At 24.4% G+C, this 144,179-nt stretch overlaps 29 protein-coding genes across 29 annotated transcripts; 17 read left to right on the plus strand and 12 right to left on the minus strand.

Annotated features, from left to right (window-relative positions):
* Positions 1-4,988: 4,988 nt before the first annotated feature.
* OCT59_018974 (uncharacterized protein) lies at positions 4,989-6,393 on the minus strand (the record flags this gene model as incomplete). The annotated part of the gene is made up of 5 exons (XM_066135729.1): positions 4,989-5,014; positions 5,118-5,420; positions 5,865-5,973; positions 6,053-6,266; positions 6,380-6,393. 5 exons carry the CDS (start codon positions 6,391-6,393, stop codon positions 4,989-4,991), a joined length of 666 nt encoding a protein of 221 aa, XP_066004992.1.
* An 8,756-nt stretch (positions 6,394-15,149) lies between these two features.
* Positions 15,150-17,004, minus strand: OCT59_018975 (uncharacterized protein; the record flags this gene model as incomplete). The annotated part of the gene is made up of 2 exons (XM_066135730.1): positions 15,390-17,004; positions 15,150-15,277 (listed from the first exon to the last, which is right to left on the minus strand). Exons 1-2 carry the CDS (start codon positions 16,981-16,983, stop codon positions 15,150-15,152), a joined length of 1,722 nt encoding a protein of 573 aa, XP_066004993.1. The 5' UTR covers positions 16,984-17,004.
* Positions 17,005-17,534: 530 nt separating this feature from the next.
* OCT59_018976 (uncharacterized protein) lies at positions 17,535-19,226 on the minus strand. Its single transcript, XM_066135731.1, has one exon. The coding sequence runs from the start codon at positions 18,942-18,944 to the stop codon at positions 17,631-17,633; it is 1,314 nt and encodes a 437-aa protein (XP_066004994.1). The 5' UTR covers positions 18,945-19,226; the 3' UTR covers positions 17,535-17,630.
* A 2,163-nt stretch (positions 19,227-21,389) lies between these two features.
* OCT59_018977 (uncharacterized protein) lies at positions 21,390-22,259 on the plus strand (the record flags this gene model as incomplete). The annotated part of the gene is made up of 3 exons (XM_025331890.2): positions 21,390-21,701; positions 21,784-21,963; positions 22,038-22,259. 3 exons carry the CDS (start codon positions 21,390-21,392, stop codon positions 22,257-22,259), a joined length of 714 nt encoding a protein of 237 aa, XP_025180846.1.
* Positions 22,260-25,057: 2,798 nt separating this feature from the next.
* Positions 25,058-29,456, plus strand: OCT59_018978 (uncharacterized protein; the record flags this gene model as incomplete). Its single annotated transcript, XM_025308376.2, has 9 exons — positions 25,058-25,495; positions 25,566-25,840; positions 26,093-26,466; positions 26,554-26,942; positions 27,014-27,845; positions 27,920-28,314; positions 28,402-29,269; positions 29,335-29,377; positions 29,447-29,456. 9 exons carry the CDS (start codon positions 25,058-25,060, stop codon positions 29,454-29,456), a joined length of 3,624 nt encoding a protein of 1,207 aa, XP_025180842.2.
* An 869-nt stretch (positions 29,457-30,325) lies between these two features.
* OCT59_018979 (uncharacterized protein) lies at positions 30,326-31,027 on the minus strand (the record flags this gene model as incomplete). The annotated part of the gene is made up of 2 exons (XM_066135732.1): positions 30,326-30,650; positions 30,861-31,027. 2 exons carry the CDS (start codon positions 31,025-31,027, stop codon positions 30,326-30,328), a joined length of 492 nt encoding a protein of 163 aa, XP_066004995.1.
* Positions 31,028-32,440: 1,413 nt separating this feature from the next.
* On the minus strand, positions 32,441-32,806 carry OCT59_018980 (uncharacterized protein; the record flags this gene model as incomplete). Its single annotated transcript, XM_025310602.1, has 1 exon — positions 32,441-32,806. One exon carries the CDS (start codon positions 32,804-32,806, stop codon positions 32,441-32,443), a length of 366 nt encoding a protein of 121 aa, XP_025180841.1.
* A 3,966-nt stretch (positions 32,807-36,772) lies between these two features.
* Positions 36,773-39,844, plus strand: OCT59_018981 (uncharacterized protein; the record flags this gene model as incomplete). The annotated part of the gene is made up of 7 exons (XM_066135733.1): positions 36,773-37,213; positions 37,285-37,450; positions 37,790-38,167; positions 38,253-38,632; positions 38,705-38,820; positions 39,115-39,548; positions 39,621-39,844. The coding sequence occupies 7 exons, from the start codon at positions 36,773-36,775 to the stop codon at positions 39,842-39,844; spliced, it is 2,139 nt and encodes a 712-aa protein (XP_066004996.1).
* A 108-nt stretch (positions 39,845-39,952) lies between these two features.
* Positions 39,953-41,143, plus strand: OCT59_018982 (uncharacterized protein; the record flags this gene model as incomplete). The annotated part of the gene is made up of 5 exons (XM_066135734.1): positions 39,953-40,015; positions 40,088-40,282; positions 40,745-40,955; positions 41,018-41,063; positions 41,134-41,143. The coding sequence occupies 5 exons, from the start codon at positions 39,953-39,955 to the stop codon at positions 41,141-41,143; spliced, it is 525 nt and encodes a 174-aa protein (XP_066004997.1).
* Positions 41,144-42,019: 876 nt separating this feature from the next.
* Positions 42,020-43,347, plus strand: OCT59_018983 (uncharacterized protein; the record flags this gene model as incomplete). Its single annotated transcript, XM_066135735.1, has 5 exons — positions 42,020-42,092; positions 42,155-42,298; positions 42,590-42,816; positions 42,895-43,080; positions 43,261-43,347. The coding sequence occupies 5 exons, from the start codon at positions 42,020-42,022 to the stop codon at positions 43,345-43,347; spliced, it is 717 nt and encodes a 238-aa protein (XP_066004998.1).
* Positions 43,348-43,370: 23 nt separating this feature from the next.
* Positions 43,371-43,796, plus strand: OCT59_018984 (uncharacterized protein; the record flags this gene model as incomplete). The annotated part of the gene is made up of 1 exon (XM_066135736.1): positions 43,371-43,796. The coding sequence occupies one exon, from the start codon at positions 43,371-43,373 to the stop codon at positions 43,794-43,796; it is 426 nt and encodes a 141-aa protein (XP_066004999.1).
* A 1,635-nt stretch (positions 43,797-45,431) lies between these two features.
* OCT59_018985 (uncharacterized protein) lies at positions 45,432-45,653 on the plus strand (the record flags this gene model as incomplete). The annotated part of the gene is made up of 1 exon (XM_066135737.1): positions 45,432-45,653. The coding sequence occupies one exon, from the start codon at positions 45,432-45,434 to the stop codon at positions 45,651-45,653; it is 222 nt and encodes a 73-aa protein (XP_066005000.1).
* A 496-nt stretch (positions 45,654-46,149) lies between these two features.
* OCT59_018986 (uncharacterized protein) lies at positions 46,150-46,380 on the plus strand (the record flags this gene model as incomplete). The annotated part of the gene is made up of 1 exon (XM_066135738.1): positions 46,150-46,380. The coding sequence occupies one exon, from the start codon at positions 46,150-46,152 to the stop codon at positions 46,378-46,380; it is 231 nt and encodes a 76-aa protein (XP_066005001.1).
* Positions 46,381-48,843: 2,463 nt separating this feature from the next.
* Positions 48,844-50,455, plus strand: OCT59_018987 (uncharacterized protein; the record flags this gene model as incomplete). The annotated part of the gene is made up of 1 exon (XM_025325544.2): positions 48,844-50,455. Exon 1 carries the CDS (start codon positions 48,878-48,880, stop codon positions 50,453-50,455), a length of 1,578 nt encoding a protein of 525 aa, XP_025180835.1. The 5' UTR covers positions 48,844-48,877.
* Positions 50,456-52,751: 2,296 nt separating this feature from the next.
* On the plus strand, positions 52,752-55,041 carry OCT59_018988 (uncharacterized protein; the record flags this gene model as incomplete). The annotated part of the gene is made up of 5 exons (XM_025316324.2): positions 52,752-53,076; positions 53,143-53,480; positions 53,564-53,690; positions 53,760-54,924; positions 54,987-55,041. 5 exons carry the CDS (start codon positions 52,752-52,754, stop codon positions 55,039-55,041), a joined length of 2,010 nt encoding a protein of 669 aa, XP_025180834.2.
* A 1,200-nt stretch (positions 55,042-56,241) lies between these two features.
* On the plus strand, positions 56,242-56,862 carry OCT59_018989 (uncharacterized protein; the record flags this gene model as incomplete). The annotated part of the gene is made up of 3 exons (XM_025316323.2): positions 56,242-56,322; positions 56,395-56,468; positions 56,541-56,862. 3 exons carry the CDS (start codon positions 56,242-56,244, stop codon positions 56,860-56,862), a joined length of 477 nt encoding a protein of 158 aa, XP_025180833.2.
* Positions 56,863-61,033: 4,171 nt separating this feature from the next.
* OCT59_018990 (uncharacterized protein) lies at positions 61,034-62,563 on the plus strand (the record flags this gene model as incomplete). Its single annotated transcript, XM_025325543.1, has 1 exon — positions 61,034-62,563. The coding sequence occupies one exon, from the start codon at positions 61,034-61,036 to the stop codon at positions 62,561-62,563; it is 1,530 nt and encodes a 509-aa protein (XP_025180832.1).
* A 4,240-nt stretch (positions 62,564-66,803) lies between these two features.
* Positions 66,804-68,481, minus strand: OCT59_018991 (uncharacterized protein). Its single transcript, XM_066135739.1, has one exon. The coding sequence runs from the start codon at positions 68,317-68,319 to the stop codon at positions 66,925-66,927; it is 1,395 nt and encodes a 464-aa protein (XP_066005002.1). The 5' UTR covers positions 68,320-68,481; the 3' UTR covers positions 66,804-66,924.
* A 1,080-nt stretch (positions 68,482-69,561) lies between these two features.
* On the plus strand, positions 69,562-71,598 carry OCT59_018992 (uncharacterized protein; the record flags this gene model as incomplete). Its single annotated transcript, XM_066135742.1, has 7 exons — positions 69,562-69,729; positions 69,812-70,072; positions 70,151-70,286; positions 70,382-70,719; positions 70,812-71,031; positions 71,114-71,175; positions 71,272-71,598. The coding sequence occupies 7 exons, from the start codon at positions 69,562-69,564 to the stop codon at positions 71,596-71,598; spliced, it is 1,512 nt and encodes a 503-aa protein (XP_066005003.1).
* Positions 71,599-76,408: 4,810 nt separating this feature from the next.
* On the minus strand, positions 76,409-79,038 carry OCT59_018993 (uncharacterized protein; the record flags this gene model as incomplete). The annotated part of the gene is made up of 4 exons (XM_066135743.1): positions 76,409-77,374; positions 77,706-78,476; positions 78,706-78,926; positions 79,005-79,038. 4 exons carry the CDS (start codon positions 79,036-79,038, stop codon positions 76,409-76,411), a joined length of 1,992 nt encoding a protein of 663 aa, XP_066005004.1.
* A 1,472-nt stretch (positions 79,039-80,510) lies between these two features.
* On the minus strand, positions 80,511-82,168 carry OCT59_018994 (uncharacterized protein; the record flags this gene model as incomplete). The annotated part of the gene is made up of 1 exon (XM_025325542.2): positions 80,511-82,168. One exon carries the CDS (start codon positions 82,166-82,168, stop codon positions 80,564-80,566), a length of 1,605 nt encoding a protein of 534 aa, XP_025180829.1. The 3' UTR covers positions 80,511-80,563.
* A 6,891-nt stretch (positions 82,169-89,059) lies between these two features.
* OCT59_018995 (uncharacterized protein) lies at positions 89,060-90,246 on the plus strand (the record flags this gene model as incomplete). Its single annotated transcript, XM_066135744.1, has 4 exons — positions 89,060-89,221; positions 89,296-89,404; positions 89,804-90,142; positions 90,221-90,246. 4 exons carry the CDS (start codon positions 89,060-89,062, stop codon positions 90,244-90,246), a joined length of 636 nt encoding a protein of 211 aa, XP_066005005.1.
* A 1,628-nt stretch (positions 90,247-91,874) lies between these two features.
* On the plus strand, positions 91,875-93,485 carry OCT59_018996 (uncharacterized protein; the record flags this gene model as incomplete). The annotated part of the gene is made up of 1 exon (XM_025325539.1): positions 91,875-93,485. One exon carries the CDS (start codon positions 91,875-91,877, stop codon positions 93,483-93,485), a length of 1,611 nt encoding a protein of 536 aa, XP_025180826.1.
* Positions 93,486-94,778: 1,293 nt separating this feature from the next.
* Positions 94,779-99,441, minus strand: OCT59_018997 (uncharacterized protein; the record flags this gene model as incomplete). The annotated part of the gene is made up of 23 exons (XM_066135745.1): positions 94,779-95,020; positions 95,099-95,178; positions 95,263-95,363; positions 95,436-95,564; positions 95,633-95,763; positions 95,852-95,933; positions 96,006-96,206; positions 96,272-96,402; positions 96,478-96,563; positions 96,638-96,725; positions 96,817-97,044; positions 97,125-97,478; positions 97,551-97,646; positions 97,729-97,882; positions 97,955-98,037; positions 98,122-98,207; positions 98,287-98,335; positions 98,400-98,453; positions 98,522-98,663; positions 98,735-98,798; positions 98,864-98,933; positions 99,009-99,081; positions 99,175-99,441. The coding sequence occupies 23 exons, from the start codon at positions 99,439-99,441 to the stop codon at positions 94,779-94,781; spliced, it is 2,991 nt and encodes a 996-aa protein (XP_066005006.1).
* Positions 99,442-102,385: 2,944 nt separating this feature from the next.
* On the plus strand, positions 102,386-103,164 carry OCT59_018998 (uncharacterized protein; the record flags this gene model as incomplete). Its single annotated transcript, XM_066135746.1, has 7 exons — positions 102,386-102,416; positions 102,488-102,529; positions 102,592-102,648; positions 102,709-102,765; positions 102,857-102,913; positions 102,993-103,061; positions 103,154-103,164. The coding sequence occupies 7 exons, from the start codon at positions 102,386-102,388 to the stop codon at positions 103,162-103,164; spliced, it is 324 nt and encodes a 107-aa protein (XP_066005007.1).
* Positions 103,165-106,805: 3,641 nt separating this feature from the next.
* OCT59_018999 (uncharacterized protein) lies at positions 106,806-109,384 on the minus strand (the record flags this gene model as incomplete). Its single annotated transcript, XM_066135747.1, has 5 exons — positions 106,806-107,058; positions 107,392-107,570; positions 107,649-108,013; positions 108,073-108,937; positions 109,007-109,384. 5 exons carry the CDS (start codon positions 109,382-109,384, stop codon positions 106,806-106,808), a joined length of 2,040 nt encoding a protein of 679 aa, XP_066005008.1.
* A 1,957-nt stretch (positions 109,385-111,341) lies between these two features.
* Positions 111,342-112,904, minus strand: OCT59_019000 (uncharacterized protein; the record flags this gene model as incomplete). Its single annotated transcript, XM_025325538.1, has 1 exon — positions 111,342-112,904. One exon carries the CDS (start codon positions 112,902-112,904, stop codon positions 111,342-111,344), a length of 1,563 nt encoding a protein of 520 aa, XP_025180822.1.
* A 7,176-nt stretch (positions 112,905-120,080) lies between these two features.
* On the minus strand, positions 120,081-121,259 carry OCT59_019001 (uncharacterized protein). The gene is made up of 5 exons (XM_025316322.2): positions 121,153-121,259; positions 120,963-121,060; positions 120,722-120,887; positions 120,401-120,629; positions 120,081-120,316 (listed from the first exon to the last, which is right to left on the minus strand). Exons 1-5 carry the CDS (start codon positions 121,176-121,178, stop codon positions 120,254-120,256), a joined length of 582 nt encoding a protein of 193 aa, XP_025180821.1. The 5' UTR covers positions 121,179-121,259; the 3' UTR covers positions 120,081-120,253.
* A 1,580-nt stretch (positions 121,260-122,839) lies between these two features.
* Positions 122,840-123,890, plus strand: OCT59_019002 (uncharacterized protein). Its single transcript, XM_025325537.2, has 4 exons — positions 122,840-122,933; positions 123,024-123,121; positions 123,215-123,383; positions 123,465-123,890. The coding sequence occupies exons 1-4, from the start codon at positions 122,878-122,880 to the stop codon at positions 123,802-123,804; spliced, it is 663 nt and encodes a 220-aa protein (XP_025180820.2). The 5' UTR covers positions 122,840-122,877; the 3' UTR covers positions 123,805-123,890.
* Positions 123,891-144,179: the final 20,289 nt, after the last annotated feature.

The following is a 144,179-nucleotide window of genomic DNA, read 5'->3' on the forward strand; positions in this document are numbered from 1 at the left end:
TTATTTCACACAATCAAATTTGGGACAATTCTATGTCCACATTTTTTTTTATTTGTGTAATATATATAATTTTTTTTAATAAATCAATTCATGTAATATATTTTAATAAGTAAATTCATATAATTTTTTTTTGATAATTAAATTCGTATAATGTTTTTTAATAAATAATTTTTTTTTTATAATTATATAATGCTTTTATTCTAATAAATAAATTCATATAATGTTTTTTTTAATAAATAAATTCATGTAATGTTTTTTTTAATAAATAAATTCATGTAATGTTTTTTTTAAAATAAATTTGTATAATATTTTTTTAGTAAAAAAATTTAATAAATTCGGGTATATAATTTTTTTAATAAATCAATTCATGTAATATATATTTTAATAAGTAAACTCGTTAATTTTTTTTAATAATTAAATTTGTATAATGTTTTTAAATAATCACTAAATCTGTATAATGCTTTTTTTTAATAAATAAACTCATATAATGTTTTTTAATAAATAAATTTATATAATGTTTTTTTTTTAAAATAAATTTGTATAATATTTTTTTAATAAATAAATTTAATAAATTCGAGTATATGTATTCTTTTAACAAAATAAAATTCGGATATATATTTTTAACAAAATTCGGATGTATATATATATATTAATAAAATTTGGATATACATATATATATTTTAATAAAATTTGAATATATTTATTTTTAATTCGGATATATATATTTGGGTAACATTATTTGGCAACCTGTCATGACGACCCTATCACGTAACATAATAAAATTTTAATTGGCTGATTTTTCATTTTTGATCAGTTAATTTTTAAAGAATATTTTATTTACAGTAAAATTTTATTTGTTAAATACAATATTAAAACTATAAAATTATACACTTAGTGGATTATATTTTATTGATTAGAGAAATAAAAACTAATAATAATGGTAAATAGTTATAAAAAAAAAGAAAAATTACAATGATAAAATGAAAAAAATGCTAATAAATAAGCAAAAAAAGGAAATTAGATATAACGTTAATAATTATGAAAGAAAAAAGGAAACAAAAAGAAATGACATGGGATAAAAAGAAAAGAAATGAAAAAAAGTGTAAAAAGGATAATAAGGACAAAAGGAAGTGTAATAAGATGATAAGGATGAAAGGGAAGTGAAAGGGAAATGTAAAAGAAGTGAAAAGGCTGTTAGAAGATGAAAAGAAAGTGAGAAATATGATAGTGAATGAAAATGAAGGGAGAAGGAAGTAAAAAGGATGATAGGAGATGAAAAGGAAGTGAGAAAGATGATAGTGAACGAAAATGAAGTGAGAAGGAAGTAAAGGGGTGATAGGAGATGAAAAGGAAGTGAGAAAGATGATGGTGAACGAAAATGAAGTGAAAGGATGATAGAAGATGAAAAAGAAGTGAGAAAGATGATAGTGAACGAAAATGAAGTGAAAAGAAAGTAAAAAGAATGATAGGAGATAAAAAAGAAGTAAGAAAGATGATGGTGAACAAACGGGAAGTGAGAAGGAAGTGTAAAGGGTGATAGGAAAAGAAAAGAAAGCAAAAATAATAATGAAAAATAAAAGAAATAAAAGGATGATGGAGAATAAAAAAGAAGTAAAAAGGTGAAAGAAATAAAATAATAAAGGGTAAAAAAGAAGTGAAAAGAATGATAGAAAGACGAAAAAAAGTGAAGAAAAAATAATCAAAAACACCACCCATAAAAAAAGGAACAAAGAAATGACTGGTTAGTATTATTTCAAATAAAATGAAAAAGTAATAAAAACAGAAAGATATAAAAAGTAATAAAGCAAGAAAGACATACATCAAATAAAAAGAAGCCATCCCATTATCTAAAGAAAAAAAATAAAGTTAGCATTAATAATAAAGTAAAGAGTCATTAAATACAATAAAATAACAAAAAAAAACAAAAAAAATTGCCTTAAAAAAAAGTCATTTTCAAGCCAAAATAGCACTGCAATAAAAAAAAAGGAAAAAAAAATTATCATTATCTAATAAACAAATAAACATTTATCAGATGACGCGATGATCATGTTTGTGTAGCCAATCAAAAAATATAAATTTATTACATAATCAGGGTCACCATGTTGCCTTTTTTATAAAATTAAGATATATTTTTTTATATATATTTTGACCTTCAATTCCTATTATAATCACAAGAATTAGCCTCCTGAACAATGTATACGAATAATAAATATTTCCTTGATGTTAATATATAGTTAGCTCTTAGATATTTGGCCAGTCAATTCATAATTCCTTGATGTCAATATATGGTTAGCTCTTGGATTTTGATCAACCAATTTCATGCTGCAAATCATGATCAATTTTTTTTTTATATAAACGACCATTATTCGTAATATTGAACTCAATATCAACTCAATATCAATATCAATATCAATATCAATATCAATTCAATATCAATTCAATTTCAATTCAATATCAATATCAATATATATAAAAAACGTACCCTATACTTAGCGCATAAGAGCTAACCAAATTAGTAAAATTTTCCTTCCTTTCCAGGATAGCACGATTAGCAGAACAACCAATCACAAGGAATATCACTATTAAAATGAAGATCACCTGATATCATTAACTATATAGCGTGATCTGTATATGGTGTCAACTATATATCAATTTTGGTGGCGCAGTATTTACGCCTATCCTATTATTAATATATAGCCCATTGTTGATTTTCTTATCATTAAGGAATGTGGCACAGCTGGAAATTTTAACAAACGTTAATTGTTTTGAAACATTACATAATTTCCTAGCTAATATTGCTATCTCTATACAGCAAATTATTAATGAAAGTTTAAATCTTATCCCATCGGGCATCATTTGCCTTACTTCTTTCATTATTAGACTATTTATGGTGACATTATTATTTCTATATAGTGCTTAGAATTTTTATTATTTAAACTAAATCATATCATTTATAATCATTAAAAATATTATCAAAATTTTAATTATCAAAATAACAAACTAAAAAAAAATGATTACAAAAAATTGTCAAAGAAAAAGAAAAAATAGAAGTAACAAAGGATTAAAAGTCTCTTGTAATTGCCTAAAATGCCAAAGGTTTCCTTTAGATGGATCTAGATGACACGTAAAATTTGGTTAGTATATTGATCATATCCCTTATATTCGGCTGTAATTTTTCTGGGATCATCTGTATTTATTTATCTTTTTTTTTAATTTTGATGAATGTTTTCTAATGTTCATTTATTTGTTTTTTTCTTTTTAGGCATTTTTTGAAGTACCTTAACTATACTTTTTATTAGTATGCAAATATTCTGGTTTATTAGTATAAACAGACTTGAGGTTAGAGGTCATAAGCTATCCCACCAGCTGGCAAATTGTATGAAATTTCTTTAATTCTCAAAGAAAGCCTTGCTAAAGTCATCTTTAGTGTAGGTCTAGTAATACATTGCCTTAATTGAGCGTGGCTACGAAGTTTATGATTCTTAAACTATATATATATATATTGATATAATATTTTAGCATATTTTTCTAATTTTTAAATTTGTGTATTTTTTACATATAGAATATGATATTCCATTAATTAATTTTCACCATATAACAAAGATATTGCAAAAATACGCTAGTTGAGCAATTTATTGATGTGAGAGTGATATAGATTCAAAATTTCAAATGGTGAAAGTAATTAGTAATTGCATGAATTAAATAAATAGTACAAATTTCAAACAAATTTCAAAAATCCATATTAAAATAATTGTACAATTTCTATTTAGAATTTAATAACTTTATAAAAAATCTACAATAATCACACATTTAAGTTTACGAAATAAAATTTAATTTAATATTAAATGTCAGAATATTAATAATGTTACGAAAAGCCTACAATAATCATATGATTAAATTTTATGAAAAAATGCGATTTTATTCAATTATACAAATACTAAACAAAAACTAGATAATTATTACAAAAATAAAACAAAAACTGCACGATTTTTATACAATGACTTTTTACTGGGAAGACTTCGAAATAGATTTTTACAGCGGATAGCAGCTCTCTGTATCAGGTACAGTGGTTTCGAATTATACAATTGAACTGACCCTTCTCCTCCTCATAACAAAATCCCAGATCATCCGGGACATGGCTACTATTGTAAGTTTTAAATTTGCCCAAGTAACCAAATAAGTTGACCAGGTTTAATATACCATAATACTGACTGTATGTAAATTGAAAATTGAACATTTTATCAAGAAAATGCAATTGGAAATTAATGGTTTAAATGGATGATCAATTTAATGATGATGTTGAAACCTAAATTTGACCATATCTTAATTCCTTTACTGTATTCAAAACTTCACGAGCAAGATTTTAGTTACTTTATTCTTTTAGATGATTTTCCAGCATTTTGGACACATGGAATATCACATAGTTTATTTTAGAAAGTACTAGTAGTTATATTAGATAGATTTGAGATTATTTTATTTAATTTGTTTTTTTTATTACTGTCAAGTGATATCATGTTAAAAGCTTTTTAATTTAAAATACATATATTTTATTGTAATTAAAACCAAATTTAATAATTTAAAGTTTTAAACTATAATAGTAATTGTATAAAATACATATATTTAATATTTTAATATTTGGATAGGTATAGAAATAACAGGAATTATTTAAATTACAAACTAAGAAATTGTAAAATATTTACTACTCTAGCCTTAGTGTTTAAATAATTCTAATAGGATAAAATAAAGAATAATTTTTGTTAAATGCATAATACATAAGTATCATTTATATAAAAAATTTTTAAAAATTTTAATTATTGGATAGGTGAAAATGAGATATCGGTCGAAGACTTACATCCCCATCCAAAAACTGAGTATATTTCAGTCATTAGGAATACTATGGTAACCAATAGGAATTAATGCTACTAATATTAATCATAAACATATTGGTCACTAAAATCTCTCCTAATTGACTGAACAATAACAAACAATTAATCGGATTTGTCTGATTTAACATCTAAATTATTAAATAATTAATTAATTTTATGCAAAATAATTCGTAAATTACCTTTTTTATACGCAAATAAACTATTGATATCAATATTGTATATGTTACATACCCAATGAATTCATATCACTAACTATGCAATCCAAACATTCACTTTTTAGAATGTCATTTAATTTTTCACTAGTAAAGTTAAGTAAGCGACTTGTATAACATGCTTGCGAATGAAATTTAGTAACAGGATTTTTATGCTCAATTGGTGCATTTATAAATTCCATGATTTGGCTTTTTAATTCTTCATCAATATCTTTAATTTCCGTTTGATCAGGAATAAAAATCCATTTTCTAAAAGTATTTAATACTTCCTCAGAGGATGGTCGTTTTAATGGATCTTCATCCCAACACTTTTTCATCAAATCTACATAGCATTGTGGAGTATTTTCAGTAATTTCAGGTCGTTCACCTCTACAAATACTTAAACTAAGTGGAAGATCATGTTCTCTATCATTAAATGGTGGAACTCCAGATGTAAATTCCCACATAATCATAGAAAAACTATATATATCACTAGCTAGAGTGTAAGGTTTGCCTCTTAAAACTTCAGGTGCCATAAATGGTATAACACCATAAATATCATCTTTTTTAAAAAATGATTTTACAGGTCTACATAATCCTAAGTCACTAATATAAACTTTATACTCGTTCGTATCCTTATGATTTAAAACATTACCATCATGAAGATCACAATGCATGAGATTTTGTTGATGTATATAATTAAGCCCCAAAATAATTTTATATATTATACGTAATTTTTGTTTCCAATCATAATTAACTACTATCGTTAAATTTCCTCTTAAATTACCTTGATTTGCATAATCCATTATTACCAAATAATCAGAAGTATCTGGATCTTTTGTGAATCCATATAATTTAATAAACTGATATGAACCTAAACTTTGATGATATTTCCACTATAAGAAATAAAATTAGATATTAGCAAAAATAAATTATTATTTGAATTAAAAAAATAAATAATGTATTATTATATACTTCATTTAAAAAATCATTTGAATTTTCATTCATACTATTATTGAAGCTTTTAAGAACTACTACTTTATTCTCATCTTTCCAAATAGCTTTATATATAGTACCAAATCCCCCTTTATCAAGATATTCAACATTATTAAATTTATTATAAGGAACCCATTTTAATTCTTTCTCAGAAATAAACTCATTCAAATTTATATTTTCACTTTCTCCAAATCTATAAATTTTAATATAAATTAATATAATTTTGTAATTATTTAAATTATAGTTTAAAAATAAAATGTCAATACTTACTCTAAAATTTAAATAGAAATTTAATAAAATATAAACTTTAGTTTTTCCATAAATATATATAAAATAAATTAATAATAAATTATTACTTACCAACTAACAAATATTTTTTTATATAGAGAATTTAATAAATTAAATTTAATTTATAAAAAATATCAAATAAATATATAAGAATAGAAATAAATATAACTTACATGCTATATTATCAAATAAAGAATTCAATTAGTTTAAATTATATATAAATATTATACAAATATGTAATAATAAATAAAATTAAATAAATAACTTACATGCTATTATTAAATAATTTTCAAATAAAGAATTTAATTAGTTTAAATTATACACAAATATTTTATAAATATGTACTAATAATGAATAACTTGCAAACTATATTTTTAAATAATTTTCAAATAAAGAATTTAATTAGTTTAAATTATATGTAAATATTATACAAATATGTAATAATGAATAGAATTAAATAAATAACTTGCCATCTATATTATTAAATAATTTTCAAATAAAGAATTTAATTAGTTTAAATTATACGTAAATATTTTATGAATATGTACTAATAATGAATAGAATTAAATTACTTACGAACTATATTATTCAATAATTTTCAAATAAAGAATTTAATTAGTTTAAATTATACGTAAATATTATATAAATATGCAATAATAAATAGAATTAAATAAATTACTTACCGTCTATATTATTAAATAATTTTCAAATAAAGAATTTAATTAGTTCAAATTATATGTAAATATTATACAATTATGTAATAATATAATAACTTACCCTCTATATTATTAAATAATTTTCAAATAAAGAATTAAATTAGTTTAAATTATACGTAAATATTATATAAATATAATGTAATAATGAATAGAATTAAATAACTTACCAACTATATTATTAAATAATTTTCAAATGAAGAATTTAATTAGTTTAAATTATACGTAAATATTATATAATTATGTAATAATAATAGAATTATATAAATAACTTACTTGCTATTATTAAATAATTTTCAAATAAAAAATTTAATTGGTTTAAATTATATGTAAATATTATATAAATATAATGTAATAATGAATAGAATTAAATAACTTACCAACTATATTATTAAATAATTTTCAAATGAAGAATTTAATTAGTTTAAATTATACGTAAATATTAAATAATTATGCAATAATGAATAGAATTAAATAAATAACTTGCCATCTATATTATTAAATAATTTTCAAATAAAGAATTTAATTAATTTAAATTATACGTAAATATTATATAAATATGCAATAATGAATAGAATTAAATAAATAACTTGCCATCTATATTATTAAATAATTTTCAAATGAAGAATTTAATTAGTTTAAATTATACGTAAATATTATATAATTATGCAATAATGAATAGAATTAAATAAATAACTTGCCATCTATATTATTAAATAATTTTCGAATAAAGAATTTAATTAGTTTAAATTATACGTAAATATTATATAAATATGCAATAATGAATAGAATTAAATAAATAACTTGCCATCTATATTATTAAATAATTTTCAAATGAAGAATTTAATTAGTTTAAATTATACGTAAATATTATATAATTATGCAATAATGAATAGAATTAAATAAATAACTTGCCATCTATATTATTAAATAATTTTCAAATAAGAATTTAATTAGTTTAAATTATACGTAAATATTATATAAATATGCAATAATGAATAGAATTAAATAAATAACTTGCCATCTATATTATTAAATAATTTTCAAATAAAGAATTTAATTAGTTCAAATTATATGTAAATATTATACAATTATGTAATAATATAATAACTTACCCTCTATATTATTAAATAATTTTCAAATAAAGAATTAAATTAGTTTAAATTATACGTAAATCTATATATTAAAAAACACTGCAATCACGTGGGCGTTATGTTTAGATTAACCATATACTAAATAAGTCATTTGAATTGTGTAACCCTACTCCTATTCGTCGCCAATGTTACACAAGACCAAAAAGGAAATTTTATTTATGGCGAAAAACTGAAATTTTGGGTTACATAGGATTCCATAAAAGGAAATTGTCGGTTACGCAAATTTCCAAAAAAGGATATTTTGTTTTCTGTTACTTTTCAGAGAAATTAAAAAAATTGTGTTGCTCAAATTTCCAAAAAAGGAAATTCTTTGCAGATCTTTTAATTCTGGCCGGAATTACATATTAACTGTTGTCGTAGACAACAGGTGAACACTAGTATTATATAAATATAATGTAATAATGAATAGAATTAAATAACTTACCAACTATATTATTAAATAATTTTCAAATAAGAATTTAATTAGTTTAAATTATATGTAAATATTATACAAATATGTAATAATGAATAGAATTAAATAAATACTAACTTACATGCTATTATTAAATAATTTTCAAATAAGAATTTAATTAGTTTAAATTATACGTAAATATTTTATAAATATGTACTAATAATGAATAACTTACAAACTATATTATTAAATAATTTTCAAATAAGAATTTAATTAGTTTAAATTATATGTAAATATTATACAAATATGTAATAATGAATAGAATTAAATAAATACTAACTTACATGCTATTATTAAATAATTTTCAAATAAGAATTTAATTAGTTTAAATTATACGTAAATATTTTATAAATATGTACTAATAATGAATAACTTACAAACTATATTATTAAATAATTTTCAAATAAAGAATTAAATTAGTTTAAATTTAAATTATACGTAAATATTATATAAATATAATGTAATAATGAATAGAATTAAATAACTTACCAACTATATTATTAAATAATTTTCAAATGAAGAATTTAATTAGTTTAAATTATACGTAAATATTATATAATTATGCAATAATGAATAGAATTAAATAAATAACTTGCCATCTATATTATTAAATAATTTTCAAATAAATAAGAATTTAATTAGTTTAAATTATACGTAAATATTATACAAATATGTAATAATGAATAGAATTAAATAAATAACTTACATGCTATTATTAAATAATTTTCAAATAAGAATTTAATTAGTTTAAATTATACGTAAATATTATATAAATGTGTAATAATGAATAAAATTAAATAAATAACTTACGTGCTATATATTATTAAATAATTTTCAAAAAAGAATTTAATTAGTTTAAATTATACGTAAATTTTATATAAATATGTAATAATAGAATTGAATAAATAACTTACTAACTATATTATTAAATAATTTTCAAATAAAGAATTCAATTAGTTTAAATTATATGTAAATATTATACAAATATGTAATAATAAATAAAATTAAATAAATAACTTACATGCTATTATTAAATAATTTTCAAATAAAGAATTTAATTAGTTTAAATTATACACAAATATTTTATAAATATGTACTAATAATAAATAACTTACAAACTATATTTTTAAATAATTTTCAAATAAAGAATTTAATTAGTTTAAATTAGTATATGTAAATATTATACAAATATGTAATAATGAATAGAATTAAATAAATAACTTACATGCTATTATTAAATAATTTTCAAATAAGAATTTAATTAGTTTAAATTATACGTAAATATTATATAAATGTGTAATAATGAATAGAATTAAATAAATAACTTACGTTCTATATATTATTAAATAATTTTCAAAAAAGAATTTAATTAGTTTAAATTATACGTAAATTTTATATAAATATGTAATAATAGAATTGAATAAATAACTTACTAACTATATTATTAAATAATTTTCAAATAAAGAATTTAATTAGTTTAAATTATACATAAATATTATATAAATATGCAATAATGAATAGAATTAAATAAATAACTTACTCCCTATATTATTAAATAATTTTCAAATAAAGAATTTAATTAGTTTAAATTATACGTAAATATTATATAAATATGCAATAATGAATAGAATTAAATAAATAACTTACTAACTATATTATTAAATAATTTCAAATAAAGAATTTAATTAGTTTAAATTATACATAAATATTATATAATTATGTAATAATAATAGAATTATATAAATAACTTACTAACTATATTATTAAATAATTTTTAAATGAAGAATTTTATTAGTTTTAAATTATATAAACGACAGAAATATAGATATAGATAATAATATAACTTACACCCTGTAGTATTATTAATTATTAATTAATTAAATGTAAATAGTATCACTATAAATGTACATACTGTAATTAAATATAAATTAAATATATCACTTACATTCTAAATCATTTGAATAAAGAATATAATTAGTTTTAATTATATGTAAATATTTACTAATAAGCATAATTATATTAACCTTCAAATTTCTTGACTTCAAATTCTTCAGTGCTACTAGAAACTAGTATATTATATTGCAAATTTGTTTTAAAAATTTTAGATTAATTTGTATCAAATATTCATGCTACTATGCTTTGTACCTTTATCATTACTTTGAGCCATTACTAGAAAATACCCCCTAAAAAGAAAATGTTAGTTAGCTGTTAATGTGGTGTGCTGTACATATGGTCCGATTTTTGAAAGGCTAATCAACATCATGATCTACAAATTGATCACCTGATACTCCAATTCACCTGATTTAATGATCTGCACAACTATTCGGACGCTAAATTTATAACATTGTAACACTATTTTAAAATACTAAATTTTTATACATTGAATTTAAATATAATACTGCGTCCTATAATTAATAAATTTACTAGGTATATTACGGCATTACAACGTCTACAATCGTCTACTGTATATTGTTTATATAATAAAAAAATTACTTGTTTTTCATTTTTAATAGATTTTGTTTGAAAAAATCAAAGTGTATTCATTTTTTAATGAAAAATTTGATTTTAATAAAAAAATAATTTTTTTTTCATTTTTAATAAAAAAAATGACTTTTTTCATTTTTTCGTTTTTAATAAAAATGACTTTTTTGCATTTTTTAATAAAAAAAGTGACCTTTTCTTCAATTTTAATAAAAAAAAAAGATGACTTTTTTTTTCATTTTTAATAAAAATGACTTTTTTTATTAGTTAAATCGATTAGGTCAATGCGTGGTGACTGCTCATTTGGATTAGGATTTTGCTTTGGATTATTTGGGTCATTTGCGCCAACACCAGATACGATTTTTATTACATATTTTAAAAGTATAACAATTTATGCAGGGCATATATGCATGTATGGAGCCAGCAAATTTTCTAGGGAATAATCTGTACGTACTGGTATCAATTTGACCAAATGTACTATACTGATTTTCAAATTCGTATCCATACTGAATATTTCCTTACTACCTTCTTTACAGAAACTTCAAGATCGTAGCGATGGCTTAATGCGCAGTAACTGCATATATGTAATTTCATTACGATTACATAATGTGGTCACTATGTATTTATAACGCAGTTACTGCGCATTAAGCCATTGCTATGATCTTGAAGTTTCTGTAAAGTTGATCTGTTATCCCCATCTTCATCACTCCTCTTTTATTTTCTTTTAATTTTATAAAAACAACTGAAACATCATCTATCCCATTTATCCTATGTATTATCTCATTTATCTATTTTATTTTCAGTATTATTTCAATTTTTATGTACTATTTAAAATAATAAATTTAATGGGTAGAATAGTAGGCATTTACTACTATGTTTAATGAATGAAACAATTTTTAAATGATTTGCAATAATAGTAAATGAATATATGAAATAACTGATACTAATATTGAAGTAAGTAACCATAAATATAAATATTAAATTGAGATATAATTATTGATTTTTATTGATTTTTTTTTTAAAAAAAAAAATAGTAACGCGCTTTATTAATTATGTGCGATCAAAACAGATCTAGTATAACTTACAAAAGCACTTAGAGCAAAAAAGGAAAAATCCTTTTAAACCCTATAACTAAGTATATCGTACATGGTTTTAAATTTAAAATCTAACTAAAAAAAATTGTGTTTGATTAAAAATTAAAAATATTGTTTAAACTACGCTACTACTAAATAATTTTACGATGTTTTTTGATTTTTGATATTTTATGTGTTTTGAGGCTTTACTATTTTCTAAATCGTTCTACACTAATTATGAAGAAAAGAAAAATAAAAACCTAGATATTATATATAAAAGCGTTCGAAATAAAGCTCTAAATTTTGTCTCGAAAAAGATTTCTAAAAAAAAACTACACTTTTCATCGCGGAAAATATCGTAGGTAGTCTTACAAACTCTCCGTTGTTTCAAATGCCTCAACCCTTTCTCCCTGCTTTGGCACTATACGCTTTTTGTTTTTATTGAATTTTTATTGATTTTCATCATAAATTTTAATGGTGATAAAATCGCTCATAGGTGAGTTTTAATTCCCGGACTCGGCAGGTCATAACATTATGTAACAAATCTATGTTATCACAAGAAAATTTATAATGTGTGTCAAGCCTCATTGTGGTACAGCAAAGAACACGAGATAATTTTCTTAGAAAGTAGACGCCAAAAAATGTTTGAGATACCATTTTTGACTTGTTTGGATAAGTAAAATCGAAATTTATAATCAAAGTAAAAGAATCCCATTTATTTTTCATGCTTTGTATAATAGTATGGTGACGGCAAGCGCTGGAGGGTGTCCGGGATGTTCCCGATTTTATCACGATTTTGACTAATTTTTTTGCGATTTTGGAGTGGTCGCAATTTTTGATAAAATTTCACGATTTTCACAATATTTAAATTTGCTGGATAACCATGTGATTATGATTTTGCTGAAATTGGTCAAAATAATTCTGGCTAAAATCATGGTGCCTTATTAGGTCGAAATTACAGCCAATCGCGAATTTGTGAAAAATCACATGTGGTTTTTACGACCCCAACAGGACCCAGAAATATATATAAAAGGGTCAGGTTTGAGTTTGCGTATTTTGAACTAAAAAAATCATGAAATCTTTCCTTTTTTAGAAAATTTTTGATTCCGGCCCTGAAAAAATGCGTACAGCTCATAGTAAAAAATTTTTTTATCACCTGACCCCTATATATATCCCCAACGGCACCCAGAAAATTCTTCGAACTCGGCCGGAGTTATGCACTGACACGTGACCAAGAATTTAGGATGTGATGAATAAAACGTGACAAATAGAATTTCATTTACTTGAAAAATCTAAGTCCCTCGGAGTGACGATGTGATAAATAAAAACAGATCACGTGATCGAAGAATTTTTCTGGGTGCTGTTGGGTTATATCGACCATCCTGGAACACCCTACAGCGCTGGGTGTACCATCAACTAATTAAACCAAAACCTTGTGCAAAGTACCACATTTTTGAAATGATTTAATTTATGCCGGTTATGAATTAAATCCGGGTATTTTAGATTAATTTACAAAATTACATACAAATTTTCTCAGAAAATAATTTATCCGCGCACGCCTTAAGATAGAAGCCATTAGAATTTCCGAAAACTTAAAATTCGATAAATCATGCGTTATTAGCCTTTGTGTAAAATACTTAAAGATTAAATAAATACACAAACAACATGACACCTCACTTTTTTGAAATTGCTAAAGAAAAAAAATTCTTTTTTTCTTATTGAGAAGTATCTAATAAAAGCTAAAAAAGCTTGAATCGTTTATTATTATTTTTTTTTTGAAAAGGAAGGTGTCATATGAAAAAGACAATTATTTGAAGCGTTCTTACAGAATTTGGGATTCTGATAGATATTCTCTAATTAATTCTTTATTTCCGAACGATTTCAACTGCGTTGTAGAGATTAGATGATCTAGCTTATGCAATTTATTTTAATGATTTATTAATGAAATTTAAAAGATACTTTATTTGATATAAACTTATATTAATCAACTTTTTTTTTTGCTTTATTTTACAATAGGAACATCCTATCAGAAAAATCAAATCGAACTAAAGGGATCAAGTCCTATTTCGTTAAATAATTTAATTTTATTGTTCTAAAAAAAAAAATATTATGAACTTTTAATTATAAACTAATATAAAGCAAAATTTTACAATGATTTTACAAGACGTCTTAATACATATGTATTAATGTATATGGATCAACAAAAAAAAAAATTTTTTTTCATTTAGCGCGAATAAAAAGCGAAAATGAGGCGCAGTTTTTTTATTTATTAGTATGGATACCCGTTATAAATAAATCAAATGATTTAAATAACTTACGCAGTTTTTATCGTTATAACTGAAATAAAAATATGTATGATTTATTTCATGAGGAGTTGGAAATAATAGGCTTTTTTCCCGAAGAGAAAAAAAAATGAAATATCCTCAGAAGCGTTGAATATCAGATGTAACGTGATTGACCAAAATTATGATTTTCCCGACCATCTATATGACCGGAAGTGAAGATTCTCTGTGCTACACTTGCGATTTTCAAAAATTAATAAAAGAGTAAGAATGACACTTAGTGCGACGGGACCTATGAATTGCACCACATCAGCTGGTTACAAAAAGAAATACCATAATTATATTCGACTTACAGGGAAATAAATATAAGGAATATTAATATTACGCCCACCAAAACTCGAAACGTAACGTAAACAACTTAAAAACATCATAATTTTTATTATTATCCATTTGAAAAAAAAAATAAACAGATAAAAGAAAAAAAAAAGAATATAACAAATTTTCTTTTACTAAAAGAATATCCATAAATAATTATCCAATTTTATCATTATCCAAATTAAAAAATACTACCCAACATTTTTTCGATGTAAAATACGCCACGCCACCGCCACGCCGTTGGCGTCGATACTCTATATTAAACAACATTCTCTTCATCCTCACCATCTTGTAATTCTCGTAATATGAAAGGTTCGATGTGATGCTTATAACAAGAACAATGTTTAATGATGATTATTTCCTTGAAAGGTTCGATAGGATTTTCTTCTGTTGATTGAAATTTGATTTGAAATTTTAATTTGAAATTTTAATTAATTTTTTTTAATAAGAAATTATCGTCCGTAATGATTTATTAATTTTAGAAGAAAAAGTAACTTACCGTCAAGTAAACGACCATTACAAGAAGAACATTTTCTACAATCTTTTAAATAAAAATAAAGAAATAAAATCCAAGTATTTTTCGATAAAACATTTTGTTTAAAAAAAGATTTAATTAAAAGATTAAGATTCAAATAATAATCATCATCATGATGATTATTATTATTAATATATATATTAAAAGGTAAAATCAATTCCAAAGGTAAAAATGATAAAATATCATGACAATTTAAAAAAAATTTTGATAAATAATCAATAGAAAAGAATTTATAAAACATTCCTAAATGAATAAACTTAATATTAATTGGTAAAATATTACCAAGATGAAATAAAAAATCATTTATATTAATATCATTATCATTATTAAGATTTGATGATGATGATATGAAAATTAATTTTGTTAAAGAATTTGGTAATTTTTTTAAATTAAAAAATTTTATAAAATCTTTAAAAGATAATTTTAAATATAAAAAATTTAAATTTTCACAATAAAGATCAAGAAAATTAATAGAATTTAACCAATTTGTACCTAAAATTTTTAAAGAATTATTCGTATTTCTTAATAAAATATCAAAATGATGAGAAATTTTTGGTATAAAACCAAAAAATAATTCTTGTAAATAAGGAAAATAACAATTAGGATTTATAAAAGGGGTAATATCAATAAATTTATTATCATCATTTGAATCATCATTAATAAATTGAGGAAAATTATTTAAAAAATTTTTTGATAATCTTAATTTTTTAAGATAAAAACATTTTGAAATTAAATTAATAATATGAAAAGTAAAATTATTATAAATTTCAATATGAGTTAAAGTATTAATATGATTTTCAAGTGATTTTGTTATAAAAGATTCATCATAATTTTTTATACTTTCCCAATAAAATTTTTCTAAAGATTTTGATTTATTAATAATTTTTGGTATAATAAATTTATCATTCATGGTTGTTTTATTACCAAATCTTAATATACTTAAAACTTTAATTTTATCACAATATGGTATGATTTTTTCAAGTATTGAAGTATCAAATAATTTTGAACAAATAAAATTTAAATTATGAAAATTTGGTAATAAATTTTCTAATTCAGGTAATTGAGAAGATTCATCTAACATTATTGTATTAATATTTTTACATTTAGTAAAAAATAATTTATTTAATTCAATTTCAATAAAATTTCTATGATTCCTAATATTATAATTTTTATTACACCATAATAAAATTGCGTGACGTACTTCAGGTATAGGAAGTATTCTTAAATATGAAAGGTAATCGAATAAAAGTGGTTCAACATTTTTTGTTAACATAATTCCTTTTTCTTCCCATTCTAATCTTTGTTGTAAAGTTAAATGTGAAAGATAAATATCTAATAATAAAAGAATTTTTTCTCCATGAATTTCAAATGCATCATTAAAATTACGTGTGGTAAATAATGCTTGATTTAATAGGACGAAAGGATTTTTATAAAGAATTGGTATTACGTTAATACACCAAAGTTTATCAACGAATAATGTCGCGTATAAAGATTTAAGATCATCTTGAAGAAATTGAAGAATTTCTTGTAAACATTCCAAAGGAACGGGAATACCCATCGTGATGAGAGAGAGAGAGAGAAAAAAAAAAAATATGCAAAAAAAAAAAAATTTTCGTCAAACTTGTCCTTTTTATCTATTAAAGGATGAAATCATGTGACAAAATATTGACACAACTTTTATTGTGTTACAAAAATGTAACGTAAATAATGTTTTGGTTTGGGGAGTGTTTGAGGTAAAAAAAAAGGGGGTGTATCGTTTCATAATTTTTATTGCGTTATTTAGGGGTTATTTAGGGGTAATTATTATTTATTATTTATTATTATATTATTGTTAAAGTTAAATTATTTTATTGTATTATTATTGTTTTTATTTTTTTTTATTTTTTTTATTTTTTTTATTTTTTTTATTTTTTTTATTGTTTATCCTAATTTGATATTATCCCTAATTTGATAGGTAAGAAATTTATTTACGGGCAAGTTTAACCTTAAACCGTTCAATTGATATCCTAATTCTGGTAGAAATGATTCAAACAATAAAATATCAGAAATGTATAAGTTTATTTACCAAATGCGGAAACCTGATACCACAAAAAAATACAATACAATACTTTTATACAATACGTACAATACGTTACATTATTTTTTTTTTATTAAATAAAATATAATACTTTTTTTTTACAATACATTTTACTAAATTAATTAGTTTTAATAATTTACATCAGAAATATCACTACTACTACTATCTCTTTTTGATACATCTTCAAATTGTAATAATCTACTTGTATAAAAAGCACCAGAATTTAATTCACGATTATTCTTTTCAACTTCCAACATTGGTAATAAATCATCAGCTGCTATAAAAGATTTTCTTATACCTGATAAATTATCATCAGGTCTATTTAAAATTTCCCACCAACAATTAAATATACATAATAATTGTTTTGCATTAGGTCTTAAAGAAGGATCTTTATGACAACAATCTAAAGCTAAATTTATATAAACTTGAGGTAAATCTTGAGAAATTTGAGGTCTTAAACCTTTAATAATTTCTAAAGCCAATAAAGAATTATGATGACGATCAGAAAAAGGTAAAATACCATTTGATAATTCAATCATTAAAATTCCTATACTATAAATATCAGATTCTTTTGTACGAGGATGACCTAAGATTATTTCAGGGGCCATATAAGGAAGTACACCATAAACATCCTTTTTACCAATTTTAGAAGTATGATTATTTGCAAGTAAAGATAAACCAGTATCAGCCAAAGTAGAAGTTAATTCTCTTTGATCTTTACCAATTTGTAAAATATTACCAGGATGAATATTACCATGAATATAACCAGCTTTATGAATATTATGTAAATTTGAAACAATATCACAAAGCCACCAAATTTTATCAATCCATTGAAAAGAAGAAAAGTTTGTATTTAATAAATTACGAAGATTACCAAAAGGAGTATATTGAGTTACTAAAATAAAATCATTTGTTTCAGGATCTTTTGTTATTCCATAAAATTCCAATAATTCTTGAACATGTTTTTTTGATTGCATTAAACTACAACGATAATAAACTTTTAATTGTTTAATATATTCACGAGTCATTTCTTGAGAATCTTTAATACGTTTAAGAGATACAGTCATTGGACCTTCTCTTGGACATTGTACTTTATTTTTACGAGAAGAATTATGATTATCAACTCTTTTTCCTAAAGTCCAAGTAGCTGAATAAACAATACCAAAATTTCCTTGTCCTATTTCTTTTATATCTTGAAATTGATCATAAGAAATCCATTCCAAATAAGGATCAGCCCAATTAGTTGCCTTATTTTGAGTACGTTTAATAAATTTATCAATACCAGAATGACCACTTGAAACATTTTTCATTGTACATTTTTTACACCATCCATCACTATCCAAATAGCGGGATAAATGTTGACATTTTGACGTCATTTGCTGAGATTCAAAGTAAGAGTTAAAAGATGGTAAAGTAGGACTTGCCATTGTTGAGTTTGCCATTATTATTATTAAAAAAGTGTTGTGGTTAAGAAAGTTTTTTTTTTAAGGGTAAAAGTAAAAGTAAAGAGTAAAATGAATAAAAAAAAATTTTTTTGTTTTTATGTACAGAATTTTTTTTTTTCGCTCGCAAAAAAAAAAAAAAATTAAAAAATTAAATGAATATTTTTGTTTTTTACAAGAAAGATAAGAATTATAAATTACCAGAATTTATAAATCTTTTATATCATTAAAAAGATACTTTTTTTTTAAAGAAAATATTTTATTTTATTTTTTTTTTGATCTGAAGTTCACCAAACGAACGTAAGGAGGTCATTTTATAATAAAAATCAAAAATTACTGCGTCAATAGATTTTTTTAAAAACAATACTTAAACAATTAAATGATTTACAATCAAAAAAAAAGAATTATTATTGTCTTATTTTAAAAAAATGATTTAATATGATTAATTTCCAAAATTGGAAAGTTATTATTATTGACCGAATTTTGATTTCTGATACTGTATCACAATTTTTCAGGAATAATGGTTAAAAAAAAAAAAAAAAATAGTTAAAAATTGTTACCGTACACTCTTCACCCGTATTTTTCGTCCCAATTTCCAAATTGCATGAATAATAAACATAAATAAACAAAAATGGATACGTCACATTACAATGTTCTTAAAAAAGATTTACGTTAAACCAAATTTAGAAATTCGATCAAAATTGTATTAATCTTAAATGTAGTACAGTTGATCAAACAGGGATGAAAAAAGTAATTTTATATTGTACAAACGGTAAATAATGTCTAAATTTAATAAATGTAATTTAAAATTGCCTAAAATATTTTTTTTTAGGGGTAAAAATTTAATGTTTAGAACTTTAAAAAATTTTATTTTTTTTTAAGGAGACGCAGTTTTATTTAGTATATTTTAAGGACGCAGTGTATTTAGTATGCAGTGTATAAATGTACAGTATGTTGCAGTGTATTATTATTATAATTATAATGTACAGTACGGTACAGTAGTACATACAATACAAGTATATTGACAATGGTAACATATCTAAAAAATCTCTAAAATGTTATTAGTTATGCATGTTCATTTAAAGTATTTCCTAATATGTTATATCCCGAAACTGTAACATAAATATTAATTAAAATTTTCTGCATGTTAAAAAAATTCCGAAACGTAACCAACATATAAACATTAATAATTCTAGGGATAATAGTAAAAAAAAAATAATATAAAAATAGAAAAAGTCTATATTTAGATTTTTATCTAAGATTTCATTAGATTCATGGAGAATTTATTTTATTTATTTTTCAACTTCAAACCTAAAAAACCTAAAACTTTATCATACATGATTAGTAAGATATGATGAAATTATTACAAACAAAAATATTCCGTAAGTAAATTTGTCCGGAATAAACCGGAAGAATAAAATACTTTTGATGCGTAAAGCGTAAAGATTGTTTAATATATGATACATTTTATTGGTGATACGTTTATGATAAATATTTACAACTGATAACAATAATCGTAAAAAGATAATAGTATCAGGTATTAGATGGAAAGATGATTCCGAAAAGTGAATTATAATATTTATTAGATGGAAGGATGATGACGAAAAAGTAAATCCATGCGTAATCCTTATTAAGGTTCTTTGAGCTTTAAGAATTATGTATTGCTTTAGTCGATCATTTTTTATAAATTATAAAAAATAGCTTAGCTGTGTAACGTCATTCATAGTATATTGTAAATGAGAATAATTTTTAATTTTCGTGTATTATTTTGACGACATGTGAATAATAAATTCTTAAAGAATTAATAATTTAGATATTATGAATTGTTTGTTGTATTTTTCAATAATATTTTTTTTAAGTTTAAACTATGTTTTGAGGAATTTTGATGTAACGTTTCTATATGTAACATACGTAAAATTAAAATTAAATGTCAAAGTGTAATCTGTGTATCGGAATGATCATCCATAAAATGTTAATACCCTTTATTAAAAATATAAAAATTATTAAAAATAAAAATTTCAAATTATTTAAAGAAATTTTTTAATGGAAACCTATTTGTAATTACATAAATAATTAATAATTTGAAATTTGAAAATTCATTTGAAATTTTTTAATGAGTCGACTGAGTCGTTAAAACTTCATTATACGCTAAATGTAACACAATTATTTGACCTCAGGTAGATCATTCGATATATTTACTGTAACTTTTTCGTGCTAAAGTTTATTAAAAGCTTACGTATAGTATAAACGTACGTATAATATACTAATATATACTATGCTAATAATATAGTAACGTATATTAATTTTTTTTTCACACTAATTACACTAATACAATTTTTAATATTATGATACTATTAATAAATCAAATTTTTTTTTCAATTTTTTTTTTCCATTTTAATTTCTTTTTTTCTCCTTTCAAAAAACAACAAAAAAATAATTCTAAAAATGCAAGAAGAAAGTTACTATTATCCATATCAACATAATGAATTCTTATATGGTTTAATTTATTCTAATCCTAAAACTTTACAATTTTCGAATAATATTAAACCATATTTTTCTTATATCAATTATTTGAAAAAGTCTGAATCAACAATTATCCCTGCTTTGAAGATCAATCGTAATAATTTGAATAAAATTAAGAAGGTTAAAAATTTGAAAATCGCTCTTCCTTTAACTGATGAAAATGATCGCGCTAATTTTATGGAACCTGATCAAAATTTAGATGAATATATTGATATTGATAATGATTCCTATCAGGTAAAAAAAAAAGGTCTATTATATTGTATATGATATATTGTGTTAATCGTTTGACTAATTTTTATCAATTTTAATTAAAAAGAAACTTCAGAATGGATTTAATAAACCTTTGGATTCTTATTCTAATTTAATGAATATTAATATTAAACAACAAGAAAGTAACTTTGGTTCTTATAAATTACCAAATAATTTACGATGGAAACCAATGAATAAACAAATAGAAATTATTCGTCAAAGAAAAACTAATTATAAACGTCCTCCGGTATGTTAAAAAAAAAAGTTATAATAATAAATTTATCACGATTCAAACATTTACGAACGTTATGTTTTCAATAGATGTATAGAAATAAACGAGAGAATTATTTTGATGATGATACTCTCATTAATCAATCTCAGGATACGAAATTAAATAATTATCAAGATGTTCCTGGTCTTTCAAGTTTTAATATTTGGGCACCTTGGAAAAATAAACAAGATGCTTATATGGCTATAGACGAATTCCTTAGAAATGCCAAACAGCAAGTATTGGATCATTTAAAATCTAATCCTAAATGTTAAAGGATTCAGAATTTGAAACGGGAGTTGTCATGTAAATATTGTAAATATTGGTATGTTATATAATGTAAGTACTGTATATAAATTGTAGATACGAATGGTACGGTAAATGTACTATGTAAACAATCATGGTGTTAAAAAATTCCATTTAATGATTATTTGTGAGAACTATTAATAATTTGCTTAGACTAGTAGAATAAAAATATTTTCGTTAAAAGCTAATGTATAGAAAATTACGAAATAAATAATACAGTATTTCTTATATCTACTGCGTATTTTAAATTTTATAACGTTTGCCTGATTTTAGAAACTTTAAATGACTATTATTAATATTGTACAAAGATCGCTATTTATAATTACTTAAATTATGAAGTGATTTGGATAAATGAAATAATTTAATTTGGTAATACGATTAAAAGTGGTCACATATTTGTACGACTAGTCCTTTGCCTTTGCGTAACTGTACACAATTTTATCCGGTATCACGTAAATTTCTATAATTAAAAATGGTTCGATTGGTTCGTGCATCAGGAAAATATTCAAATCACGTGATACCGGAAATCACTTAAGAGAGCGCGTGATTTGAAAAAAAAAAAATATTCTTAAAATGTAAAATAAAATAAAAATTATAGTTGCATATTTATGCATTCTTCTATTTAAACCGCAATATTCGTCATTACTAATTAATTTTTTACAGAATAAAAAATGAATAATCGTATGAAAAATCTCGTTTAGTCGTGGTCGTGGTCACGGTACTATTTACAAACAGCCATTTCACCGCCAGAGACTACTAAAGTGAAACTTTTTAATTCGTTTCTGCATATTGCAGATTATATTCCGAACGTTAGACGAGTTTGCCAGAAGTTAGAAATTTGATTTCGAGATAAATATTTGGTACATGAAATTACCATTTTGTCGATTCCATTTTACCGAAATGAAAATTACCTATTTCGTTTCATTTTACCGACATAAAAATTACCCGACTTGCCATCTCACCGAAAATTTATAATTCATTATCTAGCTTTATTCAAATATCGTTTTGAGCAATTCCTCTTAAAAAATTAAGAAAAATTTACTGCTTTTAGAACAATTTTAGATTTATTTACTTTCAAATTGCAAATTGCAATATAAAATTAAATTTGCCCAATAAATAGTATCCAATTTTATAATAGTTGTTTCATACGATAAATAATTATTACTTATTCGGTGAAAACCTTTTTTGGTTAGAAAAACAATAAATATCAAAATATAAAAATGAATTATAGATAGTAATAAATAAGATAATTAACACAGGATATTTTTCAAAAAAATTTTTAAAGACAAAAATTTCATGTCAAATACTATGTCGATCATGTCGATACGGGCAAAATAGTGAATTCGTTGAAATGTTTTCGGAAAAATGTGATGTCGGTGAAATAGAAAGTCGGTAAAGTGAAGTCAATAAATTTTATGTTGGTAAAGTAGGTGTCGATAAAATGGGTGGATACGTGTAGCCATTACTAGAGCTTGGAACGGCGGCTAAGATATCTATTACAATTGTAATTGATTACATAAGACGATAATTTTGCCAAGCTAAATTATTTGGTTAATTTACCCGGTTAAAATACGAGATCATAGCGAGATTGTAACAGAGAAAATGATTTTTTACATATTTAATACACAATGTTTTCCGTAATAAATCACTCCAACCGTTTAAAAATTTTTTCTCTGTTATTTATAAATTGAATATTTAAAATTGCGAAATGTATCACAGCTGATTTCATAATGTACGGGACACTTAGCAAAATTTTAAAGAACTCGGAAATATTCGGTAAAGTTCAAATAAGATAAAATTATACCACCATTCTCGAAATAATACTCCAAAATTAGCGTATAATTTTTATTTATACCAAGCTTTACCGAATATTTCCGAGTTCTTTGAATTTGTTAAGTGTCCACACTCCACATTATGAAATCAGCTGTAATTCCGGCCAAATTTTAATTCCGGCTAGCTGGTTGAGGTTTTTTGTATCGGTTCCAAGATCTAAGTCATTATTATCACAAAAAAAAACTAATAACCAATTCGGATTATGAGAGTTATTTGTCATTATTCATATCTCTTAAAAAAAATAAATAACGGTTCGTTTATTTATTTTATTTATTTATTTATTTATTGTCAAGCCAATTTGAGGTCTTATTAATTGTTAATATTATTATCTCATATCTGTTTGATTGCAATCCAATACTATTTATTGTCAAATTCCCTTATCTATTATAATGATCTAATTAAAATATAAAGTAATTCAAGTTACAATTGAGTAATACTCTAACGGAGAGCATTAGTGTACTATATAGTTTTCCCAAAATTAGCACCGCACATTTTCAAAAAATATTGTTAGTCTAAAGAATTTGTATTTCGTTACTATTAATATCAATTTGTAGCGTAATTTTTTCGTTAATGAGAATAAAAGCTTTTAAATACAATATTTATTGCAAAACCTCAAGTGGAAAAATTTATATCGTGTTAATTTCATGACCAGTGTATGTTGTTTATGAAGTAACGTTAGTAACGAGCGTAGATCTAAATAATGCCAGCCAGTATTATATTATAAAGTGCCGGCCCTGCATTTTTGTTGCAAAGTATAGTCGAATTTGATTTGTACGGCTAAATCGGGCTATGCCAGTACAGTAGAGTACAAAATTCAGCCCTAAATGCCGTGTAATCATCGGGTAATGGGGAGCCGTAATACAAATATGATCGCCCAAAATTTTATATCTTTTTTTTACTTTATACTCGTAAATTTTATTTATTTTAAAAAAAAATGAGTATATTAAATAATAAAACTCAAGTTCCAATAAAGTCTAAATTAAGTGATTCAAACATAGGCCTCGACCATAAAAATTGTTCTTATTGTAACCAACCGTTTATTGAAAAATTATGGTGTAAAAAATGCGACCCGTATAAGATAATTGAAGGATGGACAAGCGAAAATCCTGATATTGACAAATTCATCAAAGATACAATGTATTCAAGAAAATATGGAACATGGCTTGAATGGGTACCATTTGATAGGTTTACAAATATAGAACAAATTGGCGAAGGCGGATTTTCCAAGGTGTATTCTGCAACCTGGATAGATGGTAAGGCAGATTACAAATATGAATATGGTAATTGGAAAAAATTAGATCCTAAACCTATTAAAGTTGCTTTGAAAAAATTGAATGATTCACATGAAATGTCAGTTGACTATTTAAATGAGGTATAATTATTATTTTTATTATTTTAAATTACAATTATTTTTCATTAATTTACTTTAAAAATTTTTATAGCTTAAAATACATTGGGATGTTTATTTAGAAGAAAATTTTACTTTGGGATTTTATGGAATGACTAAAGACCCAGTAACTAAAGAATTTATGATGATTATTGAGTTTATGAACGAAGGAAGTTTGAGAAGTATTCTTTTAAATGAATTTAACGAAATTTCATGGAGTAGTAAAATTAGAATTTTAGGTCATTTAATATTAGGGCTTAATAACTTACACAAGTTAGGATATTTCCATAAAAACCTTCATAGCGGAAATATACTAATCTTTAATAGCAAGTATTATAGTCGTAAAGGTTATATTTCAGATTTTGGATTAACTGGACCAGCAAATAAAAAAAAATCAGATAATAAAATATATGGCATATTGCCATATATTGCTCCAGAAGTTTTGAATGGAAAACAATATACGTTATCTTCAGACATTTATAGTTTTGGTATAATTATGGCCGAATTATCATCCGGAAAACCACCTTTTTATGATAGAAAATATGATTTGAATTTGGCACTAGATATATGTAATGGGTTCAGGCCAGAATTTGGAAAAGGGACTCCTGAAATTTATAAGAAATTAGCTTATAGATGTATGAATTCTAATCCAAATCAAAGACCAAAAGCAGATGAATTAAACAAAATATTAATATTTTGGTATCATTCTATTAATGGAGAAATTTTTAGTTACAAAGGAGGTGAAGTTAAAGCTATATTTGAAGAAGCTGATAGTGAAGTTGAAACTATATTTGAAGAAGCTGATAGAGAAATACCAAATATTCCAACATCATATGGAAAAAATTCTAATATTGTAGTACATACTAGTAGCCAAATATTTTCATTTAGAAATTTACCAAATCCTAGTAATTCATCTATTATTAATTCCTATTTTGAAGAAAATATGGACAATAAAGGTACTGTATTTTAGTTTAAAACTGTATGTTAATTTTATAGTTAAAATAATTATAATTATTTGTTTTTTGTTATAATATATTATAAAGATATCTCAGATAAGTATGAAATTTGTTCTTATTGTGAAAAACCGATTACTGAAGAATTATGGTGTAACGAATGTGATCCTCTTTATATGATTGATGGATGGACAAGTGATTTTCCTGATATTGATAAGTTTATAAAAGACACAATGTATAATGCAAGAGATTATAATTATTATTTCCTCGAATGGGTACCATTTGATAGATTTGCAGGTATAAAGCAAATTTGTGAGGACGAATTAGCTAAAATGTATTCTGCAACATGGATAGATGTTAAATCAAAATATGAAAAACTAGATGATGGGAATTGGAAAAAATATAAATCCGAATCTATGGAAATTGTTTTGAAAAGTTTAAATGAATCACAAGATATTTCACCTAAATATTTAAATAAGGTACGTTTAATTAAATTTATAAGTACTTTTAATTTTGATTCAGTTCTTATAATACTTTTTTTTGATTTTAGCTTAAATTTTATTGGAATTTAAGTAAAATGGATATTACGTTAAAATTTTATGGAATGACTAAAAATCCAGAAACAAAAGAAATTATGATGATAATAGAATCGGAAAATGTAAGAACTTTGAGAAATATTCTTATAAATGATTTTTGGAGTATTTTATGGAAGAGCAAAATTCATTTGTTATGGAAATTAGCATTTTACCTCAAATATTTACATGAATTAAAATATTTTCATGAAAATCTTCATAGTGGAAATATATTACAAAATAATCATTATACTTGGCTTTTAAATTTTGAATTGTTTAAATCAACAAATAATAATGGAAAAATATGTGGAATATTACCGTTTGTTGCTCCTGAAGTTTTTAGTGGAGAATCGTATACATTTTCTTCTGATGTTTATAGTTTTGGTATTATTATGGCAGAATTATCATCTGGAAAGACACCATTTTATAATAGAAGCCATAATTCAAATTTAGCATTAGATATATGTGATGGACTTAGACCTGAATTTGGAAAAGGAACTCCTGAAATTTATAAGAAATTAGCATATAAATGTATGAATGCTAATTCAATTGAAAGACCAACAGCTGATGAATTATATCAAGTTGTAAATCTTTGGAATGATATTCTTAATGGTAAAGTTTTAGGGTATGTAGGAAAAGAAATCAAAGTTATGTTTGAAGATGCTGATAAAGAAATCCCAAATATTTCAACTTTATATGAAAAGAATCCAGATGCTGAACTTACTTGCCAAGAATTTACATTTAGTGATTTTCCAAAACCTGTTAATTCATCTATTATTACTTCATACATTGATGAAATATATAATGAAGGTATTATTATATTTTTAATTTATTAGTCATAATTAAATACTTATATTAATTCATTATTTTTTGATCTTTAATAGAAGATAATCAGATTGATAATAAGATATGTTTTTATTGTAATAACCCATTTACTGAAAAATTATGGTGCAAAGAATGTGATCCATACTGCATGATAGAAGGATGGACTAGTGGAAACTTAAATATTGATAAATTTATTAAAGATTCAATTTATAATGCAAGGCAAAAACTAAATCCTGAGTTTCTTGAGTGGGTACCATTTGATAGACTTATAAATATAGAACAAATTGGCAAAGGTGGTTTTGCCAAAGTATATTCTGCAACATGGATAGATGGTAAATCGAAATATAAAAACCTAAGTGATGGGAGTTGGAAAAAATTAGAACCTGAATCTACAAAAGTAGCTTTGAAAAAGTTAAATGGATCACAGAATATATCAGCTGAGTATTTAAATGAGGTATCTATATTCGTACTGTATATATATACTAGTTTTGACATCTAATGACAATTAATTGTCTTTATTCAATTCTTATATCAATAACAGCTTAAAATATATTGGGATATTTGTTTAAATTATGAGTCCTATTTAACATTTTATGGAATGACAAAAGACCCAGAAACCAAAGAATTCATGATAATAATGGATTTTGCGGATGGGGGGAATTTGAGAAATATTGTTTTACATAATTTCAAAAATATTTCATGGAAGGATAAAATTAACTGGTTATTTGATTTAGCGGTGGATCTTAAAAATATGCATAAATTGGGATATTTTCATAAAGATTTACATAGTGGAAATATATTACGAAAAGATTCTGAATTATATATTTCAGATTTTGGATTATCTGAACCAGCGAATGAACAAAAATTAGATAACAAAATATATGGTGTATTACCATATATTGCTCCCGAAGTTTTAAACAAAGAACCATACACTTCATCATCTGATATTTATAGTTTTGGTATAATTATGATCGAATTATCATTTGGAAAACCACCATTTTATAATAAAAAGCATAATTTAAACTTAGCACTAGCTATATGTGATGGACTCAGACCTGAATTTGGAAAGGGAACTCCTGAAATATATAAGAAGTTAGCTTATAGATGTACAAATGCCAATTCAATTGAGAGACCAACAGCCAATGAATTATTTAATATAATAAAATTTTGGTTTTTTTCTATTATTAGCTTTGGATGGATGCAAGAAGAAGAAAATTTCGGATATAAAGGAAAAGAAATTAAAAAAATATTTGAAGAGGCTGATAAAGAAAGACCAAATATTTCAATATTTTATGAAAAAGATCCTGATGCTATATATACTAGTCGAGAACTTACATTTAGCAACCTATCAAAGCCTGTTAATTCCTCTATTATTAGTTTGTATCTTCAAGAGGAAAAAGTTGATGAAGGTACTGATTTGAAGTTTGTCATGAATTTATAGTAATTAATCTAATTAAATTCATTGATTTAATAGTAAACACCCAAGATTCTCAATTAGTTAATTTAGATGTTAAAAGGTAATATAGTATTATTACAGGATACACTTTTAAAGTAATATATTACTAATTTTATATCTTTACATTTAGATTTTTGTGAGGAGGCCATTTCAGGTAAGGTAATAATGATATCCAAATTAATCTTTCCCAGCGTAACCACCAAAAAAATTTCAGGCACGTGATCTGTGATGTGTTTGATGCAATAATAAATAAATATTTTTTTTTCTCGCGTTAACCGTTCACCTATTTCTTTATACATTTTATTTTTTGGAACCTTGGAAACCTATTATATAAATACTTTCTTTTCTTGTTATTTATTTCTTTTTATTATTTTTATCACATACTGTATATTATATTCAATAAATATTAATATTTTACGTTCCTTTGAAATTTTTAAAATTTGTTTTAGCAAGTATATGTTACTTTATCAGTTATACAGAGAATTTTAAAAACAAAGAAAAAAAAAATTTTTATTAGATAAATATATAAAGTGAAAATTTTTCTGCATTGTTTACAGTATTATCCAATAAAAATATAATAAAACTATTAAACAAAATATTTATTTAATTTCTATTGTCTTTTCTACTATAAATTAATTAAATATTAAAAGTCTGAATTTTTTCACGAATGTTTTTATTTTTTTCAAAATTTTACACAGAATCAACCAATCAAATTTAGACGCCACGCTAAACATGGGGCCCGAATCTGAAACCTCCCGAAACCCTTTAGGTTTCGGTATATACCGAAACTTAGTTTCGGGATGTGCATTTTTTTCCCGAAACTCGAAACCCGAAATTGACCCGAAACTCCCGAAACTTTTATATACGAAATATAACCGAAAGTCCGAAACCTATTAGTTTACTTAATTTATTTTTATTAACAATTAATTAAAATTATAACAATATTGTACTAATTTAAACTTTATTATGTAAAATTATATTAATAAAATTATATATAATTATATATTAACTATGAATTAAAATTTTGAACTAATAAATCTGGATCAAAATCAACTTCCTCGTCTAGTTCTTGAATAAAATCATTGAGTCCATCTAGTTCTAATTGCTTATCCGTTATATTATTTGATTTATCCTTAAACATTGAATCTAAATCAAGTACATTTAAAATTTCCAAATCTTGAGACGGAACCTGTTCACAATCATCATTAATAGGTGGGCTTGACACTAACTTTATCATTTCCTCTTCGTTATAATCATCAACATATTCATCATCATCATCACAAAGATGGGCATCACTTAAAATTGTACGAAGTTCCTCAGCAGTTCGATCTTTACTAAAATTAGGTAACTCAGATTTACTATTGGCAATATAATAAGAATGGATCTTCGACATAGATTCTGAATTTTCAGTCAATAATCGCGTTCTTCTTTTACCAACCATCCATCCACAGATTGAACAAATTCGTTCACAACTTGCTGCATGTGGAATGATTGAAAACAATTTAATTGAGAGTAATTGTAAATAGGGTGGAGTGGGTACGCACATTTTCCACCAACTAAGTGGCGTATTTACTTGTGAAGAGTATGGCATATTATATGGTGCTGTTTGTAAATGAAATTCGCCAATTTGTGCTAGAAGTATTTCTGCTGACTTTTTTTTTGAATGATCATGTTTTTTGAGGTAGGTAGCGATATTAGGATCCTTTAACATTTGCTGCCAAATACGTGCAGCTGTACTTTAAACTCTTTGGTATTGGGACATTTTTACACCAAAACCTGTTTATTAGTTGTTAGTTTTTTAAAAATACTATTTACATCATTGTTATATAAAATAATAGTTAATATTGTTAATAATATTTTTTTTACCTTTGTAATAGGATGAATATAATACGCTAAGAGATACTCATCAAAATCATACATTTTAAAACGTTCATTGAAGGATTTTATTGCATGCTGACGAAACCTTACATTTTCATTTTCATCAGGAATCTTGTTAATCGATTGACCAAGACATGCCAGAGAAAAGTAACAATCAGCTAGCGTTGATTTGTTACTTTCAAGACTGAGAATAGCATCTCTGATAGGTTTCATAATGTTTGCCAAATCGTAAACATCATTAAAAAATCCACGTTTCCGATTAATAATTGTCTTAACAGCCTCACTCGTAATAATATTAGAGTTTTCACCGATAACCTAATGAAATATTTAACAAAAATAAGATTAATTGCAAATTTGTAATTTTATATTACAAAATAGATTAGTAATAAAATTAAAATAATAAAGTTATACTTCTTTGAGACAAATTTCTAGCCGACAAATTGAATCTAACATCTCATAAACAGTCGTCCATCTCGTATCTAAATATGTTTTTAATCCACCACCTCCAATTTGTTTTTCTTTAATTTTTAATTCTAGTAGTTCTTTGGGCCTATGTGACTTTTTAAAATATGTTACAATAACTGTACACCATTGAATAATTCTTTTTGAAAATGTGTGTTTTATTAAATCTTTTGTAATCAAATTTAGTGAATGTGCTATACATCTAATATTGAGAATATGTGGAAATCTTCTGGTAATTAAATTTCGTGCAGAATGAACATTTGATCCAGCATCTGTCACGATACCTACAAACTTTTGAATGCCAATATCTTCAAGAATTGACTGTACTTGTCGAGCAAGAAATTCCGCAGTATGACTCTCACTTGAAAAATCACTAATTTTCCAAAGGATATCCCGACCATTACCAAGATGAATAACGAAATTTCAAAGAGATTTTCCTGATGGACTTGTCCACCCGTCCATGGCTTAATTAAAAATTTAAAATTTGAAGGAAAATAATTAAAATTTTAAGTCTCAATTAATTTATAAAAAACTTTCTTATAAAATTTTGTATATGCTTACCTAACGTCAAATTACTTTCATTTTCTAGCAGCCTATATAGCCTTACATTAACACGCAAAATTTCCTGTGTTAATAGAGTATCAGCAAGTGTCTTCCGGTCTGGCAGACTATAATTAGATCTGAGACGCTTAAACAATTCGATTATAAACGGATGTTCAACTAGATGCCATGGTAAACCACAACATACAAATGCTTTGATAAGGGCAGTATCAATATCTTCCTTTCATTCCTTACTTAAATCTGAATTTTCATAAAAATTTTCCAGAGTAACTTGATCTGATTCACTATTTTGACGTTTGGTGTTAGCACCAGAAGAAATTTCGCGTGTCTCATGTGCCTCCACCATATATATGACAGCTTCACAAATTGAATGGTCCACTTTTGAGCAATTATTCATTATATGTTTTTCCATTACTGGTGTTTTACCAGGACGAAAAGTCTGCTTACAAGCCAAACATGTTGCAATGTAATGCCCTTTGTCTATTTCGTCTCCTTGCTCAAAAAACCTCCAAATAGGCTTTTTTGGACGTCCATTAGTACTATTTGCAGACTTCGTTTTTTTTGAATTTGATGGTAAACTATCTGACATTTTGTTATTTAAAAAAGACTTCTCAATTAACGTTAAGTCTTAAAAATAGATGATTATCAAACATCTATCTAATATTTAAATTACCACGTGATTAGTCAATCAATGAGTTTCGGGAATCGGAAATAATTTCAGAATATCGGAATTAATTTCGGAATAACCGAAATTAGTTTCGGGTTTCGGGTTTTGTTTAGGGTTTCGGAATTTGTTTAGGGTTTCGGGTGAGGTTTCGATTCGTATATTCCGAAACCCGAAACTTTCGGAAATCCTCTCAAAGGTTTCGGGCCCCATGTTTACGCCACGCTTTAGATCACGTGCCCAAGCTTTTTTTGTGGGGAGTTATCCAAAATTAAATGACCCAGCAGTCCTGCACCCAGCAGTCCCAGCACCCTAGCATCACCATGTTAAAAAATGGTAGCCGGATTTGTTGCCAGGTTATACGGTCCGGTCCAGTCTCAAAAAGACCGGCACGTGTTCTGCGCATATGATCCGGACGATTTTTTCGGTAATGATTATATTATTATTTATTGATTAAAAAAAAAGCTATTTTACCTAGAAATTTATATTAATTACCCTAGAATTAAAAATATATAAAACAAATATAAGTAAGTTGTATAATTAAACCTAAAAAATTTTTGGTCTGTTAACTAAAAAAAATTTTTATGTTAAATTATTTTTGATAATTTCATTTTATCGGGATGTATTTTTTTATTGGCAAAAAAATGGTATAAAGTTATTTTATGTACTTTTAATTTACATTATTTTACTTACTTTCGCTATAATAGATCATGTATTTTATTTGTAAATATAAATACTGTATAATTAACGCTAAATAGTTTGTTCTTATACATTACAAATATGAAATATTATTAAACATTCTATGTTAAAAGAAGAGTGTCCTTTTTCTGATTTAATATGTAAACCCATATGTAACCACCACCTTCTGATATAAGAGATACTATATAATGCCCAATTTCACAATTAAAAAATATATTCAAAATCTTCACTGCTGATAACTCAATATACAAAATTTTCCTTCATAAAATTTATTAGTAATATTTATAAGAGGTTAAGGAATTATATATGGTTTTTGTTATATCCTGCATAACTAATTGTCGCGTCAGATTTTCTGGTTTTTTTATTGAATGTCGGTGATCTTGTAATATTATTTTAGCGTTTGCAACATTTTTCAAAATAATTCCTTTTTCATTAAAAAATTTCAGTATAATGACACCCTTTACAAACTTTATTTTGTTGTTGATACGACATGTTAACAATTTTTTGGATATTTCGTAAAAAAAAGAAAGGTGGTGTGTGTAAAAGAATCGATCAGATCAATAAAAAGTTTTATAATTACTAAAAATAATCGTTCGGATCATGTGTGTAGATCATGTGTAACCTGGCAACAAATCCGGCTACATTGTGATTCTAGGGTTATCCAAATTAAAATATATCATTAAGAAACTTTAGCGGCTTGTGATTATATTTTAAAAAAATAATGATTTATAAAAAATGCAATAAATTTTTTATTTAATATTTGTAAAAAAAATTAAATTAATATTTAAATGGTATAAGTAAATTATTTAAAAAAAATGAGCTTAACATGAATATATGATATGCAACAAATACTAAAAAAAAAAGAAATAATCAAAAATATTAGATTAACAAAATTAATTAATAGAGGAGTTTTGAAAATAGTGGAAAAGAGATTATATTGTAAATTGTTTATTAACAAATGCGTAATCGATGATTGAGCTCGATCAAAACTTAATTGATCACGTACATTGTATTTGCATTTATTATTTACTTACAATTGTTAAAAGCCATACTAATAAAGTTTAAATGATATTTTCATTATTTTGTTAAACCCTATATTTTAAAGTTTGAATTAACTTTTGTATACATACGCATTTGATGATAATTCATTCCAAAATTGTTTTCATTATAGAATAATAAAATACAGAACTTTTTAAATAAAAATCTTTTTGTAATAAATCTTTTATTATTAATATGAAAAAAGTGATTTAACAGGCCTGACATTACAGTGCTCGATTATTGATTTAAATCATTCAATAATCAAGTATTATTGACTCGAATAAATTCCTATTTTAAATATATTAAGAATATTCTTTATAAATAATTGTTTATTATTATTCTAATATTTATTTACTGTTAGTTATCATTATCATTTCAAAATTTTATTATTCGAGCCAATTTTAAATTATTAATAGGAACCAAACACAAATTCTTAATTCAAAATTGGGAGATACAGTAATTTGACATAATATATTTTATGTAAACTAAGTTTATTGACTTTCTATAGAAAAATCAAAACTTCTTTGTACGTATACCAGATTCCTATCTTGTTTACTGAAAAACGCGTGGATTCAAATCAAATTTTCTTTTTAGGATAGTCACATTAACACGCCAAGGGCAATTGGTTCTCAAAAGTCGGAAAAGGAAGAGAATAAGAAGGATGTAAACATCACGATATTTTATCATCACAGTAATTTCTTCATAGATAATAATATTAGCGGACGTAATTGCTAGAATATCAACAATCATTGCCATTTTAACCTTAAAATTAATAAAAAATAAATAATTTCTTTTTAGATTTAAACGTGAGCATTCGTAAAAAAAACTATTTTTAATCAAATAGAAACGAAAAATCGCATTGGTAGAAAAGTTCGTATAGTAATTGGTACTATTAAGGCTCGAAATAATCATCCGTTAAAAATTATTTACTGGCCGAAATACCTATAATTAATTTTTTATACAATAAAATCACTTCATCAATCGTTAATAAAACTATTTGTTTTTTTTATTTAAACTTTGTGTAATGCATTAATTCTGGCCAAATTTTAATGCCGGTTAAAGATTAGGTTTTAACGAGTAATTTTCCAGAGTGAAGCGAAGGACAATATATGTCTACGCACTATGAAAACAAAATCGATCACGTGAACTTTTCTGTCCGCCATGTGATCGTCACCAAATGAAATCGCAAATTTTAGTTTTTCACTCCGGACTTACGATGGTTCCCGTCGTTTCCTAATTATATATACAATGAGATTTGAATTAAGCAGCTTTAGTTTATATTAGGGATTAGAATCAGCGATTTAATCACTTCCATCTCTAAATTTTTTTTTCTAAAGAAAACCAATCTGATTCTGAACCAGACTTCAAATTCTAGCAAAATGGCTAGCAACTAGGCGATGTCAGATCAGCCAATATGTAAAAAATAATTCAGAATCGAATTGGTTCAATTTGATTTACTATTATTGCTTCGCATTTTCGTTAATCTTAGTTCGGTTGGATGCTAAAGAGAAATAAATAATAAGTAAAATATATGACAAACCATCAGCGAACCATCATTTAATTTTCTTTCAAACAAGCCAATTTGAGGTTCTATTAATTATTTAAAATAGAATTGTTAAATTATATAATGACCGATCAATTAAATAAAACCGCCTATCTGGTATTGTTGACTTGCCGCTTACACTCATCATTATTTTTTGTATAATGGTCTTATCAAGAATGAATTTTTAAATCAATTTGTGAGGCAGTTTTTCGTTGAAAAGAATTGAGTTTTTTAATATAATATTAGTTATAAGTACGTAACGCGGCATAACTTGTATAATATTATGAGAGAAATCGTAGAACAAGTAGATCTTTTCTTTTTGGATAATTCTAGCCAGCATTGCATAATGCTGGCTCGTATTTGTTTCCCTTAATCTATTTTCGAAGTCTGTTACAAATTAATTAAATTTGTTTTGTTTCTAGGCGTACAGAGAACAAAATCAGCCCTGAATATCTGTGTAATCAAGATAATCAAATCAAAAATAAAACCAACCTGCATTTAATAAATTTTGTGCAACATTTTCAATTCGTGTAAAGAAAATTTAGTTATAAAATATGATCATCAAAAATTTTGTAATCTTTTTTACTTGTAAAAATAATTCCTTTTAAAAAATGGGTATATTAAATAATAAAACTCAAATTCCAATAGAGTCTGAATTAAGTGATTCAGACATAGTAGGCCCCAACCATAAAAATTGTTCTTACTGTAATCAACCGTTTATTGAAGAAGTATGGTGTAAAACATGCGACCCATACAAAATAATTGAAGGATGGACAAGCGAAAATCCCGATATTGATAAATTCATCAAAGATACGATGTACGCAAGAAAATATGGAACATGGCTTGAATGGGTACCATTTGATAGGTTTACAAATATAGAACAAATTGGCGAAGGCGGATTTTCTAAAGTATATTCTGCAACATGGGAAGATGGTAAGGCAGAGTATAAATATGAACATGGAAAATGGAAAAGATTAAATTCCAAACCAATTAAAGTTGCTTTAAAAAGATTGAATAGTTCACATGAAATGTCAATTGAATATTTAAATGAGGTATAATAATTATTATTTCATTATTATTTTAAATTACAATTATTTTTCATTAATTTTAAAATTTTTTATAGCTTAAAATACATTGGGATGTTTATTTAGAAGAAAATTTTACTTTGGGATTTTATGGAATGACCAAAGACCCAGTAACTAAAGAATTTATGATGATTATTGAGTTTATGAATGGAGGAAGTTTGAGAAGTATTCTTTTAAATGAATTTAACAGAATTTTATGGAGCGGTAAAATTAGAATTTTAGGTCATATAACATTATGGCTTAATAACTTACACAAGTTAGGATATTTCCATAAAAATCTTCATAGCGGAAATATATTAATCTTTAATAACAGATATTATAATGGTCGTAATGGTTATATTTCAGATTTTGGATTAATTGGACCAGCAAATAAACAAAAATCAAATGATATGATATATGGCATATTACCGTATATTGCTCCAGAAATTTTGAATGGAAAACAATATACATCACCTTCAGATATATATAGTTTTGGTATAATTATGGCCGAATTATCATCCGGAAAACCACCTTTTTATAATAGAAAATATGATTTGAATTTAGCATTAGATATATGTAATGGACTTAGACCAGAATTTGGAAAAGGGACTCCTGAAATTTATAAGAAATTAGCTTATAGATGTATGAATTCTAATCCAAAACAAAGACCAAAAGCAGATGAATTAAGTAAAATATTAATATTTTGGTATCATTCTATTAATGGAGAAATTTTTGGTTACAAAGGAAGTGAAGTTGAAGCTATATTTGAAGAAGCTGATAGAGAAGTTAAAACTATATTTGAAAAAGCTGACAGAGAAATACCAAATATTACAACATCATATGGAAAAAATACTAGCCAAATATTTTCATTTAGCAATTTACCAAATCCTAGTAATTCATCTATTGTTAATTCCTATTTTGAAGAAAATATGGATAATAAAGGTATTGTACTTGGTTTAAAATTGAATGTTAATTTTATTGTTAAGTAATTATTATAAATTTTTTTTTGTTATAATATGTTATAAAGATAACTCGGACAAGTATGAAATTTGTTCTCATTGTGAAAAACTGATTACTGAAGAATTATGGTGTAACAAATGTGATCCTCATTATATGATTGATGGATGGACAAGTGAATTTCCCGATATTGATAAGTTTATAAAAGACACAATGTATAATGCAAGAGATTATAATTATTATTTTCTTGAATGGGTGCCATTTGATAGATTTACAGGTATAAAGCAAATTTGTGAGGACGAATTAGCTAAAGTGTATTCTGCAATATGGATAGATGGTAAACCAGAATATGAACATGGAAGTTGGAAAAAACGTAAATTTAAATCTATGAAAATTGTTTTGAAAAGTTTAAATGAATCACAAGATATTTCACCTAAATACTTAAATGAGGTATGTTTCATTAAATTTATAAATACTTTTTAATTTTGATTCAGTTCTTGTAATACTTTTTTATGATTTTAGCTTAAATTTTATTGGAATACAAGTAAAAAGGGTACTATATTTAAATTTTATGGTATAACTAAAAATCCAAAAACTAAAAAAATTATGATGATAATAGAATTAACAAATTTAAAAAGGTTGAGAAATATTCTTACAAATGATTTAAAGAATATTTTATGGAATGATAAAATTTGTTTATTACAAAATTTAGCATTTTATCTTAAATATTTACATGAATTAAAATATTTTTATAAAGATCTTCATTGTGGAAATGTATTTCAAAAATATAATTACTATTGGATTTTAGATTTTAAATCGTTTGAGCAAACAAATGAACAAAAATTAGATGATAAAATATATGGAGTATTACCATATATTGCCCCAGAAGTTTTAAATGGAGAATCGTATACATTTTCTTCTGATATTTATAGCTTTGGTATAATTATGGCAGAATTATCATCTGGAAAGACACCATTTTATAATAGAAGCCATAATTCAAATTTAGCATCAGATATATGTAATGGACTTAGACCAGTATTTGGAAAAGGAACTCCTGAAATTTATAAGAAATTAGCATATAAATGTATGAATGCTAATTCAATTGAAAGACCAACAGCTGATGAATTATATCAAGTTGTAAATTTTTGGAATGATATTCTTAATGGTAAAATTTTAGGGTATGTAGGAAAAGAAATCAAAGTTATGTTTGAAGATGCTGATAAAGAAATACCAAATACTATTTCAACTTTATATGAATCGAATCCAGATGCTAAACTTACTTGTCAAGTATTTACATTTAGTAATTTGCCAAAACCTGTTAATTCATCTATTATTACTTCATACATTGATGAAATATATAATAAAGGTATTATTATATCTTTAATGTATTAGTCATAATTAAATACTTATATTAATTCATTATTTTGATCTTTAATAGAAGATAATCAGATTGATAATAAGATATGTTCTTATTGTAATAACCCATTTACTGAAAAATTATGGTGCAAAGAATGTGATCCATACTGTATAATAGAAGGATGGACTAGCGGAAACTTAAATATTGATAAATTTATTAAAGATTCAATTTATAATGCAAGACAAAGACTAAATCCTGAATTTCTTGAGTGGGTACCATTTGATAAACTTATAAATATAGAATAAATTGGCAAAGGTGGTTTTGCCAAAGTATATACTGCAATATGGATAGATGGTAAATCGAAATATGAAAAACTAAATGAAGAGAGTTGGAAAAAATTAGAATCTAAACCTATGAAAGTGGCTTTAAAAAAGTTAAATGGATCACAGAATATATCAGCTGAGTATTTGAGTGAGGTGCTGTATATTTATTTATATGTGTATTATTATTATTATTACTATTATTATACTCACTTATTTTAATAATAGCTTAAAGTATATTGGGATATTTGTTTAAATTATAAAACCTATTTAACATTTTATGGAATGACAAAAGACCCAGAAACCAAAGAATTTATAATAATCATGGATTTTGCAAATGAAGGAAATTTGAGAAATACTGTTTTACATAATTTCAAAAATATTTCATGGAATTATAAAATTAACTGGTTATTTGATTTAGCGGTGGATCTTAAAAATATGCATAAATTGGGATATTTTCATAAAGATTTACATAGTGGAAATATATTACGAAAAGATTCTGAATTATATATTTCAGATTTTGGATTATCTGAACCAGCGAATGAACAAAAATTAGATAACAAAATATATGGTGTATTACCATATATTGCTCCCGAAGTTTTAAACAAAGAACCATACACTTCATCATCTGATATTTATAGTTTTGGTATAATTATGATCGAATTATCATTTGGAAAACCACCATTTTATAATAAAAAGCATAATTTAAACTTAGCACTAGCTATATGTGATGGACTCAGACCTGAATTTGGAAAGGGAACTCCTGAAATATATAAGAAATTAGCATATAGATGTACGAATGCCAATCCAATTAAAAGACCAACAGCTGATGAATTATTTAATATAACAGAATTTTGGTATGATTCTATTTATTACTTTAAACAGACACGAGAAGAAGAAAATTTTGGATATACAGGAAAAGAAATTAAAACAATATTTGAAGAGGCTGATAAAGAAATACCAAATATTACAACATCTTATGAAAAAGATCCTGATGCTATATATACTAGTCGAGAATTTATATTTAGCAAACTATCAAGGCCTGTTAATTCCTCTATTATTAGTTCGTATCTTCAAGAGGAAAAAGTTGATGAAGGTATTGATTTGCTGTTTGCCATGAATTTAAAATAATTAATCTAATTAAATTTATTGATTTAGTAGTAAACACCCAAGATTCTCAATTAGTTAATTTAGATGTTAAGAGGTAATATAATATAATTAAGGTATACATTTTTAAAGTAAAATATTATTAATTTTATATCTTTTATATTTAGGTTTTTGTGAGGAGGTCAGATAAGGTAATGATATTTAAATTAAGATATATCATGTGTTAAGAAAATCTTTTGGCTTGTGATTATATAAAATTTTACTTAAACTTTTTTTTAAAAATGTTTATCTTTTTTTTTCTCAAAAATAATTATAAGAATATAATTTAACGTAAATTGTTAAAAAAAATAAACTTAATATGATATGCAATGAAATTAACAATATTCTAAACCACATTTCGCAGACAAACTGTACAACCAAAATTTTCATAATCATATAAATACCTACTGATTGTTGGTCATTATTAACTTTTGTTGTAGTTTGTACTAGTCGTACTAGTCATATATCTAAAATGTCAAATGATCAGTGGATAGTCTATCTACGATAAACATCTTTCGTTGGGGCGAAAAATAAAGTTTTTGATGCAGATAATTTTGTAAAATTACTAGAACAACATAAAAGAGATAATGCCGAATTTCATTTGCAATAAAAATTAATAATATTACAAATGAATTTGAATCAGCAATCTGGATGTTTCATGATCAAAAGATAAACTATGCTAGATTCTGTGATAAAATTGAGTTTTAAAAATAGTGAAGAGTAGTTATGTTGTGCCCAAAGTTGCGATCTGCCCCAATTTGAAATTGGGGCAACTTCATTTTGCCCGAAATTGAAATTTCAATTTTGGGCAATCCAACTTGAAATTTCGAAATGGGGCACAGACATTTTATTGCCCAAAATTTTGATTTTTGATCATGTGACTTATATGATCATCAAAAATCATTGGCTTTCAATTTGTTTGTGAAACAAACTAATCTCTTTTTTTATCAATCTTTTTTTTTCGCGTCTCTGACGTCTCTTCACCCTAAAATTTTTTAAAAAAATTTTTTTATCATGAAAACAGAAGAATTTTCTTTTATTAGTAAAGATACTTTTAATAAATTTATTGATAAATTTATACAAAACAGTAAATCTAAAACATCCGAAAAGCAATTTATAAATAGACGCCTTTATGATGAAATAAAAAAGTTCTTTTAGATCCTGTTTCTACATTATGGAATGCAGACTTTCGTTATTGGTGTAGAAAGAATTTCATTTTATTAAATACTGGAGGTGATTCTATTGTATGTAAAAATAATAATAAAAGAACAAAAGCAGCTTTAGATAAAGAAGGTAAATCTGCTAATTTTTTACCAATATTAGTCTTAGAAGAAATGTATAAAACAATTTGTTTGGAACATGTACAAAATGTTCATTGTGGACAAAAAAATTTGTATAAAAAATTAAGAAGCAAATGGTATGGGGTAAAAAAGAAAATTATAGAGGAGTTTGTGAATCATTGTGAATTATGTGTACCACGCAGAACTATGTCCAAATCCACCTTAGCAGCAAGACCTATAGTTGCAAAAAGATTTCTTTCGAGAGTACAGGTAATTTTAATGTTTGATTTTTAGCTTAACAAAGATTCTGATATATTTAATGAAGATTCTGATGATTCTAACGAAGATTCTGATGATTTTAACGAAGATGCTAATAATTTTAATGAAAATTCTGATGATTTTAACGAAGATTCTAATAATCTTACTGAAGATTCTGATGATTTTAACGAAGATTCTGATGATTTTGATGAAAATTCTGAAGATTTTAGCGATCTTAATAGCAATTTTAACAAAAATAAAAATATTAAGAAGGTAAACAAAAAAGTTATATTCTTGATTAAATTTTTCATTTATTTTAATAAACTTTTTTTTCAATTTGTACTAATAAAGCAACCTAAACCTAAGCGAGTATCTAATGTTGATTCAAGTACATTATTTCAATTAAAACCTCCACAAATTAATAATATCACTTGGGAAGAAATTAATGCATCATGGGAAGGCATGTTTGAATATAATAATAAATTAAGATTAGGCGTAATGAAAAGAGACACCTTAGCATGTTTACGTGATTTAAAAGTAATGCGCGAAACAAACTCATTTGATAATATTTTATTAAATATTTGGGAAAAAAAATTCAACAAGTGGCTTAATGAACTAGATAATGTACAAAATGGGAGTTGTAATAATTTCTATTTTTTAATTATTATATTTAATTTATATTTAATTAATTATTTTTATTTATTGTTATTTTTTTAGTCTGAAACAATGAAGCTTCAACATCTTCAACATCACATAAAGAAACTATATCATCTCATGATTATATTCGCGATGATGCAAAAATGAATAACTAAAAATATAGAGATGACATGAAAATATTAATGGAGAAAAAAGTTAAAAAGAAAGATATATTTAAGGTTAGTGATATTGTTAATCTTAAAATTCCAAAGGCAGATAAAGGAAAATTAGGACGCAGTCATTTACCTTGTAAGATTTTAAAAGTTAAACCTAAAGGCTTTTACAATTTGGGATGTTTTGCAGGAGCATTAAATGTAAACTATAAGGGAAATTGTTTGGAATCAACTGAATTAACTTCAATGGCTGAATTAACAAATATTCCAAACAAGGTAGTAACTGTTACAGAAGCAGTTAGATTACAAAGTAAAGTAAATTCAGTTAAATGCAAATGCCCTAATACAAATTGTAGTACTATGAAATGTGCATGTAAGAAATTAAATTTGTCTTGTAATATTAGATGTCATCCTGGTAAAACATGTCATAATCCTTCTTTATAATAATTAAAAAGATATTATAATTTGTTTATTTTGGAATTTTAATAAAGTTTTCTATTGCAAAAATTTAAGATAAATTTTATGACATATTAAATATTTAAACATTAACAACTAAAATATAAAATAAAAGATTCAAATGTTAAATAATTAAGTGATTAAAAAAAATTAATTAAAAAATTGCAACAATATAAATAAATGTATAGAGTGAAATTAAGATTTTTAATTTTATAGAAAAATAATAGCTAACTTAAAGTCTTACTATATTAACCTTAATTTAAATTTGGGGCAAATATAGTTATCGGGACTATGGTGCCCCAAGTTAACTATTGCCCAAATTTTAAATTGGAGCAAATTAAAATATCGGGCTTATGGTGCCCCAAGTTAACTATTGCCCAAATTTTAAATTGGGGCAAATATAGATATCAGGCCTTTGGTGCCCCAAGTTAACTATTGCCCAAATTTTAAATTGGAGCAAATTAAAATATCGGGCCTATGGTGCCCCAAGTTAACTATTGCCCAAATTTTAAATTGGAGCAAATTGAAATATCAGGCCTGTGGTGCCCCAAGTTAACTATTGCCTAAATTTTAAATCTGGGCAAATATAGATATCAGGCCTGTGGTGCCCCAAGTTAACTATTGCCCAAATTTTAAATTGGGGCAAATATAGATATCAGGCCTTTGGTGCCCCAAGTTAACTATTGCCTAAATTTTAAATTTGGGCAAATATAGATATCAGGCCTGTGGTGCCCCAAGTTAACTATTGCCCAAATTTTAAATTTGGGCAAATTGAAATATTGGCCCTGTGGTGCCCCAAGTTAACTATTGCCCAAATTTTAAATTGGGGCAAATCGAGATATTGGGCCTGTGGTGCCCCAAGTTGACCATCACCCCAATTTAAAATTTGAGCAATAGTTAACTTGGGGCACCACAGGCTTAATATCTCAATTTGCCCCAATTTAAAATTTGGGTAATAAAATTGTATTGCCCCGATTTGAAATTTTAAGTTTGATCGCCCCAAATTGAAATTTTGATTTGGGGCAGATCATCAACTTGGGGCACAACAGTTATATTGTAAATTGTTTATTAATGCGCGTGAACGAACTGAACGATGATTGACAACTAAATTTATCACGTGCATTGTATTTTATTGGCTAAATATTATTACTTAACGATTATCAAGTAATGCCGACTTAACTAAAACTAAATGTTGGAATTTATTACTTTAGATTTATATAGTTTTTACAATTGTTAAAGCCATTAATAAAATTTAAATGATACTTTGTTAAAACTCATGTTTAAAATTTAACTTTTGTATACATTCAAAACTTTTTTCATTATAGAATAATAACAAAATAAAATAAAAATTTGGTTGCAATAAAATTATATTTTTCATTGTTAAATTTATCATTCCGAAAAAGATTCTACCGATGTAATCTTAGTGATTAATAAGTTAAAACAATTTCAACAATGCTGATTTGTTGCTTTATTACAATTCTGTTAAAACCCATCAGTTAAATTAGCATCACTACAATTATATTTGGGTATTGATGATAAAAGATTAGGAATGTTATTAAATCTTTTGTAACAGATGTTAAATTTCTGAGTAGAACATATATTTGGGTATTACGATGCGAGGAAATGAATATTTGGGAAAGAAGTAAAGGTATTACACAACAAATGAAACGATCGAGTAAAAGAGATCGTACTTTGATTCCATCATCTCGTATTGTTCAACGTGTCAAAGATCGTTTTATATTTGATACGATGCAACAATGGTTATGGAATTATAATAATTTTTCTGTATTTAGAGAAGCTAATTATTCTAGGTATTTTTCTTTGTTTAATTTGCAGTCAAGTTAAAGAGGTCATTTTAGTATATAGGTTACTTTAATGATCAGATGTTTTGCGTCTATATTGTATTAAATTAGATTTGTATTAAATTTCTTACAATACTAATAACTAGAGGTATAGCATCACTACGATTATCTGACAAAAACTAGAATTTCTAATATTAATGTTGACCCAAATTATAAATTTTTATATATATCAATGTTACTCAATTTTGATCGAGCCAACATAATTAAATTCCTATTTTAAAATATCGGGAATATTCTTTATAAATAAAGTTTATCATTTTAAAGAAAAAAAATCGTATTCTCCCAAAAATAATAAGCAACCCCTTATTATAGGCATGCTTATTTTTGGGTATAAATATATTGTTCGAAACTTACAGCTTTTTTTTATTAAGCTGCGTCAAATTTTCATAACATGATCATCTAATTTATTGTACAAAGGTTGAACAATGTGATCATAATCACCTTACACGAAACCTACTTAATTTTCCCAAAGACAAATCATGCCACCAAAAGTTGTTAAGCATAAAGTTAAACGAACTTCATATATTATTGAGTTTAAGAGAGAAGTTATCAATTACGCTTATAAACATGACTATAGTGTAGCGGCAAACCACTTTAATCTTAATATTAGTATGATCAGATGTTGGGTCCAAATGAACGTGAGCTGCTGGACAACCGAAACAAATGGCAAAAAAAACAAAATTGGTTCTGGTCTATATCCTGAAGGCTGAAGCTGAAAATGTATTGTATAGCTGGATTATTGAACAGTGAAAATAAGGACTGACCGTAATACAAGAAATGTGCGATATCTTTAATATGGATGAGACGCCTGTTTGGTAACTTTACGGTCAATCAAAAAGCGAGAATGGTACATATACGAGGAAAAAATATCAGTTTATGTGTGCTGCTGGTAAGTTCTTGAAATTACTTTGTCTCAGTTCAGAACTTTCTATAGATTTTAGTAGATTGCAAATTTTAAATTCAGATTAGATTTGGGATTGTATAAAAAGTAGCCCACTAAAACTTTAATTTATTTAATAAGATAACTTCAATAGAAATAAATTGACACACGCCGAAAAAGAGAAATTCCTATTTCTCGAGTTTAAGAAGCTGTTTATTAATGATGTATAAATTTAATAAATAAACTTTAAGAGTCTAGGTAATAATAAAGAATTTCTACATTTTACTTGGCTTAATCGCTCCAGTACCTACTTTTCATTACTATAAAATAAACAATCAATCTATTAGAGATTCGAAAAAGTAAAATGAATCAAAGCAAGAATAACAGAAACTGCCGAAGAACGTGAATTTACCCTATAAGAAATATGTATACGGAAAGGATACGTTTTGTATACATTTTATGTACGTTTCTATAGATTCCGTATACAAATTCCGTATATTTAATAATTGAACATTTTTTAAAAAAACTGATGTATACGAAATGTATACGGAAAAAATTAATCATACGGAATGTATACGGAATTTTTAAACTTAATATTTTTAGAAAATAATTTTACAAAAATCTCGTATCATAACATGAGATCACGTGATTGTTTATTGTTTTGTTATGATACGTTTTTTGTTTTTTATATATAAACCCTTACTTTGATGAGTTTGATCTTCCGATCTTCCTTTCTGTCTTTCCCTTCCTTCTCTTTTCTCTTGTCTTATTTTTGTTATTTTTTCTAAATTTTTCTTCTTTTTTCGTCACCCCCCCTTTTAAAAAAAAATTTTTTTTTTCGTACCTCACTTTAAAATTTTTTTTTTTCAAAATCACTCTCCTTTAAAAAAAAATTTTTTTTTTGATTTTATTCTTTTATTCCCACTCTTCTTTTTTTTAAAAAAATATTTTTTTTGATTTATTCTTTATTCCCCTTTCTTTTTTATTTATATTTATCTCTTTTTTTATTTCATAGGCCAGCAGATTTTTTTTTGTGAGAAGATTCAGTTTCTTTTTTCTTTTTTGTAGATCAGTTTGGGAGTCCTTTCCTTTTTGTAGGATTGTTTAGGATTTTTTTCTTTTTTTAGGTCAGTTCAAATTTTCTTTTTTTTTTTTTTTTGTAAGTTGGGTTCAGATTCTTTTCTTTTTGTAGGTTGTTTCAGTTTTGTTGCTTCAGAGTCTTCTTTTTTTGTAGGTCAGTTTTGGATTTATTTTGTTGTTTTGGTTTCTTTTTCATCAGATGCTTCATAATTCTTTTCATTTATGTAGGTCAGACATTCTGGAGTTCTCTTTCTTTTTTTGTAGGAATGCTGACCTTTGGTGACTTGGACGATTGCAGATACTATATGAAGGGGGGGTTTTGTTTCCAATTAAGTTAGAAGTTCTTATGTTTCTTTTTTTTGTTTTTTTAGGTTGTTTGACTCCAAATGAACCTGAACTTATAGATAATTTTGGTTGCAATAGGTGGTTTTAATAAGGAGGAATTTTCATAATGTATTTGTATTTTGTTTATTTTTTATTTTTTATTTAATTTAATAAAGTAAAATTAGATTTATGTAAATATAATTATAGTAAACTGTAATACAAATAGTAAATTCAGTGACCAAATCGTATAAATTTCGTGATAAAATCAGTGATCAAATCATGTAAATTCCATATGAATTCCGTGCAAATTCCGTATCCAAACCATATTTTTAGTGATACGGAATTGTGCATTTTTCCGTATCCTATTATGATACGTTATTTCTAAGGAAAAAAATCGTACAAAAACTTTATAAAAAACGTATCCAATTTTTTTATAGGGTTATGTTACTGTATCATCACGTGTGTCTTCCGGATAATAAACCCTTATATGTTATGCAACCAATTATTACAAAAAATAATAATAAAATAAAAATATCTAGAAATTTTATAAATAAAGGTATTTACTTTCTAACAAATTTACGACAATTTCACAACTATTCTAAAAATTGGGAATTTGACTTATCATAATTTACGCAAATTAAATTTATTGAATTCATGTCTAATTTTCTATTATACTTTTGTTTTTCTTTTTTATACAAATAATCGATTCTTTGTTAAAGTTCTAGTCTTTATACAGTATGTATAGGGTTCCGATAAATAATAATATTTTTTTCTTATGATGTGTATCATTAAACGCGTTACACAAAATTAATTGACGTAAGTTGTGCGACATATCGGAATTACCATTCCGAAAAATTATATAATTTGCCCAGTACGTAATTTGTCATACACTTATACATTTTTTTCTCTCCTTTGCTTACAATATGTCATGTTCAAAAATATTTTCAGGAGAATTACCTGAATTAACATATGAAATTATAAAATATTTTCAGAATGATTTTTCAACTTTACACTCATGTATTTTGGTTAATAGATTATGGTATCGTTTAGCGATTCCATTATTATGGGAAAACCCATTCTCAATTTCTACAGGAAATTGTAACTTTATTGAAATTTACTTATATAATTTAAATTTAAATGATGATCTAAAAACTGAATTAAATAAATACGATATTGATAAATTATTACCTTCTAATACACTTTTCAATTATCCTAGTTTTATAAAATATTTGAATACACAGGAATTTATTTCTTCTGTTGGGAGGTGGGCTAAAGCATATTTAAATTTAAGTAAAAAACTAGTTATATCATTATTTAAAATATTTATTGAAAATGACGTAAATTTACATACTCTTGAAATTGAGTTAACTCATCATGGTTATCTTTCTTATATTAATAATGAAATTATTGAGTTAATTTTACAAAATACGAACTTCATTCATAATATTAAATATTTAAAACTATATAATGGTAAAACTCCTGGTTTCTTATATTTCAACAATAATCCTAATGAGGACAAGTTAACTAAAGATCGCATATCACAAATAATTAATTTACATCGAAATCTTAAAAAAATTGTATTAGATCACACCAATTTTCCTTCATATCAACCATTATTGTTATCAAAAGGTTCTAATTGTTCAAATACTTTAAATACTATTACATTATATTCCATTAATTTTAAAAGCATAATTAATTTGGATAAGCTATTGGAACAATTAAATGTTTTGGAATCTGTTCATATTTTTCATTGTTATCCTATAAATACTGGTTTTATTCAACAAATTATTAATTTATCCAAACCATTTAAATTAAAATCTTTATTTATAAATGATAGATCACAAATTGATCAATCATTACAATTATTATTACAAAAATATGGTGCTTATTTAGAGAATCTTGGTTGCGGATTTAGATCTAATCATGATCCATTATCAAAAGAATTAATTGAATCAATTATAAAATATTGTAAAAATATCAAATTACTTGATTTACATGAATATAATAATCAAATTATTTATCCAGCATTAAATTTAATTGAAAATATTAAACAAAATCTTAATTATCTTACTATTAATATCTTTGAACCAGTAATATTAAGAAATATTATTGAATATATCAAATATAGTTCAATCATATTGCAAGATTTAGGACAAATTCTTCCTTCTAGATTAGAATATTTAAGTTTAACTCTTCACATTAAAGCAAGTAATTTTAAATTATTTTTAGAAAGTTCTAAAAATACTTTTATTAAGAAATTGTTAATCAACAATGAGGATGGTGATGATATTTTACCCTATGTAAAAAAATATATTATGAAAAAGAAAAGAGTCAAGTATTTGGCTATTAAGAATTCTTTTCATAAAAATGCATCATTTCATAATAAGGATTTGTTTTATTTGAAAGATGAAGTGGAGGAATTTGGGTCATATAACATCAAATTGCAAAATTATAATGATTCAATCATGGGAGTTTATAATTATATAAAAGAAACTTACTAGTAATTTGTAGTAATTTAAAAGTATTATATATGAACATTATTATAAATAAAATTGTTTTATAAATTTTCTTATTCTAAAAACATATGTTTATTTGTTATTTTTGTAGTTTATTGAGAAATTTTTATGATCTGAAAATTTAATATGAATAAAAGCAAACAATATAATGGGTCTGATCTAGAAAAATCAAGGTAAAAAAATTTTTTAGCTAAAATTTAAAAGTTATTGTATTTTAATCTAGTCATATCAAAAAATATAATGCAGTAAAAATTTCAATTTTGAAAAAAAAATCTCTAACCTTGATCTTAGATCAGACCCCATTATTATGCAAATTAAGACTAATAAATACATGTCTAATTATTATATTTAGTAATTCTTTATTAAAGAATAATATAAAATTCTTCATTTACTGGAAAAAATACGTTAAACCAGGCGATAGGTTTCAAAAATCATATTGATATGAAGTTAAACAAGAAGACTTAGCAATATATTTAGTTATCAGATTAATTAGTAGTAATGGATGTATAGATTCTAATATTTGGAAATGAGTCATGGAATTGAATAGTAGAAAATTCCACCGCACAATACTTATAACCATACTTTAGTACATAAAGTTTATAATTATTTATTATAAACTTTTTCCTATTATTTTTATCTTATACTCTTTTTATATCAAATAATGGTTTTTCTTATTTATATTCTCTAATGTCATCAAGTTATAGAATTATACAAATAAAAATTTTACATTGATTATAATAATTTTATTACTTTGGTTTCAAGTGAAAAATAGATAAAATTATTAAATTCTTTTGTAGATTTGAAAAAAGTTAAGAATACAGAAATTCTATCATCTAATAATTGTATATATGTTATAGAAACATTTCATACTAATAATAATTACAATGGAAAACTAACAGAGATATTTGTTCTAAAACTATTTGTTTCTCAACTAACAATATTTTAAAACAAGCAAATTGTGCCATTTCAGCGAATTTATTGTTATTTAAATCTGTATTCTATTATTCCAAATACAACCTATATAACAACAAAATATTTAAGCAATTCTGGCGGGTTTATTAAATATTTAATAGATTTAGGACATGGTTGGAAATTATGCTAATTAATTATTTAATGGAAAAGTCCTATTTAAGTATCCTTTCCGTTTTTTAAGATCTGATGTCCAAACCTGTTATACAATCACGGGACAAATAAGGCGCAATCCAAAAATTATTTATACGGGTGATCTAAACGTTACTGATCGATATGAATTTTTTTAAAAATAATAGATAATAGATGATTTTCATCAAAGTTCATAAAATGATTTTTGGTTTACCCTTTTTAACGACTCCCAATTTTTGTTCTGATAAAATTTGCTATTAGTAGACCTTTTTCTTTTAATGAATACCTTTTGAAAAACGTTGGTTTCCGCTTTTCATAAATATTAACTGAAAATTTGTAAAAATTGATCTCCAATTCCTTTTCTTATTATAGTAATACTCCGAACTTAGTTAACGGATGTTACATTTGTAACATTACACAAAATAATATTCTATTTATTTATATAAAACTAAATATAATACTGCGCCCCACAACTAATAGATTTACTAGGTAATTCTTTTAATACAAGACTACTAGTTGCGGTGTGTATAATTTTTTTTATGTTTTATATTATAGTTTGAAGATAAATAAATAATTTAAAATAAACAGATTTGTCATTTTTTTAACAAACATATTTTCATTTGAGATTTCCTTATATATATACCTGTATGTACAACCACGTACAAAAAAAAAAAAAATTTACGATGAAAAAATTTTTTATGTCGAAAGCTTAATTAACTCTACATAATAAAAAATTTTTTTTTTCAGCAAGAGGCTGAAAATTTACGTATATCCATGCAAATTTACGTATGTGTTTCAAAATAAAAAAAAACTCAATTAACTTTTCACAATAAAAAATTTTTTTTTTCTTCAAGAGGCTGAAAATTTACGTATATCCATGCATATTTACGCATGTGTTTCAAAATAAAAAAAACTCAATTAACTTTTCATAATAAAAAATATTTTTTTTTTTTCTGCAAGAGGCTGAAATTTTACGTACATATTTACGCATGTGTTTCAAAATAAAAAAACTCGATTAACTTTTCAATTTTTTTTTTCTGGAATTTTACGCACAGCCAACAGCCATGCATATTTACACACGTGTTTCAAATAATAAAAAGTATATAATCGCCAAATGGACGATATAAAAAAAAAATAATTTCTTTGGAAATAAATTTATATACTTATAAGTAATTACCAAATGAGTGAAGTAATCGAAATTGAAGTTGATAAAAATGACGTTGATGTAAATGATGTTGATAAAAATGATGTTGATAAAATATTTACCTTCGATGATGTCGATGATAAACCACATAACGGTAAACCTATTACTAGGATAGAAACATCACCAAATGAAAACTACCTTATTACTTATAGTGAAGAAGATCGTTCAATTGTTGGTTGGAATGTTGAAAATATAGATAAGGTTCAACTTAAATTTGATAAAACTATTAAAATTGGTTATGGAACCATAAGTTTATGTGTTTCTGATGACAAGAAACTATGTAGAATTTATGATTATGATAGTAAGTAATATTATGTAATTATAAACTTATGGTGATTGATACTTATTTAATATTTTTTTTTTGTAGAATATAAAATCGATGTAATCGATATGAATAATAAAGATAAAATTACATTAAGTTTTTATAGAAAAGTTAGATCAATGTATTGTACCTTTAATTTAAAAGGTGAATTTATTTTATATAGTTTAGTTTACGAACATAAAATTATTTGGATTTATTCCACACAAACTAAAAATAACAAATGGGAATGTAAGAGATTTTACGAGATACCTAAAGATTATGGATTAATAAGTATATCAAAATATGATAAAGTTTATCTGTTTTCAAATGATTACATTTGTGAATGGAATATTAATACTGAAAAAAGTGTAAAAATATTTGTTAATAATAAGGATAAGAATAAGGTAATGAATATTATAAAATTATTTCCAACCCAATTGATGTTAAATTATAATTAAATATATTAAATATTTTTTATTTTTTTTAGTTTGGAACAAAAAATATCGGGATATTCAATAATGATGAAAAGTTTATTTTTTTAAAAGTCAATGATAAAATAATCGTTTATTCAATCGAATTGGGAATTCCTATTGTTACTTTGGATATAAATGATGGTAACTAATTTAATAAATTTTATTTATACTTTAATTATTAATCATATTAAATCACTATTTATTATTTAGATATTCAATTTTATAATTTTATGAATCATACTGGTTTATTTCTTTTACCTTCTTTATTCTATAATACACCAGATAAAAAAATCAAATATTGCTGGAATAGTAAATACAAAAATAGGTTTAATAAAACTTTATTTGATGAACCAACTGATGAGCAAGCAATGTTTGTGTTTGGAATTCTAAATGAACGTGTTTGGAAATCTAAATTTTACGAAAATATGTCAAAAACTAAAGTTATTGAATGTGATGATGATGACAAGACAACTTACAAACTCTCAAATGTCCATCTATATATGGATACTGTATCTACATTATTTCAAAATGCCAAATGCACAAGTAAAAAAAAATTAATAACTGAATCAATTGAAAATTTGATTAAATGGGAAATATATGCCTATCATGATAAAATTAAACTAGAAGTTTTCAAAAAAATTAATACTAAATGGGAATTAATTAGCACGAGAATTGAGAATTATCCTTATAGACCTAAGTATAACAACAATCATGATTTAATTGTGAGCTCATTATTTAATAATGATATTGTTATATTGACAACATTTGGTATTCTTATTTATACTTTTTGTGAAAATAACAAATCTATTCCTTTAATCTATTTTTATTTTATGGATTTTGATTATTATAGATATTATATCGGTAGCAAAAACAAAACATATCTGAAAATGCTTCAACATAACGAAAGAATATTTTCAAAATCTACTTTCCCATTACCAAATTATGACAGTTTTAGATTAAATGGATGGGTTTCAGATTTAATAAATAATAAGTTAAGCCTTTTGAAATATGGAGTTGAATTATTAACATTTGTGATTAAAGAACATAAATTAGAATTAATTGATGATATTTATAAAAAATGTATGACTTATTTTAAAGAGGATCCAATGAATAATAAGCCATTTTTAAGCATTATCACTTCTGCAATGCCATTACTAGATGAATATTATCCAGAATATATTCTAAAATATTCATCAGAAACGAATATGATAATAGATTCTTCTTTTTATACTATAGAGCATAAAAATAAAAATTTACATCTTTATTATTCTTTTCACCCCCCTCAAATAGCTAATTTATCAAAATCACTTTTATGGACAAAATACTATTATAAAATTTATTGCACACTTGGTTATCTAAATTTATTAACACATAGGTATACAATATTGATTTTGTACATTATATATAATATTATTCAAGTTTTAATAATAATTTTAGCTTTACCCCTTTATTTGGCTACATTTTATATTTTATCAAAATACAATTTTATTAATGGTATTTATACTTCAGATGCATTTTCTTCGGCTGCTGTTGCAATTTTTGAATATTTTCAAGAAAAAATAACAACAACAACACCAACAATTACTTTCATGATTCCTTATATTAATTTTGTTAATTATCCAAAAGATTATAATTGGTTCTTAGAATTAATTAGACCTCAATCTAGTCCATTTACTAAATCAATAAATAGAAATATCTATAAAACATGGAATGGTGAAGCATTACTTAATTTTAAATGGAATGCTTATGGAAAATATTATTACGCAATGATTTGGATTTTATTTATGGCTTTACTTGGATGCTTTACTGCTGCTGCAACAATACCTCAGCAATATATCAATGAAGAAGTTAGACAACAACTTTTTATTGCTTCGATTATACTTGGATTTATTCATCTGATTTTTGAATTTCGTCAATTTGTTTATAATATTACTAAGTGGTTCTATAATTTTTGGAATATTTTTGGTAAATATAAATGTTTAATTTATTAAATTTACAATATTTTAAGAAAATGAAATTAATTATATAACATTTTAATATTTCAGATATAATTGCTTATGTACTTTCAATTTACACTTCTATTTATTGGCTTCAAACAAATGATAAGAACAATAATTATCTAATTCAATTGCTTTCTTTTTCATGCTTATTTTTGGATATAAAGTTTTTGTTATTTTTTAGGGCATTTAATATTTTGGTGTATATTTTGCAATTATTATTAGTGTTGGGAAAAAGATTTTTTCTTTTTTAGTAGTCATATTCATTATTGTAATAAGTTTTGCACATGCATTTTTTATTTTATTATCACCAAAATCTGAATTTTCACTTAAACAATATACAAATAATGATGATCCGAATAATCCTTGGAATTTAGCTCCTAGTTATAGTCAAGTAACTGATAATGATGGAAATATAAACTCCAATCCATTTACTATAATTCAAACACCTGATAAAAATACAAACATGTTTATAGATATTAGAACTTCTCTTTTTGCTATATATTTATTTTTAGCAGGTACAGTATATTTAAATCTTTCATAATTATATATATAAGTATTTTCTAATATTTTTAAGCAATTCTTCTTTCTTATCAATAGGTGATTCAAGTGCATTATCCAATTGGTCATATGCAGATAATCCATCAATTGCAATATTGATTGTTTTATTTTCCCTCTTGGTTGTTGTATATCTTATGAACTTGTTAATTGGATTGCTCAACAATGCAATTGAAGAAGATAATAATAGAGTCTCATATTTGATACAGAAGGCAGAAGTAAATAATATTAATATTAATCATTCTATTCTCTATAAATGTACTAATATTTCTCAAATTTTATTTTTAAAGATTTTGGCTGAGATTGAGTTATTTTACCTATTACCACATCAGAGACGTTGGCAAGAATGGTTTCCTGAAGTAATGTATGTAATTTTACTTTTTTTTTTAAAAAAAATATAATGTCATAATTTTATTAATTCAAATTTATTTTCAAGACATTATTATGCTGATGCTGATAAGACTCGAATAGAAATTGAAAGATTGATTAAAGAGGGTGAATGGGATAATAGGGAATTCATAAAGATGCAAGAAAAATTATTAGAAGAACTTCAAATTAAACATAATCCTATTGACAATAAGGTAATATTGGAGAAATTATCAGCATTAGAGAAACTAGAAAAATTAGAAAAAATAGATGAGAAATTAGAGAAATTAGATAAGTTGGAAAAATTAGAAAAATCTTATTGTGAGAATTTAGATAAGTTGAAAAAATTAGACGAGATAGAAAAATTATTGAAAGAAATACAAGCTAAATAATTTTTAATATTTATATGTTAGTTTTATAATTTGATCACTGGAATTATGAATTATGTATTATTAAATAGTCCAGTTTGTAATCAATTAATATATATTAAATAAATTTATTTAAATTTTCTAAGTTATTAATTTGATTTTTTTTTTTAAAGAAAAAGATTGATTATATTGATAATTTTTCATTAAATAATGTATTATTTATGTAATTAATCTTACTAATATGATATGAAAATAAATAAAAAAATGATATGGAAAGTGAAAACTCATTCAGTTAATGTTTTTTTTTCAAATTATTTAAAAAATATTGAATAATATTTATTTTACTACAGTACACCTGCTTAAATATATATCTTTCTAAAGAAGCTATCAAAAAAAAATGGTTATCAAATGTCAATAAAATAATAATAATATTAAATTTACTTATAAGACAAATTTTATTACAGAATATCCGTATTGATTGTTTGATAATATTAAATATGTTGAATTTTGTTAGAAATAATTTATTACTTTAATTTAGTTAGTAAAACCTGTGGTTTTACAGTTGAAAAAATTTTTAGACTTTCAAATATTGTCATTACATGAGGGACTTTGTTTCCACTTGCTTTTTTATATTAAATAAATAGAATATGGTATCAATAATTTTTTTTTTTATTTGATAATTTAATATTAAATTTATGCCTTATAAAAAGTGTTCATAGTAAATTTATACCAAATCCATATATAATTGGCTCTAGATTGGCTTAAATTTGGATTATTTTTTGCATAAATTTGAGCTAATTTCGAACCAATGATATAAATTTGGCATAAAACTTTTTGTAGGAATGTGAAAATAAAATTCAATAATTTTTTCAGTCAATTACAAACAATTAAACTTCTTGTTAAGCTGAATTACCAGAACTAAGAAATGTTCTTGTGCCTATTACTAAGGTATTCAGTTCGATTCTGAGTGTAAGTAAAAAAAATAAATAAATAAAATGTAATTAATAGTGAGGTACTCTTAGTGTAAGTAAAAAAAATAATAAAATGTATTCAATTCGACTCTTAGTGCAAGTAAAAAATAATAATGTATAAAAATACCAGAAAAATATACGAGTAAAGAAAAGGTAGGAAAAAAATAAAGTGAAAAATTTTATTAATTTTACTATTAACTACATTATTTTTTACTATTAAAAAAACTATGTTGTGTTTAGAAAACACTATTTTATACTATTGAAAATTCCTCTAAATTTTTCACACTCGTATATCGTCACGAGTGTGTAGTTTTTTCACGTGTATTATTTTGTAGATCTACGTTTATTTTATCCTTCTGATGATTATGTTGCTCTAAGACTGACTAATTAAATAGTAAAATAAAGTTAAATGAAAAATTAATTTTTTTTTTTTACAATATTACAGCCAGTAATTAATACTTACCTTTTAATAGTCACCTTCATAAATTCGTGCATATTTTTGAGTCCTGAATATCCAACTTGTTGAATTTCTATTTTGGTGCTTAGGTTGCGATTTGTGAATGCCTTCAGGTAAATTTGCTTTTGTTCATAATTTTTCCATCATTGCTTTATGCGATGGAATATGTAATGATATTTGTGACCTTTTCCATCGATATGCTTGTCATATTAAAATTTAGTAATTTCTTCGATAATTCATTTCCACATACTTAACAATTAGAGTAAATTTAGAGTAAATTAAGAATTCACTCAGCCTTAAAAAAAGGTATCAAAATAAAAAAAAGTTATGTATAAAGTAGTTACAAGTAATCTGAAATACCTAAGACAGCTTTCCTAACTTTTAGCTTAACCACCATATCCATAAAAGATTCCAAATACGATCCGCAACATGTCTCTTTAAAACACAAGACATAATGAGCAAATGTAAAGACGTTGAACTAAAGTTGCAAAAAAAATTTGGTTGCTTTATCATTGCATCATGTAATATAAAATCGTATGATTTTATCGCTAAAGTTGTAGCATTTTTATCTTCTGTGGATAATTAAATAATTATTGTTATGACAGGGACTGCCAATATTCATTAATGTCTGTTTCACTAAATTATTTATCACTTAAAGAAAAGAAATTTATCAATATAACAATTATTGAAGGTGCTCCGGATTTATATCTAAAAATCCTCATGAGAGAGTTAAGGTTAATTATTCCATTAGCCAGAAACCTGAAAAATAAAAAAAAATGCGTTAGTGGCGTTCCATAACGCATCATATTATCCATACATTACACTACTTACCGAAGAAAAGACGAAGAACTAAAAGATAAAAAAAAATTGCGTTAGTGTCGTTCCGTAATGCAATTTCATATCCATACATTACACTACTTACCGTATAACTCCAAGGAAAGGCCAAAAAACTAGAAAATAAAAAAAAATGTGTTGGTATTATTCCGTAATGCAATCATAACCATATATAAAACTACTTACCACATAACTCTAAGGAAAGGCTGTTCTTGCTTCATTTTGACATCTAGAATAATGTCCCTAAAGAAAAAAAGAAAGGAAACGTTAGTAACGTTCCCAAATCTAAAAAAAAAGTACCCTTCCCTTATCTTAGATTTCCGTCATCTTTTTAAATAATAATAATGAATAAATTATTATTTAAAAAAAGATCAGTAAAAAAAAAATATTTATACAAAAAGTTGATTATAAATCAACCAATCAAGATCGGTAAATCAGAATATTGGGAAGTCATGTGATTAATTTTTATTTTGCTACTTTGTAGGCGAAGCTATTTCGAGCTGGCTTGTCAAGCATCAAGCAAATTTAAGTATGGCTCAGCTTGCAAGCCAGCTCAGCTCATGCGGAATAGTATATAAAATTTGCTTAATTTACTATGCTATTTAGGATTCTATCATAGTTTTTTTAATTTTATCTTAATCTTATTAATGTAATTTAATATTTATTTATTTTTATTAGTATATGATTTAGCTTTTTTTTTAATTTTTTTTTTAATTTTTATTTTATTTTATTGTACTGTATTTCTTTATTTAATTAATATAATTAATATTCTTTTTGATCTATATTAGCATGCTTTTTTAATTTATTTGGTTTTATCTTTATAATTATTTTCTTAAATTTATTATTAGTTTTCAGTCTTGGTATTTCTTTAAATTTCATTTTTATTTAATATTTAATTTAATTCTTTGTAAAATTTAATAAACAATAAATTTTAATCAATTTTTTATAAAAAAAAAAGATCTCTAATGAAATTCTTTATTAAAAAAAAAATTTCAAGCCAAAATTCTCGATACCCTTATTAAAAAAACTATTTTCAATAAAATTTTCTATCAAGATTTTTAGACAAAATTCTCCATCAAAAAAATAAAAAAAATTTTCAACAAACAATTCTCTAATGAAATTCTCAATCAAAAAAATATCCCTAATTAAAGAATAATTTCTAACGAAAATCAAAAAACACATTTTCCCTATTAAAAAAATTCAAAGATTCTTACCACCTAATAAAAAAATTCTCAAAAGAATTTCTATATCAAAAAAAAACTCTCCTATTAAAAAAATTCTTCAAAGAATTTTCTACAAAAAAAAAAATCTCCTGTTAAAAAAAATTGTTCCAACAAATTAAGTATATGTCAAAGAAAAAAGATCTTATTAAAAAAAAATTCTCCAATGAAATTTCTATCAAATAAAAGTTTTTAACGATCAAAAAAAAAATTCAGAAATGTCTTCCTTATTAATGAAAAAAATTCTCTAACGAAATTTTTTATCAAAAAAAAAATCTTTTTATTAAAAAAATTCCCAGCCTTTGCCTATATTAAAAATAAAAATTCTCTACAAAAATTGTTTTATAAAAAAAAAGCCAATAAAAAAAAAATTTAAAACTACGCTAAACTTAAAAACATGTGATCGGATTAAATCAAACACAGTTGGACAAAAACATCAAGCACAGACGGACAAAAATATCAAGCACAGATGGATAAAACATCAAGCACGTACAAATAAATATCAAGCACGGACAGATGAACATCAAGCATGGTGTAACATTTTGACCCGCTGATAGTTTAGTCCAACTCGGCTTGCCATAAACGACTAGTTAATTAAACATGTTACACACAATAATTGTGCGACAATATCATTCCGAAAATTAATATAATTTATCCGGTCGTGAAATGACTGCACAGATACCTTTCTTTTTCTCTTCGCCTCTTCGCTTACAATGTCATGTTCAAAAATATTTTCGGGAACCTTACCTGAATTAACAGAGAATATTATAAAGTACTTTCAGGATGATTATTCAACCTTATATTCATGTGTTTTAGTTAACAGATTTTGGTGTCGTATATCGATTCCATTATTGTGGAAAAATCCATTTTCAATTTCTACTGGAAATTATAACTTTATTGGAATTTACCTACATAATTTAAATGTTGAATTGAAAACAAAATTAAATGAATATAAAATTAATGAAAATTTATTACTTTCAAATACACTTTTCAATTATCCTAGTTTTTTAAAATATTTGAATTTATCGAAGATTGTTACTTCTGTTGAAAAGTGGTTTTATACTACTAGAATTAAAAATTTGGATATTAAAAAATTAATTATTATGTCATTATTAAAAATATTTATTAAAAATGAAGTAAATTTACATACCCTTGAAATTGAAATAAATCTTTATATCGAATATTTTGATGATATTCTTGAATTAATTTTACAAAATCCAAATTTCATTCTCAATGCTAAAAATTTAAAACTTTTTATTTTAAAATCTAAATTATTTAATAATAATAGTAATAGTACACTGATTAACAATCGTGTATTACAAGTAATTAATTTACATCAAAATCTTAAAAATATTATATTAACTTATAATAACGATAAGGAATTTCTTTTTTATCAATCATTATTATTATCAAAAGATTATAATTGTTCAAATACTTTAAATACTATCACATTATATCGAATTAATTTTAAAGATATGATCAATTTAAATAAAATGTTTGAACAATTAAACGTTTTAGAATCTGTTCATATTATTTTTTGTTATTCCTTAAATACTAGTTTTATTCAACAAATTCTTAATTTAACCAAACCATTTAAATTAAGATCCTTATTCCTAAATGGAAGATCAGGAATTAAGGAATCATCATTATTATTATTATTACAAAAATCTGGTTGTTATTTAAAGAATTTCAGGTACTCTACAATGTATGACGAGAGCGATCGTGTACGACAAATGTTTGGATCAGTTATAAATTATTGTAAAAATATCAAATATCTTGATATTGATGATATTATTTATCCAGTAGTAATCGATTTGATTGAAAATATAAAACAAAATCTTAATTATCTTTTTATTAGTAGTGAAATAATTAGATTTAGAGGTAGTCCAATTATATTACGAAATTTAGGACAAATCCTTCCTTCTAGATTAGAATATTTAGATTTGACTCTATGCATTGATGTAAGTGATTTTGAAGTATTCCTAAAAAATTCCCAAGGTATTTTTATTAAGAAATTGTTAATTAAAAATTTAGATGAGAATAATTATGATAATATTTTACCTTATATAAAAAAATATATAATGAAGGAGAAAAGAGTCGGGTATTTGAATTTTAGGAATCATAATAAAGAATTGTTTGATTTTAGTGATGAAGTGAAGGAATTTAAGTTATATAATATTAGAGTTCGAAAATACGAGGATTTATACTTTAACATTTATCAATTTATGCAGAAACTTTATTAACATGTATTAATTATTTGACTATTATATAAATTACATATAAAGATATATAATATAAGTCAAATATAAGTACTAAAACTACTATTATATCTAATAAATAATAAATACAATATATAAAATAGTAAAATACAATAAAAATATCTCTTCTATATCTCCAAAATATAAAGACTGAATATCTCATTTTAATGAATGTTTAAAAGCTGAAATAGATGCAAATGTTTGGAAGAAATCACAAAAATATGTTTATAATAAAGTAGGATTTGAAAAGACAATTATTCGAAATCAGAAAAAGTTAATGTTTCAGAACTAGAAATTGCTCTAAAAGATGTTTTTATAATGCTTGAGGTTTATGAACTTTTTGATGATGATGAAATACAAAAGTAACAATGAATTCCATGGTGATAGATAAACTCAAAGGTACAAAAGAACTAAATACATCATTTCCTAAGAACACGGGATGCATTAAATAAACATTTCAGAGCTCTTGATATCTTTAAATCAGAAAATAATTAAGGTGTATATATAGAATAATAAGATTATTATCTAGCTAGTTTATTTGTCTATCTATTCTTTCTAACCTTACACAATATTCTGCTACAAGTAAAAGCAAATTTGTATTTTTTTTATTGATAACTAAAATACTTTATAAATCAAATTAAACTAGGCTGAGTTCATATTATAAGAACACAATTCATTTGTGTTTAAAATAAAATCAATTTTACTAATTTTTTCATTAGCTAATATATTGAAGTCAATTGGCTTTTTGTAAAAAAAATACATTAAAAAAAGGCTTGCCAACTAAATAAAAAATGAAAGTAATAAAATGGTAAAGAAGCAGGCCTCAAGGGAGGGAATTTGCAAAGCCTAACTGGGAATATTAAGAAAGTTACTCTTCAAGGCTTTTATAAAAGGAATATTAAGAAAGATGGTTAAATTACTACATTAGATAAGATTGGTTTATGGACAGATGCTAGTAGTAAATTAAATATTAGCTTATATAATAGTGGAGAGTAGCAAGAAGAAACCGCCATTATATGGTGTTTTCTTGATAATAGTTATGACAATAAAAGATTGCTTGATTGATTGTTGTTTAAAAATGGGAAATTTTGGATTTAAAAGATTTAAAAGGGAAAAGATGAAATTTAAACTAGTAAATCAATACTAGATTGGGTTAGGAGTACGTCAAAGAAAGAAAATATTTGAAAACTAATCTTATGTTAATGTTAAAGTTAATGTTAGCCCTATAAAAAAGTAGATACGTTTTTTATACCGAAAGATACATTTTATATACTGAGAGATACGTTTAGATACGTCTATATATATGCATTTAGAGATAAGGGAAAGTGCACAATTTCATGTCTTGCAAAATACGTTTTGTATACAGAGATGCTGAAAAAATGTATCATTTGAGATACGGAATTGTGCGTATCTCTAAACGTATCTAGGCGTATCTAGACGTATCTAGACGTATACAAAACGTATCTTTCAGTATAAAAAACTTATAGCATTAAAAAGAAAACATTAACATTGGCATTTCGTACCGAAAAAAAAAATGAAATGAACCTAACATAACACATACCTAGCCACCAGCCACCAGCTACCAGATCAAACCGCAATATTTATATGATATTTTCTTTTTGCTGAACAATGTGTGATAGGAAAAAAAAACTTTACAAATTAACACTGATCTTATTATTTTTGTAGAATAATACTTTACCGATTTTTTATCTTATTATTAATATCATCTATTTTTTTTATTCTTTCTTTTCCTTTTTTTTTCTATTTTTTTTCCTTAGATTTGTTTCCTAGCTTTATTGGGTTAAATCAGGCTGCGGATTCCAGTGTTCGTAGTGCGTGCAATTAGTGCCTCGACCCGTATCCGGATCAATCCGGATTGATCCGGATTTTTTTTTTTCGGATATCCGGATTTTCACGGTTTTCATCCGGATTATAAACCGGATGAAAAATATCCGGTTTGACCCGGAATCCGGATGAAATTTTTATTATTTTTTTTTTATTAATAATAATTTTGCTGATCCATAAAGATCTATATCTAAATGATATTATGGCTAATTATTTTTGCGCCTAATACCAATTTTTTTATTAAAATTTATTAAATTTATATTTGTCATATTAAACTTTTTAATATAGTAAGTTTAAGAAGATTTTTCAATTATAATTTATTTATTGAAGTTTGTATCAGATTTGTTTATTTAAATTTATACATTAACAAATAACAAATAATTTTAGATTTCACATTCAAACATTCAAAAGAAAAAAAACTTTATATTATTTTTGTTACAACAAAATAATAATTATTGTTTTAAATGAAAAATTGTTCAATATTATAAATTTATATAATTATAACAACTTTTTTTAAAAATTAAAACTAGTGTTATATAATTTGATTCAAATGATTCTTTAATTTTTGAAAGAAGAAACAAATCCTTAAAAAATTGCCTTACTAACCCAACACATCTATTTATAGTAATCTTTAGCTGTATATAAAAATATCTTGTTTAAAATTTCATAATTAGTTAATTTACAAAGAAATGTTAAACAATAGTCTGAGACAATGCTGAAATAATATGAAATTGTTTTAAAGAAAAGTATTTAATGAAATTGGAATTATGTAAATTTCGTGGTCTTAGATAATTTTGGCCAAATTTGTAATTCTGGCCGAAATTAACATCACGTGACACCGATAGCCACCGGGCAAAAAATTTTTTATCGGCTGGCATGAAAATTTAATGTTACACAATTTGTAATTCTGGCCGGCGTTAGTAATTCTGGCCAGAATTATTGCCGATCATTTGTAAATCCAATCCGGTTTCCGGTTTCTATCCGGATTATCTGATCCGGATTCAAAATCCGGGTCAATCCGGATATAATCCGGATTTTTTTTTTGTGTAATCCGGATGACGGTTTTCATCCGGGTCGAAGCACTACGTGCAATACAAACTTTTGTGATGATCACCTGAGGAAAACCAAGATTTTTCTTACAGTAAGTGTAGTAAGTGTGATAGCCCTGTTCAATTCCGGTCGGTCGCATTTTTTGGTCGGGGTTTTGTTGATTTGTCTGATTTTGTGTAACACATGAAATATCCGACCTTTTTACCCATATTGTGTATGGCCGAAAAATGCAACCTACCGGAATTGAAAAGGGTTATTATTATTATTAAAAATTTCAGTGAAGTAACAATTATAAAGAATTAAATATATTACGTTATGATAGAAGAAAATTAAGTTTTTTTTGATTATCATAATTATTATTATGCGAGCTGTACAAAAACGTACAAAACTGCACCGAATGCTTTACAATTACGTTGCCTTCTGGTTTCCTAAGACCGGAAAATTTTTTTCGGAACTGGGATTTTATTTCTTTTAGCTTATCAAAAGTTTTTTTTTTTAATAGATTTATTCCCTTTTGGTTTTTTTTTTGAGCCAGAATTTTTTTTGAAAAAATTTATTTCTTTCTTTTCGGTTCTTTTGAATCAAAATAGTTTTTTTAAAAAAATTTATTTTTTTTTTGAACCGGAATTATATACAGTTCACCCTCGCTATAGTGAAGCTCATGGGCTGAAGGTTAAGATTCACTATAGTAAGGGATTCACTATAGCGAAGGTGAACTGTATTAAGAATTATTATTTATATAGAAAATCCGTACCTGAGCTTTTCTTTACTATAGCAAATTATTCACTATATAAAAATTCACTATAGCGAGGGTGAACTGTAATCATTTTTATTTAAATTTTATTTATTTTTTACAAATTTTTATTATCTTTTCAGTTTTGTTAACTGAATTATTTTTTTTAGATTCTTTTTTTTTTTTTTTAATTAAAAAATATTCATTTTTATTTTTCAAAACGTCCTTTTCTTTTTTTTATTTTTTTTTCTGGTTCTTCGGAACCAGATTTTTATTTATTTATTTTTTTTATTTTTTTTTGTATTTTTCTTTAAGATCAGAAGATTTGGATCAGTTTCAATTCATTAGGTTTAGCATGATGCTGGGCACTATGGTAGGCACTGGTTTAATTTCACCGTTTATGATGACTAATCAATATTGATTTCCAGCACCCGCCATATTTAACGTTTACCTGTTATTAATAAGTTTTAATTATAAAATGATTTCATATTTAATATTTTTATTATGTATTAAGAAAAAAAAAAGATCGACCGGTTAAGTTCTGTCAAAGTTATTCGAGATATTTTTTATTATAAAAAAAGCGCATTTTTTTTTTACTTTATTTATTTATTTATTTATTTTTTGTTATTAAACGCACGTAAATAATTGTATACTAAATTTATTATATAATAATAACACATAATAAAATAAAATAAAATTGTCTTGTTATATAATAACTTTATAAATTGTTAATAAAACGTTGAATATAAACTGTTGTAAAAGTTGGAATCGAGGAAACTTTATAATTTCTTAATGAAGGTTCAATAAATGCAGGGAAAACTAATAAATTTATAACTAATAATAAACCCCATTTTAAAAATCTTTTAACCATTGTAATCTCATTCTTCTTTTCATAACCAAATATAACTTCCCATAATATAAATATTACACCATGAATCATAAAGAAAAATGTTTGTTCACCTGTCCAAATATTATAATTCCCAATAATAAGATATTCATGTAATAAAGAACTAATAGCAAAAGCACCTAATACTCCCATCATATTTGCAATTTTTCTTGGAACAAATGGAATTAATAAATTCCTAACTGGTAAAAAGCCAAGTTCCTTAAAAGTTTCATTAAGGAATAATTGCCAACGAGTAGACCAAAAATCACGAGGACTTGATGCCATCCATGGTTCACTAAATAAAGATTTTGTATTGAATATAAAAGATATCATCCATTCTTTTAAAGAAACATATTCTGTAGGGGTGAGAAGACCATATTGAATTAAAATGGGTTTGTATTGATTTTTTTCTGAAGTGGAATGAAAAAATAAACGAAATATGATTGCAATAATGAAACCAAAGACATGATAATTTATTGAAAACCGTAAATACACGATTGCAAAAAAATGCAACATATGTAAAATTGAAGGTATTGTAATAGGAGTAATTCCTTTTGTAAAAAATTCTAATAAACGAACTTGAAAAACTTTTTCTGGAATTTCTGTTGCCCATTTGGTTGAAATTATGTAAGTAGAAGATGTAAATTCTAATATTAACCATTTCGCGAGTATGATTATTAAACATTTGAATAATTTTTTGTTAATTTGTGAGGTTGTGGGTGATTTAATAATTAAGGATTTCTCTTTTTCATTTGAATTTTCCGAATTTGGAGGAATTATATAAGAATCAAGCCGCCAATTAAATATTGACCAAAGGTACGATTTAAATTCTTTTAAATTCTTTGAATTATTGTATGTCCTATGGAATTTTAAGAATAAGAACATTTTTATTCCATAATTTAAAGCAATAATTACAAATATATTGTGAAGTGGAAGTTTCTTCCCACGATAAATTAACGGAATTGATACAAATAAAAGTGCAAGAGATAATAATACGTAAAAACGTTTCTTTGTTCGAATTGGTTCAAATGTAAGTGATATGAATAATAACATTGGAGTGAAAAATATTGAAGAATAAACTGAATTGGGTAATTCAGGGGGGAATTTTTGCCATGTTGATAAAGGTGAATTGATGATAAAATTTAATGTATGAGCAATAGTTATTGATAATGGTATATAAACCAGATTGGATTTTGCGAAAATGTTAAATTGAGAAGTTGATGACATTTTGAGTGTAGTGTCTATGTGTGTAGTCTATGACTTAATGAAGTGTTAAAAAATAATGCAATATATATGATATGTGAAATATGCCGATATGTGAAATATGAAATATGCCGATATGTTCTATGTAATATTTACGAAAAAAATGATAAAAATGCAAAATATCTATAAAGGTAATGTGTATATTGAGAATTTAAACCTTTTATATGAATCTATTTTTTTTAATCGCTTGTTGAAAAAAATTTTTTGAATTTCATCGTTCTATATATACTTATTTTCTCGGAGTATTTTTTTTTTTTTTAACATTTTCTCGGAGTATTAAGAATCTACTTTATGATGATGTGATTACATGTGGCTGAGAAAGCTTACTAAATAGGGTTAAGAAGTAAAAATAGAATTGTGCTGTGCAACTTGGCGAAATGGTGTAACTATTCTTAGAATCAGAAGAAAATTCCAACAATTGAATTTATTTAGAAGTTGATTAAACTTTTAGTACATTATGTTTGACGATCTTTGCATTTATTGTAGAATGAAAATATGATTATAATCATATAAATTATTATCCGTTATATCTCTATTGTGTTCATTCGGCTTTTAATGTTGCAGAAATCTCAATTGTTTCGAACTTTCGGTTAACGTAAATTTAGAATTTCTTTTAGATTATTAATAGAAACTTCCGTTGCAAGAACAATAATTTTTTTTTTTTTTACGCTACAATAAAGATAAGTTGAATTTACGTAAACAATATAGAATGAACCTCGTTATAGTGATATCATTATTCTAATCATTTTCATTCATAAATAACAAAAAAAAAATTCTATCTAAAATGTATTGTTCATTGATACTTAAATGTTTCATGATTGAATAAATCAAATAAATCAAGAATTTATTTACTGCATTTGACTTAATTTATTAATCCTTATTATAAATAAAGATAAAATAAGTATATTTAAATATGTGTTATATGAACGTAATTATAATACTAGTCACGTTGGGTGGTCTCGTATTATGATCATCAATTAAATGTGATATCAAATTCGGAAATTTTTTGTCTTTTATTAAAAAAACAAGATCTGATTGCATATGCAATTATTGTGATTGTGTAAATGGCTAACATTTTTTTTCTTTTGTTCAATTAACATCGGAATATTTTAACATCACGGGTAAATAATGCCGAAAGCCGGGTTCGTTTCATTTATAAATAACACCAAATTTTTCAAAAAAAAAAAAAAAAAAAAAAAACGAAAAATGCTTAATTTATCTTCTCTAGTTGGTTTTCTTGTGTTAGGATTTATAGGATGGGTCACTTATAAATTATTTATTGGGCCATTTTATATTTCCCCTTTGAGAAAAATTCCTGGCCCACCACCTGAAAGCATAATTTTTGGAAATTTTAAATCGGTTTTGACTAAAGAGGTATAAATATTGTCTATATTTTTGTTTAGTATTTTTATCAACTCATATACTATCTTTTATATGTGTATATATATATATATAGGAACCATTTCTTAAGTGGATACAAAAATATGGGAATATTGTAAAAGTAAATGGAATATTTAATCGACAAACTATTGTTGTCGCAGATACAAAAATAATTCAAGATATCACATTAAATCATGTTTATGATTATATTAAACCTCCTGAAATGTTGAATGATTTTGTTTTAATTCTCGGTAGAGGACTTGTACTTGCGGAAGGTGAAGAACATAAAAGACAGAGAAAAATGATGAATCCAGCTTTTTCTCATAATAACATCAAAGTAATTATATTTATGAATATTTTTTAAAATTAATAATTAAATTACATTAATAAAACATATTTATTTATTTCAATCTAGGAAATGGTTCCAACATTTATTCGAGTGGCTTCTACCTTAAAAGAGTTAATAGAAGATAAAATAAACAAAGGAGAATCTGAAATCAATCTTACACCATATATATCAAAGGCTACCCTTGATGTTATTGGCTTAGTTGGTGAGAAAAATATGTGCTTTTTATGTTGAAATTCACGAATTTTGGCTACAATTACGATGCCATACTTATATAATTCCATTTATTTATTTATTTAGGATTTAATTACGAATTTAATTCGTTAACATCTTCAAACGAATTGGCGGATGCTTATGCTTCTCTTTTTAGTAATGCCACAAATCCTGTCGCACGTTTTTTCATCAGTGTATTATCAAGCTATATCCCAATTGTTAGAAACATTCCGATAGATATAAATCGAAGATTTAAAAATGCGTGTGTAGTTATCAACCGGGAATCAAAGAAATTGATGGAAGAAAAAAATAATGAAGCGAAAAATGGAGAATTGAAAAGTAAGGATCTATTATCCTTGTTAATTAATATTAATAAAACATTACCTATTGAAGAGAAATTGACTGATGAAGAATTACAAAATCAGGTAATATTTGAAAAATATAATTATTAGTATTTATTCATTTTTTTTTCTGAAAACATTCATTATTTTGTTTTAATTATATATTATTACTGCAGATTATTACATTTCTATTTGCAGGACATGAAACCACGAGTTCTACAACTATGTGGGCTTTGTATTTACTTGCAAAATATCCACATGAGCAAGATTTATTGCGTGAAGAACTAGTTAAAGCTTTTCCTGATAAATCAAAATTCAATCCCTCATTTGATGAAATTAATTCTTTGGAATATTTGAATTGCATAGTTAAAGAAACTTTAAGAACACATTCTCCTGGTATAAATTTTTTTTTTTTTTTTTTTTACAAATCAATACATTTATAAATCATTTTATTAACACAAAATAATTTTTATTTTAGCACCAATGATTAGTCGAGCTAATGTTGAAGATAAAATTATTGGAGGATATTTAATTCCAAAGGTATATATATTTGTAAATCTTTTTTATTATATATATTTTGCTAAAGTTTTTCTATTTCTCAAATTTAATCATATTTTATTGTTATTTAAAAAATAGAATACTACAATAATGATAGCTATTTCAGCACTTCATAAATCAACTGAAATCTGGGGCCCAACAGCAAATGAATTTGATCCAAAAAGGTGGTTAAATCCTTTATATACTAAAAATGTGACAAATTATAATTATTTACCTTTCATCACTGGTACAAGATCTTGTATAGGCAATAAATTAGCTTTAGCTGAATTTAAGATATTGTTAAGCACGTTAATTAGGAATTTTGTTTTTCAACCAATTGAAGGATTTAAATTTAAAGAACAAAGTCTTATGAGTAATAAGCCTAGTCCATATCTTGGATTAGTTGTTACTAAAGTTGAAGGTTAACGGAACTTAATTTTTATTTAAATTTTTATATCACCTTTATTATCATATTTTAACGTTTATTTTTATTCATTGTATACAATTAGTTTAAGATTTGATGTATGTAACTTACTTAAATAAAATCATGTTTGATTATTTTCACAAGATAGTTGACTTTAATGCAAATCATGCCAAATAGAAAACAGCCTTTTTAACAAGCTATTTAATTATTATGTCTCGAATATTTGACGATGAAAAATTAGTCTACATTCATATTTGTTAAAATTTTTTTTTGATTCGTTTGAATTATAACTTCACATCAAAAGCGATAACTAAGGATAGAATTGTTATTTTATCCCGACTTCAAAATTCCCATGTTTGCAATCGAGCAACCCAAATTTCAGTTAATATCTTCGAACTAATGAAAGCAGCTATTAAAAAGCAACATTGACGGCAAAATATCGTAAACTTTTCTCCATGCTCTTCAAACAATGTCAACATATAGACCATCTCTAAAATGTAAGTGGCATCAAACAGAGTGACATAGGTAGGTCATGAGTCGATTTAAATCATTGAAATGAATATAAAATTGTTAAATTTAAGGGAAAACACAGGAAATAAATATCAAGCAATAAACATAAAGCAAGAAAATAATGCTAATTTAAAATATCGGAATTAAAATTTTTTTTACTTATTAAATTAGATTTCAGCTATCTAACGAAATTATATTTCATTAATTTATGTTTTGCGCAATTACAAGATAGACTAGTTTTAATTAATTTATATAACTTTTGTCTGCAAATTTCTTGATTTATGTAGAATTGATAACCAGAATACTTATCCTATCAATGTTGAGTCTAAACTCATCGACAATCATTTTACCGACAGGTAGATTATACCGATAATCAAATTAATACCGGCAAATAGTATATTTATTTATTTATTTATTTTTTGTAAATGGGAATTATTTTTTTTTCTCCATGGGAAAATCTTAACAAGCAATATAAAACAAGGACCCAGAAATATATATAAAAGGGTCAGGTTTGAGTTTGCGTATTTTGTAACTAAAAAAAAATCATGAAAATCTTTCCTTTTTTAGATAATTTATGATAATGCCAGTCAGAAATTATTCCGGCCCTGAAAAAATGCGTACAGCTCATAGTAAAAAATTTTTTTCATCACCTGACCCCTATATATATATTTCTGGGTCCTATAAAACATATGACAAATTGATAATTGTCAATTAAGAATCAAATTACACGTACACTAATCCAATAAATTTTGATAATCAAAATGTATTAATCACAAATTTTCATACCAAATCTACTCTGGTCACATATTTGTTTTTTCATTTAACATTAGAGGTTTGTCAAAAAGATCCCAAGATTTAAAATTCAATAACTTTGCATATATAGGATTTTTTTTTAAAAAAATATTAAAAATTTAAAGAATACACAAGAACTTAAAAAACAACATAACATCTCGCTTTTTCGAAAAATACTAAAGAAAAAAATTTTTTCTTATAGAAATATATTCAAGAGTAAATACTTTATTATTGTCAAAAACTTTGAAATACTTTTTTTATTGGAAGAAGCATTCTGTTACATGTAAAATGTAATTGTTTGGGATACTTTTGCGGAATTTTGAAAGTAAATAAAATAATGAAAAGAATTCTGATTTATTAAAGTGGAGAATTACATCATTAATAAGAAACATGGAAAATTTATCCCATGACGATCACGAAATAGTAGACTAATTTCTTTATACAGGAATTTTATTATTTTTATTTTTTAAAAAAAAGTTAGATAATTGAATAAATATCTGTAAATTATAAAATAAAGTTTAGTAAATTTTATTACTTTACATTTTATACAAGAAATTTGAGCATTTCTGTCAGCTTAAAATGAATGCCAAATAATCAACTCAAAATAATTATTTCAAAAGGAACTTAGCAAAAAGTAGAATTATTTGAAATTTCAGTACATTCTCAAATTATTAATCCCAGCATCTGCTTAACGTTGGCTATATCTTACGTTTAATAAATATTTAGTCAACCTCGAAAACTTTAAGAGTTATTAATTTTTTTGATTATTTAAAGTGAATCAATAATGATTATCATAAATAGAGTATGACTTGAATGTACGCTTAACGCCTTAACGCGTTATAATAATGATGTTTTATAATTCACTATGAATCATAAGAAATTCTCAAATTTTTATTATTATATTTTAGAATCCAATAACATTGTTTAATTATCTTGAAATTACTAATTTTTTTTCTTCTTTGGTCTATCTCTCTCAAGAAATCTTTCCAACTCTTAATGCTTTTGATCCCATTGTAGATTTAACACTTTAGGCAATTTGCAATTTCAATTATTTTAATTCCAGAATAAAATTTTATGGAAAATTCTTTTATGTTCTATGCTTTAATTCATGACATATTATCACCGTTTTCAATTTAGTGTGACCCCCCTAATTGTTGTAATCAGACGTAAATCTAATTTGATTTCCCCCGATTTCCTCCATTTTTTTTCAAATTGTTTCTAATAAAAGTTTCTTGTAAGTCCAATTCTCACAAATTTCCCATGATTTTAAAAGCTTTTTATGACAAACTATACATTTGTAAGATTATATATTTACCAGTAAGAGCTGATTTTCAAGTTATAAAGTTTTGCAAATTTCCTTCAATTTTCTTTTTATACAAAAGTTGTCTTAAAAGTTATACTCACTCAATATTACTTTTATTTAATTATATCAATAGGTTTAAATAAACTATACATTTCACATAATTTATGCTTTAATAATATTATGTATATTTAAATGGTTATAACTATGTATAGTCATGTTAAATTAAGATAATTTTAAAGTATTAGGACAAGCTTTGTTTGTTATTTTAGAATATTAAAATATTTTAATTGAATCACAGGAAACAGTTATTTTTTCGATCGAAATTAACCACGTGATACAGCTAATTTTATTGGCTATGTAACAATAGTTAAAAATATGAAACTATGATGACATGATGAAAAGTCGAAACCGATTTATTGGATATCAAGCCAAGTCACACAATAAGTGATATGACAATTTATTTAATACATCATACTAGGCTTTGATCTGTCATAATTACAAAATTTATGGAATCACTGTATTTATATATACTTTCTCAGCTTACAATATTTTTTTTCTAAATTGTTAAATAAAAAATTCCAAATACGACATGGCTAATGACATTATTACCATTCCTTTGAGTGCAGTAGTAGTAAGTGGTTATTTTAGCTTAAAAAAATATAATCGGTATATTAATATATTATTTTTTACTTATTTTAGCTCTTAATCTCTATAATTTGAAGGTAAACTTGCAGAAAAAATACTACCTTCTTAACTATACTCCAATTTTTTATCTCGGACATTAAATTTTGGTATCCTATCCTTACCCTTGTTATTCTGAAGCTACAATTTTGCTTAGTTTGTTTCATACTATACGGTATAACTTCGCTAATTGTTAATGTTTTATAATCTAATCATATTATGTAATATTAAATAAGTAAATTCTTTATGCAGCTATTGTCCGGGACTAAATATTTACACATTATCTCAAGATTATTGATATACACACATTTTAATTGTCCTTCACTGAAATTATCATTATGGGAGTACCTTTGGTAATGTATGATTATTAATAAACTTAAAGTTTATATATTTTAATTAAATCTTTACGTTTCCTAGTTTTCATAAAGCATATGTTTCTTTATTAAATCAATAAAAATAAATACAGTATATTTGTTTGCTGGCCTTTGCATAGATAATCGTGCCATGTTCCAGGTTGACTTTTTCAGAGAAGACGATAATATATTCCTCAAAGTTGGTAAAAGATTTACTTTTGCTGAAATAAAAGTTGGACACGTCGCGGAGATTATCTCTCATGAAGGAAAGTTTTAAGATTCTGACGTATTAAATCTTTGGAAAGTTGACGTTGATGAAAGTATGCTTAACCCTAATTCTACTGAAGAGGATATGAAAAACCTTGGAGTAAACTACACAGATTTTGTTTTTGCAGTAAGCCGGAGGGTTATATTTTAAATGAATTGTGAATTTGTGATATTAATAACAATATCATTAGAATTTATGATTATCAGTTACATGCAGATTAACATAATTGTTATTTTGATCGATTATCTCATATTATTATGTATTAGCATAATAATGGATAGTAGCGGGAGTTTTAAATAAGTTTGTCAATATATAAATATAAATCAGATATGTTTTCACAATACTACTGCAACACCTTTTTAATAAATTTTGCAGTAATTTTTCTATCAATATAATACCTTTAAAGTACAGGGTCAGACATTAAACAAGTTGGACCACAGCCAGTATTCTCACATGGCCAACTATATGTTTCTTTGTCAAAGATTATATCAGATCAGTGTCCTTTCTCATCTCATTCCCATCAAAAGGACTGTCAAACCAAAAACATTATACAGTATATAATGAAATCTTAACACTTATTATAATTTAGATTATCCCAGATACTGTAATTTATATCATTAATATAGATAGCTAAGATAGCTACATTATTGTAAATATAATTTATATCATTCTAATATTATAAATATAATTTATTGTAAATTTGATGTTTATTTTAAGAATAATATACAAGAATATATAAAAGATATATAGACTATAATCCAGCGTGTGTGGAAAATTTTTTTTAATATATTCAAAATGATTTTACTTTTTAAGAAAAAAATTTTTATGAATAACAGACAATAACCAATATAATTTATATCATTCTGTTAATTATTAATATAATTTAATATATATTATTAAATATACTAAGATATACTTTGAATTTTGTTATAATTATAATTAGATATTACTTCTTCATCAATAGGTTTCCATAAAATACGATGAAAACCAATTACTAAAATGACAAATCCTTTTAATTTATTAGGATTTGATTTAATTATTTCAATACGTTCATCTAATACTCCTGAACTAGAATAATTAACAACTTTTCCTTTTGAAATTGTATTCATATATGATTTCAATTGACTTATACCATTATTTAATATTTCACCTATAGTTGTCTGATTAGTTTTTCTTAATTCTTTTGACCAATATGTATATGATCTTTTTAATAAAATTTCTTCATTTTCTTTTTCAAGAATTTTATCTAAATTTTCTAATTCATTTGCACCAAATTCAACTTTTTGATTTTTTATCAGACCAACTAATAAAATATATTTTAATTCCAAGCTAATATAATTATCTCCTATTCCTTTTAAAACAAAAATATCTGAATAACCAAAGCGACCTGATCCTTTTAATTTTTTGCCATCCATTACTAATGAAAGTTCTGGAATACGATATTTTAATGGTAAAAGACTTTCAACAATTGCTTGAAGCATAGATTCATTTGCCAAAGTTAAAGACATTTTTGATCTTGTTAATAGAAAAGTTTTTAAAATTTCAATAAAAGGTATAATATTACCTATAACAAGATTTTCATATGCTGAAGCAACAAGTAGTGCATCATTAACAACCTGTCTATACATTAAATTATTTTTATTTTGTTCTAAAATTTGAATTTGTTTTTTCCAGGATCTATCAGTATCTTCAGTATCATTATCTCTTACTCTTTTTAATTCTTTTGTTTGTCTTTTTAATTCTCTTGTTTGTCTATCTTGATGAATTAGTTTTTCATTCCATTTTTTGTTAAAAATACATTCTAATGCTTTACCTGAACTATATACTTCACTTTTAATATCATTATATGCAGGGTTGGGAAATGTACTGTACTGTACCAGTACAGTTAGTACAGTATGTACAGTACTGTACTGTACTGAGTTTTTTTAGTACAAGTACATTTTTTTATATAAATTACAGAGGTATTTTCAATCATATATACCTTGGTTTTAAGTGGTCCAGTGATTAGATTTCAATAAAATTAAGTTCATTAGATTCGTCTCAATGAGAGGAATTTAATAGTATTTATTTTATCATAAATGAATCAATATTGACAGAGTTAGCATTTGAAGTAACTTTATTAAATATATGGTATTTAAAATTTTAAGTACAATGTACTAACTGTACTGTACTGTACTGTACTGTACTGTACTGAAATTTTACCTCGTACACCATATTTTCCCAACCCTGATTATATGTATAACAATTGCAAAATATTAAACGAATATCCTTTTCAAATTCTTCCAAACTTGTGTATTGATTATTTTTCAATTTTAAATTTATAGTAAATAAATCCATTGGATTTTCAATAACCTTATTTTTAACATCTTTTTCAACATATTTATAGAATAAATTAGCATAAGATTTGTTTTCAAGTTCATGAAGTATATCATAACAAAAGTCAGTAAATTGATTAGGTAAAACTGATTGTGAAGTTTCAGAAAGATTTTTAACAGGAATTTTAACTGTTTTTTTTGTAAGTAATACATCTGGTTGTGAATTTTCAGCAAGTAATAGATTTTCCTTTTCATATTCCTTAATAACTTGTAAATCTGGTTGTAAAAGTTCAGAAAGATTTTTAATAGAATCTTTACCTGTCTTTTTTGAAAGTAATGTATCTGGTTGAGAAATTTTAGCAAGTAATAGATTTTCCTTTTCATATTCCTTAATAATTTGTAAATCTGGTTGTAAAAGTTCAGAAAGATTTTTAATAGAATCTTTACCTGTCTTTTTTGAAAGTAATGTATCTGGTTGAGAAATTTTAGCAAGTATTAGATTCTTCTTATCACATTCATTAATAACTTCTTGCTTCTTTTTAGGTAAATCTGATTGTGAAGTTTCAACAAGATTTTTCTTCTTTTTATTAAATTCTTTAATAATTTCTTGCCAGAATATTTGTAATTCTTTTATATGTTGTAAATGTTCTGCTTTTATCTATAATAAGAAGAAATTGTTAATAGTGCACAATTTTATTTAGTAGTAAAGAAGGTACATAGCCAGTTCCTCCTCCAGAACAAGCAGACTTTACTAAACAACAAAGTTAGGGTGCCTGAATTGAGAGCTTGGGCTGGTTACCAAACGAACAAATCCAGTAATTCTCATTAAGTGACTACGACGAGTTTTAGGAGTTACCCACACTTTGCAAAATAAAAAATAAATGCACCTTATCCTTTAATGCATCAAAAATATCTGGTTCAAATAAGTTTTTGGCTGCATTTAAAAAACGTTTGTACCAAGTAATGTCAAAATTTTGCCATTTATCCAATGTTAATGATGAGTTAGTTAGTGAGTTTAATGAAGAAATAATAATAATATCTTGATTAAGATTCAAAAATCCACGGTAAGTCAGATGATTTTTTGATTCAATTAAGTAAGAAACAAGAGCTAATAATAGTTAATGGGTTAGCTAGAAGCAAATGATCACTTTGTTAAAGATTATTAGAATTTTAGAATTATTCTTACCATCATATCCAATATAATTTTCAGTTATATTCATGATTCATTAACTTATGAAAAAAAATAATGAAAAAATAAAATATGTATTTGTAAGTAATACTATTTGCAGAAAAAAAAAGCAAAGTCAGAAAAAAAAGCAAAGTTAAAAGCAAGTTGAGAAATTGGAATTTTAAATATAAAAAACTCATATGACTCATTGACACAAAAAAAACACTACCAAATACTCAGCTTTTGTCAGTTCAACACATTATTACAAAAGATTATAAACTTTATATGTGATCAATGTAAGAATGAATAAATATGGTTGTAATATAACATTTTTTCATATTAATCTAGAACAAACTAGTGAAAAAATAAGTATTTAACGTATGATATAAGAACTAAATATATTGTTTTTTGGCACATGCTCAGTATACACGATCCATATAAGAATGAAAACTCACATTGCAGAAATAGAATCGTAATTGATAAAGAAAAAATAAGTAAATAAGTATCATAATGTACGATGTACAGTACACATCACGACCATCACGTTTTTTTTAACTATGAATATTAAATAATCATGAGTAACTTATATATACAACAACTATGAATATTAAATTTAATCACGAGTAACTTATATGTACAACATGTATACCAGATGATATATTGTCTTGATAAGAGATAAAATTTTAGTTCATAATTATATTCTTTAATTACACTCACTAGTCAGAACCTCTTATTTATTACGTATTAAAATGAAAAATGACTTAAGATCCGTGCTTATTCATAATTAACCTTAATATAGTCTTAATCCTTTTTAATAATGTGATATTATATAGTCCCATCTGAAATTTATTATTAATAGCTTATCTGCTATAATTAAAATAGAAAGTCCTTTACTAAATTTAACTTTTTTTTCAAACCTCTATAACTATAAATTCATTATTTTATTTTTTTTTTCAAAGTATGCAAGAATATTCAAAACAATTGCTTCTTTTCACTTTTTTCTAAAACTAAAAAATTCATTACAAAATAGTTAAATATTGCTAAAGTAATATTTTAAGTACAGCTCTTTAGAAAAAAAACAAATTTTATTGAATTTTAATAATTTAGAATTCTTTGAAATATATCCAAATTTAAGATGTGCTTATCAGTCATAAAAAGCCTATGAAATCCAAGCCTGAAAAAAAATTGAAATTACAGAAGGACCAACATATGCTTTATGAAATAAGTTAACCAACATCCCAAACATGAATACGGGTTTTAAAGAATCAAAGCTTCGATTAACTGCTTTACAAATTGATAAAGTTGTAATTCAAACAGTATTTCTCTGTGAAACACAAGAAACACATTTGGCTATGATCAGGTTTTATATCTCTTTAATCAAATGTTAGAAATTCTTGTAATATAATACTAGTTAATAGCACATTTCCTAAAAAAAAAGCGGATTTCAAATTTATAAAATTTTCAGTAATAGAAAAAATAAAATTTCTCAATATATCTCACTAATGAAAAAAATAATCATATACTTTTTTTGGAATAAAGAAACTTTAATTATTTAATAATATACATCATAATCATCTTTATAAATAATCAATATTCTTTAACAAATTAGCATAATTATCAAAGGCTAAATATAAATCACTAAAATTTAGAACCTTAATATTATATAAATTAAATTCCTCCACTTCATCTTCCAAATAAAACAAATCAACCCCTTTAAGATTATTAATAGCCAAATACTTGACTCTTCTCTCCTTCATAATATATTCCTTTATACAATGTAAAATATCATCATTATTGTTTTGCATTATTTTTAACCTATTAATAAAAATATTTTGAGAATTTTCTAAGAATACTCTAAAATCATTTTCTCTAATATTAAGAGTCAAACTTAAGTATTCAAGTTTAGAAGGGAGAATTTTTCCTAAATTTTGTAATAAGGCAGAACTACAATATGATGAAGGTTGAATTTCCCACGTATTGATTGAAAGATAATTAAGACTTTGTTTAATAATTTCAACTAGATAAATAAAACGATGAATTTCAAATACATGAAAATCAAGAAATTTGATATTTTTACAATATTTTGCAATTAAATCTAATGCGTACTGTTTTAATGAATGATCCCGATTATTTACTCTAAAATTTTCTAAATAGTCACCATATTTTTGTAATATTAATTGTAATGATTCAATTTGTGATGATTGACTTGTAAATAAAGATTTTAATTTAAATGGTTTGGTTAAATTAAGAATTTGTTGAGTAAAACCACTATTTAAAGAATAACAATAAATGATATGAACTGATTCCAAAACATTTAATTGTTCAATTGTCTTATCTAAATTGATTATACCTTCAAAATCGACACGATAAAATATAATTGTATTTAAGGTATTCGAACAATTAGAATCTTTTGATGATAATAATGATTGATATAAAGGAAATTTATCATGACTTAATAAAATTTTTTTAAGATTTTGATGTAAATTAATTACTTGAAAGATACGATTTTTAACTAACTTATATTCATGATTATTAATACTGTTGTGATATGATGGAAAATCTGATGGACTATCAAAATAAATATTTAAATTTTTGATATTATGAATAAAATTTGTATTTTGTAAAATTAAATCAAGAAAATTATTAAAATACATATTATTATTATAAATATGAGTACTTGAGATCTCAATTTCAAGAGTATGTAAATTTACTTCATTTTCAATAAATAATTTAAATAGTGACATATTAATCAATCTTTTAAAAGCAGATCTTGAAAGATTACTTAAATATTTCAAAAAATATCTATTTCCTGATTTTGATGATCTGACAGCAATTTCAAACCACATATTAACACAAAAAGTAACATCAAACATATTCAAATATTTTAAAAACCTAACATAATTGAACAATGTATTCGAAGGTAATAAATTATCATCAATTTTGTCTAATTTTGATTTTAAATCATCATTTAAATTTAAATTATCTAAGTAAATTTCAATAAAATTATAATTTCCGGTACGGAATGAAAATGAATTTTCCCATAATAATGGAATCGCTAAACGACACCATAATCTGTTAACTAAAATGCATGAATGTAAAGTTGAATGATCCTTTTGGAAATATTTTATAATTTTATATGTTAACTCAGGTAAATCTCCTGAAAATATTTTTGAGCAAGACATGTTGTAATTAAAAGTGAAAGGGGAAAAGGGGAAGTATGAAAGTATCAAATTGTTATTATTACGCCGATCTTGAGTAAATTTATATTCATTTTCGGAGTGATGATCCGATATTTGTCGCACAACTCAATAATCAATATGGTTATGAAGTCGCAGTAACTGGTCGATCATTACTCTTCGTCTCTCCGTATAAATAATTTCTTGAATTTATGTAATGTAGTGCGAGTTAGTATAGGTTTTTGTTGATCAAGTAAATTCATGGCATAAATATTCGCTGGATTGAAGGTTGACCCAAAATAATTAATAATAATCCAAAGTTTGCTATTTACCACCACTGGTGCTTGTCACGTAATAATATATATCACGTGACTTTTACACTTTGATTTTACTTTGGTTACTATTATCTTTAATATTACTATTACTTACTGTATGTAAAGAATCTTTATAATACAATTGATACATTTAATAAAAGAAATCAATAACAAGCTAATTTATTTCCCAAGTATTCATTTTCTTTGTAACTCAACGACGACTGTAAATGGTCAATTATGGTTAAAAAATATTTATTATAAATTTGAATATCATAATTTTATTAGAAATGAGCAAGTTCAAAATAAATCACATTTAATATATTTTACATTTTATAGTTCTAACTCTCCCTTAATCATGAACTCTTGTTTAAGATAAATGTTATAACTTATAAGCCAATCAAAATTTAGACAAAATCACGTGCGGAAGAAAATTTGTTGGTTAAATAAAATGTCACGAAATGGCATTTTGATTGAAATAGAAAAACGGAGGGTGTGATATCGGTATGAATAAAGCAAATTATAGTATTCATTATAAAAAATTTTAAATAAATAAATAAATTATTTTAAAATATTAAATTTTACATTGAAAAATGTAGACATTATACCAAATTTGATTTATTTACTATTTATAGTTTTTTAAAGTTCGTCTCATTACCACTTTTCACAGCATACTAAGATCTTGGTATCTTAAATATTCAGATGGCACTGGGCAAGGACCTGATGGAAAAGAAAATTCGGATCCTCATATTATTCATAAATCAGAAAAAAGGAAATTAATAAAAAGAAACTAATTTGAAAACTTACGTTTTGCTAAAATAAAATTTACATATTTACATTTTTATATTTGACATTCTTACTTTTATTACATTATACACTTTATTAAACATTCACTTCATACTTTGAATTTATTAAATTATACGTTTTATGACTTTATCAGTGAAAATTATTTATATTTACGTTACTTAATTTCTTAAGTTTAATATTTTAAATAATTCGTTTATTATACTCTTAAAGTTTTACATATCATTTAAAATACTTTAATTATATTTTTGTCATTAAATATGATATACTAATTATATTCTTATAAATATACTTTAATTTATTTAATTATCAACAATTTTTGATTTCCGATTGGCTAATTTAAAACAATTAAATATTGAATTTTTTTCATGCGGGCAATAATCACTTTTTCGCATAGTTATTTTACTGATAAGTTAATCAATTTTTTAATATCATATGATCAATTCTATTTTATAAATGTATACAAATATATATGCATACATGTATACCCTTATACTTCCTCAAACTATTAAATTATAAATTTTTAATTAGCCCATCTTTCTCTGATACACTTTCCATTCTAATAGTCAAAGCTCTCTCAATAACCAAAAATTCGCATCATTATGTTTTTATCTACCATAAATATTATTTGCTGCACACTAGTACTTCAATTAGAAGATATTTAGCAAGGAACATTTCAAGCAATTTGAGAATTGAGAAACCATTTAAAACGAGAAATGTACATGTGCAGTATCGTAATAAAAACATAGTGTTAATTTTTCTCTATTAGTCAAACTGCCTGAGAATGTGGTAACTTACAACTCTTGCAGGTCTTGGATTAGCGGCAGTTTGGAAAAGATAGATGTATCCAAACAGCACCTACTGCGTGGGAATTTTATCAGATTTACCCTATCCAGCACTAAAACTCATATCAAAATGTTCGTAAAAGAGTGAATAACCAGTTGAAATGGTAAAAATGCGTCAAACTTTAATATTCTAAGCACTCGCCCAACTCTTCCACCTTTTGTTATGTCCTGGAGAGTAACGTAGTTATGTGATTTTTGCCATCTTACATTACACACTTAGCCAACTTTTTTTATAGTATTCAATTAAAGATTATTACATTATTGTGTTGTACAGTGACATTGCACGTCTTCACTTCAGAATACGGATACGGTAGTTCTGGCTTTCTGGCTTTGGTGCAGTTGGCAGTTTAAGGAATCACTTATTCGGTTCAAGAAAAATTTGAAATTCCACTTAAAGGAACTGAATAACTCACTCAAACAAACTTACAAATGGATTGAACAACTTGATAATGTAAATGAATATTGAATGACCACTCCCTAATAATTGCAAAATTACTGATTTTAAACATCTTATTCAAATCTAAAAATCAAAAGTATGGTTTCAGAGATGTCTTTTTTTAAGGGTTATCTCTTTGGAGTTAGATCTAACGAAGAAAAAATTAAAGTGCTATAATCATAAAAGATTGTAATTGTTTTAATCTTTATATTTTTATAACTACTATATTATTATCAACATATCTTTAACAATAAAAAGATTTATTCTGTGTTATACTTTTAAATGTAATAAAGCCCTATGTGGCCATTTAATGCGAACCCAATTTCAACATCAAGTTATTTACTCTCCTGCTTTTCTATAAAATTTCTATAGTTAATATAAATATATAATTTATCTATATTGACATAGATAGAGATTTGAGAAGAAAAAAATATCCACATCTCTAGTCATTGCTTCACTAGATGCTGGGTCTTTGACTTCCCTCCAGTTCGCTAAATCTATTAAATCTATTACTTCATACAGATTGATTCTCTACAAGACCTGAGTATTGTTTCTAAAACATAAAATTCATAAATCAGCTTTGCAGACAAAACTTGTCATCATCCAAGGGCCACCTTGAAAAATTGCCAAGAAAAAATTTTTATTAATATATATAAAAATAAATACATAAGTTTGGGTCGTAGACCGTAATACATGATGACTAATTTGATTTTCCTGCGATGTTACTCAATGATTTTACCTTTTTACTCCACTTTGAAAAGCTTCCACCGGCTTCTGTGCCACCTCCAATAACCATACAATATGGAAAAAAAATTAAAAAAATTGAAATGTTTACCCTTTCCACCTTAGCTTGCAAATTCTCATCTTTATATACGACAGTCACTGGCTCCGATAGCTTAAACAATGGTTATCTAGTATTATGTGATCATCATGAATTGATCAACTAAATATAACTGCAGGTGATATAACCTCCAGTATGTATGGTCACATGATTGAATTATTGTTGGTACGACATATACAATAAAATTTATTTATAACATCTAATAAAGTAAATTAATTATCTACATATAATATAACATCAATTTTTTCGTTAAGAACCTTGCAATTTCGTAAATCATGGCAGTTTTTTAATAACCTCTACACTTTCGTGATTTTTTCAGAGTGCTATCATTTTATCATTTGTATTAACACTTTGATTCCTTGTTTATTTATTACTTTTAACATTTAACAAGCATGAATAATATACAATAGAAGTGTGTGATTTAATCGCTGGTGAAGTTTAACGAATTAATCTGGGTAGTGAAGGGTGGAGATGGAGAAAAGGAGAAGGAGAAAAAGAAATTATTGGAAAAGTTAAAAGGTAAACAAACACAGTTCATCGAGACAGAACCAGCAACACCAGCAACACCGCCGGAGTGAATCTATATGGGACTGTCAAATTGGGCCACAAAGAAAGATAGATTTTCTACAAAAAGACAGACACCGAATGAAGAAGAGGTTGTGAATCTTATACAAAACTGGAGGTTAAAGGACAAAGAAGTAGCTAGTGATGCTAGTGATTCAGAATTAGGATTTGACAAACTTGAAAGAGAAAATAGTGTACCTTTAAAATGGGACAACATTAAGACTGAGGAAGTAGTTGAAATTATAAAAGATTACCGATCGAACAAAAAAACAAAATACAATCAGTATCAGAAATAAACGAGTTTAGCAGAGATAGAATTGAAACTGGTAGAATTAAAAGACATCTTCAATCAAACGTCTAACGAAATGGAATGGGAAAAAATTAATCTACAAGCCGTGCAAGACATACTACAGGAACATAACTTGGATGGTTTAGAAAATTTCCGAGTATGGGCTATGGAAAAGAATAATTTTTTCCACGTAGGCAACACAATTATCAGTTTAGTGGAACAAAATAAAATCATGGAAAAATACACCACACTAAACGACAATTTTACAAAAAGATTGAAGGATGAAAACAGATATAAGAACGACAACGAAATAGGGGAGAAAAGAGTGGCTTTGGAATCTCCGAGTAGAGAAAGTGTAGATTTGAGTAGTCCTGAGGGCAAATTGAACTGGGGCGAAAAGGTAAAAGAAATCAACAAAAGCGGAAGTATTTCACCGAGTACCAGCAAAGCACAAGCACAAGAAACGGTTAATGATGGGCAACGAACGATGGGCGGCATGAAAAGAAGAAGAACAATAGAAGAAAGAAATAAACTCGTTACAACAAAAGTTACACAATTGAAGTCACGTGTTTACACATTAAAAAAATAATTTTTCCGACAACAAATATTAAATTTAACTTTTTACGAATTTTTTGATTTATAGCTTTAGTTTAGATTTTTAGGATAGAAATTAAAATTCTGACTTTACAATGTATATTTTAGATAGACTTTTATCCAAACATGCTCAATTTCAATTAGTTAGGTCTGAAATAATAGTTTAGGATGAAGGATTTAGTATTTATTTTCTTTATTTTTTGTAATGTGTCTTTTGTTCCGAATACTCTGTTATAGGGTTGTCACGTGATTTGCACGGATGGCTCTAAGTATCTTAATATTAAGGGTCTCTAATATTGTATTATATCCTAATAAAGATGCATTACAATTTTTTTTTTTTAAAAAAAAAGAATTAATCTGGGCAGGTAAATCTGGGGTTTAATCCTATACTTTTGATTAGTGTGGCGCTTCAATCGCTTCATAATAATGCATATAATAAATCCTTATATGTTTCTGATTTTCATACCGCACATGGGATCTGCATATTGCCTAAATATTACTACAGCATAGCATGCACCCCTTAACAGTTAACTAACATGTCTTTTTAGGGAGAATTTTGATATAATTATCTAGCAATGGCTCAAAGTAATGATAAAGGTAAAAAGCATAGTAGCATGAATATTTGATACAAATTAATCGAAATTTTACAACCAATTTGCAATATAATATACTAGTTTCTAGTAGTACTGAAGAATTTGAAGGAAATAACATCAAGAAATTGAAAGGTAAATATAATATCCAAAATATTTGAAGTATTGAAATTTTTTTAATTATTAAGAAAATTATTTAAATATTATTGAACTTTTAATATTCACATTTAATGATTAATAATACTATAGTTGGTAAGTTGTCAGTTTTTTATTTTTTACTGTATTTTGCTTAATATTCCAATAACTAAATTCCTATTTAATAATTAATTAATATAGAAAGTAAGTAATAATATTTGATTATGCTTATTAGTAATATTTACATATAATTCAGACTAATTATATTCTTTATTTAAATGATTTAGATTGTAAGTGATATATTTAATTTATATTTAATTGCAGTATTTGCAGTATATACATTTATTTTGATATTTACATTTAATTAATTAATAATTAATATTACTACAGGGTGTAAGTTATATATTATCATTATCTATATTTCTGTCATTTATATAATTTAAAATTAATAAAATTTTTCATTTGAAAAATTTTTTAATAATATAGTTTGTAAGTTATGAGTTTTTTATTTAATTCTATTATTACATATTTATACATATAATCTAAATTAATTAAATTCAAATTATTTATAACATAGATCGTAAGTTATTTATTTAATTCTATCATTACATAATTATATAATATTTACGTATAATTTAAACTAATTAATTCTTTATTTGAAAATTATTTAATAATATAAAGCGTAAGTTATTTATTTAATTCTATTATTACAATTTATATAATATTTACGTATAATTTGAACTAATTAAATTCTTTATTTGAAAATTATTTAATAATATAGAGCGTAAGTTATTTATTTAATTCTATTATTACAATTTATATAATATTTACGTATAATTTGAACTAATTAAATTCTTTATTTGAAAATTATTTAATAATATAGGGAGTAAGTTATTTATTTAATTCTATTATTACAATTTATATAATATTTACGTATAATTTAAACTAATTAAATTCTTTATTTGAAAATTATTTAATAATATAGATCGTAAGCTATTTATTTAATTCTATTACAGTATTACACATGTATTTATAATTTATACTATCCAAATTTTTATTTGAAATTGTCTAATGACATAGTCCGTAAGTTATTTATTATTCAATTCTATCATTGCATATTAATAAAATTTTACTAACTAAATTCTTTATTTAATAATATAGCATGTAAGTTATAGTTATTTCTATTATATATATTTATTTGATAGTTTTTATAAATTTAATTTATTTAATTCTCTATATAAAAAAAATATCTGGTGATTTACTTTAGTCGGTAAGTTATAATAAATTATTAATTTATTTTATATATATTTATGGAATGAAAAACTAAGGTTTATATTTTATTAAATTTCTATTTAAATTTTAGAGTAAGTATTGACATTTAATTTTTAAACTTTAAATTTTAACATAATTAATATAATTTTTAATTATTTAAATTATAGATTTGGAGAAAGTGAAAATGTAATTTTAAATGAGTTTATTTCTGCGAAAATGTTAAAATGGTTTCCTTATAATAAATTTAATAATGTTGAATATCTTGATAAAGGGGGATTTGGTACTATATATAAAGCTATTTGGAAAGATAAGAATAAAGCAGTAGTTCTTAAAAGCCTCAATAATATGAATGAAAATTCAAATGATTTTTTAAATGAGGTATAATATTACATTATTTATTTTTTAATTCAAATAATAATTATTTTTGCTAATATCTAATTTTATTTTTATAGTGGAAGTATCATCAAAGTTTAGATTCATATCGGTTTATTAAATTATATGGATTCACAAAAGATCCAGTTACTTCTGATTATATGGTAGTAATGGATTATGCAAATAAAGGTAATTTAAGAGGAAATTTGACAATAGTAGTAAAGTATGATTGGAATCAAAAATTACATATAATATATAAAATTATTTTTGGGCTTAACCATATACATAAACAAAATCTCATTCATTGTGATCTTCATGATGGCAATATTTTAAATCATAATGATAAGTATAAGGATGAAATTTATATTAGTGACTTAGGATTATGTAGACCTGTAAAATCATTTTTTAAAAAGGATGATATTTATGGTGTTATGCCATTTATGGCACCTGAAGTTTTGAGAGGTAAATCTTACACTCAAGCTAGTGATATATATAGTTTTTCTATGATTATGTGGGAATTTACATCTGGAGTTCCACCATTTAATGATAGAGAACATGATCTTCAACTTAGTTTTAGTATTTGTAAAGGTGAACGACCTGAAATTCCTGAAAATACTCCACAATGTTATGTAGATTTGATGAAAAAATGTTGGGATGAAGATCCATTAAAAAGACCATCATCTGAGGAAGTATTAAATACTATTGAAAAATGGATTTTTATTCCTAATCGGATTAATATTAATGAAGAATTAATAAACCAAATTATGGAATTTATAAATGCACCAATTGAGCATAAAAACCCTATTACTGAATTTCATTCACAAGCATGTTATACGAGTCGCTTACTTAACTTTACTAGTAAGAAATTGAATGACATTCTAAAAAGTGAATGTTTGGATTGCATAGTTAATGATATGAATTCATTTGGTATGTAATATATAATATACAAAAAAAGTAATTTACAAATTATTTTGTATAAAATTAATTAATTATTTAACAATTTAGATGTTAAATCAGACAAAACTAATTAATTTTTTGTTATTTGTTCAGTCGATTAGGAGAGATTTTAGTGACCAATATTTTTATGAAACATTCAATATTTAAATCATTAATACCAGTAGCATTAATTCCTATTGGTTACCGCAGTATTCCTAATGACTGAAATATAACTCAGTTTTGGATGGGTATGTAGTAAGTCTTCGACCGATATCTCACTTTCACATATCAAATAATTATATTTTTTAAATTTTTTTTATATAAATATTACTTAAGTATTATGCATTTAACAGAAATTGTTTTTTATTTTATCTTATTAGAATTATTTCAACACTAAGGCTAGAGTAGTAAATATTTCACAATATCTTAGTTTGTAATTTAAATAATTCCTGATATTTTGTACCTTATCCAAATACTTTAAATTATTAAATTTGGCTTTAATTACAATAATTACAATATATGTATTTTAAATTAAAAACTAAGTTGTTAACATGATATCACTTGACAGTAAAAAAAATAAAATAAAATGAAATAATCTCAATCTATCTAATATAACTATCAATTAATCATCAAGAGGCTAAGTATAAGGTTAGATTCCTTGTCGATCAAGTGGACGGGCGTAATTCCGGCCTGCCGATCTTATTTATTACAGCGCATGACATCATAATGACTATTTACAAAATTAATAAAAAAGATTAATTAATTTATTATAAGCAAGTTAATTTTGTTTCGGTTAGGATTCCGTATATATTAATTAGGATTCAGTATATATTAAGTATTATTAAATCATGTTATTTTTAATATCTCAAATATTTTACAGTATCTTTTTAATTATACTAATTTTTCATGATAAAAGTCATGATTACATTTTAGTCCCTATATAATTAAAAATTCTTTCCTCAATAATCTTGAAAAATAAAGTAAACTACTGATGATAATCCGCTAAAACTACGAATAATCTAAAAACAATAAAACCATAAAATATGATTTAATATATAGTGATACAGTAGTTGATAAGAAAATCAAATTATGCAAACGATAAAATATAATAGTTAATTATGAATAATCGATATAAGCCTGAATCCCCAAAATCAATTCTTTATGAAAAGAAAAAATCTTTTAAAGTTGGCTGAAAAAATAGAAATGATGCTATGAATTTACTGATTAACCATAAAAATCTATAGGTCAAGCGCAGACGCAATACGTTACACAATTCAAAGTTATTTATATAGAGGTAGTCTAGTCGTGACATTGAATTTTTTTAATTATATTTAAAATAAAAAAAAATTGAGATCACTTGACATTTTTAATCAACAAATAAAAAAATGACTTTTTTTTATTAAAATTATCAAACTTGATGTTTTTAATGTCTTGTTTATCTAGAATAATAAAAATAATAAACTTCATAATTAAATAGCTAAAAATATTTAGAATAATAAATGTTCACAATATACAGTAAAAAAAAGTAGTTTATAATTATAAAAACTCACGTTGTCTTAAAGAACCCTAATTAAATTATTCACTTCGATAAATGATCAACATTAATAAGTTTTGTGCGACATGCGTAATCGGAATTCATACTCATAAAAATTAACTTAATTCGACATAATTTAAAATTAATAACTCCCCTTTTTTTCTTTTTTCGTAACACTTCTTTTACAATATGACATGTTCAAAAATATTCTCAGGAGATTTACCTGAATTAACAAATGAAATTATACAATATTTTCAGAATGATATTTCATCATTGTATTCATGTATTTTAGTTAATAGATTATGGTGTCATTTAGCAATTCCATTATTATGGGAAGACACATTTTCAATTGAAGAACCTAAAAATTATCATTTCATTGAAATTTATTTACAATATTTAGAAGAAAATGATAAAGAAAAATTACAAGATTATGGTATTAATAAAAATTTATTTCCTTTAAATAATACATTATTCAATTATCCTGGTTTCATTAAACATTTAAATACATGGGATATTATATCAACTATTAAAATGTGGGTTACAGCCATTAGAAATTTATCAACTGGAGAAATTAGAAATCAATCAAATCAATCTGACCTTTTAAAATTTATATATAAATCATTATTTAAAATATTTATTGAAAGAGAAACAAATTTAAATACTTTTGATATTTTTATTTTTTCAAATGATGATTGTGATTATTTTAATATTGCTTTTAAATTAATTTTACAAAATCAAAGTTTCATTCATAATATCAAAATTTTAAATTTCTCCATTTATCCATTATGTATAAATATAATAACAATTATCCCTTATTTAAAATCAATTAATACAATTCCATCACTTAATTATGACTTTTATGGTTATTGTTATGATCATAATTTTAATAAAATTTATTTATCACAATCATTTAATTCCCAAAATTTAAATTATTTATTTACTTCAATAAAAAATTCTAATATTTCGAATACTTTAAAAATAATTACTTTTCGTAATATTAGTTTTAATAACATTTCTGTTTTTAATGAATTATATGAACAATTAAATGTTTTAGAATCTATTCATATTATTGATTGTAACTCTTTAAATCCTTTTATTAAACAAATTCTTAATATTACCAAACCTTTTAAATTAAAAACTTTATTTATGAAAAAGGAATTGCCAAATATTGATTTATTACAATTGTTATTACAAAAATCTGGTAATTATTTAGAAAATGTTAGTTTTGGGTCATTAATAAAGAATGAATCAAAACGACAATCACTTGAATTAATTATAAGATATTGTATGAAGATTAAAGTTTTTGAATTATTTGGATTTGATAATCAGAATATTTATTTATTATTCAATTTAATTGAAAATATTGGTCAAAATCTTGATCATCTTTCAATTCATCATTCATCTAATAGTAATATTGAAAATAGTAGCTTAATTGTATTACAAAATTTAGGACAAATCCTACCTTTTAAATTAGAATATTTAGATTTAAATCTTATGATTGAAAATACAAGTGATTTTGAAATATTTTTAAAAAATTCTCAAAATACTTTTATCAATAGATTATGTATTAAAATTATGATTCGTGAAGGGGATGATATCTTACTTTATGTAAAAGAATATATTATGAAAAAGAAAAGAGTTAAATATTTGGTTTTTAAGGTGAATAATAATGATTTATTCTCTTTAAAAGATGAAGTAAAAGAATTTGAATTATATAATATTAAGGTTCAAAGTTATTATTCATCAACTAGTAGTTCATTATTATTTAAGAGACCTGATAATGTAAAAACAGGGTTATAAAAATCATAAATTAAATAAAATTTTTTTTAATTTTTTTATGTTTTGTTCTATAGATTATAATAAAGTGCCCATTGACAATCATACATAAAATTTATTTGATTATAACACAATTTTATCATACTCTAACAGTACCTATAAAAAGATTCCATCCAATGTTAAAAAATTCGTAGTCATTTTTTTAATTCATAGTCATTTTTTACTTATTCACACTTCCAATCAACTTACATGAGTGCAAAATCTAACTTCTTTCTCTAGGGAAAAGAATGATTGAGATATAAATTTTGTGATTATATAGATTTACCGTTTAGTGAATATTTCATTAACAAAACTAAAAAGGGTAATAATTCATGTATGGTTTAGTGTAATCGATGTTGTTTAGATAGGTAAATATTGTCTGGACTCTTTCTTTACGATCGTTAAATGTTCAGGATTCCAGTAAACATATAAGTCACCTAGTCATTGTAAAAATATTATAATAATCATTATTAGAATTATAGAAATACCTTTTAAAAGACCAATTCAAATGAAAATACTGTACGTAAGTTAAATTTGAAACAAAAAATCATCCAAAGTATTTAAAAAAATTGCAGATTAGTTCAAAGAATGGCAAGTAAAAATTCAATAAATTAATTCTAATTCAATTTAATAATAAAATAACGCTTTTATTAAATTTGATTCATTTAATAATTTTAATTTTAATAATCACAGTTAATAAAAATGATGATAATAAAAAAAATAGTGCTAACACAATGTCAATAATAAAAGGTAAGCAAATTATCTATTGAGCTCCTTTTTAGATAATAAATTAACGTTTTTTACCTTTGTTTCTATAGACGAAGATGAAGTATATAATAATCCAAATCTTCATTCATCGGAGGAACAAGATGAATTTGAAATTCCTGATGGTTCACCTATTATTTAATATTATTAATAATATAATAAAATATTAAAATGTTATTTATTTATTTATTAATTTATTTATTTTTTTTTTGGATGGATTTTAAATTATTTTTACAAATTTTATTGATAGGAATATCGGTCAATTATTATTTTATTTTGAATTATTTAAACACTAAGATTAGAGTATTATGTAGTTTCTTAGTTTGTAATTTAAATAATTCTTTTTTTTTTTATATTAAACTTAACCATTTATTAAATAAAAATATTTACAAATGAATTATTTATATACTACAAAATATTATATGGACGCCGTATGATTTGTAAAATATATTAATTTTAAGTATTAATATGGTATTTATTTAATAAGTATTTTAATTAAAAAAGTTATTAATCTTACTTATTCATTATTTCTAAAACATTTTCGCATCTTTTGCATAATTCACCTTCTGTTTGTGCATTATAATTCCAACATCTAGGACATTTAAATAAAGAAGCCCTTTTAATTATGATCTTACAAATTCCACCAGACAAATCAACTTTTTTAGTATATATCAAAGTATTATTTGAACAATTCTCAATCATTTCCAAAGATGAAGATATTGTTGCATCTGAAGTTATAAAAATAGATTTTAAATCTAATAATTTAATACAAAAAGGATGATTAGAAAATAAATTAAAGTTTTTTTAATGAACAATAATATGTATTACATTACCATGATTTTGTAATAAATGTAATAATTCTGAAGAATTTACATATAATTCTACATTAGCCTCTAAAGAACTTTTTATAAGTCTATGTAAATAAAAATTTTAAATGTTATTTTTTTTAAAAAAAAATGGATAATCAAATAAATAAAATCAAAATATTAAAGCATACTTGTCTTTTCTGGCAGCTTCTAGCAACTGATTTACTTCACCTCTTAAATGTTTTAAAGTATTCCACTCTTGTTGCAAAAGTTGATTATTCCATTTTTCATCCTATAATTAGTGAATATAATTAATTTTTTTTTAAAAAAAAAAAGAATTAGAAAAATTAAATAAATTACGTACCAAATCATACCACCCTAACTTAAACACACTATCATTTTCCTTAGGCCTAATGTTTTTATAATTATCATAAATTTCTTCTGCAAGATACGGAACTATTGGTGATAATGATATAGTATATATATTTAAAATCTATAAAAAATAATTTCTGGTTAGTAATTTTTATATAAATAAAAATACAATTAATGATTATAACTTACATGGTAAAGAACGGTTAGAACATTTCTTCTACTTTGACTTGTTATATGATCAGCATATAATCTATCTTTTACAATATCAAAATAAAATGCCGATAACAATACATTTGAGAGATTATTTAATGCTTGAACGACTATAATTTATATTTATTAGTGGAATAATATTATAATTAATAGGTTTTTATTAATGTAGAACGTAAAAAAACAATATTTTTAAAATACCTTTATTAAATGCATATTCATCATAAAAGATCTTAATATTTTTTCCAAAATTATAGGTTTCATGTAACATATATTTATCAATCTATTGATAAAAAAAAAACAATCAAATTAGCTCTTAATCATGACTATAAAATTATTAAATAAATTTACTAACCAAATCAAGTTCCTCATATTCAACTAATTGATTATATTTAAAATTATTTAAATTACCTAACATAAATCTTGCTGTATTACGATATTTTCGAATATTTTCTCCAACTTGACTCATGATATTTTTTCCTATATTAATATCATTAACATACTCTGATGATGCAACCCACAATCTTAATACATCTACTCCATATGCTGGCTCATTCTATTATAATAAACTAATTAGTAAAAAATATAAATTTATTATAATGTGTTGCTAATTATACTTACCTTTCCACCCTTAATTACAGTACTAGGATTTATAACATTTCCCAATGATTTTGACATTTTTTGACCTTGTTCGTCCATAACAAATCCATGTGTAATTAACGTTGAATATGGAACTTTATCATTAATGGCCACTAAATAAAAAAAAAATTTTTTAATTAAACTTGATCTAAATAAATAAAGATAAAATTTTAAAATTAATTATTTACCTGATGTCAATAATGAAGATTGAAACCATCCACGATGCTGATCACTTCCTTCCAAATATAAATCCGCAATTGTCTTAAAATCCTTTCTATAAAAATCAATAAATTTCAGTAAATAAAAATTAAAATATACAAATACGTTGTAAAATTAAAATTTATTTACTTTTTAGTTTGTTCCAAAATAAAAGTCCATGAAACTCCACTATCAAACCATACATCCATTGTATCATTTCCCTTTCTATACGTTTTACCTAAGATAATTTTAATAAAATGAAAATCAAACATTTATTTATTTATAATTTAAATGAAATTATTTTTAAAATTATAATTAGTTATAACTACCATTATTTTTATATTCAGATGCAAGTAATTCTTGATCATCAAGCTTCCACCATCCATCTGATCCATGTTTTTTGAAAATTTCAATGATATGTTCTACAGAAGAATCTGTTAACAGAGGAACATCTGTTTCTGATTCATAAAAAACAGGAATAGGAACTCCCCAAGATCTTTGACGTGAAATACACCATTCACTTCGTGATAAAGTGAATTGTTCTAATCGATATCGTGCTATAATAAAAAAAAACAAAGTGAATTTTATTTTAATAAATTTAAAGTAAAAAAAAATATAAATACATAAAGTATCTTACCAGATTTAGGTACCATTTTAACATCCTCAAGTAATTCAATGGCTCGTTGTTTAATAGCTTCAACATTGGCAAACCATTGAGGTGTAGCTCTTAATATAATTGGCTTCTTTGTTCTCCAATCATAAGGATATTTATGCTTAAACTTTTCTTCTTTAATCAAACTATTCCTTTTTTTTAAATATTCTATTACCGCCAACGTTCCATCTGTTAGCACCGATTTACCTTCAAATGTAGATTCACCTACTTCTGAAGTAAATATACCATATTCATCAACTGGACAAAATGTTGGAATATCAAATTTTTTACAAGCTTCATAATCTTCCATTCCATGACCTGGTGCTGTATGAACTAACCCTAAAAAAATTAAGATCTTTTAAGAATTGTCATAAATAGATCATGTATATTTATTATTTTTTTAATATCTACCTGTACCAGATTCTTCAGTAATATGAGAAGCATCAATAATCTTACATTGCTTTTCACTTATTGGATGTATATAAGTTGTTCCAATAAGTTGCTGACCTAATAAAAAATTATTTGATTTTGTTAAATTAAATGAAAAAAAAAACGTGTAAAAAAGTAGTTCATAAAAATATATAATTACCCTTAAACGTAAATTTGACATTCAATTCTGTTCCAAGAATTTTTTGTAATGCATCTAACCTTTTGGTTGCAATTATATAATTATTTTGTATCGTCAATATATCGTTATTTGGACAAACAATTGAATATTCTATATTTGGATTTATTGCAACAGCCTAAATTAAATCAATTTCGTTAATTATAATCAAAATAATTAAGTTAAGTATTGATTCGATAATTTTTTAAACCTGATTCGCAGGAAGAGTCCATGGAGTTGTTGTCCATATCAGTATGTATAAATTATCTTTTAATCCTTCTTGCGAATTTAAGGCTGAAAATAAATAAATAAAAAAAAATATTATTAATTAATTATAAAATTATAAAATTTTTTAGGTGGAACATTCTTAATGTTTACTTGAATTAATTACAGGGAGCTTCACATAAACAGAATTGCTTTGATGGTCATCACGATATTCCAATTCTGCTTCAGCTAAAGCTGTTCTAAATAAAAAGATAAAAGGATAAATTTAAATATTTTATAAGACTAATTTACAAACATAAATTTACGTTTTATGACTACCTTGAAGAAGGAGACCAATATACGGGTTTATCTTGCCTGTAAATATATCCTTAAAAAAAAAAAGGTTCATAAATCTCTTTGGTAAAATGGTGATAATTTCTTAGAGTCATTACCTTTCTTCATCATGTTATGAAATACCTGTAACTGTCTAACTTCATATTCCTTGTCTAAAAATAACTTACTATTAAGATTATACCATCTGAAAATTAAGAATAAGTTGTATAAATTTTTATACCCAAAGTTCTATAAGGATTTTTCCAATCTCCCATTATGCCCCAACTAATAAATTCTTTTCTTTGAATTTCTAATGCTTCTAAAGCACTTTTTTTTGCTACATCACGAATTTGTAATGGTGTCAATGATGATTTATCAACGCCCTAAAAAATACATTATTGTATCAGAACTTTCTTATTAAAATTAATGATAAAGCAAATAACAATAATATTACTCTTAATTCCTTTAATGCTTTTAATTCAATTGGCAAACCATGACAATCCCATCCTGGAATGTAACTTGAATAATATTAGCATACATAAAATATATATGGAATGTTTTCTATATCAATTATGAAACTTACTTTACTTTATATCCATGTAATACTTTATAACGATTTATTATGTCTTTTAATATTTTATTTAACGCATGACCTTAATATAAAATTAAATAAATATTTAGATTTTATAAATAAATTAAAAAATTAAAATTAAATTGATGAAAATTACCTATGTGTAAACTTCCATTAGCATAAGGTGGTCCATCATGTAATATAAACATTTCTTTTGGATTATTTTCTATCTAGTATAGTGATCAATAACAAGTTTAATATCTAAAACAAAAAAAAAGGAAAGGAAAGAAACAAGTATTAAAAAAAAAGAAAATCTTAAATACCTGCCATTTGTACAAATCTTTAGAGCATCGATCTTGAAATAAAATTTCTCTATTAGCAGCATCAGCCCTTAATGGAAAGTTTGTTTTTGGTAATAATAAAGTATCACTATACAATTTACTTAAATCATTATTATTTACTTTACTTTTTTTTGACGATTCATCAATTATTTTTGAAGAAAATTTATTTAATAAAAATATCCTTGAAAATTTTAATGTAAATTTATCAGGAAAATAATTTCTTTTTCGTAATAAATTATGATGAAACATAACTAAATTAAATTTATTAATCAAGAAGAAAAAGATCTTGTCGATCAGCAAAAAAAAAAAAAATTTCACAACTGAAATAAGTACTTGATTTTTTTATTTGGTGTCCAAATCCGGATGTGATTTTCAATTTCTTGTATTTCCCTACTGAACGTATCAACTTTTTTGCATAATTTTCTAATACATACATCTATAAATTTCGCATTCTGTATGAAAATATATTTTTATTTTTTTTTAAAAAAAAAAAAAAAAATTCCGATTAAAGACACGTATATTTAAATTTTACTATCCAGTGGGAATTGAAATAATGCTTTATAGCGGTGCCAAAGAAATTATTTTATCATTAAATTCCGATTTTAATTGCCGACTTTTTTTTTAAAAAAACCCTATATTAAGCAAATATGATTGATGAATTATGATTGGGAATTTGTGGAAAAAGAGTAGTTTGATAAAGGAGAGGACGATTAAAGCATAAAAAAATGAAATTTGGAGTGTATTTACAGTATAATCGATTAAGGAAGAGATTCTATAACTATTTGTTACAATTTTCTACGATCACTGTATTATGGCTGACCAGCTGATTACCATTTGATAAATTCATAAATTTTGATTACATATTCATTTTATTAAAATAAAATAATTGTATATCTACTTTCAAACTAAGCTCCATTGTATTTTATCCATTAATTCTTTTGGTAAATATAAGTTTCAACGGATCTTAATAAAAATTGAGGTTCTAATAATAATTTGTACTTATCAATGCTATTTTTGGGGGGAGTCAAATTATATTTGAGCATTTTAATAAAAAATAGAAATGTAAAAAGAAAAATTTTGTCCAAAAAAATCGATTAAATGGCTTATTTATAAAAAAGGGACCTAAGGATAGGATCTGCGCCAAAAAAAATTTAGAAAAATTTCATTTCAAATAATACATAGAAATAGAGAATTCAATTATTTCAATTATTTTGCTTGTTTTTTTTTGGTTTACTAATTTTAGGTCTTTTTGTTTACAAAATGAATCTATTAATCACAAAGTAGTATAATATAATCAATATATTCCATTCTTTTTAATTCCTTCAACTAATTAAATAAATTAGTTTTTATAACTTTACACTCAGAATTTTCGGTAAACTATAATGTATTTTAAGTATTTATTTATAAAAATGTAAAAATATTTATTATAGCGATAAGCATGTCTAAAAATAGTTTATTGTGTTTATTTTAAACTCGTTTGTATAACTGTTACATAACATTCAGATCATACTAAAATTCAAATTTATGTTACACTATTTAATTTGTTTCCAGGATTTTTAAAATTTAATTTTTTTTTTAAAAAAAAAATTTCATTTTTCCAATTTATTTATTTTAATAATAAAATAAAAAAAAAAGTTTTCATTTTAAACTTTTATAATAAAGATTGCATTATGTCTACTATTCGATGGGAATTAATTAATGCAACAACTAATAGAGCATATTCGTTAATTGATTATAATATTCACACTGATATACACAAACAACATGAATTTCGAAAACAATTTATTCTTGATGATAAACTTCTTACAGATGATGAAAAAACTGAAGCAATAAATTATATTACTGAAACTTATGACCGAAATAAAATTCTTTCTAACTCAGGAATAAAAAGAATTTGTAAAAATTGTAATCAAGAATGTTTAGCAACATTATATTGTGAATATTGTGTTCGAAATTATTTAAAAGCAAATTTTAAAAATTGGACATCCGGAAATAATGATATTGATAATTTAATACAGAAATGTCAATCGGAAGCACTTATGCCAAATAAAGTAGTTGAATGGATTCCATATAATAATCTAATAAATATTAAATATCTAACAAAAGGTGGATTCTCCGAAATTTATACAGCAAATTGGATTGGTGGAAAATATAAGGAATGGAATTCTAATGAACAGCAATTAGAAAGGATTGGAACTCTTGCAGTAATACTTAAAAAATTAGAAAATGTTGAAAATGCAAATCAAAGTTGGTTTGAAGAGGTATATATCATTATATTTTAAATTTTTTAAGAAATTTAAAGTTTTTTTATATTAACAATGGTATATTATCATTTAGGCCAAATCACATTTAACTGTAGGCAATAAAACTCCTACTATTGTCAGTTGCTTTGGTTTAACACAAAACTTATCAAATGGAAATTACATGCTTGTAATGAATAAAATGGATATGGATTTAAGAAAATATTTACAACAAAATTATATTCGACTCACATGGAAAGAAAAAATCAGAATTATTTTTGAAATAATTAATGCACTTTATTTTATTCATCTTGAAAAGGCAATTCATAGAGATTTGCACTCTGGAAACATATTATATTCACAATATAATGATAGATGGTATATTAGTGATCTTGGATTTTGTGGACCTGCTGATAAATCATCAAAAAGTATATATGGAAATCTTCCTTACATAGCACCCGAAGTTATTAATGGAAAAGAATATACTTTTGCATCTGATATTTATAGTATTGCAATACTTATGTGGGAAATTTCATCTGGATATTCACCATTTATTGATTATAAGCATGATGATTATAATCTTGCAATGGATATTATTAATGGCATGAGACCAGAAATTATGTCAGATATTCCTTTAGAATATAAAAGTTTAATGGTACAATGTTGGGATGCTAATCCATTAAAAAGACCTGACATTAAATTTCTTCGGGATGAAGTAAAAAAAATTCATTTATCCTATCAAAATATGCCAAATGAATTTTTCCAGTCAAAAGCAATGAATAATTTTGAAATAAAAACTAGCACAAATTATATAAGCAGCAGATTATTTACGAGCAAAGTTCATCAATTTGAAAATTTACCCGAACCAAAAAATGCAACAGAAGGTATTATTTATTAAGTTTTTTGTTTATTGATTAAGATATTGATGACATTACTAATTTTTTTTTATTTAAATGATTATACTCTTTATAGAAGAACAAGAAGGTTAACTTTTTAATTGCTATTTTATTAACTATTATAATAATTTATAACCTATTTTCTTATTTTTTAAATAGCGTTTCATAGTAAAACATATGATTTTAGTATTCCTGATAATAGTAAGTATTTATTGAGATTTTCATTTGATGAAATATTTATTAATCAAATTTTCGTTTTTTAGTTGAAGATTTTAATAATTCAAACGATCAGACATCAAAAATAAATAGTATTTTTAAAGGTAATTTATTTATATATTCAAATTTTTGAAATAATGATACAAAATTTATCTCGATTTTAGGTGATAGTAAAAGATTATCTAAAGTATTTAAAAGATTACAAATAAGTTCAAAGAATGGTAAGTAATATTATTCTAAATTAGTAAATTTTAATCGTTTATTAAGCAATATTTATTATAATCTTACTTACTTATTTATTTAAAAATTTAGACTTTCCAATTGAGCATAAAAAAGAAACAATGCAACAAATGAAAGGATCAGTTAACGGCAAGTAATTTTTTTTTTTTGCTTAAATTTTTCATTTTATTTTGCAATGTTTAAATTAAAAATTTTTGTCCTTTTATAGATGATGACGAAATACATAATAATCCAAATCTTCATTCAGAAGATCAAGATGAATTTGAGATTCCCGATGGTTAGTTTCTTAATATTTTTCTATTTTTCTAATATTGTTTAAATAATAATATCTTAATTACTAATTTATATTAATATGTATTCTTTTTTTAGATGGATTTTAAAATAACAAACGATATTGGAAATTTTATTTTGAATTATTTAAACACTAAGACTAGAGTAGTAAAATATTTTACGCGTTTCTTAGTTTGTAATTTAAATAATTTTTTTATATATTATATATTATCAATAAATTTAAAACTCTCATCACTGATGATTTTATATTGCTTTTTGACCACCATTTTTCCAAAGTTGTGATAAGCTGAATAACTTATAAATCTAACTAGTTGAAAACAAATTCGTTGGCGTATAATCTTAACATCCTTTTACAAGTCTAAATTGGATTGAATTTTTTCATGGAAAAGTGCATATCTCACGTGATTATATAATGTTGGATGTAAATATAAAATTTATATTACTTCATTTCTAGACTTTAATTAGTTTTTTAACATTGAGATTGACAGGAACTCAGGATTTTAATTTTTGGAATTATTTGCTTTTAAGATTTTTGATCATCAAAATCACGAACCATTAGCCGAAAATCCAGAAAAAATAGTAATTGCCACAGTTCTTTTATTGGTATTTCGCGATCAAAATATAATTACCGAAAATAATCATCCAGATCATATGATTAACCATCTCTTTCTACATTTCTAATTTCTTCATCTATTTTTATTTAATTCAACATCATCTTCTGCAACTTCTGATAATTCTGAAATTGTACCTTCTTCCTATCTTTTTTCTTCATTACTTTCTTCCACTGCAGAATCATATGATGAATTTATTTCAAATATTTTTCTGTAATTTTTAAATTTATGTATTTGTGTACTTTTTAGGTCTTCTCTGTTTTTAAAAAACATAAACCATGCACATAATTATTTGCTCCATATTCTTTTGAATATTTTTCTAACACTCCTACTTTATCTATATAGTTCGTCCTCTTTATCTATCTATATTTTTATCAATTGCATTGATCTCTTTCCACTTATTGTGTTATCATCACATTTCTTTATACCACTTAAAGTATCTACCTCCTAATCTAATGCCAAAATTTCTTTGTTCAAACTTTTCTTTATATTCTTCTTTTAACAATCTCCACTCTTACTGACTGATATTTGATAAACTTCTTCATTTTCTAACTATCCAAAAATCACTTAAATTCTCCATAACATTTTCACTAGAACACCACTTAAGAATATTGAGAAAAAGAGATTGGTACAGATGAGTCAGATGATGGTATCGTCCTGATTATTAGATTTAATCGGAATATCGGTCACTTTCTTTTCACAAGATTTACGTTTCACATACTTTTAATCTTAATTGGTGCTCAACTCCTTCCTATTTTTGATAGTCGATTTTCCTTTTCAGATTTTTCTTGGGAATTTGTAGCTTTTTTTAAATTTTTATTTAACCAACGGTGGTGTGATAGTAGTTTTTGTTTTTAATTTGTTTCAATTAATGAACCATTAACGAAATAATTCTAACATTTCATGATCTTTTTTAGACTTTTTTTTGTAGGATCTGGCCCTGATTTCTAAACATGGATCCTGGGTAAAGTTTTCAAACCCTTTGAAAACTTTATTAAAAATCATTATATTAGCATTTTTTTTTCTATCTGTAGAAAACTGACTCTGAACTTTAAAATCTGGCAAGTTTTCATCACATTATTTTAAAAAAGATTTTATTAACTTATTATTTTTTGTAGGAAACCAGCGGCCAATTTTTAGCATTAAGTTTGAATTCATCAAAATGGATTATTACTTTTTTAAAGAAATTAGAAATATCTTGTTTTAACATTTTTATCTTTATTTTATAGAGATTTCAGATGGAGTTTTTGAAAAATGAAAATACTAAATTTTTGCACTATGTATTACAAAACTTTTTTTTTTTTGTTCCTTTTTTTTAAAGAAAGAAAATTATATTAAATAACTGAATGTTTCTATCTTTTAGGCTTTGGATGGATCCTGCCATAAAGAGTTTTCATTATTAAGCTTTATTGTAAATGACACTAAAAGGATATATATTCCTAATGATAATTCATTCTCTGATGACGATCTCCTTAATATGTATCAATTTTAAATATATGTTTTACTTATACTTATTATAACCATATTGTACCAAATATTAGTTATAAGGTTTATATAAAATTTTGACTTGGTCACGATTTAAAACTTTCTGCATAGTATACAGCTTTACCTAAAAAAACGGATATTAATTTATAAATCACATACTGTATAAAAAAAAAATTTTCAATAAAAAATAAATAGTCATTTTTAGAATAAGTAAATGTATAAAGAAACTTTAATTATTTAGTTATAATAATAACTGAATTAGGGTTTGATTAGTCCGGTCCGGTCCGGTCCCAAAAAGACCGGTCTTTCAACCTGGACCGGACTGGAACTGGACTGGACGATTTAAATTTAAGAAATTTGTATGATTTTAAGACCTCTAAATTACGCAACGTTTTTATTAAAACAGTTAACGTTGTGAAACGTTTTTTTAACAAATAAAAAACGTTTTTCGCAAACGTTCTTAATTATTCAAAAGCTTACTAATTTCTTCATGAAGAAAGTCATTTATTTGTTGGAAACATATTTTCTTAAGTAACAATAAAATTACTATTCATCAATTCTTCCTTCTATTTCATTATTTATAAACAGGTTAAGATTAAATTTTCCAATATACATCATACATATAAATATATTTACACAATTTATTTTCTCTGCGAATTCTTTAATTTAGAATATCAGCTTAAGATAAAGAATAAAATCTTCAATTTCACATTTATTACACACGAAATAAGAAAATAAATAATTTATTTAAAGTATATACAAATATAAAATAATTATGTAGTTTCAAAAGTGAGATCCAATCTTTAGAACAAAAGTGAAAATATTTAAAAATAATAAACCTGTAGAATTATTAAACTGGCTATTTCATCACCAAAATCTATTATTTAAATAGAGTTAATATCATTTTTCTCAGAAATTATAAAGATTATAAAAATATATTGTAATTACATAACCTCTTAACATCCAAATCAAGTAATTGTGAATCTTGATGACCAACTGGATTAATGAAAGTTAATATTAAATTAATAAATATTTGATAACTAAATTTAAAACAATACCTTCGTTTTTTTCTTCTTGAATAATAAAGGAATTAACAGGAATTGGTAAATTGCTAAATGTAAATGGTCGGCTAGTATATACACAGTGAAATTCGATAAACCGGATCTTCGATAAACCGGATTTGGCCCTAAACCGGACTTTTTTGCTGGAACCAAATCACGTATATTAAAATAGTTTCGATATACCGGAGTTTACTAGTAAAAGCTCGATATTCGATATAACGGATCAATTTTCTAACCAGCTATAGTAAAAATGATTCGATAAGCCGGATCACGTGATAATTAACCAATAAAATTTAAGTAACGTGATGCGGTAAATCTTAATTTTGGCCAGAATTATAAAAATCTTAATTCCGGCCGAAGTTATATATTACTTATATATTCAATTAAAAATATTTTATATTCATTTTCAATTTAAAACTAAGATGAAAAATTAAAATATAGTGTATCTTAATTTTATTAGCATGAATTCTCTAAAAAAATTCAGTATAATAGATTTCCAATATATCGAAATTTTTTCGCTATACCGGATATCCCGATAAACCGGATATTTTTAGTGGAACCGATAGATCTGGTTTATCGAATTTCACTGTGTATAGCATCAGGATCCTTCTCATATGAGGTTGAAATGTTTGGAATTTCTCTATCAGCTTCTTCAAATATAGCTTTAATTTCTCTTCCACTATGATCATAATCACTCATCAAGTCGTTCCAATATGAAAATATTTTCCTTAATTCATCTGCTTTTGGTCTATGTTTTAGATTAGCATCCATACATTTATAAGCCAATTTCCTGTAAATTTCAGGAGTTCTCTTTCCAAATTCTGGCCTAAGTCCATTACATATATCTAATGCTAAATTATAATTATGTTTTTTATCATAAAAAGGTGGCTTTCCAGATGACAACTCAGCCATAATTACACCAAAACTATAAATATCAGATGATGGTGTGTACGGCTCATTGTTCAAAACTTCTGGTGCAATATATGGTAATACGCCATATACTTTATCATTTAATTTATGTTCATTTGCTGGACCAGATAACCCAAAATCTGAAATATATGATGATTTATCTTTTTGTAATATATTTCCACTGTGCAAATCTTTATGAAGGTATCCTAATCCATGTATATTTTCAAGGTCAATTGCTACATTTAGTAACCAGTAAATTTTATCCTTCCACAAGAAATTTTTAAAATTATGTAAAATATTTCTTAAATTTCCTTTATTCGCAAATTCCATAATTATCATAAATTTCCTGGTTTTCGGGTCCTTGGTCATTCCATAGAATGTTAGCAAATAAGCTTTATGGTTTAAACAAATATTCCAATATATCTTAAGCTGTAATATACTGTATATTAATATTTTAATTGTAAATAATAAGTAAAATACATATTTGTATAAATAAATATATAATACCTCATTAAGATACTCAATTGATATATTTTGTGATCCACTTAACTTTTTCAAAGCAACTTCTGTAGGTTTCCATCCTAATTTACCATCCATCCATATTGCAGAATATACTTTGGAAAATCCACCTTCACCAATTTGTTTTATATTTATAAACCTCTCGAATGGTACCCATTCAAGGAAACAATAATTATAATTTCTTACATTATACATTGTATCTTTTATAAACTTATCAACATCGAGAACTTCACTAGTCCATCCATCAATCATATAATGAGGATCACATTCATTACACCATAATTCTTCAGTAATTGTTTTATTACAATAAGGACAAACTTCATGTTTATTATTTGGTGTATCTTTGCAATACACTAAAAAAAAAATTAGTAATTATTTTATTTATAAAAAAAATTTATTCTAAATATACTACCTTTATTATTCATATTTTCTTCAAAATATGAAGAAACATTAGACGAATTAATGGCATTTGGTAAATCATTAAATGAAAATATTTGGCTAATATGTGTAGAAATGGAATTCCTTCCATATGAAATTGGGATATTTGGTATTTCCTTATCAGCTTCTTTAAATATAGATTCAACTTCCTTTCCTTTATAACCAAAAATTTGACCATTAATAGAATGATACCAAAATATTAGTATCTTAATTAATTCATCTGCTTTTGGTCTTTGTCTCGGATTAGGATTCATACAACTATAAGCTAATTTCTTATAAAATTCAGGAGTTCCTTTTCCAAATTCTGGCTTGAGCCCATTACATATGTCTAGTGCCAAATTTATATCATATTTTCTATCATAAAAAGGTGGTTTTCCAGATGACAATTCGGTCATAACTATACCAAAACTATAAATATCGGAAGATAATGTATATGGTTTTCCATATAAAATTTCAGGAGCAATGTACGGTAATACGCCATATATTTTATTATCCGGTTTTTGTTTGTTTGCTGGTCCAGTTAAACCAAAATCTGAAATATAGCCATTAGTATAACCATAACAACCGTTATTACAAATTAAAACATTCCCGCTATGAAGATTTTTATGAGAATATCCTAATTTGTGTAAATTATTAAGCCCTAAAATTAAATGACCTAAAATTCTAATTTTACCACCCCACAAAATTTTGTTAAATTCGTTCAAAAGAATACTTCTCAAACTTCCTCTACTCGCAAACTCGATAATCATCATAAATTCTTTAGTTACTGGATCTTTAGTCAATCCATAAAACTCCAGACAAAAATTTTCTTCTAAACAAACATCCCAGTGTATTTTAAGCTAAATGATTTTAGGTAAATTAATAAAAAAAAAAATACTTATAATTTTAAAATATAAAATATAAAATACCTCATTTAAATATTCAGTTGACATTTCATGTGAACCATTTAATCTTTTCAAGGCAACTTTAATTTGTTTAGGATTTGATTTTATCCAATTTCCATATTCATATTTATAATTTGCTTTTCCATCTATCCATGTTGCAGAATAAATTTTGGAAAATCCACCTTTGCCAATTTGTTTTATATTCGTAAACCTATCAAATGGTATCCATTCAAGCCATGATCCGTATTTTCTTGTGTACATCGTATCTTTGATGAATTTATCAATATCGGGATTTCCACTTGTCCATCCTTCAATTATCTTATATGGGTCGCATTTTTTACACCATAATTTTTCAATAAACGGTCGGTTACAGTAAGAACAATATTTATGCTTGGTGTTCATCAAGTTGGAATTTATATCTGTGTTATTTAATTTAGACACTATTGATTTTTTAATGTATTAAATATTTTAGATATAAAAATTACAAAGAAGTATGGGCGTTTGATAATATATACACCTTTTTTACTTTAAAAGGTTAGTTTGAAATCGATCGTAACGTTACATAATCACATTAAACATTAAATGAAAAACTTGTTTGATTCGCAAATGGCGCAGTATAAATTTAATGGTGGCGAAGCAAAAGTATGAAAATGCGTATGCAATAAATAAGAACATTTATTTCTATATTAATGACTAATTGGCAGTCTGGCATAATTAAAATTTAGTTGGCCATTATAAGTTATGAGTAATTCATTTTGTTGTAAAAATATAAAAAATATAGAAATATCGAAAAATTATAATAATGAAAAGATTTTATAAAAATTGAAATTTAATTTTATCAATTATGTTCTTTATAATCAAAATAGCAAACTACATATAAAAAATCTAGATAATTATTTAATCATAGATCAGATGAATTACATAATTTTACAACAAAAGAACAAAAAAAATATAAATATATTCAATTGCAAGCATCGGTTTCGAGAAATAGTAGTGATGCTGACTTAATTGAACCCAAAAATTAGGCTTAGCTATTTATTGCAATCGATAAAAAGTTATAGTTATACTAAGTTTTGTATAAATGTATTTGATGACAGCACATTTCATAATTGGTTTCGCTATAATAATAATGTATAAAAATTTTAAATAAAAATTTCTAAAAAAATTTTTATTTGTTAAAATAAAGTATTAAAAAGTATAATGTACGTAAATCTTAGTGAATTGCCTTCTTAACAATATCCAATTATTTCTGAATACGCAAAGATTAGGCAATCGTGACTGCAGTGGATCCGCAGTTGGCGCAGCATACATCGTTTTAAATTTCCGCACGTGATTGAGTGCGCGATGTTTCATACTATTATTTTATCTTATATATAAGATCGTATATGACTTCATAGGTTGCGCACAAGACTTTATGAATAATGTGCGCTCCATCCGCGCATACAAAAATAATCTGAATTTCCAACACTGAATTCGTGAATCGCCTTTGAGCATTGTAATGTTTCTATAAATATTATTCAATTAAATGCTTAATCAATTTAAAACGTGAACAACTCACTGTAAAAATACAGTTTCAGAATACACAATATAAATGAACGAGGGATTTTTGAAATAACAAAATTTATGAGTCTATTGGTACAATCTTTTATAATAAGTAATGTTGAATTTAATATAATTCTTTATAGCTAGTAAGTCGTTATGAATAAAAATTTTCAAGCCAAAATGTTGTTCACCTGACATCGAAATGCGCCTTACTTGTATAAATACAAATTATAAGCCACCTTATGATAATCATAAGACAAATAAAAACTGTGGATAATTCAGCAAAATATTAATTTACATTTCATGGTAAGAAACAATGAGAATACTGTATTTAAATGAGAAAATTACTACTGGGTGGTAATTATTTTACGCTTTTCAAACGAACCGATCTATTTCAAAGATGATCAGCAGATGATTAATCAATCAAGTTTACCTATTACATCAGGGAGAGGTTTTAAATATCAGTTTGTGTTTTTTAACTTTTATTTTTTCCATTTTTGAAAATATTGTCTGAAATCTGTCCAGAATTTTTTCATGTCCAGTATTTGTTTTTATTTGTCCAAAATTTCTTCATGTCCAGAATTCATCCAGTTTTTCTGCACATGAAAAATTCCGGAAAGTGGAATTAGATCATTACCAGACATTTTCCAGACATTTTCTGAATCGCATGACACAGGGACAATTTCCAGACATTCCTTTTTCATAGAAAGTACTATTACAAAATATGTATTTATTAAGTTTAATAATTTGTATATAGCCACTTTATTTATAAAGATAAATGAATGTTCATATGTTCATATATGATATTACTAAATAATTAATATGTTTTCTTTACATAATCATAAAATCCTATATATAAATCACTATAACTTTGTACTTTAATATTATACAACCTAAATACCTTCACTTCATCTTTCATATCAAATAAATCCTTATCATAAATTAGATCATTATAAATTTTAATAGCCAAATACTTGATTCTTTTCTTTTCCATAATATATTTTTTTATATAGAATAAAATATCATCACCTTCCCTATTATAAATTGTCAATTTATTAATAAAAGTATTTTGAATACCTTTTAAGAGTAATCCAAAATCTTTCTTTTTAATGTGAAGAGTTAAATTTAAATATTCTAATCTAGAAGGAAGAATTTGTCTTAAATTTTGTAGTAGGAATGAATTACAATTATTAATATTACTATTTGGCACTAATGATATAATGATATTGATAGAAAGATAATTAAGACTTTGTTTAATATTTTCAAATAAATTTAATAATATTGGATGAATAATTTGATTTTTAAATTCATTTAAATCAAAAAATTTGATATTTTTACAGTATTTTGTAATACATTTTAATAATAATTTTTTTTGTGATAAATTTCCAAATATACGGTACCCAAAATTTTCTAAATAAACACCAAATTTTTGTAACAATAATTGTAATAGCTCAATTTGTAAAATCTCTCTTATAAATAAAGATTTTATTTTAAGCGGTTTAGTTAAATTAATAATTTGTTGAATAAAATTATTATTTAAATTATAACAATTAATAATATGAACAGATCCTAAAACATTTAATTGTCCAAATATCTTATCTAAATTAATTATATTTTCAAAATTGATGCAATAAAATATGATAGTATTTAAAGTATTTGAAAAATTAAAATCTTCTGATAACAATAATGATTTATATAAAGGAAAATTTTGGTAGCCTAATACAATTTTTTTAAGATTTTGATGTAATTTAATTATTTGTAATATATTATTTTTAATTATTAATGAATGATCATTATCATATTCAATAGTATAAAGGTTTAAATTTCCAATATTGTGAATGAAATTTGTATTTTGTAAAATTAATTCAAGAAAATCATTAAGATAAGGATCATGAAAATGACGAGGAATGAACTCAATTTCAAAAGTATGTAAATTTACTTCATTTTCAATAATTATTTTAAATAATGACTTATGAACTAATCTTTTAAAATCAGTTTCTGAATTTAAAATAATAAGTTTTCTCAATTTTAAAGATTCAAACCATTTTCCAACAGAAAAAATAAGTTTATGTATATTCAAATATTTTATAAAACTAGGATAATTGAAAAGTGTACTAGAAGGTAATAATTTATCAATGCCATATTCATTTAATTTAGTTTTTAAATCTCCATTTAAATTATGTAAGTAAATTTCAATAAAGTTATAATTTTCGGTAGAAATTGAAAATGGGTCTTTCCATAATAATGGAATCGCTAAACGACACCATAATCTATTAACCAAAACACATGAATGTAAAGTTGAAAAATCATTTTGAAGATATTTTATAATATCATATGTTAATTCAAGTAAATCTCCCGAAAATATTTTTGAGCATGACATATTATAAGCGAAGAGAGAAAAAAAAATGTTAAAGTGTATGACAAAATATTATTATGCAATTATATCATTTTTTCGGAATGGTAATTCCGAAATGTCACACAACTTGTGTCAATTAATTTTGTGTAACGTGTTCAAATAATCGGACGATTGCATCTTTGTGGGGGGACTTCATCTCACAAGCACAATATTTTGTATTTACAATTAAGAAAATATGATTAATATCATCGAATTTAAAGGTAACGAATGTTCATATTCTTTAAGCATATATACAACGGTTAGTGGACATTTTTTATCAAAAAAAAAAGCAAAGAACAAAGCGTTTTTTGAAAAAAACATTCAAATAAAATATTTAAGGAACGGTTTTTTTCATTTTTTTTTTATTAAAAAATTAGGACCCAGAAATATGTATAAAAGGGTCAGGTTTGAGTTTGCGTATTTTGAACTAAAAAAATCATGAAAATCTTTCCTTTTTTAGATTACTTTTGATAATTCCAGTCAGAATTTTATTTCCTATTATAGTATCCAACTGACATTATCATAATTCCGGCCCTGAAAAAATGCGTACAGCTCATAGTAAAAAATTTTTTTCATCACCTGACCCCTATATACATATTTCTGGGTCCTAAAAAATTTAAAACATTTTTTTATTAGAAAATTAAAAAAAAATCTAGTTTTTTTCTTTTTGCTAAAAAATTAGAAAAAATGAATATTCTTTTTTTTTTGGCGTAAATGGGCGTAAACAATGGAAAATTCTTAATATTAATTAATCATTGGAATCACATGCATTTCCGGCTGAAAATCCGGATCAGCTATGAAAAATTAGTAGTATTATAAAAATTTAAAAAAGTTGATTAGCCAGTTAATTTGAGATGGATCATCCATTAAATTATCCGGTAGATAAAAATTAGAAAGTTTTAACTAATTATTATTTTAAAACATAAAAGCACAATTTTTTATTAAAAAAATGTAATTTTAATTTTATTTTTTTTTTAAAAAAAATAAAAAATGATAATTTTTCGTGTCGTGTAAATAAAGATTTAAATAATTAACTAATAGTGCTCCAATTAATCCATTATTATTTTTATAGTATGAATTTATTAAAATCATACAGAAAAAAATGTTCCTGTTTATATTTATAGGCAGGAATGTGACGTCGTGGCTAGTACCGAATATCACAGGCCATAGTACCAGGTAGGACGATACCTCGTTGTAAGTTTTATTATTGCCTATACTGTATAGTTATTAATTCTATACGGTATATTTTTAGGATTAGGATTAGGATAGGATTTGGGTTAGAATTAATTAGGATTAGGGTTAGGGATTTGGGTTAAAAATTTGACTTTAAATATTAAGATTTGAAATAACTATACAGCATATATAAAAAATTATACTGTATAAAATAAAATACATACAATGGAGGTTATATCATACCCCATTGCGGCGGATTTATGAAATTTGGTAAAAACCCTGCTGCGCTCTTGGGAATTAAAATTGACTTACAGAAACATTAAGCTTTATTCCTAAAAAATGTCAAAACTGACGCGCCAATCACGCCATGATGCAATATTTATATACCCTGTAGTACCCTCATGTATAGTACCCCTCAAAAAAGAATGTGTTGATTTTATTATTTAAATAGTCCAACAAATATCTTAGTAGGGATTGGAATCAAAAATCGAATCTTTTCAAGATTTTTCTTATAGACGACCAACCTGGCTTTGAATCAGTTTCTAATTTCAGCAAAAATAATCAGCAATTGGCCGGCATGAAAAATTACTTTGAAGTTAGGTTAACTTATATGTAAAAAATTGCTGAGAATCGATTCTCGAGAATCGATTTTACTATGTTTTGTCGATTTTTGATTAATCGATTCCAATCCCTATATCTTAGATGCGACGACTGCACGTGTATAATACTCTAATTATTTTATAAGTTTTAAATACTCTATTAATAGTAAAAATTCGCATGATAGGGAGGGGATACAGGGTCAAACCTTCGAAAGACTCCAGTGTGTAAACGTAATCATCTGAAATCTTTCTAAATAATTTCGACCCTTATTGGCAACAATTTCAGCCAGTTTTGTGTATATTTCGGACATATAAAGTTAATTAATGGGACGAAGGTAAATAAGCTTAGTTTGAAATTGTTGCCAATAAGACTGAAATTATCTGAGAATTTCTCTATATTCTCTGGGTTCCGGCAAAATTTCTGCCAAGTTTAAGTTGGCTACTCTCGTACACTTTGGAGTTATGCCACAAAGCCGAAATTGGTCCGAAATTAAAAAATTATTTCGGAAACATGTATAATATCTACTATGAAATTACCAATTGTTAATAACATTCAAGTTTTATCTTTCTATCATATACTACTAAAACTATATCAAAGTTACAAATAATATTGACTTCTTAAATAAATATTCAATATATTTTAAAAACTAAATAGACAAGAATAATAATATTAATTCTTCATAAGAAAATTTTACCAATCTCTATTTTGGAAATTTTGGAAAGAAGGCCGGCAATATTAACTCAAAAAATTTAAGCCCATAAAAGCAATTTAAAACATTCTTTTTTTCATAATAGAAGCTTGAGCTATCCCACAAGCCCATATTATTTGAAATCTGTGTAAATTTACAAAGCACTTCACACCGCTAAATTACGCAATCAAGGTATGGTATATTTTTTTCTCGTATTTTTCCATGACACATATTTATCCTCTGGAAGCCTAGAACTCTATTCATATACAAGGTACAGCATAGCATACTTATTAAAGGCTTCGCATAAATTATCAAATAACACAAGTACACCAAGTATAAACTTAGTTGAGGCATAAGAAATATGTTTAGCTACAACTTTTATGGATTGACGCGTATTATTTCTAATCTTTATACCATCAAGCTCAACAATGGACCTTGGAGATACATAACAAGTGTAATTTGAGCATATTAATAAGTTTATTAAAGAATAGGACGCGTACCCTATGAAAAATTTATCCGTTATTTCTGTAAAAACTCAGTAAAAATGAGCCTTGCACGGATCCATTCACGGAAAATGTAAATAATTCGATAAATTCCTTGATATAAATAAAGTCATTAATTGAGCCTTTTACGGAAAAAAAGATGGAATATAAAAGAAGGACCGACTTTTTTTACAGGGGTAGAGTGTAATAATCAAAATAAAAAGATAATATTTAAAACAATTATGGTTCACGATCTCAACTTACTTAAAGTATATACAGTATATGTTATTTTATTTTGATAATACTTTAAAACAATAAATAGTTATTGGATGTGGGAATAAAGATAACCGTCTATGGGTACCGTCGGAATTGCCGAATTGACATAACCAGAAAAAAATATTTGCTTACTTTGTGTAATTTTTGTATTTTTGACATTAAATAATTACGCGATTTAATATATTACGGTATAAGCTTCATATGCCGTAATTAATTCCGACGCAAGTATAGTCAAGCCCATCCAATAACTGAGTTAATAGCTCTGTCATTAGAAATACTGCAGTGCCTTAATACTGATTTCAATATGGTAGAATGTTTCATAAAAAAATCGGTCAGTAAAATCTCGCATATTCCTAATCGAATAATCGACTGAGCATAACATTAAATTACATAATATTTTATTAAAGAAATCTTTTTTTGATCAGAAGCAAATAAAAATGTATACTTTCAAAACAAACTAAACAAACCTATTCTCAAATCAACAGTTAGTAAATAAACAAAGTAGGCCAGTATTTATACCGTATCATTTATGCAAGAAGCAACTATCCCTCCCCGTAACATCTAATCATTTAACCTACGTTGGTCATTATAAAATATTTGTTCTTCTGAGAATATGATGCATTTACGGAAAAATAACTAAAAATCTAAGCAAAATTTCCTTATTTGAGGCTATAATTTCCATGAATATGAACATCCACGAAAATAACACGGAATAAAAAACATGGAATAAAATTTTTTGTAGGGTAAGGAAAAAGGTTTAGAGGGAAAAGTGAGAAAAGTGAGAAAATGGAACAAGGTAATTTTAAAATCAAATTAGAAAAAAAGTATAGGTGCTGAAGAAGGACAAACATTTGACCAACTCTATAATCGATATTAGTATGATATCAAAATTATATCATATTATGTGATTTTTTCGATAGAGTCGCATGAATCATTGGTTCATGAGTATCACACGAGTAATTATCTTAATTATCTCGCGTACGTTCAATAATGTTTTTTGCGTTAATATTTTATTTTTGAAATTTTCACACAAGTAATTGTACTTAACTCTCAATAACTTACTATAATACTTATATATTCGCAAGAGTAATATAAAATATTGAGATTTTATTGGTTAACAAAAATAAACGCTTATTCATGGACGTCTTCAAAATATTAATGTTTAATATTTTAAACTGATTATTTGGAAGTTTTCTGGATCTCAAAGTGACTTTTTGTCGTTAAAAAATCAAAAAATCCAGTAACCATACCCGCCATTGTCTGCATATGGGTGTCTGGAGCAAACAATGTAAACTCCTTATTTTCTTATTAATAAATATTGATCTAATTACCGTATATCACGGGCCATAGTACCCCCCTTATGTATAGTACACCTCAAAAAAGAAGTCACATACTTCGTTGATTTGATTATTTAAATAATCCAACAAATATCTTAGGTGTGACGTGTAACAATACCCTAATTATTTTAAAAGTTTAAACACCTCTATTTAGTGGTTCGATCCGGATGAAAACTTGAATATTTTCATGTGACGATTATGGCTGAGAAAGATTATGAATTTCAGATTTAAACAGACTATAATTTAAACCAACATTAAAGTATTATTATCCCAAAAATTTATACTAATTCTGGCCAAACTCATAGTGCCAGCGAAATTTAATGAAATTCAATCCGGATGAAAATCCGGATGAAACCGCTACGGATCGAAGCACTACCTCTATTAATAGTAAAATTCGCGTAATAGGAGGAGGGGAACCTCCGAAATTTGCAAGATACCCGAGGTACTGTGGCCCGCGATATACGGTATATGATGTTATCCTTTTTAAATATATTCATATTAATAAAAAAATTTAATATCGTTATTAATATCGTTAGATATTATCATGTAACAATTAAAAAATTTTAGTAACGAAAATATTATTTACTTTAAGAATATCATCAAAGGGACAAGTTTTTAATAGTTTTCGTAAACATGGTTCGATATTAAACCCTAAAAAGAAACTTATTGAAAAAAAAAAACTTTATAAAATTTCTATTAGCAAAATTGTATATAAAGGTTATCTATTTTTGTATATTACCTTCATAATTTTCCAGGAACAAATAATCGTCTTTCAAATCTAGGCGAGTTTGAATCAGGCGAGTTGAAGGTTCAGGACGCCGAAGAACTCAATTTCGAATTTAAGTTTCACATTTTTATGAATCGGCAATTAATAGAAAAAATATATATACAATTTTTATATGTTGGCCGATACATTTCATTATTCAATTTGTCAAATTTGTCAGTACTGGACTTTTTGAATTAATTGACAAATTAAATATTACAGCATAAGTGAATATTCAATTTTACGTTACAGGCTTACAAATTTTACAATCTACAGTCTGCAGTCTGCAGTCTGCAGTCTGCACGTTATAATAATTTTAGGGCTATAATTTTAGGGCACGATTAACGTAAAATTTTGACCAGGTTTAAAAAATTTATCAGGCAAGAACTACATTTGCATAAATCTCACATGATCAATTTACGTTAAAAAAAAAGAAAAAAAAAAATTGGATGGTTAATCAACTTTTGTTCTTGGAATTTGAAAACTTTGACTCCTTTTCTTTTTCAAATCTATTAGCAAGCTTTTATAGACCGATAGAAAAAAAACAAGGAGAGCAATGTTGATGGTTTAAAAAAATTTGTCAGACAGTCAATCAACGACTATATGAAGAAAAGAACATCCGGAGATTGCATCCTCCAAGTCCGAAATTAAATAGAATTAAAAATATATATATATATATATATTTCCGGAAAATGTACCTAAACGTAAAGAGTTTTAAATATTATAAAATATCATTTATCTTAATTCTGGACGTCCGGTTAATATCATGAAATCATACCGGAAACGTGAAAAGTTTTGGATATTATCCGGGACGTCGCAGATAAATATAATAATTATTTTGGATGGTATGTTCAGGTTTAATATTTCAAATTCTAATTGAGTTTATGACAATCGAAATATCATATTTAAAAGGATTACTTGTTTTCGAAAGAGATGAGTAAAGTTGTATATACAGTATAGAAGAGAATTTGAAAGTACCATATTTATACCATATTTAATAAATAGAGAACGAAGAAACTGTTTAATAATAATACACTGATACCGTTATTAAAGAGTTTTTTATGGACAAAGCAAGAAGCCAACACGATAGAATTTTTTTTTTTAATAATCACAACTAGCAAGAACTAAATTGTAAAACCCATTTTTTATCATTTAATCTGACCGACCTTTGATTGACAAAAAGCAATATCCAAAGAAAAACAAATATTATTTCATAACAGGTAAAAGATAATATTAAAAAATTATTCGTTCAAATTTACTAAAAAATAATTTTAATAAACGAAAAGTGAAGGAAAGTTTATCAACAAAGAATTTTTTTTTTTTTATCATGGCGCAATAAAATGCAAGTTCATATATATATATATATGTCTTATATGTCGTTCACTGGTGATGAATAATAAAATGGTAATTTTTTAAATGATTACCTTTAAAGAAATTTGTTGATAAATTTAGTAAAAAGGAAAAAAAAATTATTTGCGACAAAAAAAAAAAATTTCGCATTTTATAAAAATCCTTTTATAAAGACCATTTATTCCTCAATTAAATTTTTTTTATTATAATTATGCTTGTATGTTTGACTAAAGTTTAACTTGCAGTATTATCATATACAAAAAGGGAACGTTGTTGTTTTATTTTTGTTAATAATAACGAAATAAATGAGACCAGTTTTGGATAAATCATTTGTAGATACATCATTTTGTACATTACACATACATATACTTGAAAGGTGTTTGCATACGAAAAATGATTATCAATCAAGAAAAAAAAAATTTTTTTTTAACCACTTTCAATAATTGCCTCAATAATTCTCACAATGACGCAATCATACATATTATTATCTTTTTTTTTTTTTTTTCCTCTGATAAAAAAAAATATATTTTTATTTTTATTTTTATTTAACATAATATATATTATAATACATTGATATGAAATTTAAGATTTATATAAAGATAAAAATATATAATAAAATTCTGATAAAAAAAATAGACAGGGGGTAAACTCAATATCACTTAAATTCACTTTTTAGTTCCTGGGATTATAGTCCAATCATCGTGTGCAGATTTAAAATGTTTGTAAACCTATACAATTTATAAATTTCTGTAAGTAAATCAAAAGAAAGAAATTAAAAAAATTTAGAATATACAGTATTGTATTATAGTCACCTTTCGAAATAATATAAAATGAAACATCGTCAAACTTAAAACCAAAAAAACGCAGATAGCACTAAATACTCCAGCAACAAGGAAAGGAGGATCATGCTGAAAATTATTAATCATTGCTTTTAATCCACCTCCACCGCCATAAAGAAATCCTATTCCTATAAATATACCAAATACGATATCAAGGAATGTAAAAAGAAAGAAGAGCCTAAAATTGGTTTGATTATCGTATCTTTTTTTATAGGAATCATTAAGAAAATATTTTAGTTAAGAAACACGATAAATAATGGACGAGAAAAATCAAAAATAATAAAAAATAATTACTTGAATGCGCGATAAAGACTTAAATGTCTGGAAAAGAAATCAAAAATTGGCCATATAAACAAATATATTGCAGCTAATAGAATTTGTATGACGAGTTCACCCGCTCCGGCTGAAGCTGCTGAAGCAATAACAGCAACAAGATTAAATATTAAGGTAACGATATAAGCTGAAAATAAAATATTTTAACGAGTTAATATCTGCGTCATCTGCGTCATAATTCGTACAAGTTGGTGTACATTACCTAACCATAATTTATATGATAATTCAGCCATTCCTACCGCGCTACTTTCAAGAATTTCAGCTTGAATATCATGATATATTAATGGATAACATGGGGGCCTATCAAATTATTTTTTTTTTATTAGTATTATTACTTCTCCAAAGAAATTTTTGTATTTTTGTGTTACTTTTTAATATTTTTTACAACTTACCAATTTTTTGTCTTTGTTTCAACCATATTTTCAAAATTTTATAATTAATAATATTTAATATCGTAAAAAATATCAATAATAATAATAATAATAATAACGTTAATGTTGGAAAATTCTTGTTAAACAAAATTTCTTGTGTATTTATATAAGAAATAAGTGACACTAACTCAATTCGTACATCATTTGCATAACATGCCATATAAATAAGCATGTGACGCATGTAATAGATAGATAGAAATTCTATAAATGAATATATAATGAAACAATTATTTTTATTTTTGTAGGAGATTGTTTAATGACAACACTCATTGTAACTAATGTTTAACAAAATGACCATTTTAGTCACTAGACGCTTTTATAAAGTTTCGTACAAATTGTCTTGGCGCAGAAAAATTATGAAATTTATTATATATGAGTTACTCGTGAAACCTGTAAATTAATATGACGTAATATAATATAATAAATCGAGTTTTCTATTGATAACCATTTAAACCTTATTCTATTCTTTCCGGTAAAATCGTCAAACATTAAATATTTTTTCACTTGTCCATTATTAGGAAGTTCAAGTTTCAAAAAATATATGTATTTTGTATCACAAAAAAAATTAAATTTTCTGAAGTGCTTTAAAAACCAAATTTTGAAAAAAAAAATTACACCATTTATTTATTATTTCTATAATTATATGTATCAATAATTTTTGAAATTTGATAAATTTTTTCATTATCTTTTTTTATTAAATTGTGTTTCATAATAAGTATTGTAAATATTTCGTTAAAGTAATACAATAATATAATTTTAATAATTAATTTATATTAAAAGTCACCGCTTTTTTTTTAATAAATAATTTATATTAAAAAAAAATAATCGATATGGTTTTTTTGAATTATTGGAAATTTTTTTAATATGAATGTAAAAAAACTTTTGAAAAATTAAAAAATTATGGGAAAATGGACATAACTTTTATAAAAGAGTCATGGGAATATGATACTAATTGATGTTCAATGTGACTCTCATTTATTGTTGACAATTTCAAAGAATTATTTAAAAAAAATTCTTAATACTTTTAATACTTTTAATACTTTTAACAAAATTAATAAAATTAATAAATTTTTCAATAATTTTAATTGGTTTCCGAATTATTTCCATGAAAATTACTTTAATAGTCTTTTTTTATTGTTCAATTCATTATTATTATGAATTTCCAGTTTTTATTATAATCGACGATTTTCAGGGACAAAAAATTTTTGTTTTTAAAAAAATCTGATAATAAAGGCACTAGAAAATTGGAAGCTTCCATTTCTTCCAATTCTTCCAATTTTGATAATTCTAATAATTCTAATATCCCAACTCCAATAGAATTTCCCATTAGAAGTTTCCAATATCATAGATTTACATATATAGTATATGTAGAATTTATTATGGATACAAAAAATTATTAAAATATTGAAAAATATTGAAAGTTATTGGAATTGGAAGATCCAATTCATTATTGGAAGCTTCCAATGCATATCATTGCTCGAGGATGAAAAAAGTTCGTAATTTGACGTCATCATATTTGTATATTTGTACCCGTGAGAAATAATCAAATGTCCCGCAGTAATGAAATGTATGTGGCTTTTCGGTTGTGGCTTAGCAAAAAATTGCTTTTGTAAAAATTTAAATAGCGGGAACCGTTTTAATTAAAATTATTCAAATTTTCTTCCTTCTTTTTTTCGTGTATAATTAATGCCACAATATACAATATTTGTAATAGAACATGGTGACCAACCTGCATTCAATTGGTAAATATTGATCGAGATTTAAAAAAAAATGCAAGATTATAAGATTATTGTCGTTATTAAAAATATTATCGCTTTTTTTTTTTATGTAAGGCCATCATGTTGTCCAATTATATATCACGATATTGAAGCAGAATTTACCGATGAAAGAGCAAAAAAATTGCTACGAAGAAGTTACTTTTTATGCAAACGTATGTTTAAATACGTATTATACCCTATTATATTATCAATATTTTTTAACTAATATTCTCATAATATTCTCATATATTCTCAAAAATATTTAGTATATATTGCAATGTTAGTAGTACATTCTTGTGCAGATATCTCAATTGCAGTATTAGCAAGTAACGTGGCAAATATTCTAGCTGAATTATTAGGTTCGCTTCTTTATTTAACATTGTTGCCATTCGGTGACTTTTTTGGTAGACATTTAAGCCTTTATGTAGCTTTCAAGTAAGTAATTATAAAGTACTTTATAAAACTATTATTTACAGTATCATTTAATGGTATAATTTTTTTTTTTTTTTAACTAAGACACAATAGCGAATCTAGTTTTAGATATTATTTCATAGGAGAGGCAATTATCATTATATTTGGTTTAGGGATTGGTATTGGTTTCATATTTAGTGGTCTTCGATTATTTAATATCTTTAAAGTTCGATTATATTATTTATATATCCCTGGAATTCTTATTATTATCTTTATATTATTAGCGTTTGTACAAACAATCCTTCATATCATTCTTACAATTCAAGTTTATAGAAATTTTAAAAGTAGAAATTTTACTTTATTTCCAAGAAGAAATACTGGTGCTCCCAATACTGCTAATACTGCAAATGTCTTTACTACTACCAGAGGTCGTAGAATTAATTAAAAATATTTGACGAAAAATATTTATTCATTATAAAAAATTGTTTTAATAAAATTTTTATGAGTTACACAGTAACATTATATACAGTATACGTTCGTCTCATATATGTATATTTAAATTATAAATTACTTTCTTCATAATGAATTCAACATTGTATATATATATATATAAATTATAGGTTTGTCCCGTTCTCTTTTCATACAAAAATAAATTTTAAAATAAAATTATTTTCTTCATAATAAAATCATACTATTTTCTTCATAATGAAATCATGCTATTTTAGCCCCTTAATAATCGCTAATCTTGCCAAGTGCCAAGCTTTTGTATTCAATCACAAAGTATGATGACTCATTTACTAAAACAGCCTATGCTAATAAATTCAAAGTAACGAAAGGAAATCAATTTAAATCAATTCAATTCTACCTAACGACTCGTCAGAACATTCGTTTGCAATATAATGGATTTTTGCCACCTGTAAAAAGTAATCCTCGTTTAACGATCACACGTCGCAAATCATTTCTTTTTAAGTAAACTTAAATAATTAGTTCTCGTGCATGTTTTTTTTTTCAGAAATGGTTAGAAAAAAAAATCATTAAAATACAAACTCCTCACTGATATTCCTTCCATCGTTAAATTATTTATTTTATTATTCAGCAAAAATAAATGAATTTTTCCAGAAAAAGATATACATTTATAATTTGTAAGCGGGATAACGTGATCAATTTAGAAGCGAATATTAATAAGGTTAAACTTTGAAAACTTTGGCTGAAATTAAGATAATGTATAAATTTGGCCAAAATTAAAATTTTCCGTCCCTAAACTAAAAATATCATAGTAACAACTAATTATATGGATAAAAAAGATTTTAGAAAAAAAAAATAAAAAAAAGGATGAACCAATTAAAAATTTTATTATCATTACCCTTGTAATTTTTAAGAATTTTAAAATATAGATTTTGTTGATTTTGTTGATTTTGTTACAATAACATCGCTTAATACCGAAAACGGCTTTAAATATATTGGGTAATTTACCAGTAATAATCTAGTAATGGACCGATAATTTTCTAATCGCCCTGCAATCTCCGATTGTCCTGTAATTATCTCGTAATCTTGAACTTTGACCTGTAAATGTCCTGTAATTTATTTGTATGGTAGCACAGTTTTGAAAACGAGTTCAAAAAAATTATAACCGGTTTAAAAATTCGATTCAAATTCATATTTTATAAAAAAGATATGATTTAGTTTTTCCCTACGATTGAGTTGCCGTTTGCGGCTGTATTACGCATAAGACAATTACGGTATTGTATGTTACAATTAGTACACAAGTCAAAACATTCTGGTCATATATTAAAAATTGTAATGACGCATTTTGTGACATATTGTGCTTTGCATTTAGCCACATTTATTTTAAAAACTTTTTTAGAAATAATTTTTTTTTTTGGTTAGCGTTATTGATCACGACAATACACAGGTTCAAATAAATAAATAAATACGACCGCATGATTTACCTGATTTACCTTACAAAGGAAGGATTGTTTAAATTCGTTCGAATAATAAAAATTACATTAAAATTTCGGTTTCGTTAGTACAGTAGTAGATTAATCTTGGTTAATTCAGTTAATTCAGGAGAAAAAATCTATAATATTTATTTCAATTTTATTATCCGTTCATATATATATATATATAATATATATAATAAACGTATGTTTAAAGATACCAAAAATTTAATAAAGCGAAAATTGGGTTAAACTAAAAGTATAACAATAAGTAATAATAGAAATAAATAAATTATGACTTACGATCTATTAAATAAAGAATTTAATTGGTTTATAAATAATTTTGATATGTCTCATAAGTTGAAAATGGTAAAATCGTTCCTCAAGTGAAGCAATTGAAGCATTTTGTGTTTTAATGTTAAATATACATATTATTTAAATTATTTAAATTATTTAAATTAATTAGATTACTTAAATTATTTAAATTGCTTAGATTATTTAAATTATTTAGATTATTTAAATTCTTTAAATTCTTTAAATTGCTTAGATTATTTAAATTCTTTAGATTATTTAAATTACTCAAATTATTTAAATTATTTAGATTATTTAAATTACTTATAAAGTTCTTAAATATCTTAAATATCAAACATGTAAACCTAATTGCAACAACGAATATTTACATATAATATATATTTTATAGTAATTTATTCGTCTAACGTATAAAAAACATACATATATAATATACATATAAAACAAATTTTGTATTAGACTTTATATGAAGTAATGATCTGATGTGGCTTCGTGCCACGTATAATAAAAAACAATTTTGTGCGCAAAATTGCACAATTATTCAATTAACGCCACTAAACAATAATAATATGACGGCAACAACATCTGTTCGTTTAAATGTATGGATGTTCGCTGTTATTTCCATAACATTTAAATGTTATTCTTCTAATCAAATAAAGAGGGGACCTCCCCAATTGCAAGAAATTCAGAAGATGACAGGTCCCTACTTTTATGGGATCAGAATAAGGTAATTATTTTTATAGAATTTTGTGAATTTCCTCAGGAAAACAATAATTTTATGAGATTTTACAGTAATAGCGTTTTTAGATTGGTTAAAGACCTCTAGGTTGTACCCGAGTATAAATATGCACCAAATTTATTTTCGTTTATACATTCATTCGTTTATTATTATTTGTTTTTTCATACAAATTTATTTATATGAATAAGAGACAGGCCATGCTTTTACTGCACCAATCCTGTTTTGATAATCTAAAGTTTGAGTAAAGCTCTGGTATACTGTAACCCAAAATTATGATTATGAACTCGAATTTTGAGCAGAAAAATCGTCATTACTGATGTCACTAATCGTTCAAAGAGCAGCTTCATTCAAAATTACTTCCCTGCACGGACATGCTACACTTTTTATATTAAATTATTGTGAAATAGTAGGGAAGAAAAAAATTGAAAATAAAAGAATTCGTGAAAAATAGAAATCTATAAAATGTTTGAATTGATTATAAATTAGTACTAATTAATAATAAATATTATATAAACAGAAAATTTTGAAAAGTATAAATCATATGAAACCTTAATATACATTTATTTTTAGGTTCCTGATTCCTCAAATTGTATTATAGGCTTTAATTCACCGCCAAATCACTTCTATTACTAAGTATTAGCATAAGTAAATAATATTTGGAATTAACATCGTCTACAGTCTACCTCAAAGAGAAGTTATAGCTCATTCTATTATGATGAAAATATTAACATATAATTGGCGTATAATGATAATAACCTTGTAATATATTAAATAACAAGAAAAAACACTTGTTTTTAGTTCTAAAGTGAAATAAGGAATGTTTTTATTATGAAATAAATGATATTTCTCTTGTTTTAATATCCAAATATATTAAAATAATTGGATTTTATTAAATTATAAACCTAAAATAACCTAAATACAAATGAAATACAATATAAAATTATTTTGTGATTTGTTAAAGAGATAACAAAAAATTAAACATTATAAAATTAAATTTTAATATTACTTAAAGGTTATATTTATAATTAATTCTTTAATAAATATGATAAAAATTATAAAATTTCATCTTTTTTTATAATTTAAATTGTAAAATATGATGAAAGATAAAATTATAAAAACTTATATATATATATATTAATAATTATAGATATGTAATTATATATAACCTATATAAATAATAAACGAAAACTTTATTAATATCTTTTACATGCAGAAAAGAAATAAAAATAAAAATAAAATAAAAAATATATATTGTTTATTTGAAAAAAAAAATGCCTTAAACAATTTTAAATTTATAGAAGCATTAAAGTAACACATTTGTAAGATATAACACGTATATTAGGATTAATTGACGTTTTCTCAAGAATATTTACTAGAAATTTCATCACCTGACCAATTTCTTTGTTTTTTTTGTCGCCTCAAACCCTTTTTTGGAATTTTCAAATCAAAAACTAAAAGGATTTTCAAGGAAACCAAGCTGTTGGATATGAAATATGCGCAGCAAAAAAAAAGCAGATCTTTTTTTTTTTTTTTTTTTTTTATTATAAAATATCCTTTATTATTTATAGAACATAATAATATAAAAAATTTTTTTTCAAAGAAAAAAATTTTTTATTTGTTGAAAAAAAAATAAATAAAAAAAAATAAATAAATAATTATGTTATTTTTCTTTTTATGCAAACCCTACGTTTTCTTTTATTTTTTTTTTTGTACTAAATCAAATGTTAATCACGGATCAATTCGGATAACTTTCCTTACATGGCGTAGCCTTATGCAGAGAAAGCTGGTTTTTTTTCTTCTTTTTTTTTTTCTTTATGTTTTTTCTTTTTATATTATTATTAATAAGGTCATTATTACAATTTTATTTTTTTTTGAATTTCATTATTAAAAAAAAAAATACTTCGAAAAAATTATTAACAATTGTTTAATATTAAAATAATATATTTTATAATAATTAGACTATTATTTAAAAATAATACAATTGTTACGGGTATTATTTAATTGGCAAAAAAAAAAAAAAAAAAAAATTTTTCAAGGGGTTATTTCATCTGGAAATTGGTGTATGGGGTGTATGATTTGTACTACATTATGACTCATAATTATGTTGATTATTATTTTTGTGTTCACAATATAAATAGTTTACCTGTCCACAACAAAAATGATCCCCAATTTGGCGCATACAAACTTTTTTTTTCTTTAGAACTTTCTTTTTTTTTTTCTCCTTCTTGTGAGTTGAACTTACATCCATAAAAAAAGATTGTTTTAAATAGTTTCTTTTTGTTAAAGAGAATTATATAAATATACATATATATATTTTTTTCAAAAAAAAAAAAAAGTCGAAGTGATACTTTTTGGTAAGTACATTTTAATGTACTTAAATAATGAAAGTTTATAATTTGTTTTCAAGTATAATAAAGTTTAAAAATGTATCTGAACTTATGGTCTAATATGATAAATAAACTTATGATGAAATATATCAAACTCCATCAAATGATGAAATTTTATAAATATGTCATTTTCATACACATATTTTATATATATATATATATATATATATATATATATATACAAATAAATATTAAATATTTTCCTTATTTTTTTTTTTTTTCGTCCTAATAAATTATAAATTAATAATAACAAATTATAATAGTGTTGAAAGCATTAAAAAAAGATGCCACAAAATACGATTGCTAACCAGTATTACGAAGCCGAAAGAATTTTAGAAGAAAAAATTATGGGAGAAGAAAAATTTTATTTGATAAAATGGAAAGGAATGGACCATAATAAAAGACCTTGGGAACCAACTTGGGTATTTATTATTCGTTCCTTTTTTTTTAAGAAATATATATATATATATATATATATTAAAAATTTCTTTATAGGAACCTGCAAGTCATTGTACACAACCGCTTATCGCTTCCTGGGAACAACGACGTAGTAAACCGGCAAAAAGAAAATTTAAATCTCCCGTAATTTCTTCGCTTCCTTCGAATAATCCTTTAAAAAATTCACCATCAATCAAACGTGAAAGAAAACATCAAAAAATATCAGCAGGTTTTAGTTATGGTACTCCCTCTGCAAATGTTGGTAATAGCGCAGAGTCTCCTATGGTCATAGATTCTGATGATGATACTGGCAGAACCTTTTTTATGAATAATTCTGCTTTATCTAAGCTAAACCTTGATGGAAATTCAAATGTTAACCCTACCGTTGCCGTTAAAAATGTTAAAATACAACGTCATCTATTACGTCCTTATCATATTTTACTTCCTGTTCCTTTGTCAAAATTACAACAAATTGCTTATCGAAGAACATTTGATAAACCCCAATTTTTTAAATATTTGGCCGAAACTAATTTGGCCACTCCTCCTGAAAGAGGTTCTATCGTTTTTGATACAAAGGATAGTTTACTTAAAATTGTTAATCATTTATCCCTTCTTTTATCTTCCGTACATGGTCATTCACAAGGATCGAATGTTTCATATCAATCTTTTGAAAATATGGGAAAATTGGTGATGATGTTTCATTTATTAAATGGATTAAGAAATTGTAATCTCACTCTTGGTATTGCTATTCCACAAGGTCCAATAATGAATGTAAATATATATTTTTGTATTTATTTACTTGTTTTTTTTAAAAAAAAATAATTATTGATTCTTTTTTTCCTGTCTTATTTAGAGTATTATTAAAGATTTTATGAAAAAACATAAACTTAATTTTAATGTTTTGAATGAAACCGCAAACAATAAATTGTTGAAAGGAACTACTAGTTCAAATGATGATAAATTGACCTGTATTGTTTTTACAACTCCTTTACCAAAAATGAGTGAAGAAGAATTGGTAAGATAATTTTTATATATATTTATATATATATGAATATATATTTTAATGATTCGTTAAAAAAATTTCAATAATTTTCATATTAAATTTTCTTAATTTTCTTTCATTCGTAGCCACAATTTGATCTTGTAATTGCTTACGATACAAGTTTCAATCCAAAAAAACATTTATTACATACTAAAACAAATGAAAATATTCCGACTATTAGACTTGTTACAAAGAATACTCTTGAACATGCTATTAATTATCAAATGTCATTAAATCAAGATGATAGTTTTTCTTTTTCGAATTTATCATTATTTGAAATGAAAAGAATTTTGACTTTTGGTTTATGGAAGAAAAATCAATTTGTAGAAGCAGGTTGTGAATTATCAAGATTTGATATTCAAGGAACGTGCGATAAAGTTTTTCAATGGATTAACGAAGGAATGTTAAGAAATTTATCTTTTGGAATGGAAGCTGCTGTTGAAAAAGTTTGGGGTAAAATCCCAGAACATATTTCATTTGATAGACGTCTTATTGTAAGTGGAAGTAATAAAGAACGTAAAGATTTTAAAGATGTCGCATTAGCAAAAGCTGAAAAAAGAGTTTCTGATGTTAATGATGAAGGAAGTCTTAAAAGAAGAAAAGTAAGTTTAAAAAAATTTACGTTTGTATTTTTTTTTATAACAAATACCGATTTTTTAATATAAATTTCAAAAATTTAGGATAAAGAAGTGGTACAGAATGATGATGATAATTTCCAAAAGAAGAAAAAATTAAAGGTTATAGAGGAACCACCTACAGAAATGTTAAATTCATGTGCTTCTTCTTCATCAAATGAAAATAAAGCACTTTCTTTAACAACTTCAACAACTTCAACAATTTCAACAATTTCAACTATTCCAACAATATTATCACCTACAGAACCACTTACAGAATCACCTGTAGAACAAATTAATCCTAATCCTAATCCTATGAATTTGAATAAAATCAAACAACAAACTCAATCACCAAAGAATTCAAGAGATGATTCTTCTAAGGATTCACGTAGAAATTCATTGAAAGATTCATCTAGAGATTCTTATAATAAAAGTAGAGATTCAACACAGGATGCTATTAAAGAATCTTCTTCAACATCTATTAAGAGTTCTTTTAATAATAGAGAAAATAATAATAATAGAAATATTATTACAAAGGATTTCAATAAAAATATTGTTAAAAGTATTTCTAAGGATTCAAATAAAAGTAACAAGGAATTACAGGTAAGATTATTTAAAAATTATTTATTAAATTTTTTTTTATATATATTTAATGTGTTTTAATATTAATATTAATTAAATTGTGATCAATAAAAAAAAAACAAAAAAAAAGAGTTTGGAAGATAATGCCTTAGAATGGAAACAAAAATATATGGAATTATTGAATCAAAATAAATTGCAAGAAGAAAAAATAGAAAATCTTACACAAGAAAAAGATAAATTTTGTAAGAAAACTAATGAACTTAGTTCAGAACTTGCTAAAACAAGAACTCAACTTGGTGAAATGCAATCAAAACGTAAGAGAACATTACTTGAAGTTCAAAGTATTGAATTGGAAAAAACTCGAATGGAGATGTCAGGAGTTCAACGTGAAAATACTAAATTAATAACAGAATTGGAAAGTAAAGACCAGGAAATTAACAAATTGAAAAAAGAAATAGATTCATTGAAGAATAATTCAAAATCTTTGAAATCTAAGATTAAAAATTTAGAAACCGAAATTCAAATCTTTACTAGTCAACAAAGATTAAGTTCAAGTAGTAAAACCTCAAAGAGAACTGAATCATTAGAAATTCAAGTACAACAATTGGAAGATAAAATCACCACTTTACAATTACAATATAAACTTAAAGAACAAGAATTAAAGTTGGCTCTTGAAGATGATAAATATCATCAGGATATTACGAATCTTTTATTACAGATTAAAGGGAAAACTAGAGAAGAAATGGATAAAATACATTTAGCCAGAAAAAATAGTGCTCAATCAAAGTTGAATAATCATCCAAGTATAGGAGAAAATACTTCGAATGAATTAAGTATTGCTCCGGACAATCAGAATGTTTCAGAAACTGAAAACAATCCTAAAGAATCATCATCATCAATAAATAATACAAATACTACTTCAAATGGAGATAAATCTTTCCTCGGATACTATGATTCAGAATTAAATGAATTACCTGGACCTCCACTTGGAAGTGTTATAAGTGTTTCAAGTACCTTTAATTGTCATTGGGATAGTTGTAAAAAAGAATTTACAAGCAGAGAGGAGTTAAAATCGCATTTGAAATTTTATCATAATTTAAATCCAAATTTTCCTAATGTTATCGAAATTAATGATTAAAATTACCAACTCATAGTCTGATTGAACCGTATTTTTTGTTGTTTATGTGATAAGGAAAAGATGTGATAGGTCAGAGTGTCAGATTAATATATAGGACATTATTATTTATATTAAAAATTTTTTTGGTTAGTTTTCTACTTATGTCTTTAGTACTTACTCAAGTATATATATGGTTTTTTTTAAAAAAATCCTTTTGTTTAGTTGAAATTAGTTTATATATGATTATACGAAAATAACATTTGTTAAATAGAGAGAGAGATATATAGATCAAAAAATTTTTTTTTTTTGTAGTTAGTTTAGTTAGTTTCAATAAAAAAAAAGACGTAGTATTAAAAATCAAATAATTTTCTTTCATTATTTATAAGATATTTATATGATTTAATTTCTAATTAAAACAGAAGGAAATAATAAATTTTATTTAGTTTAAGATTGGTTAACAAATTGATTGGAGAATAATAGTTTGAATAATTACGATGAATTAATTATCCTAAACTTTTTCTTTTTTTTTTTTTATGAAATATGCATATAAGGAAAAATAAATTCAAATAATCTTTATTTATTTATTATTAATATAGATCAATTTTTTAATTATATTTATATATATTTTAGTAATTTAATAATTTTTGCTTAAAGTATCATGTTGCAGTTACTTGATAACATTTCTCAACTTGACAAGAAAATCTTTTTTTTTTCCAGTAATAACAGTAATAACATTTGTATATAAACTTAAATTCTTATTAATATCAGCTGCCGGCTAAAAAATTATTAGTAAAGTCAGATTAATGCAATTTTCTCATCTACAATTGCTATTAATAATCGAAATAATTAAAGTTCTTTAAATTAAAAGACAAATTTAAAGACCTTGAATAAATTTATTAATCAATGATTTCAGAAATATTGAGACCAAAAAATTATGTAAAAATTCTCATGAAAAATAGAAAATTTTATTTGAAAGTTATTTTACCTCTAAAGTCTAGATGTTTCTTCAATTTTCTAAAAAGACTAAAATAACAATTATGATTTTGTTAATTTAGGATTTGCTAAAATCCTACATTACTATTGCAATTTGTAAATTGTAACATGTTTCTTACAATTAAAAAACATTATTTAAGCTTATTTCAAGAAATGGAAATTTTAATATCAATGTCTTCATACTTTATAAAAAATTTATCTAGACAACATGAATTATTTTTAAATGAATTAATATATAATAAATGTCGAATTTTTTTATATTCGTTAATATATACTCAATCAATGATTTTTTTTTAATATAAAAACAAAATGATGAACTTTATTTATAATAATTATAATAATTTCAATTATTTATTATTTATTTATTTATTTATTTTAAAAAAAATAATATTTGAAATAAAAGAAAACAAGAAATATAAAAAATAAAACTTCATTTTACATTGATTTTAAAATTTAGGCCGAAGATTATATAATAGAAGTTCATTTTAGGAAAAGATATTTCTAGGCAAAAATATACATCTTGATTTTTCCTTTTTCTAAAGTTGAAAAGTTGCCTTTTTTGTTATAAATATTATTTTAAATTTCTAATAGAAAAAAAAAAGTAATTAAGATAAATTTAATAAATGTTGCTGCTTACTAATAATTTCCAAATAGATATTATTTTAATTTCAAATCCGTAAATAAAAAGAAATTTCTATTTAAATCCATACATATTGACTAATATATAATTACAATTTAATTATAAAATCGTTTAAAATTAATTTAGAAATTCATTGTTCTAACTTAATTCGTGTGATCCACGAGTCAACTGCAAAGGATCTGCAGAAAATGGGAATCTAGAATATTGTGTATTAATAATACGATAATGGAATGAAAATCGGGTATCAGAAAAAAAAATTACTAATGATCGACAAAAATTTGCATCGTGGAATCAACGAATTAATATTTTATATAATTATACAATATTAAACAAATATTAATAAAAATTTATTGTTATACTGCAATAATATTTCATGAATTTATTACTAATTGGATCGTCTGTATAATTTTTAAACTGTTAAATCTACAGTACATTAGATTTTAAATCCTAGATTAGAAATTAAATTATCAAAATTTTACTTTAAAGCTCACAAATTTCAGTTTTAAATTTTTATGGAAAATGATTTTACATTTTTAATATTTTCATTTAATTTGTTTTATTCATTTATTTGTTTTTTTTTAAAAAAAAACATTTTATAAACTTTGTTAAATTATTTTTTTTAAAATATTTTATATTATTAACATTGTTTTTTTTTTTACTCTAAAACTTTTATTTTTTTGGTTTTATTTATTTAAATTTTCAGAACTTTTAGAAAATTAACTAAATATGAAGAATTTATATTAACTAGGGAACGCAAACCGTTCAGGTCCGAAATTTATTTACATCACGTGACACGTAAACTAAATGCAAAATCTAATTGGTTGATAAGCATATCTGTTATTCTTAGAAGTAAACGGTCCTACACTACGCTTCGGACAATTAATTGATTGATTGATTAATATATTATTGCTATTGAAAAAAGATAGTTTTTTTTGATCTCCGATTATAAGTAGGAAAAAGAACCAAATTTATCTTTTAATCATTTTCTTTTTTTCAAAAAAAAAAAACTCTTATATAACATAATTAATAATATAATTTGAAATAACAGAAATTAAGAATAATCTACTACCGTATTTAATTCTATTTTATCCCTTCAAGTGTGAACAAATTTGCCTGCAATTTTAAAATTATTTAATTGTTAAAATAAATCAACCTTTTTATTATATATTTAGATAATATTTTTATAAATTTATCAATTCATAAAAAAAAAAATTTCGAGAATTATTATAAAAATTTTACTAATCAAATTGAGTGTTAATCAGGTTTGTAATAATGATCGGCCAAATCTAATATAATATAATATATGTATAAATAAAAAATTGACTTTCTAAATCATTAATCTGTTATTGTAGAACAATTAAAAATAATTAAAATAATTACATATAATATTGAAATTTTTAAAATATGTGCATATTTGAAAAACATGTATTATTTAAAAAATTACATAATTTTGCACATTAAGTGTGAGGTCTATTTTATGAAAATATTGTGGTAAATGTATTTTGACCTTTCAATTCTTCTCTTCAACTTTACTTAATGTAACAAATCTGAGTTAAAATGCAGATTTTAGCTTTTATGTAGTAAAATGCACATTATAATTTTGAAATTTCTCTATAGAAAGTTAAATTTATACTTTAACTTTCAAATGTATATTAATTTGAGGGAAGGTCAACTATAAAATATTCATCACATAAACCTTAGGTTCCAATTAATTAATTATAAAATGGTTTTTATTCAAAAAAAAACTATTTTTACAATAAATTTATGATATTTCTAATTAATATCATGTAATTTGTAATAAAGTTAATAAATTTAAATTTTATGATAGAAAGTTTCTCCATACAAAAATTAGAATCTGCATTCTAATTTTATTTTGTATAAAAAGATGATCAAAATACATTTATTAATAGAATTAACGATCAGTCGATCGGTTATATAAAAACAGGGGGATCCTGACAATCAGAATTCCGCTATAGCATAAACCCTGATAATCCTAAAAATTCAAAATCCCGAAACTACATTATTCCCAACATTCATTATCCCGACACATTATTTTACTTTTTTTTATAAACATTTTGTACATATAAATGTTTTATTTACATTTAATAATACTTAATAATACATTGCAAATTAAGATGATTTTTCTTATTAATATTTAATAATTTGAAAAGAATGTCAGGATAATGAATGTCAGGATAATGAATGTCAGGATAACGAATGTTAGGATAACGAATGTCGGGAATAACGAATGTCGGGAATAACGAATGTCGGGAATAACGAATGTCGGGAATAATGTAGTTTCAGGATTTTGAATTTCGGGATTATTATTTGACAGGATTGAGGGCGTCGGGTTTGTTGTTGTAACAGGATTCTAATCGTCAGGATTATGTAGTAAATCTATAAAAACAATATCTTTAGATAAATTTCATAATTTTTCATTAAAAATCAAAAAAAATCGGATTTACAGTATTAGTAAGATAATATCTATACATATAAAAAAAAACTAAATGACTAATGATTTTTTTTAGTGAGATTCTTTGCACAGATTAGTGCTCCGTACGGGTCGGGTTGGTCGGGTTTGAGTGAATGTTTGAATTCGACTCGAATATTCATGTAACCCGACTCGAATTTTCGGGTCGGCCAACTATGTAACCCGAACTTGACTCGACCCGACTGTAGTTAGACTCGAATAACCCGGGTTGAACCCGAATTTATATGAAAATATTTTTTTTTGAATTTTTGATTGAAACATGGGTCTTATCAATGCTAATATTTATAATATTACGAATAGATCAAGTTTCTCTTAAGTCAAAAGGCTATGACTTAGAGAAAATATGAAAGTTTGATGTAATAATTAAATTTTTTCTTTAAAATATATATGTGTATAGTATCAGGTATATAATTTTAAATTTATGATTTTTAGTTTTGGCAAACTATATTTTGACGGTATTTCCCCAATTACCAATTTTATGTCACCAAGTTTTTAACTTCTAGAGTTTTAAAGAAATAAATACTAATATTAAGTATATATTTCAATTAAAACATTACATTTAAAATTTTTATGACGATCAATTATGAACCAAAATGATAATTTAAAGTTAAAGGTATTAGAAATTGCAAAAATAAAAGCTCACTATGCAAACTTTTCGTTTCCAAGTTGAAATATTGATTCCAATAAGATCGATAGTCTTAGACATTATATTAATTAGTAAAGTATTTACAAGTATACAAACTAAACTAAAATAGTTTAGCATAAAATAAAATTTTTTCGTCTGGAAAAAGACGCGTTCATCCGGGTCACCCGGGTTGTTCTGGGTCAAAGTAATAGTATGACCCTAACCCGACGGGTCGGGTCATGCGGGTCACGGGTCATTAAAATTACCAATCCCGACTCGATTTAAAATCCGGGTCGGGTCTATCACCCGGGTCTGACCCGACCCTTTCGGAGCACTAGCACAGATAATATTAATAATTTTTATAGGCTATAATAAATTTTTTAATAAATAAATATATTAATAAAATATGCTTCCATAATACTATTACCTGATAATATTATTTGCATCAAAATTTTCTATTGACATAACATAAAATATTAATTTATATGGCTTTTTTTAATGAAATATTTGAAGGTTAAATACCTCAACAAAGTAAAAAAAAGATTAAATAAAGAAAGTCAAGTCTATTGTAGGAAAAGCAATGTTTTTTCACATGGTCAACCTTCTTAAGAGTAACTTTATATCAACATATTAAAGTTCTCATTGATAGTGAAAATTGCAAGGCAAAAATATTATATACCATGAAATATTTCATTCTATAAGTAATATTTGCATTTAATAATAATATTTCATATATAACATTCACATAAAATTTACTATTATTTGCATAAACACAAATTGTACATAAATTTATTTTTTACTGATATTAATAATATTAAAAAAACTAAACCTATTCACATGGCAAATAATAAAATGTAAACATGTCATTATTACTTTCTTAGCTTGATTGTAATCTTACTTTAGCTAAAATTTTATTAAACAAAAAGTTTTTCTATAACCACCAGGTCCATCAACAAAAATAACTGAATTAGCTATTTTGTTATTTACTGATTTAATAATATAATATCATTGTAATTCTTTTTGGATCATTATTCATTAATTACTAAATTATTTCTTAATTCATTTATATTATAATTTGTTTTTCCCAATATTAAATTACATTGTTGAATTTATTCATTATTAAAATAATGGATAATTAATTTTTCATAAGGTACTAAGTATTTTTCAATATCAAATAATGTTTTTGCTTTGCAATTTCATAATCATTATCAGATAATTCTTGATTCCTTTAATTTGTCTGTCGATATATAAAATCTTCATTTAAATTATTTTTATGGTCATGGAAAAGCTTAAAAGTATTTAATTCTTGTATATCACAAAATAGTAAAATAGAGGCAAATAATTGACATAATTTTGATGGTATTTGATAATTAGCAGCTCCATTAAGAAATCTATCAATTTCATTATTTTCTTAACCTAATAATTACAATATTATTGTATGATAAAATTGGTAATACTTTACTCGGTGCAGTTCGTCACATACCTGAGTTTATGCTGAGTACAGTCATGTACATTTTGTATAGACAGTCACCAGACTCAGATATTACATGACTCTAATTATTTATTTAGTCCGAACATACTAATCGAATTGTTAGACTGAATTTTTTAAAGTTTTTTAACTTTAAATTTTGTAACCAAATATTACAGTGATTTTAACAATAATTTTAAGAATTTTATAACTTTTACAATAAAATAGTTTACAGAACTATTTTACTATAAATGAATTAAAACAGGAAACTATGTATTGTAAAGGTTTTTTTTGAAGATAATAATAAGAACTTTACAGTATATTAAGTTCCTGTTTCAGTTTTAAAAGTTTTATTCTTTCACATTCAAGCTTAATTTCATGTTCTTTTAGCAATAATCTTTGATTTTCTGTATTAAAATCTATTATTTGTGCATCATCTTGTTTAAGTCAACTTCAACCTTGGACTTAGATTGTATATTTGATGTTTGACATTTAGATTGAGATTTTTTTTGAGAATTGAACTCGGTAGCTAATAAAAAAAGAATTTTTTATATTTATTATATTAATTAAATAAAATAACAAAAATACAATATATGAAAAAACTAAACAATTCTTTACCAGCTCACCTTAAAGGTTGTTTGCCTTGTGTTACAACTCCCTGATCTTTACCATATTTTGCAATTCCATAATGAATATCACAAGATATAAATTGCAAATATTCATAATTTTTTGCTTTAATAATGAGTTTAATTAGCTAATTTTACATATAAATAGACCATTATATCATAAAATTTATTAACTTACTTCAAGATAGCTGCTTATGATAAAGGTAATGCTTTTCCATCCTGATTACAATTGGCATGACAAGATTCTGCTATATTAGTATTATCTAGAGAATTACATTTTTTAATATTATATAGGATGTTCTTTCATTAGTAGGTCAAAAACTTTATATATCTTTAATAGTGGATTCATTTATTACCTCTAATTCTTTAAAGATTTGATCAATATATTCAGTAGTGTTTGCATTTGGAAATTCATACATTAATTCTTTAAGTTGATATGAGCATTTGTTGTTTTTACATTTTACACATAAAAAATGAAATTTATAAATAAAGATATAAATTTACAACAATATATAAAATACAATATTATAACTTTTACCTATTGCAATGAATGTAACAGCTTTTAAGAATGTGAAGCAAGTGCTCTTCCCATGTGAAAGAGTCATGCATTTTGTGTAAAATCATTCCAAGTCCTTTGACTTGTACTTGATCTAAGTCACCCAAAATGTATTTCTATCCTTTTTGATGAATGTGTTAAATTTGTGGTTTATTGCCAGTTAAGGCCGTTCCAACTTGATTATTTGTTTAACGTCCACCACCCCCCTCTATTTTTTTAAAAATTTGAGATCTAATAAACACATATTATTAAATACCCCCTCTATTTTTGAAAAAATTTAAAAGCTAATAAACATATAATGATAAATAATCCCTTCTGAAATTTTCAAATTTTCCTATGTTTATTTATTTAGTTTGTTTAACTTAAGCCCCCCTCCCCCCTTAATTTTTTCAAAAGGCCTGGACGTTAAACAAACAATTAAGTTGCAACAGCCTAACTGGTATATTAAATGAAAAAGTGCATCAAACATTCTTTCATAAGCAATTGCATCAGCAATATTTGTAAATACTTATGTATAAGTTAAACCTATAAAAATTAATTGGCCAGAAATTTATATTTAATTTGAAGAAATTTTCAAAGTAAAATGAAACTTACTCATATTATATTTGTCCACTTAAACTCTTTTAAATGAGAAATCAATTTCAAAATATTCTAGATTAGCCCAAGCATGTGCCATAACTTCAGACATACAGATAAGAGATAAACATTATATGCCACTGAAAATGGTGGCTATAATAAAATATTAACCAAACAATTAATAAAAAAAACTAAAATGAATTTTTCTAATTGCCACCACCAGTGATCATCACCGTTATCACATGATTGATTAACATGTAATATTTACACTATAATTGCAAATTTTCAAAAGTCTTTAAGCTCCCTATGTAACTAACCCTAATCTAACCCTAAGTTGACCTTCAATGCAATAATATTCCTATGCAACTAATCCTAACCTAACCCTAAATTTGACTTTCAATGCAATAATATTCCTATGCAACTAACCCTAACCTAACCCTAAGTTCTACTTTCAATGCAAATGATATTTTCAACACAATTAATTTTTTATATATATTCTGCTGAATATGAAATATATATAAAAAATGCTTAGTCTCAGGAAGTATAATAGAAATAGCATTGATTAAAGCTGGTTCAGAATCTGAAAATAGTACTTGAGGAGCTAAATTACCAATAACATCTTTAAGACATTAAAAAAACCATTGATAACTGCCACTTGTTTTATCTTTAAATAATTCCTGCTGGCAAACTAATCAAGTTTTGGTATTATTATCAACAATGACAGGAAGACTAAAATATATGTCAAACCAGTTTGTTTTACATGTATTATCATAAATAACAACATCATGGTATTTAATAAGAAGTTGGACTTGAGTTGGATTCATTTAAAATAAGCCAAAGTTGGATTATCTGGTCCCTCAAGACATGTTTTAATAATCCACTCTGGTTCTTCATATTGCAGTTCTAAAGTTTATTAAGAATTGATTGTCCATCACCATATCTTTGATGATTAGTAGTAGCTTTAAACAATAAATAGTATTATACAAATCCCTTTTATGAATGTAAATATCAGAATATTTTGATGACAATAAATGGTACTGCATTCTTGCACCCATATAACCATCCAATATAAAAAATCAGATATTATCAAGTATATTTGAAGGTAAATTTTGATACTTTAGAGCATATTGAGCAACAATCATGGTTGTGGTGATTAATAAAACTGGTGATTTTTACAGAATCTGTATTTTTTATTCTATTAACATTGCATACCTAAGAATAATTTAACTTTTCTGCTTGTCAATTTTTTTGTTGCATAAGATCAATAACTTTTTTGATTTACAAATTCTTCCATGATAACATTTAAAAGACCTTCTTACAATGATTGATTTATCAGTTTTATCTTTCTCTATTCATCCCTTTACAATTACAAATCCATTTGATTTTGCATACTGATCAAGAAAATGTTCTGCAAGGTCATAATTGTCAAAAATCATTCCAATTTCTGGTGAAATTGGATTCAGATCAATTTCTCTTTTTGGTACTCAAAGCCATCTATAGTTGAAAATTTAGTTAAATATCAAAAAAATCAATGTTAATAAAACAAAACTATATACTAATACTTACCATTATCATTTTCAAATTCACCCAAATTATTAGTAATATAACTAATATTCTGCACAAATCGATTTGTGATACAGTGTGACCCTAATTGCTTCCAAAGAGTAAAAAACATGTTTTGCAAATAACTTTTGATCTAGTAGTCCGATTTCAATTATCTTTTTTTATTTTAATCAGAGCAATGAGAGCTATCAATTAAAAAGATCATTAAAATGGATTACTATTTCCTGAGATAATTATTTTGGAGGTTGAATCAAGTCTGAATCAAGTCTGAATCAAATCAAATTTCAGAGAAAAAATTTGATTCATGTGGAATATTAATATAACTGTAGCTATTATTATCATCAAATATTATTGTAGGATCATTCAAATTAATTTTGTCATTATAATTATCAATATTCATTTTGAAAAAAAAAGAAAGTATATACATATAAAAAAATAAAAAGAAAGAAATATTTTGTATATGAAAAGAAAAAAAATACTTTCATGAAACTATTTTGATTTGATTTGAATTAGTAAATAAAATAATATCATAATAATCATGTCTTTTTAAAATTCACCTTTTAAGAAATAATCATCTTTCAATGCATAAGTAGTATAATGATTGGTAGTTGTATTTAATTCTTCAATCATTTGATTGATATCTGCTACTTCATGATCTACCATTTCTTGTTGAATTTATATTGCATTATTTATATCATCATTGGTTGAAAAAGGTACTGTAGAATTCCAACAATTTAAGATTATCTTTTTGGTCACATTATCTCACACTTCTGACACATAGTTAATAGCTTCTTTAATATTAATCTTTTCTTGATTAATATTTTTTCCTTCTTTAAAAAGTTCTAGTATACAATAACCATATTTTCTTTTATAATAATTTTTAAAACTTGCAATAATTCTAGCATCAAGAGATTGGAGGTGGCTTATGTAAAAAGGCTACTACAACATGAGTTAATTGGAGTTGAGAAACATCAGGTTATGATCTACCACTACAGCCTCTTGATCCATGACCTCTTGATTAGAGATGGTAACAGTCAGTTATGGTTGGTTATAATCAGTTATAATCAGTTATAGCAATTTAAACAGTCAGTTATCATATTGGCCGATAGAGGAAGTCCCTAAAATTTTGGGGGATATTTTTGTGATCAGTAAGAGGGACTGTCATATCAATTGTCAGCCAATAAATTAAACTACGCCACTTAAATATACTTCTGGTGACCACTTTACATTTATTATATATACAGTATACTCGCGTCAATACTCTAGAAACTCATCTGTTATAAACAATATATATTTTGACAGATTATAGTACTTGGGACAATGGATTAGGAAGAGGGACAATGGGTTAGACGTGATTTACATAATAATATACATAATAAAAAGAGGGTTAGACGCGATTCTACATAAGTAAAAAAGAGCTTAAACGTATAAAAAAGAAAATTTTTTTGAGTTTTTAGAGAATTAGATTATGTAATATTAATAGTTTAGGGAAACAATTAAGGCCCAATTTCCCAATCAGCCAATATGTAGTCAGTTAAAAATTGGTTAAACAGTCAGTTAAATGGTCAGTTATACCATTTACTTAAATAATTGATTAAATGGTCAGTCAAATAATTAAAAATGGTTAGTCAAATGTTAAATGGTTGGTCAAACAGTTGGTTAAATGGCAGTTAAACAGTCAGTTAAATGGTTATAATCATAACCATTGCTATCCCTACTCTTGATCCTCTACTCCTTTTACTTTCTTATTTACTACATCTGAATATAAGATGAAACAATTCAATAATTCAGTTTCTAACATTAATTATTCAGAATTTGGAAAGTAGTTCATATACTATTATTATTAAAGTTACTTGTCAAAATTAGTGAATTATATCATGTTGAATTGTTATAAAAATTATTTTTCTATTTCATAATTTGCATTTTGGTCAATTTTATTAATAATAGAATAATTTCATCATTTTGTCATATTGAAATGTCAAAATTATTTTTACCATTTTACTAATAGTTATTTTATTTTTGGCAAGCAACTTTAACTATTATCATACATAGTCTAAAAGGAATCAAAATGTATTTTTAATGAATATAATTTCTAAGAACTCCCAATCTTAATATTT

This window comes from Rhizophagus irregularis, chromosome 28 (genome assembly GCF_026210795.1).
Source record: "Rhizophagus irregularis chromosome 28, complete sequence".
NCBI classification, from domain to species: Eukaryota; Fungi; Glomeromycota; class Glomeromycetes; order Glomerales; family Glomeraceae; genus Rhizophagus; species Rhizophagus irregularis.

What these genes read in the sequence shown, in the direction of transcription:
- OCT59_018976 (XM_066135731.1), bottom strand. Translation starts at nt 18,944, where the DNA reads ATGGCAAACTCAACAATGGCAAGTCCTACTTTACCATCTTTTAACTCT.
- OCT59_018991 (XM_066135739.1), bottom strand. Translation starts at nt 68,319, where the DNA reads ATGTCATCAACTTCTCAATTTAACATTTTCGCAAAATCCAATCTGGTT.
- OCT59_019001 (XM_025316322.2), bottom strand. Translation starts at nt 121,178, where the DNA reads ATGGTTGAAACAAAGACAAAAAATTG. An exon ending in ATCATATAAATTATGGTTAG is followed by an intron (nt 120,888 to 120,962) that starts GTAATGTACACC and finishes TTTTATTTTCAG; the next exon opens with CTTATATCGTTACCTTAATA. An exon ending in ATTTTATATTATTTCGAAAG is followed by an intron (nt 120,317 to 120,400) that starts GTGACTATAATA and finishes TAAATTGTATAG; the next exon opens with GTTTACAAACATTTTAAATC.
- OCT59_019002 (XM_025325537.2), top strand. Translation starts at nt 122,878, where the DNA reads ATGCCACAATATACAATATTTGTAATAGAACATGGTGACCAACCTGCA. An exon ending in GACCAACCTGCATTCAATTG is followed by an intron (nt 122,934 to 123,023) that starts GTAAATATTGAT and finishes TTTTTATGTAAG; the next exon opens with GCCATCATGTTGTCCAATTA. An exon ending in AGCCTTTATGTAGCTTTCAA is followed by an intron (nt 123,384 to 123,464) that starts GTAAGTAATTAT and finishes TTTTTAACTAAG; the next exon opens with ACACAATAGCGAATCTAGTT.